Source organism: Leucopleurus acutus (genome assembly GCF_964270905.1).
Source record: "Leucopleurus acutus genome assembly, chromosome: 15".
Classification (NCBI taxonomy): Eukaryota; Metazoa; Chordata; class Mammalia; order Artiodactyla; family Delphinidae; genus Leucopleurus; species Leucopleurus acutus.
In genome coordinates this window covers 22,394,237-22,538,415 of record NC_139157.1, presented here as the reverse complement: position 1 = coordinate 22,538,415, position 144,179 = coordinate 22,394,237, and the positions used below count along the sequence as shown (strand labels likewise).

Genomic DNA, 144,179 nt, shown 5'->3' with positions numbered 1-144,179 from the left:
TAACAAATGCGATGTGCCAGGCACTATTCTAAGGGTATTACCAGTATTAATTTATTTAACCCCAACAATAAGGTAAAAAAAATGTTAATTTATTTTTGTGTGCCTGAAAAGCATAGGCAACAAAGAGACTAGAATCCCTTGTGTCTTAGAAATATTTCTAAATAATGAGAAGCTTGATTTTGTGCAGCTGTTCTTTGCATCCCCTAAGGTCCAGTTTGTTTTAATAATACAGGGAATCACTCCAAATCCAGGATATAGGATTCCATAGAAATTGTCCAGGTGGCTGGCTGTTTAAGAGAGGTGCACAACAGCTAGAACTATAAGCTTTTGCAGCTAAAGAAGAGGAAAGGTCAGCCTAATTCAATCACAATACCATTAATCAAAACAACTTTTCTGTAAATCACTGAGGATTATAATGTATAAAGAGGAAGTTTCTTCCTTTCACTTTTTACTTTTTCTTGATTTTTTTGTGTGCTCCAAATCAAGAACTTTTGTTTTTACATTGATGGCTGGTATAGTCTTCTCTTGGATTCTATCAGATGGTTGGAAGTATTGAAAAGATCTCATTTTAAGATGTCAGAGAAAAAGACAGAATAAAGACAGGCTCCTGTTGAGAGCATTCAAGGGCATTTGGTGACATTTTCACCTTTCAAATAGCAGTGCTTCTTATTGTTCTTTTTCTTTCCTACCATACTGGCAGTTATATAAGTGTTTGCTGGGATTCAACACTTTTTGCTTTAAAGTTTGAATTTTTTAAATTATTGAATCATCTTCCAGCAAGAAGCAGCATTTATTATATTTGTATATTTTGAGGCAATGAAACAAGTACTTCAAAACAGACATAAGACATTCAAAAGCATTCACCAGAATGTACAATGATTTTAAAAATCAAATTTTGAAAGCCTTGTACATATTAAATTTTCCAATATGATAAGGAGACAGTGCTTCCTTCTCTGTTATAATATGTCTTGTTTCTTCATATCAAATTCTATTTTTTATAGTACACTATTGCTAACTATAGTAATCATTCTGTAATTTATATCCCCAGAACTTATTTATAATTTGAAGTTGTACCTTTAGACCACCTTCACCCATTTCTTCCATCCCCGCTCCAAATTCTTCAGTATGTGATTTTTCTATTTTTAAACGTATGAATCTCAGCTAATGTTTTCCTTTTCTTGTCATACCTTAATACAAATCCCAAAACTATGTTACTATGTTGCCAATGCTTACATTTCCACATAAATTGGATTCTCATTCATTATATAATTATTTTTTAAAAGGAAAATTGTGGTCTTGCATCTCTACGTTGAGGGGTAGTGATGTTCTGATAATTGCTTGACACCTGTTCTCCTGGGGATGTGTTGCCGGGAAGCCCTAGTTTATATTGCTTGCCAATTTACATGGGGTAAATACTCCCACTGTAGCTCATTTCGAGCTACCAAGGTAAAGTCACAGAATAGGGAAGAGATATGTAGTAACATTCATTTTGTAGCATTTCCAACATAGAGATACAAAGCCAAATTCTGGAACTAAGTTGTGTGCACAATTTAGCAGTATATTAAATTGCAAGGACAGCTGTAGGTTTCCATCAGATGCAAAATAGACACAAGGATCTATTTGTGACACCAGACCACAGTCTAGATGAGCCCATGGGTGACCATGGCATAGTGGCATGGGTCTCAAGAGATGTGGAGGAGAGGTGTGGAAAGACAGGCAGAGTCACAATGGGTATAGCAGGGGTCAACGATCAGTTAACAGGCTCTTAACAGAAATCCAGCTGTGGTTCAGGGCCTTGGGTCATGCTAGCCCATAAGGTCTATGACATTTAAGAGAGGATTATACATCCCAGGTGAAGCAAAAGGAGGGTTTTAGAGTATGGGAACCACACAGGGTATAATAGTATTCAGCTTATTTGCACTAGCCCCTCTCCATTATCCTGAAGATCATCTCTTCCTCATGAATGGTCACTGCCCATGGGTATATAATTATTTACTCCCAGGATAGAGAATAAAGGCACTTTCTTAAAATGCAGGGTTTTTTTTTAATGTATTGTTTATGCTCACTAGTTAGATTCCATGCAAAATTAAAATGCAGTAAAACAGGCCCCATCAAATCCTATATATGAGGAGAGAGGTTGAGTGCCCTAATGTTAAATGTGCTAATTGGAGTAGTCAAAAATGATCATTGTATCTGGTAGCTCATATAGTAAATCAGTTCAAGGCAAAAGCAGCTGCAAAGTGTCTGCATTAGTAACACCTTGAGGAGGAGGAGAAAGCAAGACAATTTTGTTTTCTAAATCTAGCACTGTCTTAGACCATTTCTGCTTTGAAATCCTTTATAGTCAACGAAAAAGCATGAAAAGTACCCTGATCTATTTCTTGTACTGAAATAAATCCTTTCAGTTTCCTCCTTGTATGTTTATTGTACTTACAACAATACAAATTATGTTAATTTGTTTTAAAGCAATAGATCTCAAAAGCCAACTTCACTATATTTCTGTTTTTAAAAAAAAGAAAAGGAGCAAAAGAATTTTAAAGGCTCAAGAGTTTCTCAATGCTGCTATGAGGGGGGAAAAATAAGTGTTTTGTTTTCTCTAGCACATTTTCTTTCCTAGTACTCTGATTTTTTAGACTGTTTCTTTAAAAACATTTCAGTCATTCCATCGGGTTTCTATAGTAACAAAACTTAATTTCTGGGTTTTCTTCATGAGCTATGATCATGTTGAAACCAAAGAGGACTCACGGGTCTTGCAAAATTCATAAAGTCCTGAACAAATAGGACTGCCATCTTCTGGCATTTGTCGGAAATGACAGATGTTGTACCAATTCTGCATCTTAACCGTCAGATTTTCCCCCTCATATTTCCTCCTGCTGTTGCCAACCCAGCACAATAATGTGGAACATTCAGACGTTTCTTGGGTGACCTCATCAAGTTGCAAATAAGCCTTCTGCCCCACAGGGAACATGAAGAAGAGAGGATATCTTAATGCAAATATTTGTTCCAGAAAGTTGGACAATAAATGCACTGTTACTGAAAGGATCAGAATTTTCTCCCTTCTTTCAAGAGGTTATTTAATTGTTTCAGATTCAAAACAATTCAAAGAATAAACTATGCGGTTCAAAAGGAAATTCTACCAGCGATTACTATGACAGACCTTTTCTCTTCTAGGAGAGAAAGGAAGGAGGACAAATGGACGAGGGCATATAGGATGTGCGGACTTCCTCCCACCCTTTTCAGCTGACAGCAGTGAGTTATGAGGTGTTACAGAGTAAAACAGAGTTACCGTAAGAGCTGTCCAAATAACTTATGACATTGAATCACAACACAATCTTCAGGAGATAATTCATGTCACCAGTGAATGTTCAGTAATATGGATTTTCTCCAAAACACCATATTTAACAGGCAACACCACTGAGAGGTGAATTTAATGGCAAAGTGAATTATTTAATAGAATTGAACTATACTCCAACATGGAACAAGAGCTGATTAAAATGTACGCATAGTTGATAAAGTCATTTAAACTAAATACAGGTTGTGAGTGAGAAATAATAATCAGTCCAAAATGTTAAGAGGCAAGCCAAATCAAAGATTAAAGAGAGTAAAAAGTAATCTATTTAGGATTTGTGTATATTTCAACAACACCTTTTTATTATTACTGATGTAATAGTAAATTAAGCTTTAAATGCAAAGGCAGATATTTATTCTATCAGAATAGTTTATTGTTGCAATATCAGTTCTTTATAATATTAGTCACAATAAATAATTACTTGAATAAATGATTTACTTATCCTAATATTGATAGACACTACCACTCTTAAAAGAATATATTTCTCCATGATTAAGTCCTGTGCAGTTGTGGAGTTCGAGTCACAAAGTAAAAATGGCTCCATGAAGCGTTTCATTTATAAATTGAAAGATTATCTGGAGACTGTCCCAAATGTAAGCTAGAGTCTGCTCATCAATAATAGATTAACTGAGATATCTATGTAACATTATAATATGCAATGATAGTAGTAAAATATTGTTATTCCATTTGAACAATATTACTACCACTTGCCTCAAGTAAAACTGACTCAAAAAGACCAAAATGGGGGTTTAAAGCACTTACCCCCGGATCATACTTCTGTGAAAAGAGTTGCAATATTATAATTAGTCATTGATTTTTGGCTCTATAATCAGTGTGACATTCTGTCCCAGTAGTAAGCCCCAACTTTGATCCATTTCTAACTGTAACTGGTCAGTTCACCCTGCACAACTACAAACATTTCTCTGGAATTGCTAATGCTAGTGAATTTCTCTGTGATGTGTAGACTTTTAAGTTTCTCTCTGAAATTTGAGTCTTGGTCAGAGTGCCTTGTTCTCTTTCCAGATCAAGTAATTTTCCACTTCACAGGTTCCCTCAATAAAAGAGCTAATAGTACCAGTAAAAGTCTCATGTACGGACAATTATTAAAGTGCAGAATAAATACCTAGTACAACTCCATGTACCCTGTTGAATACTCTGCGAGCGCGATTTACCTTTAAATTGTCTTTTACACCCACTATCTTCTTCCTATTCCCATTTCCAAAACTCTAGTTCAGGTCTTCACAATTTTTCATCTGCACTATTCCAGGCAATAATCTCCAACTTGTTTCTAACAATTTCTCCCCTCCACAAACCATCCTCCATGCTACTTTCATATAAGTTACCTGAAGAAGCAACTCTGTTAAAACGTCTCTTTGCTCAAAGTCAGTGGTTGCCCTTAGCTTGCAATACAGAATCCAGTTTTGGCATGTCTTTCCAACCATGCACAGTCTGACATCAATTTACCTTCCTAACTCTTGCTTCAACAATTTCATCTGGCAAGTTTATGCTCCAGCCAAAATAGACCGACTACTATTTTTAAGACTTACCTATTATACACTATTCCTTCCTCCTGATACTATCTCATCCCAGATCTCCACTTATTAAATCCTAACTATCTTTCAAGGCCCTGCTTAAGTACTACCAGCTCTTCAAGGCTTTTCTGATAACCAGCATCTAGAAACTCTCAACCCTTGAACTCTCATCATTTGTACATTTCCTACAATATCTAATACATTTCTCAAGATATTATAATTATCTGTTCTTATTTTTCGGTCCACACTAAAGATGAATTCTTTAAGTCAGATATGAAATTAATTTGCCTTCACTCTTTTATTCATAACATCAATAAACATTTGTTGAGGACCTACTAAATCCCAGTCTTCATGACAAGCACTGGGGATAGAGTTATGCACATGCTGAAAAGATTTCTGCCACAAGGAACTCACATTCCAATAGGAAAACAGAATGTACACAAGCTAATAAGTAAATAAATAAGTAGCCTAGATATTGGGACAAATTCTATAAGGGAAATAAATATGGTGATATGAATGTGAGAGATAATTTTACCTAGGGTAGTAGAGAAGACTACACTGAGAAGAAAATTGGGCTGAGACTTGAAGAATGAGAAGAAATGGACTTACGAAGCATTCAGGATGGTCATTCCAGCTGAAGAAACTACAAGAGCAAAGTCCTGGATATTAATGGTTTGGTACATTTTTTAAAGTCCAGATGGAGAGTATAGCGGGGTATAAGATCAACTTGGAGAGTTCGTTAGATCATGCCAACTATGAAAGTCATGGATAGAGTTTGGATTTTGTTTTAGGAGCAATGTGAAGAGACTGAAGTTTATTTATAAGTTTATCCTTTCATTCTTTCAACAAACACTTATTAAGTACCCACTTTATGTCACAAATAATGATAGTTTTTGAGAACTTACAGTTGAATAATAAATTCCCTCCCTCAAGAAAGATACAGACTTTCATAAAAATCATTCAATCTTTGTAGAGTTTAGGCATAGCTGGCTGCTAAAAGAATACAGAAGAAGCAATAATTTCAACAGAGACCATATTGAAGTTGTTCATCCCATTTCCAAACAGCAAAAAAAATGTTTTTCTTTATTTACACTATATCTTCAACCTGCTTTAATGGCCAGGAAATAGTCACAAGCAAAGATGATTTTTTTTTCTGTACTTTGGCCAATTTGGGGCTGGTACAGTCCTAGAGAAAAATCTTGAGAAAACCATGAATGATTAAAATCAGAGGAAGCCAAAGGAAGCTTGATGGTATCATGTTAGCTTGATGGCTAAAGTGAAGCACCACGGCTTCCTCATTCATCAAAGAACCAGGACAGGCTTTGTGTTACAGTGGAGTCAGTTAGTGCATGTAGAACATGAGGAGTGACATGATATCCCATAAAAGTTCAAGTGCATCACTGTGATAACAATGTCGTGGTCATTACTTGTCTCTAAACTCCTCACTATTGCAGTCTTTTTATTAATCCCCAAAATGAAAATATGAGGGAGAAAGAAAGACTGCCAGGCAAGGTTGAATGAAGTTTACAGGTTGCAACTTAAACTTGAATGAATTTTTTGTTGTTGTTATTGTTGTCCATTTTGTTTTTATTAATGATAAAAACAGTGATGTCAATGCCCTCCAGCCAAAGACCACCAGGAATGACCCTATAGTTGAACAAGTTGATTTTTCGCTTGTGCTGTGAGGATGAAGACACATCATGGGACCCACAGGCTAGCTCAGTGACAGGGTGCTAGAGAAGATTTACGATAGGATGTGAGCTTGCGTTAGATGATTGTGGGGAGGATTTAAGGAAGCAGGACCTGGCTGTGGATTGGACGCCTCAGGGATTGAGGATAATTCTATGATTGGGCATTGTAATAAGCTAAACCCAGTCTAACACCATAACTGGTAAAGAAGAAGTAGTTACTCATATTTAGCCAGGATAAGGGGCTGTCAGGTAATTTCTGTGGCTTGGACAAGGCACATATTTTTCTTGGTCCATCATAGTTACCGCATGGCCTTATCTGATTTTAATGTTCTGCAAAATTGCTTATGTTCAACAGGAGAACACTAAGGTCTTCCTTGAGCCAGGGCCAGCTTCTGGATGTCAGGGACTGTTTTTGTCTTTCTCACAGGTTATTCTATGTAGCTGTAGTAGATTATCATGGTTTCATTTATTTGTTTGTTTGTGTAGGCACAGTAAACTTTCCCCAACACTTCCATAGGGTAATAGCCCCCTTGGAAATAGACATGCGCACCAGGCCTTAGACAAATGCTTAGTCACTGCTGCATGAGACACCCAAGAAGAGCTCATCAGAATCCTTCTCAGAGACTCAATATGTGGCTGGTGGAAGAAGACATTTCTCTGATTCCTCTGATGTTTTTAATTTAGAGCTGCCTGAGATAATGTGCCCTGAGCCTTGAAAAAACAAGAGAAACACTTTTTTTGTGCACAGAAACAGAGATAAGAGGTCCATACAAAGTTCAGGAATATCCATGGGCTTGGACACAGTTTTGCCTAACGTCCCAATCCACCACTAGATTCCTCAATCATATGAGCCAATACATTCTTTTTTTCTTAATCTAATTTTAATTCAATTTCTGTCATTTGCAGTCAAAAGCATCTAGAATAATATATAAATATCACACACATAAGTAAACTTCTCCATTCAAGAACTGAAAATCCTTCTATTAAAATTCGTACATAATCCAGCAACAACTCTTTGCATGTATACTCCCGTTTATATCTTATTTTTGACCACTTCTCCCCAATATACATTGCCACCATGCTGATACAAGACATCAGTGACTACACGTCTTTGTCCTGTATACTACTGCGGTACACTCCTCTCCCAACTTCTCTCTATTCTCCACAAAGCAGCCAAAATAATCTTCAGTAAGTAGAAATAAGTATACATCGGCTTGGTTAAAACTCTTTTAAACTTCCAATTTCCCCTCAAACAGATTCCAAAGTCTGGAGTTAGGACCACTGCCGAACTCCCAAACCTCATCTCATTTTTCCCTCCCCCTCACCCACTCTACTTCAGTCACACTGGCCTCCTTTAAGCCCATCAAAAATATCCTGGTTTCTTTCTGCCATCAAGACTTTACATCTATTTCCTTTGCCTGGAACACTCCTCTAATCACCGCTGCCCAACAAACCCACCCTTTAACCTCCGAGGTATCAGTCAGATCTCTTTCAGGTACATGTAATAAAACAATATTAATAGTAAAATAATTTTGAAAGCAAGCCTACTATAAGGTGTCTTTCCATCCTTCCTTTCAGCTTAAACATCAGAGGTCGTTTCTCATCCCCACCCACACATTGTTGTTCTCTGTCTCAGCCCTCTATTTCTCTAACAGCACCAGCATCATATTATAATCATATATTGATTTTTTTTGTTTTTGTTTTCTTTGCTCTTGTGTCTTTCCCACACTTACCTATAAGACTCAACAATACCCATAAGGCCCACTTTAGCTACCTGACCATCCCACATAAATATTTGTTTTTGCCAATGTTTCTTGCCTAACTTTCCAGTTTCCTTGAATTTGGGGAATTCTTAATATTCTTCCCCAAGATTTTCCTTCTGTTCGAGTTAGCTAGTGTCCGTTCCTGACAATTAAGATTTCTCTGACCATGTCTGCTTTATTTACACTGTATATCCAAGACCTAACAGGGCACCCATTACATAGTGATGCTACATAAACATTTGTTCAAATAAAATTTTATGCTGTTTTATGAAGAAAAAACAGGTCTAAGAACTGTAATCAAATCAATATAGTTGAAGGTGGGACTTCCCTTGTGGTCCAGTGGTTAAGACTCTGTGCTCCCAATGCAGGGGGCCCAGGTTCGATCCCTGGTCAGGGAACTAAGTCCTGCATGCTGCAACTAAGATCCCACATGCTGCAACTAAAAAGATCCCGCATGCCACAATTAAGGCCCGGCACAGCCAAATAAATAAATATTAAAAAAACAATATATATATGGCTTATACACATCTTCTTTACTATTTGGGTCTGCTGAGTAGTTATCACAATAAAGTGCGAAAATGCTGTGTTGGGAAACTTAAACTTGAGGATGCCAAAAAAGTTATTTCATCTCTAATTGAACCATAACAAAAGAAAAGGAAGGGTAGACTACTGAGAAAAATATTCTGACACTGAAGTTGTACACTTCTATACATTACCAAGAAAGCTGTGCAGTGTTTCTCATGGAGATTTTAAAGATGAGATATCACAGTTCTCTTACTAGTGGTTTTGAAGTCATCTTACAGCAGATAAAGCTTTGGCACAGATTATGATTCTAGTGATCTACGGTTGTTCAGAAGTTAATGCAATAAACCTGTAAGAAACCACCATACTTGAAATTGCTCATCAAAGTTACAGTTTAAATGCCATTTTACCATGCAAAAGTTAGAGATAAGAATAGGATTAGAACCTACATTGGACCAGCAAAGTATAGTACCTGGTCATCCTGATGTGTTAGACTTCACATTTGTCCCAAGTTGGATTATTTTTCCCGCTTACTAGTGTTTCACCAATGTAAAATACATCCTGGGCAACTTTACTTTCATTTTTGTTACTAACCATAGACTGAAAAAAAAAAGACCAGCCATGTTTATCCACACCTATATTTTCAATGAAAATATAAGTCAATGAAACAGTCTCTCTCAATCAAGAAAACATCTGGCACCCAGCTGGAGAAAAAAACCAAGAATTATAAGTCTAGCCTTCCTCAGTGCTTTTACTACATTACACCTCAGCCTTTTTAGGCAACTTGCATCCCAATGGATAAGAGAACCAAATCTGGAGGGGCGAGAGGGCGGTAAATCATACAAAGTATGGAATTTATAGCATTCAGGAGTTCAGAATTTCCAATACAAGAACTAGATCAGAAAAGCAGACACTCACGACAGCAAATGCCCACAGCTCACCCAAAGTCTCTGGCTTTTTCATCCTAACCAGTCAATTATATCCAACCATAATCATTTAAATTGGAAAATATTTGACAGATATTTCATGAATTTTACACGTTGTATTAGAAAACCATTTATCTGTACTACTTATAGTATTAAGAATACTATCTAAGATTATATTATACAATGACCCTTTCTTTCATTTTTTTCACTTAGTGGAACCTTCAAAAAGAACAGAATTCAGTCAGGTTTTAGTTATAAATCCCTAAAAATGGAAGTAAATTTTCATGCAGATAATAATGGAAGTCAGTGGATTACCTCCCAGCTATAGTAGAATCATGGTCCCACAGCCATAAAGTGGCTGCTTTAACCTGCAAGAGTTCTCAGGGTACCCTAAAAGTTGTTTCCTGATGACCAACTGTGAGCTTTCTTCTCATTTCAAACTACTGGACATTTTAAAATAAGGCAAATCTAAAGGCATGAGTATCTCATGAAGCTTTCAGAAAAAAAGGGTTCAATTATGCTTTATGCCCTTGGCATTTCCCCTGAAAGGTATCATCCAAATGATACTTTGTCAGACACTCCAAGCTTTGCCTGACATGAGGAAAGCCGTGTTTATGGCTGCATAGTAGTGCAGAGGATATAGAGTATAACATTATGATGAACCCAATACTTCATAGAGTTGGATCAATTGTCTTCCAATTCCTGTTTGAAAGAAGGTTCATTTAGTTCAGTAAGAAAGAGAACTACAGGATGATCCCTTGAGGCGTTGTACAAAATGCTTCCATTCTTTATTTCCAGGGACCCTCTTTATCTCCCAGCCCAGCACCATTCAACTCTTCATTTATTCAGTCTGTAGTTACTTGGTGAGCACCAACTACATTAAACTATATTCCAGGAACTGTTTTAAGCCCTGAGGATATGGTACACATTAACACAGACAAGTGCCTGCTCTTATAGGACTTTTATTTAAGATGAAGGAAAAGGACCATACAAGTGAGTAAAAAAAGAAACAAGATAAATACCGTAGGAAAATAAATCAGGACAAGGTAATGGAATGAAATGATCTGATAGTGGCCTCTATGAATTGTTTGGTGACAGACAACCTCTCTGGCAAGAGTCAGCCATGCGAATATCTGAGAAAAGAGACTTCTAGTCAAAAGGCACAAGTGCAAAGACATTGAAGTGGGAAGCTGCCTGTGTGCTAGAGGAACAAAAAAGAGGGCCAGTGAGGCTGGAGCTCAGTGAGCTAAGTGGGAAGTGAATTTGAAATGGTAGCCAGAGACCAGATTATGGGGTCTAAGCAAGTAGTTTTTATTTTATTCTAAGGCTATTGGGAAACAAACTTGTGACATGGCCTAATTTAAGTTTACCATGATTTCTGTTTGCAGCGTGGAGAATGCCTTTAATGTGAACTAGAGTGAAACACGGAGATTAGTTAAGCATTTACTGCATTAATCTAGGCAAAAGAGGAGGGTAGCTTAGAGCATGTGGTAACAATTGAAATGGAGAGATCGTGAAAGACTCAAGATATACTTTGGAAATAGAATCAACAGGTTTTGCTGATGTGGAGGGGCAAAGAAAGAATTAAGACACTCCTGGGTTTATCTCCCTTCAGTAAAGTGTGGAAGTCATGATATTTGCTGAAATGCAGAAGAAGGAGGGATCAAGTTTAGGAATGATGAATTAGATGCAGACACATTCATTTGAGATGACTTTGAAATATTCATGCAGACAGTGTGATTTGCAGGTCTGGACCATAGCTGTTGCCCTCTTTAAGGCCCGTCCAGAACCTATGTCCCTTGCTCTTGGACAAATCAGTCTCCGAGCTAAAACTTGAAAATGAGCCTTACAGTGATTCAAAAAGCCCTCCCCTTTTCTTCTCTTTTATTTTTCTCATCCTTTTTGGAACTCTTCCTTTTCTTACACCCAAGAGTTAAACTGTTTATCCCAGGACACTGTACCACACTTCAGCATAGCTTTGGGACTTTAAACGATTCTGTATTTGATCTTAAACATACCCACTCTACCAAAAGAATTTATTCCTATCTCTGCTCTCTTACTAATGACTGATGGTGAGTCCTCATTAATCAGAATCCCCTTAATGCACCAACTGTTGACAGCCACTTCCAAATCACACCCTTACCCCCCGCATCTCTAGTTTAGTGGGCCGATTCAACTGAAGTCTAGGTTCCTCTTCAAAGTCTACAAAGTAATAAACAATGTCCCCTTGATTTGTTTCACAAGTTCTGGGGCATCCTATGAAATAATTTATTGACTGCAACATTAAAGAGCAGTTTTTAAAGTTTTCTGGAACCTTCATAAAAGAATGCATTAAAGATGTCTAAATAGTCCATACAGACACAGAGAATGCTCTCTGAAATACATAAAAGCTATCATAAAACATTTTGACTCTGTTTCTCTGATAAATGCCCAGCAAAATAAGCTCCTATTAATTATATTTCTGATTTTTGTCTTACTCTAGAATATTTTTAGCTAAAAAAAGCCAATATCTACCTTTTCATAAGAAATTATATGTAAGAAGGCAAATCTTTTGCTACACCTGACCTAGTTATTGTCTCCTACTTTCTATATCTAATAAGCAAATCCACAGAGGCTTTCACTGAATATTTGCAGTGGTTATTATTGTTGCTAAGAGCTCAGGACAAAATTCTCATTTGTTTAGATAAAGAAACTATGAAAGAATAATTTTTCTTTCATCATGACTAAAAAGTAGGTGGAAACATTAAGAAAAATATTGATTTCATATACTTTGAGGTAACTGACTCAATTTAAGAAAAACATAAGAAACTTATACTAACGAAATAATTTATTTATAGTTAACCTAGCCACTAAGATCTACTACAAGAGTTTAAGCTGTAACAACACTAAAATATTGCAACAAGATGAAAGATTGACATAATCATACAGATATTTCATCTAAACACCAAATAATAAGAAACAGTAAGGTGATTGTGTGGAAGTTTCATTTTCCATCCAGATGTTTGGCACTCTGTTGAAATACCATTGGTTTGTATGTTTCTAGTGGACAAGAATGCTATCCAACCGTAAAATACATGTGCAAAACGGAATGAAAAATACCCTTTAAAGATTAATCAAGTGCAGCAATTTTTGCTTCAAGATTCCAGACCCATCTCTCACTTTGCAATGCATTACTTTATGAAAATTTGAGTTAAGACCCTCTCATTTGTCACCACTCTTGCAGTCTTTCTATTAGGAGGGGTTGAGATACTAATATGCATTAAATCTTATAATACAGTTCTGAAGAGTATGTGCCCAGAAACACTTCCTCTAATGGTGGTTTCAATCGGTACAAAACTCAGTTACTGCAACAGAAAACCATGCAAGTAATTTAAATACCAGACATCATGATGCACCAACCAATAAAACTGTTAAAGCCAAAGAGACTTCTCACATCTTGAACTTTGAAGCAAAAACTCTCAACAAGTATACTGAGAGGGCAAGATTTTCTCTTTTCTTAGAATACACAGTTGAAATTAAACCCAAGTTTTTTACAGTCAAAGTATTTTTGTCTGAAATAACAACTTTAACTTTATTTCATTTCTCTGTAACCCTTATAGATTTCAAGTTTCTGACATATGACATCCTCCTCTTTGTAAGCAGCTATATATTTTATACTTTTTTAATGTGTTTTCTCTTGGATAATACTGCTCACAATTGAGTTTTATGAACAAATGCTATTATAATAAAAAATAAATTTATTCATGATGCACTGACTTGTTTATTAAGTCAAAGAATATAAAAAGTAATCACACATACTTAAAGAGATACAATAATTGCAATCAATAATCTCTGGCCAGTCCCTCAGTGAAAATTCACTCACTAAAAGCACAAGGTTCAAAATAAATCCAAGATTATTTATTCAATTATGTCATTGACTGAGATAGAAAGGAAAAAAAACACTCGCGTTAGAACTGATTCTAATTTAACTTGCATTAAATTTATTATCCCTTTAAAATAACAGTGAACAGTCATACTAATATATCAAATGGAATTATTAATTCCCCAATTCTGCACATTCCCACAATCTGTATGTTGCCAAATCATAACTCAAAATTTAAAGAAAATTACCATAATATCCTTTATCATGACATCTAATTCTTTAAAGTTTCAAACAATAGAATGAATATCAACTAATAGTAACAGCAAACATCTTAAAATCAGGTGTTTAAAATTCTAACGATCACTATATGGGTTTTTTACTTACAGTATTATTTTTCCGAACGAATACTTCAAGTTGGCATTCATCTACTCCCATCAATATGAAAAACATAACACAGAAGAAAAGAATAGCTTCCTACTTTGAGCCAAGGGCTCAAAATCATAGGCAAATTGTCCTAATATGCACCTTAGAAATCTAAACAGCAGATTCTGATTGAAACAATCACACTAATGACCTAAATAATTCTGGGATAGGATGGTATGTCATTAAAATGGAATAAATACCACTTTGTAAACTTCAAAAACTTCATTCTTTTCTAACAAAAGAAAAATGTTCTTTATATTTGAAGCTGAGAGGCAGGTGGACTTGAGGGTAGTGAAATTGGTTCATCTGTGACTTTATTGCTAGTTTGATATTTTGAATTATTTCAGAGAGGAAATAAAATATTCCTCAAAAATATTTAGCAGCAGGCTTCCAGAAAGATGGCGGAAGAGTAAGACGCGGAGATCACCTTCCTCCCCACAGATACACTAGAAATACATCTACACATGGAACAACTCCTACAGAACACCTACTGAACGCTGGCAGAAGACCTCAGACCTCCCAAAAGGCAAGAAACCCCCCACGTACCTGGGTAGGGCAAAAGAATAAACAGAAACAAAAGGATAGGGACGGGACCTGCCCCAGTGGGAGGGAGCTGTGAAGGAGGAAAGGTTTCCATTCACTAGGAAGCCCCTTCACGGGCGGAGACTGCGGGTGGCGGAGGGGGAAAGCTTCGGAGCTGCAGCGGAGAGCGCAGCCACAGGGGTACGGAGGGCAAAGCGGAGAGATTCCCGCACAGAGAATCAGGGCCGACCGGCACTCACCAGCCTGAGAGGCTTGTCTGCTCACCCGCCGGGGCGGGCGGGGCTGGGAGCTGAGGCCCGGGCTTCGGTCGGGGCGCCAGGAGAGGACTGGGGTTGGCGGCGTGAACACAGCCTGCAGGGGGTTAGTGCGCCACGGCTAGCCAGGAGGGAGTCCGGGGAAAAGTCTGGACCTGCCGAAGAGGGAAGAGACTTTTTCTTACCTCTTTGTTTCCTGGTGCGCGAGAAGAGGGGATTAAGAGCGCTGCTTAAAGGAGCTCCAGAGACAGGCGCGAGCCACGGCTAAAAGCGCGGACCCCAGAGACGGGCATGAGACGCTAAGGCTGCTGCTGTCGCCACAAAGAAGCCTGTGTGCGAGCATAGGTCACTATCCACACCTCCCTTCCGGGGAGCCTGTGCAGCCCGCCACTGCCAGGGTCCCGGGATCCAGGGACAACTCACCCGGGAGAATGCACGGCGCCTCAGGCTGGTGCAACGTCATGCTGGCCTCTGCCTCCGCAGGCTGCCCCGCACTCCGTGCCCCTCCCTCCCCCCAGGCCTGAGTGAGCCAGAAGCCCCAAATCAGCGGCTCCTTTAACCCCATCCTGTGTGAATGAAGAACAGATGCCCTCCGGTGACCTACATGAAGAGGCGGGGCCAAATCCAAATCTGAGCCCCTGGGAGCTGTGGCAACAAAGAGGAGAAAGGGAAATCCCTCCCAGCAGCCTCAGAAGCGGCAGATTAAAGCTCCACAATCAACTTGATGTACCTGCATCTGTGGCATACATTAACAGACAATGAATCATCCCAAATTGAGGAGGTGGACTTTGGGAACAACGATATATATATTTTGTTCCCTTTTCCTCTTTTTGTGAGTGTGTATGTGTATGCTTCTGTGTGAGATTTTGTCTGTATAGCTTTGCTTCCACCATTTGTCCTAGGGTTCTATCTGTCCGTTTTTTTTTGTTGTTGTTTTTTAATTTTTTTTCTTTTTTTCTCTTAATAATTATTTTTTATTTTAATAACTTTATTATATTTTATCTTATTTTATTTTACTGTATCTCGTTTCTATTTTTCCTTCCTTCCCTCCTTCCTTCCTTCCTTCCTCCCTCCCTCCCTCCTTTCTTTCCTTCTTTCTCTCTTTCTACTTCTACTAATTCTTTCTTTCTACTTTTTCTTCCTTTTATTCTGAGCTGTGTGGATTCAAGGCTTTTGGTGCAGCAGCCAGTAGTCTGTGCTGTGCCTCTGAGGAGGGAGAGCCAACTTCAGGACACTGGTCCACAAGAGACCTCCCAGCTCCACATAATATCAAACGGCGAAAATCTCCCAGAGATCTCCATCTCAACACCAGCATCCAGCTTCACTCAACGACCAGCAAGCTACAGTGCTGGACATCCTATGCCAAACAACTAGCAAGACAGGAACACAACCCCACCCATTAGCAGAGAGGCTGCCTAAAATCATAATAAGGCCCCAGACACCCCAAAACACACCACCAGACGTGGACCTGCCCACCAGAAAGACAAAATCCAGCCTCATCCACCAAAACACAGGCACTAGTCCCCTCCACCAGGAAGCCTACACAACCCACTGAACCAACCTTAGCCACTGGGGACAGACACCAAAAACAACGGGAACTACGAACCTGCAGCCTGCAAAAAGGAGACCCCAAACACAGTAAGATAAGCAAAATGAGAAGACAGAAAAACACACAGCAGATGAAGGAGCAAGATAAAAACCCACCAGACCTAACAAATGAAGAGGAAATAGGCAGTCTACCTGAAAAGAATTCAGAATACTGATAGTAAAGATGATGTAAAATCTTGTAAATAGAATAGAGAAAATGCAAGAAACATTTAACAAGGACCTAGAAAAACTAAAGAGGAAACAAGCAAAGATGAACAACACAATAAATGAAATTAAAAATACTCTAGATGGGATCAATAGCAGAATAACTGAGGCAGAAGAACGGATAAGTGACCTGGAAGATAAAATAGTGGAAATAACTACTGCAGAGCAGAATAAAGAAAAAAGAATGAAAAGAACTGAGGACAGTCTCAGAGACCTCTGGGACAACATCAAATGCACCAACATTCGAATTATAGGGGTTCCAGAAGAAGAAGAGAAAAAGAAAGGGACTGAGAAAATATTTGAAGAGATTATAGTTGAAAACTTCCCTAATATGGGAAAGGAAATAGTTAATTAAGTCCGGGAAGCACAGAGAGTCCCATACAGGATAAATCCAAGGAGAAATACGCCAAGACACATATTAATCAAACTGTCAAAAATTAAATACAAAGAAAACATATTAAAAGCAACAAGGGAAAAACAACAAATAACACACAAGGGAATCCCCATAAGGTTAACAGCTGATCTTTCAGCAGAAACTCTGCAAGCCAGAAGGGACTTGCAGGACGTATTTAAAGTGATGAAGGAGAAAAACCTGCAACCAAGATTACTCTGCCCAGCAAGGATCTCATTCAGATTTGATGGAGAAATTAAAACCTTTACAGACAAGCAAAAGCTGAGAGAGTTCAGCACCACCAAACCAGCTTTACAACAACTGCTAAAGGAACTTCTCTAGGAAAGAAACACAAGAGAAGGAAAAGACCTACAATAACGAACCCCAAACAATTAAGAAAATGGGAATGGGAACATACATATCGATAATTACCTTAAATGTAAATGGACTAAATGCTCCCACCAAAAGGCATAGATTGGCTGAATGGATACAAAAACAAGACCCATATATTTTCTGTCTACAAGAGACCCACTTCAGATCTAGAGACACATACAGACTGAAAGTGAGGGGATGGAAAAAGATATTTCATGCAAATGGAAACCAAAAGAAAGCTGGAATAGCAATTCTCATATCACACAAAATAGACTTTAAAATAAAGACTATTAGAAGAGACAAAGAAGGACACTACATAATGATCAAGGGATCAATCCAAGAAGAAGATATAACAATTGTAAATATTTATGCACCCAACATAGGAGCACCTCAATACATAAGGCAAATACTAAGAGCCATAAAGGGGAAATCAACAGTAACACATTCATAGTAAGGAACTTTAACACTCCACTTTCACCAATGGACAGATCATCCAAAATGAAAATAAACAAGGAGACACAAGCTTTAAATGATAGATTAAACAAGATGGACTTAATTGATATTTATAGGACATTCCATCAAAAAACAACAGAATACACATTTTTCTCAAGTGCTCATGGCCATTCTCCAGGATAGATCATATCTTGGGTCACAAATCAAGCCTTGGTAAATTTAAGAAAATTGAAATTGTATCAAGTATCTTTTCTGACAACAACACTGTGAGACTAGATATCAATTACAGAAAAAGATCTCTAAAAAATACAAACACATGGAGGCTAAACAATACACTACTTAATAACGAAGTGATCACTGAAGAAATCAAAGAGGAAATAAAAAAATACCTAGAAACAAATGACAATGGAGACACGATGACCCAAAATCTATGGGATGCAGCAAAAGCAGTTCTAAGAGGGAAGTTTATAGCAATTCAATCCTACCTTAAGAAACAGGAAACATCTCAAATAAACAACCTAACCTTGCACCTAAAGCAATTAGAGAAAGAAGAACAAAAAAACCCCAAAGTTAGCAGAAGGAAAGAAATCATAAAAATCAGATCAGAAATAAATGAAAAAGAAATGAAGGACACGGTAGCAAAGATCAATAAAACTAGAAGCTGGTTCTTTGAGAAGATAAACAAAAATGATAAACCATTAGCCAGAGTCATCAAGAAAAAAAGGCAGAAGACTCAAATCAGTAGAATTAGAAATGAAAAAGGAGAAGTAAGTACTGACACTGCAGAAACACAAAAGATTATGAGAGGTTACTACAAGCAACTCTATGCCAATAAAATGGACAACCTGGAAGAAATGGACAAATTCTTAGAAATGCACAACTGCCAAGACTGAATCAGAAAGAAATAGAAAATATGAACAGACCAGTCACAAGCACTGAAATTGAGACTGTGATCAAAAATCTTCCAACCAACAAAAGCCCAGGACCAGATGGCTTCACAGGCAAATTCTATCAAACATTTAGAGAAGAGCTAACACCTATCCTTCTCAAACTCTTCCAAAATATAGCAGAGGGAGGAACACTCACAAACTCATTCTACGAGGCCACCATCACCCTGATACCAAAACCAGCCAAGGATGTCACAAAGAAAGAAAACTACAGGCCAATATCACTGATGAACATAGATGCAAAAATCCTCAACAAAATACTAGCAAACAGAATCCAACAGCACATTAAAAGGATCATACAACATGATCAAGTGGGGTTTATTCCAGGAATGCAAGGATTCTTCAATATACGCAAATCAATCAACGTGATACACCATATTAACAAATTAAAGGAGCAAAACCATATGATCATCTCAATAGATGCAGAGAAAGCTTTCAACAAAATTCAACATCGATTTATGATAAAAACCCTGCAGAATGTAGGCATAGAGGGAACTTTCCTCAACATAATAAAGGCCATATATGACAAACCCACAGCCAACATCATCCTCAATGGTTAAAAACTGAAAGAATTTCCACTAAGGTCAGGAACAAGACAAGGTTGCCCACTCTCACCACTCTTATTCAACATAGTTTTGGAAGCTTTAGCCACAGCAATCAGAGAAGAAAAGGAAATAAAAGGAATCCAAATCAGAAAAGAAGAAGTAAAGCTGTCACTGTTTGCAGATGACATGATACTATACATAGAGAATCCTAAAGATGCTGCCAGAAAACTACTAGAACTAATCAATGAATTTGGTAAAGTGGCAGGATACAAAATTAATGCACAGAAATCTCTGGCATTCCTATACACTAATGATGAAAAATCTGAAAATGAAATCAAGAAAACACTCCCATTTACCATTGCAAGAAAAAGAATAAAATATCTAGGAATAAACCTACCAAAGGAGACAAAAGACCTGTATGCAGAAAATTATAAGACACTGATGAAAGAAATTAAAGAAGGTACAAATAGATGGAGAGATATACCATCTTCTTGGATTGGAAGAATCAACATTGTGAAAATGACTCTACTACCCAAAGCAATCTGCAGATTCAATGCAATCCCTATCAAACTACCACTGGCATTTTTCACAGAACTAGAACAAAAACTTTCACAATTTTTGTAGAAACACAAAAGACCCCGAATAGCCAAAGCAATCTTGAGAACGAAAAATGGAGCTGGAGGAATCAGGCTCCCTGACTTCAGACTATGCTACATAGCTACAGTAATCAAGACAGTATGGTACTGGCACAAAAACAGAAATATAGATCAATGGAACAGGATAGAAAGCTCAGAGATAAACCCAAGCACATATGGTCACCTTATCTTTGATAAAGGAGGCAGGAATGTACAGTGGAGAAAGGGCAGCTTCTTCAATAAGTGTTGCTGGGAAAACTGGAGAGGTACATGTAAAAGTATGAGATTAGATCACTCCCTAACACCATACACAAAAATAAGCTCAAAATGGATTAAAGACCTAAATGTCAGGCCAGAAACTGTCAAACTCTTAGAGGAAAACATAGGCAGAACACTCTATGACATAAATCACTGCAAGATCCTTTTTGACCCACCTCCTAGCGAAATGGAAATAAAAATAAACAAATGGGACGTAATGAAACTTCAAAGCTTTTGCACAGCAAAGGAAACCATAAACAAGACCAAAAGACAACCCTCAGAATGGGAGGAAATATTTGCAAATGAAGCAACTGACAAAGGATTAATCTCCAAAATTTATAAGCAGCTCATGCAGCTCAATAGCAAAAAACAAAACAACCCAATCCAAAAATGGGCAGAAGACCTAAATAGACATTTCTCCAAAGAAGATATACAGACTGCCAACAAACACATGAAAGAATGCTCAATATCATCATTAATCATTAGAGAAATGCAAATCAAAACTACAATGAGATATCATCTCACACCAGTCAGAATGGCCATCATCAAAAAATCTAGAAACAATAAATGCTGGATAGGGTGTGGAGAAGAGGGAACCCTCTTGCACTGGTGGTGGTAATGTAAATTGATACAGCCACTGTGGAGAACAGTATGGAGGTTCCTTAAAAAACTACAAATAGAACTACCATATGATCCAGCAATCCCACTACTGGGCATATACCCTGAGAAAACCATCATTCAAAAAGAGTCATGTACCAAAATATTCATTGCAGCTCTATTTACAATCGCCTGGAGATGGAAACAACCTAAGTGTCCATCATCGGATGAATGGATAAAGAAGATGTGGCACATATATACAATGGAATATTACTCAGCCATATAAAGAAACAAAATTGAGCTATTTGTAATGAGGTGAATAGATCTAGAGTCTGTCATACAGAGTGAAGTAAGTCAGAAAGAGAGAGACAAATACCGTATGCTAACACATATATATGGAATTTAAGGGGAAAAAATGTCATGAAGAACCTAGGGGTAAGACAGGAATATAGACACAGACCTACTAGAGAACGGACTTGATGATATGGGGAGTGGGAAGGGTAAGCTGTGACAAAGCAAGAGAGAGGCATGGACATATATACACTACCAAACGTAAGGTAGATAGCTAGTGGGAAGCAGTCGCATAGCACAGGGAGATCAGCTCAGTGTTTTGTGACCACCTAGAGGGGTGGGATAGGGAGGGTGGGAGGGAGACGCAAGAGGGAAGAGATATGGGAACATATGTATATGTATAACTGATTCACTTTGTTATAAAGCAGAAACTAACACACCATTGTAAAGCAATTATACTCCAATAAAGATGTAAAAAATATATATATATATATTTAGCAGGATTTTAGTTTTAACTGAAAAATTATACAATTACCTTAACAGAAAATTGTATATATAGTGATATTTAGATTTTGAGTGATTTAAGGAAATATTAGTAAAGGAAAGAATATAGTTATTAGATAATTTAAATAGAAATTTCCCTACTTGACACCAGAACAGTGTTCTAAGAAGACTGTAGAACTTGACTCCAGAACTTTGTGATTTTTGTCTTCATATGTGTAACTTCGCACCCTGAGTTTACTAAGTAATATTTTATTAATTAAAGAGAAATCAATATGGTATTCTAAATCTGAGGTCAATATAAAATGAACTAAAAAGCATTAAGAGTGTTCAAACATTTATCTTTATTTTCTATGTCTTGATTTCATTCACTAATAATAAATTATCCTAAAGAAAATGTATTCTCCTGTCCTATGCAGTGAGGTATGCCAAATCATTCTATTTAAAACACGATACATTTCATTAATATGCTTCTTGGCAAATTGCCTGGAGAGGAGAAACAAGTTCTAATTTTTAAATACTCTAGACAGCTTATTACAGCCTAGGCTGAAATACAAAACAAATGCAGGGAGATCAAGTACTCCTGAAATTCAGCATGCACTTTTACATGGTCCTTACTGATTCCAAGAGATTTATTTGATTAAACACATAAGCAGAAATAACACTGCTCTTCGTAACTGGCTGTTTGGGTAAATTTATGTTTTTAAAATAAGTTAGAAGTCTACACTAAATTCAATTTCCTATTGAATTTTATTTAGTATCTGCAATATACCACATATTTGTTTGACAAAATTCTTCCTGCTTTGAGGTGGAGAAGTTTTAGCCATTGAAAACCATGAACTTATGTGGATGAGTAAGTCTAATGGAGAAAGCAGTAATACTAAAATAATTTGTGGGTTTTTTCCTCCTACTTCTTCACTCTCATAACACCATACTTTTTTATACTCTCCTTTCTTTCACACATGCACGTAAAGAAACATGCAAAATGGGGAGAAAAAGGATCATACTGATGAGGGCTTACACTTCTTGGTTTGAAGAATGCAGCAGAATACCACACACTCAAAGCAAATAGATAAAATTCATAAGAAAATTAGAAATTTTAAGCCTAGACTCATGTTTACCATTAAATTTTTGCAACATATGCAAACAACAATTTGAACATTTAAGTGCTTGATTTTCAGATTTGATTATCTACAATGCCAAAATACCTCAAATGATTACAGTTTTCCCATTTCAACTAATTCTGTTAAGTACCACTACATATTTTGTAAAATACTTTTTGGGTCCCTAAGTGGGTTACATTTATATTATTCTTCTACAATGAGTAATAATGGATAATTATTATCTGTTTATTGCCCAAGAGGAGAATTAGTTCCCAGAAATAAAATCCTGGTTAAATTTTGCTGTACACTACTTCAAGTGCAAATTACCCACAACAGATTAAGACTTGGCTTTGTGTATAAGAAAATTTCCTGCTTGAAATTTTGGGAAGACACAACATATGGAAAAAAACAGAGCTCTTAAAGTAACTTGGTAAAATAATTTAGAAAATGAAATGGTGTAAAATGCTGTAATCACAGTATATAAGTAAGGTTTCCTCCAATAACCATTAAAGATACAGTTATAATCGGACTTTCTTTAGCACTCTTATTTTATTCTGTTATAACATTACAAAAATGGCTTTCTGCACTAAAACTGGGCATACCTTGCTCATATCTATTCACTCACACCTTGCTCCTTGTTCAAAAAAGTCTAAGGAAAACATGCACACATGCTAATTTATTTGAAGTTGAAATGCACATGCATTTCATTTCTCAGAAACTTAGTGGAAATAGTTCCTCAGTGTGCAATGAAGACAGTAATAAAATATGAGTAAGTGGAAAATTGTACTTGTTCAAAATCCACTAACTATTTTACACCTCTATAGAATTATAAATATTTAAGATATGTTCTAACAAGCAAATAGTCCAATAAAATATATGTTTTGGTATCAAAAGGTGTTCCATTATTTTTTATTATTTCTCTTCTCCCTTTTTTGTATAACATGCACAAAACGGAGAAAGAAATGCGGGGGCAGAAACTATGTTCCCACGTTGTTATATATGAAATTTATTTCTGTAAAAGTATTCACATGGGTGACCAGAATTTAAGCTATTATCCTTACCCCAGAATGAGAAAGGTAAGCTCAGAGAACTATTCTTTTTTGTCCTTTATTGTCAGGGAAGCTCTACATTCCAGGGAGGAAATTTTGCATGCTTATTTCTTCTTCCGGTGAATTATCTGATTTCCAGTTTCCTGACAGTATTGACTATAGATAAATTACACAAATTTAAAGTTAGATAGATGAGAGTTCAACACCAAGCTCTTCCATCCTTTACTTATCTGCTTACTAATCCTCAGTTCCTTCACCCATAGAATGGGAACCAGAATCATGCCTTCCTTATGAGCTGACATGAGGCATTCCTGCAAAGGATATACTACAAGATCTGCCACATAGTAAATGTTTAACAAATTTTATTATTATTTTACTACATGCGGAAAGATGACTTTAAAACATGATGATAGAAACTATATTTCCTGAACATGTACTGTTATGCCAGGCACCATGTGAGTACTTTACATGCATTATCTAACTTGACCCTTACAACGTTGTTAACCCATTTTACAGACAAAACAATTAAGGGGAGACATTCTCTAGACCCAAGCATTTCAAAGATACTATATTTTTTTTATCTCTTTTGAACTACTCTAGGCTTAAAGAGGAGATTCAGAGAAAAAGACGTAGCCTATATCTACGTTAAAAATAATAATTTGGTGAGAAATTTCCCTCCATTATGGCAGATATTACCACATTAGACATAGCTTTTTTCCTAATACTTCCATGAATTACAATACTACTAGATGAAATTATATAAATCAATTCATTGATTGTGTTTTTTAAAGATCTATTTCACCCTACATTTTTAAACAGATTTGGAATCTGGCATTTTTGTTCCATTTCTGGCTAATAATCGGTTTGATTTGTTTCTGTTGTATGATTTCATAGATGATAAATTTGAAGCTTATGTCCTCTAACTTCATTCCTTAATAATAATAACAATAAAAAATTTAAATGTCCAGAAATAAATAGAAATATTTCACAATATATGTACAGTAACTATAAATAAGCTAAGTACACATAAGATCTGATCAAGGCCAAAGTTAAAACTCTAATTTTAATATGAACCAAATCTCACGTGTGTGAGTATATGTATGTGTATATAAGGCATGAAGTTTTGTTTGACTTGGAAAATATATGATAAAAGTAAACATTAAATATTTACTTCATCATGCTATATACAGTATGATCATATATCATAGAATATATACTAATATAGTAACTCTCAGGTTTCTATTCCAAAGAAAGGAAATATTTGAAAAAATTGTGCGATTCACAGAACTCCTTGAAAATGAGAAATCATAAAAGTTTAGTGAGTGAATTAAAATTAGAACCCAGTTGTAGAATGCAACAGTCAGATTCACAAAAATGTCTGTACAGATAATCCTCAAACTGCTTAATTCATGAAGAGAGCTCTAAGTATTGAGCATGTCTCCAAAGAGCAGGGCTCAACATTAAGAGACAGTCTGATTTTCAGCATTAATATAAATAGTAACCAGAAAGAAAATTCTAAAATGCAGTCAAAAGTTTGATAATATTGATAACATTATGTAATCAGATATGTGGCTATTGTTAAAATTCTTTTTTTAAAAAAAAGGAAAATTGAAATTTGTGGTGCCATTATTACTCCATTAGTATCATTACAGAAAAACATTTTTAACAAAAATTTTTAATGTTTTTTAATAAAATAAAAATTTTCTAAGATATTTTATAAATAAATATTTTTTCATTCTTAAAAAACAAATCAGATATCAGAGTATATGTCAATGTTATTCTCTTAAACTTTAAATTATTGTATCCTTATAGTTAAGATGTATGTATGTCCTTTTAGTTTCTCATATATATAGCATATGTGAAACTAAATACATATGCAATGTATTGTGTATGTATTCATATATACAGTCTAATATAGTATATATTTATATATATAGTGAATATATACTGTATAATATGTATTCCATATATCTGAAACTAAAGGGACATAGGCACATCTTAACTATAAGGTCCTGGTAATTTAGAGCTTGAAAGAATAATATTGTTATGTAATCTGATATGCATGTATCTTGTAGTTTTTCATATATACCTATTTCTACCATCACATTATTAACAAGGAGAATGGTTCTGCATTGACCAAGGATTCTCACCCAGAAACCCATGGTTCTTTAGATTTTAATGGATGAGACTTGAAAGATTTATAAAATACCCAGAGTCAATATAAAATTTGTGTGCGATATTTTACACCTCTCTGATGAGTGGCTTTCCAACTTTCCTAAAGGTTAAGAACAACTATCAGAGTTAGAAGAAAGTCAATAGAGAAAGAAAGAAATTGAGAGATGATGGAATAGTGGGTGCATGCACCATGGTATGGTGTCTGGTTTTTAAATCCTACCTCTCCCACATGGCTGTGGAATCCTCTTTAGGTTTTTTATTTTTTGTTTAATTTTAATAACAATTGATGTTTATTAAAATGGAAAATGTTTTGTTAATTATTTGGATTCCAAATCTTGCAATATTGCAAATAAGGACTCATTAATGTAATATTAAATATTGACAATATATTAATAAACTATAACTTATTCATCAAATTACAGGTGACATGAAAACATTAGGGATTCATGTTTTGTTTAAGTCTTTCCTTCCATGTAATTGTTAGGTGAGTAATAGTGGATGAACTAGGACTACTACTAATGTTTGACAAATGCTACTAATGTTACACTGTATAAGTGCGACATATTACCTTGTGTATTTTTTGAAAGACCATCGTAAATATTTTAAGTGTTCCTTTTTTAAAAATTTTAATCCAAAATTATTCAGAGATGACTGTGATACTATGCAGAGTAAACTTCCCAAGTAGATTTCATATACACTTGTCAGGTGCTATTGCAAAAAAAGGATGGTTGAACTCATTAAATGGTTGGACTCAGCAGAATTACATATATCTCATCACAGCTACACAGAATGACCCAAATATCCAGGGATTTAGCAATGTATACAAAGATGGTCATGACAATTTCTGAGTCATAGTTTTACAGTTTAGGACATATGATACCTATTTTACATTCAGATCATATTCAGATGATATCTATTTCACTATGCATAATACAAATGTCATCATACATTTTAATCACATACTGAGAAGTTACAGATATAAACTATTTCTATAAATTATGATTAATCATAAAATGATTTGCTCCACCTTTTGAATTTTCTATTAGTTTATTCAAACAAAGGAGATATATACAGGCACTAGTTATGAATAAAATTCACCAGGAAAATATGACTTGTATTTCAGATATTTGGAGTTTGAATATCATACTCATTGAATCACTGAGTCAATAAAGAAATTTATTTCATGCTCCCGAATAAAACAAATTTAAGATAAATGTGCTAGGTTGGCTCTAGGAACAACTTCAATATTGAAGCAATATTGACTTATATGCATATAGCAATACACATATATTGCTTTTTGAATCACTTTTAATGTGAGTAATACATATATTTTTAATGTCATTTAAAGTCTTGTTCAGTGAAAAATGGTAACTCTGTTTGACTTGCCTTTTCTGAGTCAATCATGAAACTGTTTAATGAATTAGCTGAGATATAGTAAGAAAGAAAATGTTTAGTTTTACTTTACTCAGTAGAGATACGAGAGTAAGTTCTTTTCAGGTAGTGAGTTGAATGGCCAAAATCACTAATGTGATGGCACAAAATCACATGTGCTATTTCCTACTTCACATTGTGCCCACTAAGTAGTACAGATTTGGTCACCATGTTCTTAGCATTTTTTTTCAGGGATGTCACACACACTGCGGAGGAGCTGAGTAGGTAGGTGCTTGATCTCTCTCGATAGGACTTCCTTCCACAACACAGCTGGCTGTTGAAGTGCCTCCTGAAGCTTTCACTGAGCAGATAAAGAGTAAATGGATTGACACAAGAACTGCAAAAGCTCAGAACCCGGGCCACTAAGGTGACAATCATGTGGCCTAGAGATGGGTCAATCTCATTATAGCTGAAAGACCTATACATGTAAAGGATGTGATTTGGAAACCAGCAGAAGACAAAGCAACACACAAAGACCAGCACAATTTTGGCCAGGCCTTTCTGTGTTTCCATCTGCAAATATAAGGAAATAGTCCCACTGATTAAAATGAAAACAGAGGCAGACACATTCTAAAACACATCATGGTACAAAAGATGTAAAACTTAACATGCAAATGCATCCAAAAGCACAAAAAGGATTTTCCTAGTCAAAGTAATGATTTTAACAATTTGATGAAGCCTATTTTGGTCACTATACTAATTTCACTTTAAAATATTTGACAGTTTATAAATGGGTATGTCTTCATGTTAAAACTGTGATCTTGAAAATTTTCTTATTTTTAACTCTTTTTCCTTTGCTTAACGTCTTATTGTGATCACTATAAATATAAATCATTTGTTTGTATTAAATCCATTGAATTAATAAACCACAGAATATATTCAAGTTTAGAAAATTTTTAAATCAGACTATTTTAAATAAGAAATACTGATCTATTGAAAAAGGGCATGACTTTTTTAAAACCCTTATCCACAAAAAAAACCCCAAAAAACCTTGAGATTTAATTTAAACCCCTGACTCTCATAAATCAAAATAACCTGACATAATTGTCATTTCTATAAACATTACTATGTTCGGCTGCCTAACCTTAAAATAAAAATAAAAACATTTTCTATCTTTTCATAAAATTCACCTCCTATGTTTACTGTTTTATAAGAAGGTCTTCAGGACTGTGATAAATAGACAAAATTCAAATATGGGACATTAATCGTTTTAAATCTAAAAATCATTTTCTAACGTCTAGAGTCCAAAGTTTAGCTCACATTTGTCTAATTTGTTTGAATATTTAAATAAGGCAACATGAAAGTGAAAACATAATTTATTAAGATATTTATAGTAGACAACATATTTTCTGAGCTAAAACTATTGGTAGTTAACTAGAATATACCAGAGAAGTCTGGAAAGGTTTAGGATTGAAACAGATCTGACACTGGGGAGTAAGTAGTAGTGAATGGTGACAGTAAACAAAGGTGCAAGTGAAAAGGAATCTAGTTCAAGAAGCAGAATGTGGTACTCCAGATGTATCCCAGTGGCATAAATTAGGCAACTTGGCCTTATAAATGAGGTGGATGTGAAATTTACATTACTAAGCACAGTCCTCCCTAGCAGGTGGAGCATAGGTGCAAGAATTTCGCAGCAGTCTATACTTGGAGATTCAAATGTATAGGCAGGCTGTTAGCTTTGAGATTACTTCTTGGCAGATGTCAAGCCCAGTTACCCAGCCAGAGTTTATAAGTCCCAATAGGGAAATTCATATACACACACACACACACAAAAGTCAGAATTAAGACCACTGAAAAACAAAAAAGTGGAGGTGGGGAAGGTCAGAGGAACTCAACTTTATAAACCAAAGCAAAAACTCAGATACCCAAACTGAGATACAAATTGGATCACAGGGCTCTGAATAAAAGGATTGTATATAAAGGGAAAAGTACAGTGAGCCTGTGACCCAGACATTTTTGCTTCAATGATGCCAGGTATTGAGGTAATAAATATATTACTTTTTCTAATAATTACTTTAATGACTGGTATTTTTTAAGCCTTTAAAGCAGATGTGGATCACTGATGTTTATGGACATCAATAAATAGAGGTCACCATCTGCACAGGAAAACCTTAACCAGATTTAGTGCCCAAAGCCCCAGCCTGTGCCTCCAGCTACAGCCCATCAAATTTTAATCATCTGTGATTCAACTCCCCATACCTACAGAGCCCTTTGGAAGAAGTTCCTCACTAGGAATGCACAAATGTACAACTTGAAACTGTCCCATAACTGCAGTATTTCCATCTTAACGCAACTGGTTTTACCTTACATTAGTACTATGTATTCTTTAGAGAAGAAAAAGTACATAAGGTGCAGGTCATAGTTTTAAAATTAGTATGTAATATTTATTTATCGGAAAAGCTATAAAGTTGAATTAGACCAAGTCCTATGGCCCACCTTCTGATCACTCTCACTATTGCTCTGCTGCCCTCTGTTCCCAGTCTCTCATTTTGGCATCTTAGCCAAACCTCATCCCCAGACCCCAGCAGTGTCCTACAGTCCTTTCCTGATGCGTCCTTCCCCCAGACTTTCTGTCATCTTTAGTGAGCTAATGGGAGAAGAAAAAATAATTGAATAAATATATACTTATAATGTGAAATTCTTTTCTGGTTTGTTATATGTTTCTTTGCATAAACATTTGCACATAAAGAAAAGCCACCAGAGACATTAATTTCAAATGAGCCTAGGCCCAGATGTCAGATAAGCTGGACCTCAGTGGGCTTTTAGAGCTAACACATGGCCACATATTAGAGAACCCCCAACATCCCTTCCAGTTCAGGCTAGTGCGTGTTCCAGTGCCCTTCTGACTGTTCTAATCATTCCTGACAGGGAAAGCCCATGAAATAGAACTCAAAATAGCACCTAATGCTTCTGCCCAGCTTGCCCCCAACACACACACCTACCAAGCTTACCTGTTTTTTGGTAATGTTCATTGTATTCTCCCAGAAGATTATGTGCACTTTTAATTAAGTCCTTGCAATATGATAATAATAAATACTAATAATAACAAGTGGTATAAGGAAGTAGACCGAGAAGAGGAGCACTGAATGAATCTTTGGATGTAATTCATCAGTCTGAGGATAGGGTATACACGCCGTGAAGCTGCCATTATCCAAGCCACCAATGTGCGCCACTTGGGAAAACACGGCTTCTGGAACAGCCAACAGCACCGAGACCACCCAGATACCCACGGCCTTCACACAGGTCCACAGCACTGCCCCTGATGTCTGGATACCCATGGGGTTTACAGTGGCTCTGTACCTGGGCAGATAATACATTTCAAATTACTCTCTTAAGAAAGAAAAATTAAAAAGAGAAAGGAAAAGAGAGAGAGAGATCTTACTAAAAGAGAGGTGCCAACACCCCATTATTCCAGGCTGTTACGTACTGTGTGGAATAACTAAGATCCTTGGTATCTCTCTGTCTACAAGTCATTCTACTGCTTATTAGCACAGAAGACGTGAAGAGAAAAGCAAATATTTTAAATTGTCATTTCCCAAATTGCAGTAATTTGCTTACCTCCTTCACAAGTATTTTCTAAATCTACACGTACAAGTATCATTGTATATTGAATATTTTTATTTAAATACTTTTATTTCCAAAAAATCTATTACTACTGAAACTGATATAATATACAATAACCATAAAATATAAAATGTTCACAAAATAGTATTATTAAAATTTACCTGGATACTCTTCTAGAGCTTCTGAGGCTGGGTCTCCTACTTTTTTTTCTTAAGGACATTAAGAAATCTTAGAGGCTAATCCAGACTGGGATTTTCTCCCTAATTCAGTCATAAGGACGAAAAGAACTGAAAATGGAATAACATTCTGTCTTTACAGTTCAAATTTCTTTAATGTCAAGACCTCATGCAGTCTTCTCTCCTCCCACCTAGCACCATCGTAGTGGTAAATGAACCACACTCCAGGATGCAATGGCTTAAACAATCCAAGCCTCTATACCTCATTCAATTACACATGACTATTAAGCAAGGCAATAAAAATACAAACCGAGCAAAATTGTATATAAACCTCAAATTACTTATATCTGTCTTTAAAAGTATTTCAGGTTACAGTATACCTAGGAGGTTAACAAGATACAGCAGAAAGCGATTTTAGTCAGACAAGTCTGTACTGTTATCTCATCTCTGATATCCTTTGGAAAATCACTTAAGATCTTTTTCTTCATCTGTAAGGTGGGGATAAAAACACCACCCTCAAGGTTTTGTGATTAGAAAAACTGCATAGAACACCTATTAAAATGCCTGGCACCTAGCAGATATTAACCATGCCATGACCCTGTACCTTCTCCTTATTTACATTTGAATTAGTCTGATATTTTAAAAATTCATAATATTTCAAGCTACATAACAAGCAGATAAAGTCTCCTTCTGAGGTTCTCTAAAGATGGGTCTCATTGCCCACGGGAGAGGAGCAGCCCCCAGCCTCAATACCTTCCCGAGGGGAGCCTCTAATGCAATTTTAATTATTTTTAAAATAATGATTTTCTTATATTTTTTTCAAGCGTCACATCAGTCCATTTTAACTCCTTTTACTCTAATTCCCAGATACAGTCTCTCTCCTTCTCCCCTCCTCCTCTCAGCCCTTCCTTTCTCCCTCCTCTCCCCAGGTACACTCCCTGCCCCTCTTCACTGCTTTTCTAGGCCACCCACAGTTACCTATGCCCTTACCTGTGGGTGCTGAGGGCAGTGAGAGTGAACACGGACACCCCCACGGAGGTGAGCTGGATCACCCGGATGAGTTTGCAGCCCACCTTTCTGAACATCCACTCGTCAAAGAAGTAGCGAGATTTGTTACCGTATGCTAACACATATATATGGAATCTAAGAAAAAAAAAAAAAAAGGTCATGAAGAACCTAGGGGTAAGACGGGAATAAAGACAGACCTACTAGAGAATGGACTTGAGGATATGGGGAGGGGGAAGGGTAAGTTGTGACAAAGTGAGAGAGTGGCATGGACATATATACACTACCAAACGTAAAATAGATAGCTAGTGGGAAGCAGCCGCATAGCACAGGGAGATCAGCTCGGTGCTTTGTGACCACCTAGAGGGGTGGGATAGGGAGGGTGGGAGGGAGAAGCAAGAGGGAAGGGATATGGGGACATAATGTATATGTATAACTGATTCACTTTATTATAAAGCAGAAACTAACACACCATTGTAAAGCAATTATACTCCAATAACGATGTTAAAAAAAAAAAAAGAAGAAGAAGAAGAAGTAGCAGGAAGCATCCACAGGGACGCAGGTGATCAGCAGCAGCACGTCCCCAGCGGCAGGGTTAGAGATGAAGATGCTGGGGACTCATGGCGCTGTTGGTGATGAAGATCTTCACCAGCATGATGTTGCCCAGCAAGCCCACTGTGATGATGAGCAGAGAGAGGGACGGGATCCCACAGCGGATCACGAACTCCGCAGTGGTCCCGTCCGGGGCGGGTAGGAAATCCCTTTCCAAGACCTCTGGAACGAAACCTCTCTGATTCACGCCCGCGGTCCGGGAGAGGTTGGAAAGAGACTCGGGGGGCACGATCTCTTTCCCAGGAGAGTCCACTGGAGTTCTCATGCACCCAGGTGCCTTGAAAAGTGCAACGCACTCTTGGGCTTAATGGATTTCCCTCTTGCCAAGTTTACCTCCCGCGGGGATCGCGTCACACCGCCTTGTCCCGAGGAGGACCAGGCCGGGTGAGAAGACTGGCCACAGGCTCCAGCCTTTCACTTTTAGAAGGGGCACGCACATTGGCTCCTGCTGCCTCCGAATTTAAAAAAAAAAAAAAAAAAAGGAAGAAGTTGAGTCTTTGTTCCAGTCCTCAATGGTTTGTTCTCGCTTACAGATAGCGAAGAACAGCCTTTTTGTGAACAAAGATTTATCCCTCTGGAATTAATTAAAATACCTGCCAGGGCTTCCCTGGTGGCGCAGTGGTTGAGAGTCTGTCTGCCGATGCAGGGGACACGGGTTTGTGCCCCGGTCCGGGAAGATCCCACGTGCCGCGGAGCGGCTGGGCACCCCCGTGAGCCATGGCCCCTGAGCCTGTGCGTCCGGAACCTGTGCTCCGCAACGTCCCACAGCTTTGCTCTTGTTTCTGCAGTTCCTGCTGTATTTTGTGGGATTGGAGGGGCTGAGTCCTCTCTCGCACACTGCCTCCCTATATAGATCTATTCTTACTCACCTCCGAGTAGGAGACGCCCCAGACAGAAGTCTGTGAACCTCTGAAGATTTGGGGGCTGAGCTGGTGAGTCCCTGAGGCTCTCGCACTGAATTTAGGAAAGAAAAGGAGTGACAAAAGAGGAAGTAAATGAATGGAATTCCCTCCCTATTTTTCTTCCTTGATCCACTTTTCTCACCCCAAATATAGAAACTTTCCTACTGCTGGCATATTATTTTTTAACTTACAGTTTATTGAAATATAGCATGCATAAGGTACACAATTCTTAAAAGTAAGTTCAGTCTAACCACCATTCAGAATCTACACTCTAACCACTATCCCCTAATGTCACCACTATTCATTCTGCCTTTTATCATCTAAAGTTAGTTTGCCTGCTTTTGAGAATCATATAAATGAAATTATAAAATGTTTAATCTTGTGTCCAGCTTCTTTTACTCAACATTATAGCTGTGAGATCCACCCACATTTTTGTGTGTAGTATTTTTCATTGCTGTATACTATTCCAGTATAAATGTACCACTGTTCGGGTATCCCTTCTAATGTTGATTGATATTTGGATTCTTTATAGCTTTAGCTAATTTGAGTAATGTTTCTGTAAATATCCATGTGCCTGTCTTCTGGTGCACATTGGAATTCCAGACGTGGATTTGCTAGGTCACAATGATTATGTTAAACTTGAGCAGAAATTAACAATTTTTCAAAGTGAATTCCAAGTTTTTTTCTTTTGGAAACTTGCTTAACAATACCTATTAAGGCTGAACATATGCATGTCTATGACTGAGCAATGCCACCCCTAAGTATATTCTCAATATATATCTGATACATTGTTTTAAATAGAATGTCCCTAAGAACGAAATAACTCTCCAAATTAACACCATTTGAGTCTAATATAAACCGCTCAGGAGTGGCACAGTTCTGAAGTTAGCCAAATAACACTTTTTACATTAGGAAAAAACATCTGGCTAATTCTTGGTTAAAGGATAAAATTGTATGATAACAAGAAAATTGGTCAAGGACTGCCTACAATGATCTAGTCATAAGCTGATGAAAAGTGCCAGGCCATTTGTAAAATTTAAGTAATTTTTTCAGATGCTGCTGACCAAGAACAGCATTTAATTATCATAGTTTAATTAGACAAGGTAAACATTTGCATTGTAATCAATTTTATGTTTTTCTAACACAATTACAAGTGCTGATTATACTCTTCTTGGATTTCGTTACTTAAAATAGTCTGTTATTGAGATTGGCTAAATAGAATGCTTATATAATACATTTGAATATGTGTTAATGAAATTTATATATCATAGATATCAAGGCAATTAATATTACATATAAGTTGAAAATGTCTCTAGGAATTTTATCTTCAAAGTTATTTAAGTTTTCACTTTTAGCATCCTATCTCATTATGCAAGCTAAATTAACTACAAAGCAATCTTCTAAATTCTGAAATCTCTCAGCCATTCAAACTGCAACTATACATTTTAACCTATTTTATATGAAAACATATTTTAATCTAAATTGCTGTATGCATAGCTGTATTCTCTTCTGATTGTGTCTGGATGATGCTAAGGACTTAGATAAGAAAAATGTCTCATCTAAAACTGGATTAATAAATATCCAATTGCCTAGCATTGTAGAAATAGGGCATCTGAATTATTGATTTTTTTCCATTTCAAGTGAAGCCATATGCATTCACTGAAAGGCTTGGGCTCATAGGAGTGGAAAGTATAATAAATGTGTTAATAGTGATGACCTTCCTGATATTTTATTAAAATATGTTATAAAGTTATTGGCAGTATGTATGTGTTATTTAGACACATCACCAAGTTACATATAGGTACACGAGTGTTGTCACATTTGTATAGGAGCAATATACATCAGAGATAAATATCTGTTGAAGGAACAAACTTTTTTTTTAAATCAATGGGTCATACACTACATTAGATTCCTTAGCATCATGTCTAATTTAACATTTATAAATATTCTATGAAGTAGGTATTTGAATCTTAATTTTACATATGAGACAATCAAAACTCATAGAGACAAGATAACTTTCTTAATTTTATAAAGACATCAGAAAAACTGCATTTTAAAGCTTATTATATTTGACTTCAAAGTCTATTGTATCTCACTGTTCCCAGAGAATAAAAGTGCCTGGGAAAATGTGATTTCTATATAATTGAAGGATATATTTTTAGTACTAAGGCATTCAATGTTTATAAAATATACATTATACATTTCATTGCCTTAAACTGAACAAATGCTTTTCAGAACTATATATAAACATTTCTTGCTGTTTCAAATTCATGCAAATAAGTTGGAAACCACAACCAAAAATAAGGACAAAATCAGTCAATTTAAAGTAAGCCAATAATGGCACAGATGATATAATAAGTAGATAAGGATATTAAAAATGTTAGCAAAACATTATTTCATGATTTTGAGGCGGAAGAGGAAAACATTAGCATGTAAGGAGAGACATGGAGCATATAAAAATAAATATATTGAATTTATATTGAGATAAAAACAATGTCTGTGATGAAAAATAAACTTTACAGGATTAACAGCAGATCAAACACTGCAGAAGAAAAGGTAGAGAATTTGATAATATAGTAAGAGGAGCTATCTGAAATGAAATACAGAGAGAAAAAGACTGAAAATAATGAACAGAGTATCAGCGCACTATGTCTGTAACTAGGTGCCTGAAGGACAGGAAAGAAAGGAAGAGGTTTTTAAATATTTGAAGAAAAAATGGCCCCCAATTTTTCAAATTTGATGAAAGCAAATCCCAGGCAGAAGAAACATGAAGAAAACTCTACCAAGATTGAAAACTAGCAGCTTTCCCACTAAGGTCAGCAAAAAGGAAAGGGTGTCCTCCTTCACCACTTTTATCCAACATTGTATGCAAGTTCTAGGATTGCAATAGGGAAAAAAAAAGAAAATGAAAGGTATATTGATTAGGAAGGAAGAAATAAAACACTCCTTGTTAGGGAATGACATGATTGTCTATGTAGAAAGTCCAAAAAAATCAACAACAACAAACGAGCTCCTGTAACTAATAAGCAATTACAGCAAGGTTGCAGAATATAAGGTTAATTTATAAAAGTCGATTGCTTTCTTATATACTGGCAATAAGCAAGTGGAATTTGAAATTAAAAACACAGTACCATTTACACTAGCACCCACCAAAATAAAATACTTAGGTATAAATCTGACAAGGTATGTACTAGATCTGAGATTATTAATGCAGATGAATCCATGAAGAACATAACTGGGTTCAGATACTGGAGATCACATTACTTGCAATCAAGGTGGCCTATGGGAGATCCACATATGTATATTGGGTATATAAAGGTATATTTAGGGGTAACCACTCCCACATGAGTTTGTCTTGGGAAATGGAAAAATTTTCTGTGCAAATGTGTTTCCTAATTTCACTCAGGCAGTTACAATACAATGGACACAACATATATGGTAGATAAAACAAAACTGGACTACCAGGTGAAAGAGACCATCAGGGGAAATGAGACTAGACATAGGTAAATCAACACAAACAGAATTCACCTTTAATGCAAACAAACATTCAGAGGATAAAACCTTCTTGCAAGAGTATGGTGCCCCATGATATCTTATTCTAGGGAGAAGGCAAATGAGAGTAAGCTTCTTAGTCTGGTAAAGAAGCTTTAACTAAATTTCCTCCAAAGGGAAGAAATGAACAAAATGGTAGGAAGGAGCTTGTACTCTGAATCAAAAAGAGCTGTTAGATATATTACTACAGATAGAAGCAGAAGTAGCCCAGGATGGGAGGACAATGTCTAGAATGGCAGTGCAAAGAGTCCACATACATTCTCCCTAGTGAAACAACCATAATTGGTGAAAATTATAAGTAAACATAAATAATCATTTAATGTCTCTAGAAATTGTCCAAAGTACATACAGCAACTGAAGAAATATTATTCAATATTATCTACTAAATCTAAGTGAAAACATCCAAAGTCTGACATTTGAGACTTGATCTTCTTTTTCTATCCCCCACACTGCTTGCTCTGCATGACAAAATCTCCTCTCTGTGTGGGTGCAACAACGAACACAAGACTCCTTCTGCACCCATCAGAGAAACCAATCATTAAGCACCATGAAGAACCATGGTAATGTGATATCACAGATACATGAAAAAGACAATTCTCCAGAAACCAAACTTAAAGTCATGGAATATTATGATCTAACTGATAAAGAATTCAAGATATAATAAAATAAAATAATTTTATTCAGGAATAAAATTAATGAACAGAAGCAATACTTTATCAAAGAGATTGAAATTCTAAAAACAAACCAAACAGAAATTCTGGAGTTGAAGAACTCAATAAATGAGATGAAGAACACATTAGAAAGCACTGGAAATAGAGAAGACCATATGATAGAGAGTATTAGCGAGCTCGAAGATAGAAATATAGAAATGAGACAAGTAGAAGAGGAGACACAATTAAATGTGAACACAATTAAATGTGAACACAATTAAATGAGACACAATTAAAAAATGAAGAAATTCTATGACAGTTATCTGACTCCATTAGGAAGGGCAATGTTAGAATAATGGGTATCCCAGAAGGAGAAAACAGGGAGAAAAGAGCAGAGAGTTTATGTAAAGATATAAAATCAGAGAACTTCCCAAACCTGGGGAAGGAAATGAATATACAAGTCCATGGAACTAAGAGAACATCAAATTACCTAAAAGTAAAAAGGACTTCTCCAAGACATATTATATTAAAGCTGTCAAAAGTTAGTGACAAAGAAAGAATTTTAAAAGCAGCCAAGGAAAAAAGAATGGTAATCTACAGAGGAACCTCCATTAGGCTATCAGCAGATTTTTCTCAGCAGAAACTCTACAGGCCAGGAGAGAGTGGAATGACACACTCAAAGTATTGAAAGTATTGAAAGATAAAAACTCTCAGCCAGGAATACTCCACACAGCAAAATTATACTTAAGATATGAAGGAGAAATAAAGGATTTCCTAGACAAACAAAAGCTGAGGGAGTTCATCAACACTAGACTTGCCTTACAGGAAATAATGAAAGAAGCTCTTCTATCTGAAATGAAAAGGGAAAAGCACACAAAACTTTGAGTAAGATGATAAATAGACATACAGGAAAAATGCAACTCTGTTGCGATAGTTTGTTAAAAACTTAATTGTAGCACAAAGGTTAAAGGGAAAAAAACAGTGATAGTACTATAACTACTTCAATTTGGTAACAAACTCACAACAAGAAAAGGGATAATTTGAGACAAAAAAATAAAAAATGGGAAAGAGGAAAAGCATGGAACCCATATAAGCAAATGAAGATAAGATGCCATTAGCAGAAAAAGGACTACTTTATCTATGAGACAGTTTACACAAACCTCCTGGTAACCTCATGTCTTTCAAAAATAGGCAGGATTATAGTTTCTTGGGAGTTAGTAGCTCCCAAGAATTTCATTTGAATTCTGAATTTTGTGCTTAAAGGAATCACCACACTGTGATTCAACATTTTCCCCTCTTGCAGCATATGACTGGAAAGTAGTTCACAGAGGCAAACAACTTGACTTAGTTTTCAGTAGAAGGTGCTTTATGTTTTTCAAATATTATGAAGTAAACATGAAAGAATAAATATTATCTTCAAACTCAATATAAAGTAAGAATTGAATAAATCTCGAAAATCATTGGATGTGGCATCAGCACTCTTCAACTAAGAGACAGGATGACTAGCATGTCTTTACCCCCTAAATTCTTATTACTAAACTATAACGTATCTTCATGGGCAATAGGAGTTGACAATTCAATATTTTGTGTCTCATTAGCTCCACCTACTGAGTGCTGGTCACATTTCAGAAATAGTTACAAGTAAATGCAAAAGGAACCAAATCAAAGTAACAGAAGGATGACAATAGAATGATTGTATCTCAGCATTTCTTTTAATCCATGCTATTTGAGTAGACATGCAGTAGCCAGAGCAGTGACCGTCAGGTCAAAAAAAATAAGAATTATCTTTAAATTTCATTTATATAAGTATGACACTTAATTTGATTAAAATATTTGACAAAAGCAAGTATTAAGCCATACCAGCCTTACTCATCAGAATTATAATAAAAATTATATAAAAAATCCATGTGAAAAATCTTTGCAAAACACTAAAAAATTTAAAACATTCTATACAATTTAACCCATAATGGAATGCCATTTTCAGTTTTAATTTTTTTCAAAAAACTTTAAAATGCTACAACTGAACTTATGATCTAAGCTAGGCTGTTACTTTAACTTTGATTAATCAAAAATTTGGAAAGCTGAAATATTGCATTTCACTGGAAAGAGATTTTCCATATTTGATGTTTAAACCCCTTTCTTAGTATTTTCTCATATCTAAAAATAAAGGGGTGGGTATTTTTATAGCCTAAAGTCATATTTTATTTTTCAGTTTTGAAAATGCATTGAATCATACACACTGAACATGGTGTATTAAGACTCAATTGATGAAAATGGAGTGGTAATTCAAACTTCTGACTTCTCTGAAACAACTGAAAGAGTCAGGAAGCACATGAAGAACTTAAAGTGGTTAAGTATCAAGTTTATGGATATTCAACAATTTTGTCTGAACATTTCCTTTTCACGTAGAGCCTTTGATGTTTTGAAAACATAAACATAGCCAAAATATTGAAGTCACTAGTAGTCTCCAAATGCAAATACATGAATATTTAGCAGAAATCTTCCTTTGGCTCAATTCCTTCCTACATTCACATTTTCCTGGCTGTAAACCTCTGGTGATGCCCCAGAGGTTTCTCAGCATGAAGATCCCAATTATGAAATGGGAAAAGCTCACTCAAAGCCTATACATGCAGTTACAAAGTGCTCTGGAGAGGTTAAAAAACTGATAAGAATTTGGTCCACTGAATATAACCTGCAGTGATATTGCTAGAGAAGACAAGAATTTGAATGCACGTAGGTTGGAAAAATAAATTACCTCGTTGCCTTGAAGGCAATCTCCTTGGGTCAAGGCTAAGACCTTTTTCTTTGGTGTTGTGTGGAGAATTATCTTTATCACTTTTTTTTCTCCACATAACTAGGTGGTTTGTGGTCAGTAATCTGCTACTTTTTCACAAATTGTCTTTCAAAAAATGGAAAGGGTTCTCATTAGTTAAATGGAAATGATTGATCATGATAACAAATGTCTTTCTCAAAATCCATCATGACTTTAAATTAAGGTCAGGGTATGAATAGGACTTCTATCTTCCTCATTTATTTTCTCTCTCTAGGCTTTATGTCAGTCTGTGTCTAGCTAATGTCAACAGCAGAAGAAAATAACATCATGCTTCAAGAAATGCAGTCTTGTTAATATTTATTTAAGAGGTACTGACTTGATCATCAGAAAACATTTCAGTCAAAAAAACCCAAAAATGTACTTGTGTCTACAAATACATTTAATTTCTATAGCAGAAACTTTAATTCAAGGAGAAAATAAACTAGTCCTGAGACTAAGGATGGTGGCACAAAACATAATATTTGTAAAGGTCAGTACAACTTACTGATTAGGGTTTCTATGCCAAATAACTTGCTAGACAGTTTACATTCATTATCTCATGTCGTATTCTTACCAACACTATGAACTCCATATTATTATGCTTGTTTTACCAGGAAGAAAACTAAATTTATAGAGGTAAACTAACATATCCAAGGTCATCCAGCTAGACAGTGACAGAAGAGAGAACTGAAGTCTAGTCAATCTCCATTCACTAGGAAAAATGCATCCTGGCAAGGAGCTACATGTGATAGGATTAAGAAATACTTTTTTCTAATTCACTTAGAATCAGAGTCAGTTCACCCAGCTGTGCGCCTATGGGACTGTCTGCCCAAATTAAGTGATTCTTTCTCATTTATACAAAAATGTCCAGGGATCTAGTACCAGCCCCGTGTGGTGACAAATGTTCTACAACTTCAGGGAGAAGTTTGCTTTTAGCTCAGTTGATCAGAAATAGGATCATACACATAAAATATAAACTTAGCCTGACAAAAACTATAGAATTTTAACTAGGAAGATGAAGAGTGGGAAGGTAAAGTAGGACATTTTTTTGGAAAATGCAAAGGATCCACCCATTGTTCTGTGTATTCTATTAATCTCACAAAAACATATACCTACCCAAACACATACACCCACACCCACACAAAAACATATCTTCAGCCTACAATTACTATAGGAAGCTGTGCGCAGAATATTTGGCTCAAAGGGAGTGTGTAGCATTATTAAAACCTTGTTTGAATGCAGATAAAGTTCTTCAAGGGGTTCTATTTTTAGAACCTTTTATGAAGAACTCACGCTCACTAACATGAGCATGAGGTACTTTCACTAACAGTCTTGAAATTCTAGAAGGTTGTTGATGCTTTTGAGTTGTGACATAGCAGGAATCAGGGGAAGGTCTCTATATCATATCTGTGATACCACTTGATTCCAAATTACTCTGTCTACCAACTCCAGGGTCTTGCTTTTTCCAAGATCTCCTTGTGTCATTTGACAATTGATAAGCAATTTTCAGCCAGGTGTGACTTAGGCATTCTTTTATTTTCTTATCCATCAAATCTCCATTCATAACTGTTACATATCTCAATAGATTTAAGATCTATTGGTATAAAAACATTTTTCAGATTATTGTTATTGTAAATTTTATCCAGTGAGGCAAATAACCCCATAATTATTATCTTTGTAGTTAACATAATTGCTTTAAACAAATTAACTTATAACATCATCATTAGAAACCTGCCACCTCACCCAAAATAAGTTAAGTCTTACATACTTTTTTTTTTTTGCGGTACACGGGCCTCTCAATGTTGTGGCCTCTCCCGTTACGGAGCACAGGCTCCATAGGCGCAGGCTCAGTGGCCATGGCTCAAGGGCCCAGCCGCTCCGCCGCATGTGGGATCTTCCCAGACCAGGGCACGAACCCGTGTCCCCTGCATCAGCAGGAGGACTCTCAACCACTGCGTCACCAGGGAAGCCCTTACGTACGTTTTATAGATAAAAAGTGTTATTAGGAACTTACAGCCCATAAACTCACCTTAAATTCTTTGTATCTCAAAAACATAAATGATGGGACTGGTTTCCATTCGTTGCAGTGTACAAGGATCTTGTGATGATAAGGTCACTAAAGGTCACTAGACATTCACAAAACCTTTCACTACATCTTGAAAAGTATGTACCCTGAACATATAAAGCTGGATAAATCATTCCTTCTAAAACTATCAGAGACTACGTGATGGTTTTAGTTCATCTGACTCATAAAACTCAAATAATTATAGTCAGTAGCATATTTATATAATCATCTCACATATGGTTTCATATTTTACCAGCTCCAGTACATTTGCATCCTGAGATCTATATTAACATTTTAAAGGTAAATTAGCATATCCTAACACTTAATAAGTAGGAATTCATAGAAAAATGGATGTTAAAATTTGCTTCTAAAAGGGAGAAAATATGGTTTATATATTAAGTGTTCATAGCAGGAAAGTCATTAATCAGCTTTCAAAAGCTAAATTTGTCTCAAGCTCATTATTATTCAAAGCAATGAATTTTCCCTGGTAACATGTCACAAAGGGAATAAAGAATGGAAGTTCTAATGATAGCCCAGCAATTTAGAACAGGGTTTTAATTCAGTAATCTGGAGTTTATGCACATAAGACTGATTATATGCACCAAAGTTTGATACTACAAGCATTTCATAAATTAAAGGAATGCTATGTATTTCAACAATGCAAAATATGATTCAGTATATACTGAAATTAAGAAACTGTTGGAGTATACTGCTTTGCCAAATATAAAAGAATCATACTTTTCTCCACACTAAAGCATGCAACAAAAGCACTTACAATTTCTCATTATGTTCAACATTGGAAAATTACAGCAAATTGATCATTTATAGAACCTATACTGATGAAAATTGGGGTGAAATCAAGGATAAGCACTGACAAATGAGTAATATTAAGATTGGGCTTCTGAGTTTGACTCTGTAGCAAATAATTTCACAAAAACCATTGACTGTCAGATGTTTAGTTCCCTGCAGATACTTGGTTCACAGAAAATAATTTAATAAACCTGAGCATGAATGAATTTTAAAATTTAGTATTTCTCAGGAAGATGAATAAAGCCTCCAGTCAATAAATCTAAAGGGTCCCGTTACAGCGCCATGATGCTCACTAACTCCTTCGGTATTGAAGTAATTTGAAATAATATGAAAACTTGGGCATGTTAAAGGTATATGCTAATACACTCATATCTGTAGTCATCACTAAGTTATTACTAAGAATATTAATCCTGTGCACATAGCCAGCCCTAATACCTAAGTTTCTCATTTGCTAATGGCAATTTGTAATAACTTCAGATAAGAGCCCTCCAAAGTCAGGTCTATTGATACAGATTGTCTCATATTGGGAGAATCTGTTAATTGAAGAATTACACTAACACACCTTCAGGTTTATCTAGGAATCACTTTTAGGGAAATGGCCATGTCTGAAAATCTTTTGGAATATGTGGACTATTCAAAAAGTGTCAGGAAGCATGGAAGTTATGGGGAAGTTATTGTGAATCTGAGAGTTAAGAAATATTCCATCTTCCGGCACATCTGAAAGATAAACACCTCAGCTACCTAGAGCTATCTTTTTTTTTTTTTCCAAAAGCGACTTTTTTTTTTTTTTGCGGTACGCGGGCCTCTCACTGCTGTGGCCTCTCCCATTGCGGAGCACAGGCTCACGGACGCGCAGGCTCAGCGGCCATGGCTCACGGGCGCAGCCGCTCCGCGGCATGTGGGATCTCCCCGGACCGGGGCACGAACCCGTGTCCCCTGCATCGGCAGGCGGACTCTCAACCACTGCACCACCAGGGAAGCCCCTTCTTTCCTCTTTAAGATTGAAATGTATTCAGGAACACATGTATTATAAAGGTTTCCAATTTAAAAAGAAAAAACATTCCCAGATTCACTTGGGCTGCTGAAGGTTGTGTTTAAGAACCACAGGGAAGGAAGGCATAGGAAACCATCTTAGCAGATGTTCAATAACTCTTGATCTCCATACTCCTGATTCAGAGGCCTATGTCTGGTCTCAGAGAGAGCCAGAGCAATGGATCATCTGTATGCCAAATTACCATCCTCTCACTTGGGTATGTCTCATATTCATGCTCCCCAAGTGTCTTAGATTGGGTTCCACAAGAATGGACTTTGAGATGATGACATGTGTGCAGAAGGTTTATTGAAGAGTGCTCTCAGGAGTTGACACTGTAAGGAAATGAGGAAAGTAGGACTGAGCAGATGAAGAAACACTTGCAATGTGGCTGCAACTGAAGTCTCCATCAATCCCAAGGGTTGCTCCAGAGCTGGAATGGCCCTTTAGAGTTGTTCTGAAATAGGACAGGAGCAGGCCTTTTAGCTCTGCATCAGCCAGTTTCTGGCCACATATCCCTGTGCTCTGGGAAGGGACACAAGCTTGGGTGAGGCATTTCCCTGCAATGGAGGGCTGTGTTTGGTGAAGAATATATGCATTGCCACCAGCCAATATTCCCAGCAGTGGGGGTATGGTGCAAAGGCAAAGTGCCATAGCGTTCACCACCCCAAGAAGAGAGCTCTGGCTCAATCAGGTTCCTTCCACTAAATAAGAACACGTCATTAGGCATGGCCTTCTCTACTATACCTACTCATGGCCAGTTTCAGCTGGTGCCCTAAGAGCTTGTTCGGTCTGTTGAAGCCAAGTAAATTGGCCTGCTTTCACCCAAAACATAAAGCAAGGACTCTAGCAAAATGGGTATTTAAATGTTTATAGACTCATCTTCAGTACAACTTCTCAATAACAATCACATCAACAACAATAATAAAATAGTATTTTACGTTAATTTGGTACATACAGTGCTAGGTACCATGTTAAATACTTCTATTTAATCTATCTTAATCTTAATAGCAACCCTATGAGATGTTTATTGTTATTTTTATATTACAGATGGAAAATTGAAACCCAGAAAAAAAACCTGACAAATGTATTTAATATCACATGACTGATAAGTCATGGAACTTAGGGTTTCACACCCCATCATTGTAAGAACTTTACTATCTACACAACTTGACTTATTACTAACCATATACAACTTGACACTTGAAAAGAACTCTGTTGACGTCTTAATTTTTTTTTTTTTTCTGGTACGCAGGCCTCTCACTTCTGTGGCCTCTCCCGTTGTGGAGCACAGGCTCTGAACGCGTAGGCTCAGTGGCCATGGCTCACAGGCCCAGCCGCTCTGTGGCATGTGGGACCTTCCCGGACCAGGGCACGAATCCGTGTCCTCTGCATCAGCAGGCGGACTCTCAACCACTGCGCCACCAGGGAAGCCCGCTTCTTAATTTTAAATGTAAAGTTAGATCTACTGCGTTACAAAGATTGCAAAGTTGACATTATACTTATTCAAAGCTCATATGATCTTAACTCTTTGGAACATTGTCAAGAACCATGAAACCAGTGTAAAAGGTTTTATGTTCTGGTAGAAATGGAGTAATGAGGATTGGGTATTCTCTTCTACTTTCTGCATAACAACAACTAGAAAACTGGATCAAAAAAGGTAACCATCATTGTAAAATATGAGACAGCCATTGGAAAACAAGAAGCACAGGACTATTATCACCGAGAAGAGGGAAGCAAACCACGGGAGCCTTGAACACAAGAACTTACTTCCTCCAGGTAGTTTTCAAGCCACTGATCAGGAAGTGGAAACCCTAATAGAGCCCAAAGTCCTCACTGAATTTAGGAACCAGAGGCAGCATCTGAGGAGGCAGAGATGGCTAGAATTTGGAGGGCAGCGTACTACTGAGGTGGGAGCTAAACAGAGAGAACTTCAGAGATCTGCAGGGGGTTCCACTTAAGGCTTTGACTGAGTACTGATATGCTTATGCATGAGAAGAAACTTTCCATGGCTAGAGAAAGAACCACCCACTAAGATTTAAAGTACAAACCGGGCTGAGAGTAATTTGTGTCTCCACAGGAGAGTGGAAAGACCTTGTAAAGCAATGTGTACCCTGTAGAATACTTAGAAACATATTATTCGAGTTGTGAGCCTAAATAGCCATATACTACAAGTTAATCTAAACTCAGCTTTGCAATGCTTTGATCAGGCCTCAAGGGTATCCAACTGATTCCGGTGACCTACCTGCATGCCAGAACAAATTCTAACACTATTGAAAGTATGACAATACAATACAGCAACCAACAAGTCAAGCATCCAGTATTAAAAATTATCAGTTATATAAATACCAGGAAAATATAACCCATAATGAGGAGAAAATCAATCATTAAAAAGAGACATAAAAATGACAGAAATGATGTAACTAGAAAATAAGGACATTAAACAGCTATTAAAATATACTCCATCCTCAACATCACTCATCATCAGGGAAATGCAAATCATAACCAGAATTAGAAGTCACCTCACACCTGTTAGAAGGGCCATCATAAAAAGACAAGAAGTAACAAGTGTTGGCAAGGATGTGGAGAAAAAGGAACGCCTGTGCACTGTTGGTGGGAAAATTGGTGCAGCCTCTATGGAAAACAGTATGGAAGTTCTTCAGGAAATTAAAAATAGAACTACCATGTGATCCAGCAATTTCACGTCTGGGTATTTATCTGAAGGAAACAAAAACACTAACTTGAAAAGATATATGCACCCTTATGTTCATTGCATCTGTGTTTACAATAGTCAAACATGGAAACAACCTAAGTGTCCATCAGTGGATGAATGAATAAAGAAAATGCAGAATATATATGCAATAGAAAATTATTCAGCCATAAAAAAAGAAGGAAATCTTGAAATTTGTAACATGGATGGACCTTGAGGGCATTACACTAAGTGAAATAAGTCACTGAGAACAACAAATATGATATAATCTCACCTATAACTGGAATCTAAATTTTTTTTTAAAAACTGAATTCATAGATACAGAAAACAGACTGTTATTGCCAGAAGTGGGACATGGGGGGTAAGTGAAATGGGTGAATGGGGTCAAAATGTACAAATTTCCAGTTATAAAATAAACTAGTCATGGGGATTTAATGTACAGAATGGTGACTGTAGTTAATAATAATGTATTGTATATCTGAAAGTGGCTACGACAGTAAATCTCAAAAGTTTTCATCACAACGGAAAAAAATTTGTAACTATGTGTGGTGATGGATGTTGACGAGACTTGCTGTGGTGATCATTTCACAATATACAAAAATATCAAATCACTCTGCTGTATGCCTGAAACTAAAATAATGTAATGTTATTTGTCAATTAAGACAAAAAGTGAAATAAATACATATATTCCATCTACATTTACAAAGGTAGAGAAAAATATGAACATTATGCTCAGAGAAATGGAAGACTAAAAAAAGACCCAAATTAAACCTCTACAGCAGGGCTTCCCGGGTGGCGCAGTGGTTAAGAATCCGCCTGCCAGTGCAGGGGACACGGGTTCGATCCTTGGTCCGGGAAGATCCCACATGCCGCGGAGCAACTAAACCCGTGCTCCACAACCACTGAGCCCGCGCTCTAGAGCCCGCGAGCCACAACTACTGAAGCGCGCGCACCAAAAGCCCGTGCTCCGCAACAAGAGAAGCCACTGCAATGGGAAGCCTGTACACCGCAACGAAGAGTAGCCCCTGCTCACCACAACTAGAGAAAGCCCATGTGCAGCAACAAAGACCCAACACAGCCAAAAATAAATAAAATAAAGTAAAATAAATACATTAAAAAAAAAAACCAAAACGTCTAAAGCAGGGTTGGCTCTGGAAAGATTGGCAAAATTTTTCTTAAAGGGACAGATAGTAAATATTTGGGGCTTATGGGCAATATGATCTTTATTGCAAATATTCAACTCTCACAAAAGCAACCACAGACAACACATAAATGAATGAGCATGACTACATTGCAATAAAACCTTATTTTACAAAAAGAATGGGCTGATCTATGGACAATAAATAGTTCACTGACCCCTGTCCTAGAGATAAAAATATCAGAAATGAAAAATGCCCTGAATAGGATTAGCTTCAGATAAGATTCTGTACAAGATCAGGGAAATTAATATAGTGACTATTCACAATGAAACACCATGAGAACAATGATTTATAGAGAGCATCAGGTATATTTGGCAACATATCAAGCAGTCTTGTTATATATACATATTCTTAGTCCGAGAACAAGAGGTGAAGGAGAAAGAAAAAAATATTTGAAGAAATAATGGCTGATTTGTTTTTCTAAATGTGTTGAAAACAAGTCTACAGATACAGAGAGCTCAACAAATTCCAAGCAAATGAAGAAACAGGTTTAGAGTTGTTAGATAATTTTGCCAATGTATTTCCATTACAAGCTATGATTCAAATACATGTTTGCTGTTTAAAGAACCCAAGTTTTTACTTATTTGGTAGGCTTCCTCTCAAACTTGATAGAATGACTCTAGTCTCCATAATAAGAGCAAAGGTCATATTTTTTGAGAAGCCAAATATGCATAAAGCACTGTGCTCCATGTGATCGCATATATTCTCTCATCTAATTACAGTATCTCTATTAAGATAGAGATACAGTATCTCTATTAAGATAAGAATAACTTTCCCCATTTTACAGATGAAAAAACTAAAACTCACAGTTAAGACAGAATGTTTAAATAACAACCAGTGATGGTAGAAAAAGACATGAACTCAGGTCTTCTGGATTTACGGGCTGTGTTCTCCTATAGAGCTTGGCTATATGGATGGAGTATCTGAAAAAAGAAATAAAGCATACGTATTATATAACTAGAAACCATGTAGTTTAGGAATATTTAAAGTACAAACTCATTGATAAAGATGGAAAACAAGGCCTTCAATTTAACCATTAGGTCAAGTAATTACTGGCATCATAAAAATTACTGACACTAAATCTCAGAACTAGTAAAATAGCTTCAAGTACGGTTATAAGACAGAATAAAAAAAAACATAGATTGTGAAATTATTTACAAATCATAGAATCCAGTCTTTTCATTTTGGAGAAATGGAAACACACCCCAGAAGTTTAAATAACTTGCCTAAAATAACATCATTGGTTACTGACCCTTTATTCTAAGCCATCCCCAGTTCCATTCCAGAAAATATAAATTATTCATGCAGAAGGACAAACCCAACTTTGGCAGGTCAGAGATTTCAATGAGATGTGAATTGGTTAAGGACTGTGATTTATGAATTGAGGCAGCTATCCAGATTGCCTTATCTCAGCTGTCCTTCTGTGAAGCACACTATTGGGAGCGCCTAAATTGACCTCTATTCCATCCCATTCAACAGTCATTGGATAGCTCATGTGGAGGAGGGTAAATACTGTAACGGTGCAAAACTTATATAGAGATCATTTCTTCTTGTTTGCCAGATATAAAATAACCCAAGATAGTTTACGACACTACTCTGAAGGATTTAATATGTCATGCCTCATTTTAAGCAAGTTCTCAGGAGTATACACATCAAATACATGCATGTATACACATGTACATATGTACACACATACATACAACACAAGCACACATGCTCTCATGTAAGCCCCATGAAGGCAGGGGCCACAACGTTCTTACATATCACCAATACCTTACACAGCAGTTGATACTGTAGGCGCTCAATATTTATTGTATGAATGAGAAAAATGGGTGAATAAGCACAAACACATAGAAAAGCATAGATCTAGAGCAATACATATAACTCAATTTTAAAGTACTAATTTAGAGCAGATTACTAAATAGTAATAATAACTAACGTATGGATTGATTTTCATATGTAAGCTGTCATGAATAGTGCTTTTCTACACTGTTAATTTATTCAATACTGTCTTGGGTTCTGCACAGAATTAAAGGTTTACCCCCCTTCCGGGTTAGACCACAAAGGTCTTAAATGTTTTTAACCTCAGAAATTTTAGGACATCAAGAATATCTGTCAAAGATTATATGTGACTTCCAGGGTTTAGATTAGTACTGGAAGGTAGCAGCGATCCATAAATGCCAGCAATTTGTGTGTATGTGTACAGTAGTAGTAGCAGCAGTAGTAGTGCTAAACCTGAGCTTGTCTTCACCCCGCTATCTGAAGTTAAAAGCTTTAAGCAAGTTTGAGCAAGTAAGCTGGTATGGTTGCCTCAAATTTTTGGCCATTTAGTCAGGAAATTGATAGAGGTGTCCTGGTCATTTTTTTAAATCTTTGAGGCTTGGAGAGCAGAGGTAGCTTTTAGTGATTAAATTTACTCAAAGCCCACTGGGGTTCAATCCCACTAGTCCTTGCTGAGCAAAAGTCCATATCTTGCCATCTTAGTAATAGACCCTAACAGAAGAGACACGCCTCCCAAATAGATTAAACAGAGATGAAGAGAGAGACACTGAAAATAGACATGGTATTTGCATGTTATTTATCCTTCCCTGAAACATTCTTACTCTGGCCAACCCAAAGTTTCTTTACATTGAAGAAAGTAGTGGTTCTTCCTTGTTTAAGAAAGATTATTAATATGTTAATATCCTATAGTCTCCACAACAAGGAAAAATGAATAGAAAACAATTGATGGTTCAAGCTCTCATTAAAGACAGGAGGAATAGTCCTCCAAGTGCTTTAATAATCCACATGCAACAACCCTGTGAGGTAAATACTATTGTCATCCCCAGGTAAAGAAGCTGAGATTAAGATAGTAAATTTTCCTGAGATCTCAAATCTAGCCAAATGGTGAAAACAGTGTAGATTTTCTGACTCCAGAGCCCCTGATCCCAGATACCATGTGGTCATTTCGCCTTACACTGAGGTCAATTGGGAAAGAAACATTAGCTAAATTCATTTCTGTGGAGTCTTTCATGTTTCTCAAGTACTCCCCCAGCACGTATTATACTTGGTTAGCTCTCTTCATGGCCTTTCATATTCACAATGAGATCTGGCCAGGAGCATGGGATAAGGGCCAAGCTCTGCAGAACCGTCCAGCTGCTGTGTGTCCTGATAACTCTCTGAGCTCTTCTCAGAGAAAATAAGAATGTCTGAGCTTATTTCCCCTTCATTCCCTGTGTTTCAGGATCCTAGCAATCAACCTATTAATATCCTCAATAATATCCTTTAGCTTGTCATTTAACAACAAGTAACTCATTCACTGTCTGTCCCTACCTGGTTTTGCCACTTACTAAGTGTAACTTTGGATAAATTGCTTAAACCCTCTAAGCCTCATCTGCAAAATAGATCTATAAGAGTACATACTTTACGGAGTTGTAAGAATTTAGAAAGATAATTTGTTTAAAACACTTAGTAGCAAATAGAAACCGTTCAATAAGTGTAATACATTATTATTAGCTTTTAACTACAAGAGAGTTCTTTTCCCATCTGTTCTAGTCCTTCTCATGTTCCTTTCACACCAGGAAGTAGGGGCTCAATGTAACAGCACACAAGCCTGACCTCAAACTTTAGTTCTCATAAATCGATTCTAGGATTCTCTACGAAAGAAAGTACATATCCATGATTCTCAAATTGCATTTTGAAACAGCCAAGATTCTTGAATATTAGATTTACTTGATTTATGCCCCCAGTCATGTGATAGATTGTAAAATTACTGCAAATTCTTCATCTTTCCACATCCATGCCACTGGAATGTGACTTCAGATCTTCCCACTAAGAGCTGGAATCTAAGTTTGCGGTGACACTTGCTTTGGCCAGTGGAACATTAGCAATCATGAATCAAGCAGAAACTTGAAAAGCTTTTGCACATTTGGGCTTTTCCATTACTTGCTGCTTTGGGAACTCTGCAATCACCACCATAATAAGCCTGGGCTAGTCCCCCAAACGACAAGAAACATGTGCCATAGTCACCCTTATCACTCCACCCAAAGCCTGCCAACCACCTGACATGAGTGAAGTAATTCTAGATAACCCTTCTGGCAGCTTATCTGCATACTGACCACACATGCACGTGAGAATCCAGCAGAGGTCAACTGAGTCAGCCCAGACAAGGAAAAATAATCACCCAAACCGTAAGCTAAGTAAGTGTTTGCTGTTTGACCATTAATGAGTGGCTTGCTATGAAAACAATTCTTAACTGATATAGACATTGGTACCAAGGATCAGGAGCTACTATAACAAATACGTTAAAAAAACATGACATCATCTTTGGGACCAGGCAGGAGGCAGAAGGTAGAAAAGTAACAAAGAAACTATTACTAATGTCAGGGAAAGCAATGAGAAACTATTAGTGAAGGCTGGAAAAGCAGTGAGGAAACTACTGTGACAGGCTGGAAATATGGTAACCTTTATTATATGTAGTGAGACAATTAGCACAACAGTCACCTGAAATAACTTGGAAGGTAGAAAATGTATTAATTAAATGTTGGATTTGACTAAGGAACATCCCAGAGAGAATACTAAAGGTAACAGTTTGGTACTACTGGCCACATTTTATAAGGTATAAGAAAAGAGAAATTACCTAGTGAAGGAGCCTAGAGATGAGTTTGCAAAGAAAATTGGGGGAAAATATAGAGGGATCAGGACTTGCTACACAGGAATTCCTTTCTTTCTTTTTTTTTTACCCCTAGTGTTGGCCAGTAAAACTTTCTCATGTAAAACATGGTTTGAGGGTAAAAAACAAATCATTCATGTGACTATAACAGCCTTGATAAGACTCAAATACTTAAGGCATGACTAATGATCATCTCAATCAATTAGACAAAAGTTTTCTAAAAATCTTAAAAGCATGGTCTCAGAGAAGCTTAATCCAAAAATAGCAGTAAATAAATAAATAAATATCTGTAAAATAATTGTGGGTATACCTTTTTTTCCCAAATTAATTGCATTAAATCTAATACATAGAAAACTCAAAAAGTGATTAAGAGACTTGTACAAGTAAAAGAACTACTAATTTTAATTAAAATAAAATAGTGGTGAAATTGTAGAAATGACTTCTGGTGCCCCAACTTTCTTCTAACAAGAAGCAGTTTGAGGAAGATAATCAGCTTCGAATATAGCCATTCTTTTAAATGCAAAAGGGAAGATATTTTCAGCCAAGGACCCACTTCCATTAAGCAGTAGAGTACAGTAAATTAGGGAGCAGCTTTTGGGGAATAGTACTATACCTTAATCACGGACATTTTCTGACTCCAGAATATGAAGAACTGGCAACATTTCCCCTGCAAGATTTCAAAATTGTCATGGACCAGTGACAGTGATGTGCCTCCTGTTGGAGTGGAAGCACCTACTGGAATCATCCTACCCCTTATCATCATTGTATATTGACTTTGTATGGAAAATAACTTTTCCTTTTGTTTCATTAGATTCTGGATCACCAAGAGTCACCTCTGAGCCCATCCAGATTTGCACATGAGACAAGTCACAGAACCCTGGACTCAAACTTTAATGCTATAATTAGATGAGAGTTCTGACATCCTGGGATTAAGGTGAAGACATGTAGGAGAGATGTGAATATATGTGATCATAGGGCACACTGTGGTAGAATATAAAGTTGGCCACAGATTTTTTTCTATCCTTGTACCCACAGCTCTGCAACATGACTTTGCAGGTCCATCAAGACATAGAATCTATTTCTCGAACCTGGGTTGGGATTGTAATTCATCTTGCCTAATGTAACATCAGCAAACATGAAGCAAGCAGAGGCCTAAACAATGCTTGCACACTGGGGATTGCCCTCTTTTGCTGCTTTTGGAAACTTGCAACTATTAACATGTAAGGAAGCTCAGGTTGTCACCCTAATTAACAGCCCTACCAAGTATCATACATGTGAGGTCAACCTCACTATCTTATCTGGTGAGTTCACCTTACATTTGGAAAGTAAAACTTGGCATACATCATTCATTTCTTAGCATCTTCCCCTTGGGAGCAGGTTGCCCACAGAGATCAATAGTTCTATTCTGCTCTTTTCATGCATAAATCTTATACAGGAGGGAGGCGCTCCATGCTGGAAAGGCAGCCATGATACAGCATTGACCTGGCCTGCACCTGTGTCTGCCTGAAAGTCACACTTTCCCAAAGAGTTAAGCTATGTCCCTTTTCCAACCAAATCTTTATGGTAGTAAGAGTGTAACAAAGGTGACATTTTGGTACCCATCTGCCTTATTCCTTTGTCTTATGATTCAGTCGGGTCATAACCCATAAGAGGAAGACCAGTATTATTTATTTTGCCTCTCATAGATCCCAACAATGAAATGATGCTGGTTTTCCTCTTCTACACATGCAATTAAGGTTCAAGACAATTTCATTCATCTCTGGAAAAACACAGGAAGAACTTTGATGATTTTTACAAGTCTGACACTTGAATATATTTGTCTAAACAAAAACATTTACTACTGTACAATGGTAGAAGTCAAAGCAGGATTCCTCTCATGCCAATGATTGTTTTGGCTTTTGGATACCCCTTCGAAGGAATCAACACACAGTGAACCTGGAATTCTGTTTCACAGAAGATGAGAATATATACCAATTTCTCTTACTCAACAGTTCTGAGGGGTGATTACATTGCCCATTTTTATTTTTTCCTATCCAATACAACAGTCTGGTTCAAAAGGCCACTGCTTCTTGCTCATTGGTTATAACTACATGTGTTATGCAATCACTTCTCCACTTGCTGACAAGAGCAATGAAGTCAATTGGAGTTATCACTTTCACAGATTGCAAACAAAACAAAGATGAGAAAAGCAAGTGAAGAAATCAAGTCTGATCAACCATTGGCTGAATAGTGTTATAGGCGGCTGGAAGATAGCAAGCAGACGTATTATCAGTTAGAAGGCAGCCACTTGTTCTTGGCCCCTGCTCATTCTCAGTACCCATAACCATGTCTAGCAGATGATGTGTCTACTGAGGACAAAAGAAAGGGAGGGTGGGATTATTCACATGATTTATGCTAGATCCAGGTCTTATCTTGGTTAGCAGTATCCTATCTTTTTCCTTAGAATCAAGATCTAACTGCAGATTTTTCCATGGCTGTGGTAAGTATTCATCAAAAAGACAAAGATAGTAACACATTAGTAATATTCAGTGATGTAATAGCTATCATAACCTGCTTTACAGTTTCTTAAACTTCCCAGAAATCAGTTTTATTCCATGGAAGTAAACAAGAAAGAATCAGGAATATTTCCCACATACTTATCTTTTCAGACATACCTAAAAGGAAGTCAAAAAAAAAAAAAAAAGATCACTTGACATTTCAGAGAAAACTCTAAGCTAAAGAGTCCGCTGCTTTACGCGCAGGAGATTCTTAGGTAACTGAGAGGCACTGAGTGTCAGAACCCTTGCTGGCCTGGCCTCCTGCTTTACTGGCACTCCTGTCTGGCTGGCTGGCTATGCTGACAGTGTAAATCAAGGGATTATCAGATTGACCACATGCCCTAGTCTTTTGTTTCTTTGTTTTTGTTTTGTTTGGGGAGGGAGAGAGGAAAGTTGACTGGAGCCCCAGAGATCTATGAAAAAAAAAAAAAAAAAGAAAAGGAGGAGGGGAGAGAAATGTGCAGTGATAAGTGCTTTCTGTTGTAAAAGTTATGACAGAAAATAAGAGTTTGATTCTGGCAGAAACAAACTGGCAATGTGGGTCAAGGATTAACCCACAGGGATGCTGGGATAACGTCTCCTGAGACATGTCTCTAAATTACATCAAAAACTTCTATGAAGGATGTGTAAGTATTATACAAGCAGCAGCAACAACAATTGTATAAGTCCTGTCTGTTATTTTAACATGATTTGCATGAGTGCTGATGAATAACGTCCTCTACATGTATGGAGAATGATATAAATATCAACCGTTTGCTTCAACATATTCTGAATTTAAATAACTGTAACTAGAATAATTCAGAAATTACTTTTAGCTGTTGGGGCTTTAAAGCTGATCGCTCTCTCAATTTGATAATTTGAGAAGAGAAGCTGTAATGACAACTAAATAAACATTATTTGCTTATTAAGATAGTGTGTATACTAATGAATTTAATGTTGGATTTATTATCCAATTTTTTAAAAAGGTACTAGATATACTAAGATTACCTTGATTTTATTGCAAAAGGATTACAGGGGTAAGGGATATTAATTAAATTCAAAGCTTTTTACAAGTTTCCAAAATTATTTATGTCATTAGCAACAAGTTCCTATTTGACTATTGCACTTCAGATTTTCAAAGTGAAAAGGGTAAGAAATCTCAAAATGCAGGATTTGAATTGGGCTTGATGATCTCTAATTTCCTGTCTTTCTTTGAAACTTTATGAATCTTAAATTTTTTTAAATGTGATAATGAAATCATCCTTTAAAATATCCCCCTTTAATGTTTGTTTTCAAAAGTTTTTTTTTTCTCCTAAAACTGTAACAGATGAAGCCTCCCACCGTGATCGGTCAATTCCACACCCTTTTCTTTGGATCGGTCCGAATGTTCTTCCTTGGGGTGTTAGGCTTTGCAGTCTATGGGAATGAGGCTTTGCACTTCAGTTGTGATCCAGACAAGAGAGAAATAAACCTCATCTGTTACAATCAGTTCAGGCCAATCACTCCACAAGTAAGTGTTTCTCTGTGCACAAATGTAAACCTTACTCCACACCAGATAAAATTGTTTTCTTTTTAAATGTAAAATAATGTCATAATAAGATGAAGAATATTCTAACAGGTATTATTTCTAGAATAATTACCTTTTTAAAATATTAGCTGTATATTTCAGGTAAATTAATTTGAGTTGGTCAAGAGTTTCTTCCAAGTCCAGCATCCTATTATCTATTGATGTTAGAATTATACTCCAGGCTTGTAATTAGAAATGGAAATTGAGTAGATACTAAAATAACGTATTCCATCATTATTAGTAATTGGTAGGTGGTGACAGTAAAATATGACTACATTTTTACAATTACTAAGTGTTTAAAATTTTAAACTCTAAACATCTTGGTAATTAAATGAGATTATGTCCAGCATTACCACCTTCATTATATTATTTTTATCCTCATAAGACTTACAAAACTTAGAATTTTTAAATTAGCCTCTATTGAGGGTCAGTGAATTATGGTGTTTTTTAGTGTGTTTTTTCATTACGTGTTGACTGATTTGACTAAGATATTTCTGACATACTTCAGGTGTTCTGGGCATTACAATTAGTGATTGTCCTGGTTCCTGGAGCTATTTTTCATCTTTATGCTGCATGTAAAAGCATCAATCAAGAATGCATTCTTCAAAAGCCCATCTACACTGTGATTTATATCCTCTCTGTTTTATTAAGAATTAGTCTAGAAGTGGTAGCATTTTGGCTTCAGATTCACCTCTTTGGTTTCCAAGTAAAACCTCTCTACCTGTGTGATGCTGTGTCTCTTCGGAAAAAATTTACTACCATAAAATGCATGGTGCCAGAACACTTTGAGAAGACCATTTTTCTCATTGCAATGTATACATTTACTGTAATTACAATAGTCTTATGTGTTGCTGAGATTTTTGAGATAATATTTAGAAGATTATGCTTTCTAATTAAGCAATGACCAAAAGGTTGATTACCTGCTGTCATGCCACAATTATTTATCAACCATTTTTATTTAGTTTTATCTCATTCAGTGAGTATCTCAGTTTCAAACATAAATATCTGTTCTTCAAACTAACCTCAGTGTGTCTAAAATTTATGTCTAGTATAAAGTACAATACTCAGTTCCAAGACAGGGATTCTTTTTTTTTTTTTTTGCGGTACGCGGGCCTTTCACTGTTGTGGCCTCTCCTGCTGCGGAGCACAGGCTCCGGACGCGCAGGCTCAGCGGCCATGGCTCACGGGCCCAGCCGCTACGTGGCATGTGGGATCTTCCCGGACTGGGGCACGAACCCGTGTCCGCTGCATCGGCAGGCGGACTCTCAACCACTGCGCCACCAGTGAAGCCCCAAAGAAAGGGATTCTTGAACAAAACCTTTGTTCCATTTTAATTTTGTCACACATTAGCAAACATACATGGAACTAATGTTAACTCATTTTTAAATAGTACTTTTACAGAGTTCTTTCATATACAACATCTTAATCAATCACAGCATTTTATGGCCAGAGAAACTTTCATTAACTCTTTTACACAGAGTAGAAAAATGAGGCTCAGGGAGATTAATATATGCAATCCTAGGATTCAGCTTTCCTAACTATAAAGCTATTTCCCTTTCCACTTAACTATGCAGCATAAACTTTGAGGATGTAATTATTGTTGTATTCATGTAAAATATAACTTATTTAAGTGCAAAAGTTGTCAATTAATTATTAAAAGAGTCATTCTATAATTTGATGACTAACTTGAAGAAATGGAGCACTTACATTTTTAATATTATACTCATACTGTTGTCTTGAAATTTTAAATATTAAATGATATGGTAATGTGGCCACCAAATAAATAAAAAATGCTATGGAAAATAGTGTGCATGGTTTCCTTGTTGCTTGTTGGAAAAAAAACCCCTCTGTGCTCATAGATATCCTACAACAATAGTTTCTATATTCAAGATTATTGAAATAGTAAGTTATATTTATATTAAGCTAGACTTCCTAAATAGCTATGAAATGATTTCAAAGGCAATTTTTTAAACTTTTTATTTTATAAAGGAGTATAGCCGATTAACAATGTTGTGATAGTTTCAGGTGCACAGCAAAGTGATTCAGCCATACATATACATGTGTCCATTCTCCCCCAGACTCCCCTCCCATTCAGGCTGCCACATAACATTGTCAAAGGTAATTTTATATTAATTCAGTGCATTTCTTTTTATCTGCCTGACTTACCAAGAATCATGTCCATTTGATATCATTTAAAAACTTTATGTATTACTGCGTTATACTGGTGCTTTATTAGGGAAATAAGTATAGTCAGTCAAAAACTGAGGTTTTCAATTTTTTCTTAAGCATTATTCAACCTATGGTTGATATCATGAATTTCTACATTAATTTTTAAATCATTGAGGCTTTCTCCACAGAAAAGCACAAGAAAAAATCCAACTTACCTTCATTCAACAAATAGCTGCATAGTATCGATTATTAAACATGTACCACATTAAAAGTTCAAATACAAAGATAAACAAGATGTAGTACCGTTATAAGATCATATTCTAGTGAGGGGCACAGTGATATGACAAGAGGCTGGGGGCTGTTGGAAATAGCCCCCTCTGAAGGGAAAGACTATTTGCTCATTGATTTTGTTTAGAATCACTGGCCCTTAGTGATAATAAGCAGCAACAATGTCTAGTATGTTTTATTCTTATTTTTAAATTATCTGTAGATAATATACCCTTTATTGCCTGTACCTAGGGTGGACTCCTCCAAACAATTCTCCCACAAACACATACATCTTCAATATGGTTCATATTTTCCTGCATCTTTAGAAGGCATGTAATTTTTTATTGGATACCAGACATTGTGTGTTTTACCTTGTCGGATGCTGAATATTTTTGTCTTCCCATAAATAATTCTTAAATTTTATTCTGGGGCACATTTAAATTACTTGGAAACAGTTGATCCTTTGTACTTCCTTTTAAGCTTTGTTAGATGGGACCAGTGTAGCCCTTACTGAAGGGCTAATTTTGCCCCGTTACTAAGGCAAAACGTTTCTGAGTGCTCTATGAGATGCCTCTTTGGTGCTTTGGAAATGTTATCTTTCCAACATTCTCAAATTCTTGAATTCCTTCCTCAAGCTGGTTGACTCATTGTCTTAGTCCATTTGGGCTGCTATTACAAAATACCTAGACTGGATAGTTTTTAAACAAAAGAAATTTATTTCTCATAGTTCTGGAGGATGGAAGTCTGAGATCAAGGTGCTGGCATGTTCAGGTTCTGATGAGAGCCATCTTCTGTGTTACAGACTTATTGTATCCTCACATGGTGGAAAGAAGGCCAGAGAGCTCCCTAGGGTTCCTTTTATAAGGACACTAATCTCATTCATGAGGGCTCCCTCCCCATGACCTACTTACTTCCCAAAGGTCCCACCTTCTAATACCATCACATTGGAGGTTAGGATTTTCAAAATATGAATTTTGGGGAGACACAACATTCGGCCCATTGCACTCATGGTTACAACAGAAACTGCTGTAGCTACAGGAAGCAGGTTTTTGCTGTGCCCAGGGAAAGAAGGGAGAAGGGGCAAAAAGACGTTCTTCTTGTTTGCCCCTCAGGATTTTTCTAAGGGAAGACCATTTTTAAAAAAACCAACAGACCTCCCCTTAATATCACTGCCCATTCACAGGCGAACAATTTGATTTATTCTTATGCTGATTCATCCTAGGACATTGTCAAAGTATGCTGCTTTTTAAGAGGATTTCTACCCTAGCTGTTGGAAAAAGTAACTGTTCTCAGTTCTGTGCGAATCTTGGGTATTGTTCCTTTTAATCCTTTCAGGTAGCTCTTTTTCTGCAAAGATGTTTAAAGATGTTACATTGATCAGGACTCAGTCGAAGACCCTTTACAGATTTCTGGAGCTCTCATGCTTTGTAGCTTCTCCCTCTAAGGTAGTCTGTCCTATGAAAACTGGCCTCTTTAGCCCTGGACTCTCTCTCCTCAACTCACAAGGAGGAAGGATAGCATTTCTAAGCCACTAGAGGAACCCTGGTCACCTCTGCTTCTTTTAAGTAAACAGTCCATATTGTTATGTGTAAAGATACAGATACTGTGAGAGTTGGTTTGGACAGTCTTTTCAATTCCTTAATGATCTATACCATTCTATGATTTCATTTTGTTAGTAAGTATATCAGGATTGTTAGCACACAGCTGTATACTCCTGGATAATAAATGCTACATAAAAATATAGCATTTATAAAATATAAGATATTTAAATATATGTAATACAGTTTAAAATATAAAAACTGATTTTTCTAACTAAACTGCAAATGTAGCAAAAATTAATAAGAATATCAAAGCTAAACAAATAACTAACCACTTGAAAATATATTTAAAGTTATTCCAGAAAAAGTTGTTGGGTCAAATAAGGTAATTCAAACTGAAGCTTTTCAGTTTGTTTATAAATGAACAACAGTCAGAATATTACATATTAAAACCTATAAGATATTGTCAAAATTGTAGTGCATGGCCAATTGACAGTGGAAAATACATTTCTTTTTAAAAAATAAACAATAAATGTAATTCAAACAGCAAATGTAAGAACTTTAAAATAAAACTAAGGAAAACAAAAATAATTTAATAAGAATAAAGACAGAAAGTCATAAATTAGAAAAAAAACAGCATACGATGGATAAATCCAAAATTGTTCTTGAAAAAACTATGTGTGGCATATCAAATCAAGTGTGGAAGTATATCCTTATAAGATTTTATAATATATATGAAGTTATATATCACTTGAAGTACACTGTGATAATTTAAAGATGTATACTATTAAATACAAGACAACCAGAAAAACAACAAAATTTTAGCTACTAAGCCAACAAAGGAAATTAAAACATTCAATTAATCCAAAAGATGACCAAAAAGACAAAAAGGGAAAAAAACAGATGGGACAAATTGAAAACAATAACAAGGTAGTAGAACTAAACCTAAAAATATCAACAGTTACAATAAATATAAAGGTCTTAGCACTCCAAACCAAAACAGGGATTTCTGACTGCATTTTTTTTTTTTTTTTTTTTTTTGCGGTACGCGGGCCTCTCACTGTTGTGGCCTCTCCTGTTGCAGAGCACAGGATCCGGACGCGCAGGCTCAGCAGCCATGGCTCACGGGCCCAGCCGCTCCGCAGCATGTGGGATCTTCCCGGACTGGGGCATGAACCCGTGTCCCCTGCATCGGCAGGCGGACTCTCAACCACTGCGCCACCAGGGAAGCCCCACATTTAAAAAAAAAAATCCAGATCAAATTATTAACAAGACCCCACTTTAAATATTTAAAACATTTTAATATTTTTACAAATAAATAATAATAAAAGTGGAAAAAGATATATCATGCAAACAGTAAGCATCAGAGAGCTGAATTAGCTGTATTAATATGAGAAAACTCAAGCATATTTTAGGGCAAAGAATAATGACGGGGATAAAAGAGACATTTCATAATGATTAAAGTATAATTTCATTAGGAAGCATAACAGTTATAAATGTGTATGCCACCAGTGCCAAAATAGAAGAAGCAAAGCCTGCTAGAACTGAAAAGAGAAATAAATCCAATTATAATTAAAGATTTCAACATTCCTCATCAGTAATCAATTGACAAAGTAGAACATCAGGAAGGAAACAAGAACACAAACATTACCAATAAGCAACTTGAACTAACTGATATTTAGAGAACACTCTTACTAGACAACAGCAGAATATACATTTTTTTCAAGTGCGAGTGTAACATTCACCAAGAAAGTTCATTTTCTGGGTCATGATAAAGTCTCAATGACTTTGTTTAATTCACAATAGAATTAAACTAGAAATTAATAAAAATAAGATATCTGAAATATGCCCAAATATTTGAGAAAATAACAATACATTTTTATTCACCCATTGATCAAAGAAGAGATTACATGGAAAATTTTAAACTACTTTAAACACAATTTATCAAAATTTGTGGAAAGCAATTAAAACGGTTCTCGACAGCATTTTAAAAGTTCTATATATTATGTTAGAAAAAAGAACTTTAACTTCCACCTCAAGAAATTATTTTAAAAAACAGTTTAAATACAAATTACATAGTAGGGAAATAAAAATAAGAGCATGAAACATTGAAATAGAAAACTGAAAGACAATAGAAAAATCAATGAAAGGAGAAGATGGTCTTTGAAAAGATTAGTAAAACTGACCAATTTCTAGCTAGACAGATTGAGATAATAAAAGAGAAAATGAAAATTACTCATATCATAAATGAAAAAAGAAAGAAACATCACAACAGAACATTTAAATGATTATAAGGAAACACCATGAATGATATTATACCAATAAGTTTGATAGTTAGATGAAATGGAAAAATTCCTTGAAAGACACATATTACTAAAAACTGACTCAACAATAAACAGAAAATATGAATATCTCTACACCTATTAAAGAAATTGAATTTAAAATAGAAGCTTTCCCAGAAAAAAAAATCAGGCCCAGATAGCTTCGTTGGTGAATTCCTTCAAACGTTTAAGAAATAATACTTCGCAACCTCTTTCAGGAACTAGGAGGGACTATTTCCCATGTCATTTAACGAAGCCAGCATAACCTTGATATCAAAAACTCTTAGCAAAAATAGTCTAGCATATGTAATCCAGCAATATATATAAAGATAATACATCATGTTCAAGTGGGGTTTACCCCAGGAATGAAAAGTTTTTTTAACAGTCGAAAACCAATTAATGTAATTCAACTAGATTAATGGAATAAAGGAAAAAAATCACCTAGTCATCCTAATAGATGCGGATAAAAGCATTTGATTACATAACACCCATTTATAATGAAACAAACAAACAAAACCCCAAATCTCTCACTGTAAAACGGAACTAGCTAAACTTGATAAAAAGCATCTAAAAATACCTACAGGAAGTATCCTATTTAATAGTGGAAGAATGAATAATTTCCCATATAATCGGGAAAAAAGGTAAGGATGTGTACTTTTACCACTTTTGTTTAACATTGAACTGAAGGCCAATAAGACTAAACAAAACAAAAATTACATATATATTTAATATATACTTATTCAATAAATGCAGTAAGACAAAAAATAGAAGATATACAGATTAGAAACGAAGAAATATCATCTTTAGTCACAGACATAATCATGTAAATAAAAAATTCTAAACGATGTGCTAAAAGTTACTAGAATTTGTAATTAAGTTATCAAGATTGAAATTTCTGTAGAGCAATAAAAAATGAAATTTAAATTTTAAAATAAGATTTACAATATTATTCATTAAGTATGAAACAGGTAGAGATAAATTTTACAACAGATATGCTAAACCTGTACAATGAAAACTACAAAATGGTGTTGAGAGAAATTAAAGATGTTAGGGCTTCCCTGGTGGCGCAGTGATTAAGAATCACCTGCCAATGCAGGGGACACGGGTTCGAGCCCTGGTCCAGGAAGATCCCACATGCCGTGGAGCAACTAAGCCCATGTGCCACAACTACTGAGCCTGCGCTCTAGAGTCCGTGAGCCACAGCTACTGAAGCCCGCGTGCCTAGAGCCCATGCTCTGCAACAAGAGAAGCCATCGCAGTGAGAGGCCCATGCACCGCAACGAAGAGTAGCCCCCGCTCACTGAAAATAGAGAAAAACCCATGCACAGCAATGAAGACCCAACGCAGCCAAAAATAAATAAAATAAAATAAATAAATTTATTTAAAAAAAGAATTTAAAGATGTTTTAAATAAGTGGAACAATAAACCAAGTTCATGGTTTAGAGACCTTAATCTTTTATAACTTCGGTCACTCCAAATTGATGTGTAGATCCAATACAATCCCAGTCAAAATCCCAGAATGCTTTTGTAGAAATTCATAAGCTGCTTTTAAATTTTATATGGGATACAAAAGACCTAGAATAGCCAACATGATTTTGAAAAAGTAAAAGTAGACGACTTACATTATGTATTCTCAAAACTTACTACAAAGGTACAATAATCAAAACAGAGTAGGGTTGGTATGCAGATAGGCATATTGATTACAGGAACAATAGAGACCAAAAATAGTTCAGCACATATATAGTTGTTGTTTCTTTTAATTCTCCAATTTAATTCAATGGTGCTGGAACAACCAGATATCCATGTTGAAAGAAATAAAAAGCATTTTTTTACCTTTACCCCTGTCTCAGCCATGGATGTGTGAATGGACCTGGCCAAGTCATTGGTCATCTCTTTCAGTCTTCTGATAGCAACTGTAGGGGAAAAAAACAACTCTATTTTAGGGAATGCTAAACAATCAGAATGTGAGTCTCATATACTGGAAGACAAATTTCTACCATAGAGAGTGTACCCAAAAGAGACAGCTATAGGTATATACTACCCTCATTACATTGGCCGAGCCCTGTCATTTCCCATCAAAATATTGGTGACCACAATCAGAATAGAAAGTTTTGCTGTGAGAAGACCACGAGTACACTGGAGTCCAGGGAATGGTGCAGAACATTTACCTTTTCCCACCAAAACACCAGTCAGTTCTGGTCTCTCTCCCTTTTCTTCTTCCTGTGGTTGCTCCTATCCCCTATCTCTGCCCTCCCCTAACTTGCCAAGATTCTAGCCCCAACCTGGAGGGTGACATCAGGTCCTTCAGCAACTGATCAGAGTTGGATGGAAGAGAGTTAGGTCCTTCTTCATAGTAAAATATCAGTAAATTCTTAATTGTAAATCATCAACCGGAAAAATCAACTTCATGTTGTTAAATATTAACCTTGTTTACACTCATACTTACTAGCTGTGACCTGGTGCAAGTTAAATAAATTCTATGTGTCTCATTTTTCTCACTTGTAAAATAATGAAAATGATAACACCTTCTTTGCAGGGTTGTAGTAAAGATTAAATGATTTAAAGTAACTAGAAACATGCCCGATACACAGTAGATACTTGGCAAACTGCTAGCTAGTTATTCTTGCTTTGTTGTGGCACGGAAGAGGTGAAACAATTCATATTTGGTGAACTTAACTTCAGTAGCAGGAAGTGCAGTTTCTGACCAAGGCAATCAGGCTAGAGGATCTGACTTGAAGAGAGTGGAGAAGGCTTAAAACATCAGCCATGTACTGATGATTCACTAGGGCACTGGCCCTCAAACTTGAGTGTGCCAATTTACTAAAGACCTTTTAAAAATACTGGTATTTAGGATCCAACTCAGAACAGTTAAATCCATAAGCCTGGGCGGGGGTACCTAGACATGAGCTTTTAAAAAATTTCTGGGTTGGGGCTTCCCTGGTGGCACAATGGTTGAGAATCTGCCTGCCAATGCAGGGGACACGGGTTCGAGCCCTGGTCTGGGAAGATTCCACATGCCGGGGAGCAACTGGGCCCGTGAGCCACAACTACCGAGCCTGCGCGTCTGGAGCCTGTGCTCTGCTGCGACAGCGAGAGACCCGCGCACCTCGATGAAGAGTGGCCCCCGCTCGCTGCAACTAGAGAAAGCCCTCGCACAGAAACGAAGACCCAACACAACCAAAAATAAATAAATAAATTAATTAATTTAAAAAATTTTTTCTGGGGTGAACTTTAAGGACAACCACAGTTGAGAATCAAGAACTAATAGGAAAGAATAAATGAGACATCATAAGGACAGAGAGATGATTCTGCTTTGCTTCATTAATTTCTCTACCAATCTAGCAACTTCTGACTGGATAGAGCAGGAGAAAGAAACCATACTATCTTTGTCTGTTCCGGCTGCTATAACAAAACACCACAGACTGGGCAGCTTATAAACAACAGAAATCTATTTCTCACAGTTCTGAAAGCTGGATGGTCAAGTTCAGGTGCCAGCATGGTCAGGTTCTGGTGGGAGCCCTCTTCCAAGCTGAGGACTGCTGATTTCTCATTGTATCTGCGAATGGTGGAAGGGCAAGCTAGCTCTCTGGGGTCTCTTTTATAAGGGTATTAATCTGATTCATGAGGGTTCTGTGGGCATGACCTAATCATATGCCAAGGGCCCCACCTCCTAATATCATCACCTTGGGCATTCAGTTTCAACATATGAATTTTGGGGAGACACAAATATTCAGTCCATAGTACATACGTTCTCAACTGGTAATGAATGTGTTGCTGAAATTGGGGAGAATACAGAACTCAAGTTTCTTGTAAAACAGGTAGCCCGCTAACTAAGGTGATGTACTCTGCAAAAAGGGATAGACAAAAATGTGGACTGGAGACAACACAAGGACACAGAGTAGGTTCTGCTGAGCTTGGAGGTGGGGATAGGGTGGAGTGTTGATTAGAAAATAGTAGGCAGAGGGAAATTTCAGAGCTTGAGAGCTTGTTTCTTGGAGATGGTGTGATTCCAATGAAAACCAGTTTTAAGATGAACTCTCAAAACTGGAGAGTGAGATAAAATAAAGAAATAAAGATTAAGGTTACTGGAGGAGGTAAATAAAGTGTAAAGTCCTGATAGCATGGGCTGGAGAGGAGAGAAAAAGAACTGATGACGTCACTGATGGTAGAAGGAAAAGTTGATGCCTACCTACAATGGTATGAGTCGGCAGCATTGAGCAAGAACTACTACCTGAACGCCTTATCTGTGCATTGACAAGATAGTAGCTGTCAAATGACTTTGCAAATCTCTCATTACTCTCCAGAAACAAACGATCTACAAATTATTCATTCACTGGTGTATATGCTCTCCAGTTCAGAACAAAAGCTCAATTTTCTTCAAGCTTAATGTGTTAGTATTTATGTTGAAAAAGTAACTGGTTATTTTATCCAATGTGCCCATACAGAAGAGTGTAATTTAAAATGGAAACACATCATCTCTCATCTTACGCAAGAATTGAATTTAGAGTTTCTAAAATTAGAAAAGCTTCTATGGACGCTATTAATATAATCTGAGGTACTGCAAACGATAATTCCTGAAGGATGCCAAAGGCAATTCATGTCTTTACCTTTTCTCCCAATCAACAAACATTATTTTCTTTTTGTGTTTCCCTTTCTACCCATCCTTCAGCCACAAAAGGCGGGTAGGGGCTGGAAACAGAAGAGAAATAAAACAAAATCTCTTCTCCCTCCGGCCAGCGGCCAGCAGGGAGCGCTGGTGCCATAGGCGGTATCACAGCCAAGCTGCTCCACCTCCTCTGGGCTCTATAACTGCTACGAGCCAGGCGCACTGAGGTTGTCCCTGCTGGGAACCCGTAGTTGCCTCGACGTTGCTGAGCAACGGGAAAATGGGCGGGATTTGCCTGCGCGTTAGTGCGCGCACCCTCCCAGACGGAAGCGGAAGTGTCAGTGGCCGGCGAGTAAGAAGGGCTTGTTCCTGGAGTAGAGATGGCGGCCCTTGCTCCGCTCCCCCCGCTGCCCCCGCTGCCTCCACAGTTTAAGAGCATACAGCATCATCTGAGGACGGCTCAGGAGCATGACAAGCGGGACCCTGTGGTGGCCTATTACTGTGAGTCTTTACGAGTCGCCGCGGCCCTACTTACCCTCCGGGGCCCACACACCACCCCCTGGTTCTTAAGGCAGGCCCCGCTCCCCTAGCTTTAGAGCTGAGCTTTGACCTCTGACCTGCCCTGGGAATCCCTTGGGGCCCCTCCCTCCTCAGGTATCTCCACCTTCTCTCCGCCCCCTCGAAGGCCCCAGAAAGGCAAAACTTCAAAAGGACCATGGTGTCTACGACCTACCCAGTCTTGTGCTTAAATATTTTTAAACAGAATACTTGGGCTCATGAACTCTGGAACACACTGTTCTAAGGGTTTTTTTCTGCGTGTACACACAAGAGGCTCCTATCGCCACCAGGGAATCCTGATAATAACCTGGGTAGCTAAGTAATTGAGTTGGAGCTAAAACGAAGGTAAGTGTCCCAAAGACAGTAGTGATGTGGACAAAAGGAAGATTGACTAGTTGAAACTATAGTAATAAGTGCACGTGAATTAGGACAACATGCAAGCGCATTCAAAAATTCATAAATGGAGAGTAGCTGCTACAAAACAAGCACTTGGATTTGTCCATTCCCCCTTCTGCATTCAAACTACCCTGTCCCACCAATGAGAATTTATAGTCTTGATTTTGAATAATACCTGGGGTTGAGACATTTGGTAGCAATAGTCTTGCTTTGATTGACTGTGATGCTTATAATCTACAGGTGATGAAAAACACAGATTAAATTTGTTGACACTTTTTCCTTTGCAGTGAAGAGAGTAGATTCGGTAAACTTTATTTCATATTCCATACTCTAATGTTATTGCAAATAAAACACGTGACTAAGCAACTATAAAGCTTCTGAAATGGATTTTTAGCCTTGAGAAGCTCAATATAATGTGTTCTCTATTGTGGACGTTATAAGATTAGCTAAAAAATGGTCCACTGTCATCCCTGCCATACCCCAGGTGACCCCATTTTCATTTCTCAAATTGCAAGCCTCTTTCAAACCTCCACGTTCTTCACTGTCTTGGACCTTCTTCCTTTATTCTCCAATTAGCAAACTCCTTACGATTCAGGGTCTAACTCAAATGTCACCACTTCTGTGGCAGTAAGTTGATTACTCTCAAGGCTTTACCTCAGCTTGTTCAAATCGTAGCAGCATTTTTCCATTATACTTGTTTTTGAGGTTCCTTAAGTAGGGACTATTAGTCTTTCATTCAGCTTGTATTTATTAAGATTCTACCTGTATGAGCATTACCAGGAACTGTGACTACAGTTCCTGCATTCATGGAACTTACGTACTATGGGGTGGGGAGATTAAGCAATAAAATGAGTATATTATATAGAATATTAGAAGGTTACAAAGAAAAATAAAGCAGGGAAAGTATAGGGAGTACCAGGAGTAGGGTGGTAGGAAGTGAGGAAGGGATTTCATTTTTAGACTGGTCGGGGAGAGCTTCACTGGGTTCACATCTGAGCAAGACTTGAAAGGAGTGAAAGGCAGGCTTTGCATCACCGGGGAAAGAGTACTCTCCATAGAGGGGGTACACAAAAAAAGCACAAAAGTCTTGCTTGAAAGAGGATCAAGGTGACCATTGTAACTGGAGTGATAGAGCAAGGAGAAAAACGCTGTGATTAAAGTCAAAGAGGTTATCTCTTATAACAATGAAATAGGAACCCTTGATTCTGTGTAAAACTAATCCCTGTTTATGGGTTCTGTATTATATACCTTTGTGACTGCCCAGAGACCCTTTATTTCCCGTGTCATTATCTTCCCTCTTTTGCTGTTTCTTTCTAAACTTGCCCTAGTTTCCTTTATTTAAAAACTAAAAGGAGCTCTCACTGTGACATTCCCCTAAAGTTGCAGTCCTGTCTGCCCAGCCTCAAAGATAAGCTTGAAATAATTGTCTGTAGTTGTCTTTACATCCTTATCTAATAGAACTTTTTCAGCCCATTGTGGTCTGGTTTTCATGCCCATTATTTCACTGTAATTGCTCTCAGCAGGGTCATGAACAAACATTTTTATTGCTAAATCCAGGTGACACTTGAAAAATATTTTTGTTATGAAACATATGCATGTTAAAGAACATATATAATGTATGTAAGGAACAGTAAAATGAATGCTAATGTACTCACCATATTTGCTGCTATTAGACTTATATTGTTGCTGATCTGACGAGCGTGAAATGATGTCTCATTCGAGTGAAATTTGCAATTCACTGAGCCTTAATAAAGTTGAGCATCTTTTCATATTTTAATTAACCATTTGTGATTTCCTTTTGAAATACCTATTTATTGCTTTTGACAGTTTTTCTATTTCATTGTCTTTTCTTAATAATCTAGCTACTGATCCATTGGTATATGCGTTGTGATTGTCTTCTCCAAGTTTATAGTTTGATTTTTCACTTGATTTATGAAATCCTTTGATGTGCAGAAGTTTTTAATTTTAAAATATGGCCAATTTATTAATCTCTTCCTTATGGTTCATGTTCTGATTTTCTAGGCCTTGATTTCTTTTTGTGTACCTTATTTGGCACTTTGGCTTCCTGAGTTTGTAGGTTGGTGTCTTTCATTAAATTTAGAAAATTTTCTACTATCATCTGTTCAAGTACTGCTTCTCTGCTATCTCTATTCTCTCCTGCAGTTTTAATTAGGTATGTGTTGCATTTTTCTCCTTTAGCTTCTTTGTCTCTTAATGCTTTCATAGTTTGTATCCATTTTCTTTCTGTGCTACATTCTGTATAATTTCTTTAGGTCTGTGTTCACCTCCATATATCCTATTGTAGAACCCATCTGTTGAGTTTCTATTTCCATTTTTTATTTCTAGATGTTCTCATTTTGTTTTTAAATCAGCTAGCCATTTCTGATAATCTTTTGTTAACTGTTTTTAAAACACTCTTCTTTAAATGCTTTAAAAAATATTTACGTTTATATTTGCTGTCTGATAATTCCTGTGCATGTTATATTTTAGGTGTGATTCTGCTGTCTAACAGAAGATGGCTCATGATGACTTTTTTCCTTGTAATTTATGCTCTAGATGTACTAAACCAGTGCTCTTCAAACTTCAGTATGCAAATAATTCTATGGGAATCATTTTCACAGTTCTCAACTTCTGTATGTTTCTTTCCTGACAAAGTTCCTTTGGTCAAGGTAGCAAAGTAGTGTGCTTCTTCCTTTTTTTTAAATCATATCCTGTTCTCAGTTGCCCTTCTCCTACTTTAAAGAAGAAGGACATACTCTGATGCCTCATTAGCATTTTTATGGTGTATTGCCCTGGAGAAGAAGGTGGAAAATACTCCAGGGTGTCCAGAAAAAAGGGACAGTTCAAATAAATTACTGGTATTAGTGAAACCTCAATTAAGGTATTAGGTAGAGCTTCCTATCTTTCTCTGTCTTATTTAGAAGAACACCAGTCAGAGCAAAGAGTAAGCTTTTATTTTAAAATGCTGGGCATGAGAAAGAAAGGATGTCAAAGGAACATTCTAACATATAACTTTTTATAAGGGGAGCGGTCAGGAATGAAACTCAGAAGAAGAAGGAATTGTTCTTAGCTATTAGCAGCCATTGTTTGGTCATTTTGGATTTTATCCAGAGGAGTGCAGAGGGACAGTGTGCGACCAAGATCAAGTGCAAGATGGTGTGGAGAGGGTTAGCTGTGGGAACAAGGACGTGAACGTACCACAGTGGAAACTTCTCTGTATTTCAGAGTCTCTTACACTTGTATGTATATATATTAAGGGTAACATCTCATGTTCAAAATTGGCCTGTGTTGAGGTGTTCTGAAGTTTCAAAATGGTAAGAGTTTTCATTATATGACCTTACCTTTTTGTTCTCTGTTCCTTACTAAAGTGTCATTCCGGAGGTAAGAAACAAAAGGGAAATGCTGAAGTGGGGCAGTGCCTTATTTCTTCCAAGTCACAAGCTCATGTAAAGGTCTGTAGGATATCAAAATTTTAGAATTAGAATTCAGAAATGAGATGGGGCTTGCGGGGACATGTTAACATATTTATTCGAATTAGAGAAGTCATATTTTTCTGAAAAAAGTAAACCTCCAGTGGCTGATTGGTTTGGCTTTAACAGCTGGTTTTGCCATTTATGTAAAATGGTGGACATTCTCCTTAAATGAGGTAAATCTTTAGCTCTGAAGTGTTTTGTTTTTTCAGAAATACATTTAAAACAAGTGACAAAATTAAAATACTAAAAAATTTTTTTTCCTGCCAGCAGATGTTGAAATGAACAGTATTTCCGTTTTCCCAATCCTGTGTCACTGTCTTAGGATAAAAAGAAGCCTTTGAAAGAAACTGATGAGTCTTTCTTTATAAGATCTTTTCTGAATACTTAACAGGAATTGAGAGAATGAATACTCTAATGATGGGGTGACAGATTCTTTTCTAGTCTTAAAACAAATTTTCAGGCAGACCTAATTAAAATGTCAGCTAAGAGAGATTATTAACAATATTATTTGATGATAAGTGATGATGTGGTTTTTAGCCTATAACCGAGAAGGAATTTAAAGAATTCAGTGATTTTGCTGTGACAGACCTTCCATTCACATCTGCTGCTTTATATGAATGAATTTTCTCCCTTGTTAAATTCATAAAAATGAACGTAGGAATAGAACCAATACTCTACCCTGGTTCATTATGAGGATAAATCATATTAATTCATAGATAGGCAGTTTAACTCATTATTTGATGCATTTCCAAGAAAATTGTAATATTTATACTTAATGATTATTAAAATAAATAATCATGTTGTCTTGATCAATTATACATAATAATAATTGCCAAAACTCAATTCCAGAAGAAATATTTTAACACATAGTAGCTTCTCTCACAGGAAATTTTGTCAAAATTTCAATTTTTATATCCTTTCTGTTGCAGAGCAGTATGATAGGATAATCAAGTAGGACTTTTGAGCATACAAATACATTTTTTATAATAAAATTCTATAAGATAAGTAAATAGAAATACGGGTTAAAAGAAAATACACAGTATTATTTCTGACTCTTAAAAAAGCTTTTTGTATCTTAAAATAGATTATAATAGATATCAAATTACTATGGTATTTACAGTTGAAAGAGTGATATAATTTTTAGATGTCAATATTTGATGTAGTACAGAAATTACATTTTTTTACCTGTTTAAACTTCTGATGAAAAGTGGTAGATGTCAACTGAAAAATGTGTGAAGGGATACATTTCTATAAACTTAGAGCAAACAAAAATATTCTAAATTCCTAGAGCAATGAAGAATTTTTTGTGAGAAAAAAATTCAAGATTATTTTGCTAAAGTACTTGCTGATTTATAAAAGTTCCATATTCTCTTATTTCTGAGGCTTTATATATGTTGCTCTCTGCTTGGAATCCCCTCTGACTTCCTCTTAATCTAATTTATGCTTACGGACTCAGTACTTTTTGCAGATTGGTTTTCCTGACCTCATAGAATGGTCTAGAAATTGTTTCACATATGTCCCTCATCTTGATCACATTGTGTTATAACACTGTTATCTTTCTGTCTCCTGGATTCTCCTGGAGGACAGGGATTGATACCTTTTTTTCACCTGGCACATAATTGGCATTCGTAAATATTTAATGAGTGCCATTGTTCTAAATATTACGAATATTCCGTTCTTACTAGAATGTAAGCTCTGTGAGAGCAAGAAGTATGTCTTAGTTGAATCTCTTAACTCCTAATACAGTACCTAAGCCATGGTGGATAATTGTAAATTATGTAATTTACATGTAATATCTGTTGATTGAATAAATGAACTATACGGTAATTCTTAGTTTTTTCACGTGCTCTTACTACAGTAAGGAAACGTAATGAAAAGAATTTCAAAACACAGTATTTTATGACTTGTGGGTATTAGATTAAGTCATAGATATGTCATAGGATGTGCCCATTGTGCCTCCTCCTTTCCAGTATTTTGTGATTTCCAAAAATGATTTATATCTGGCCTTAATGGGAATTAAACATTTCTAAATTGTTTGATCTTTTATTTTTAAGTCAGGAATGAGTGTTGAAACACCATAGATCAAATTATTTTTTGACTAATATGCTTAGTGTTTACTTCTCTGAACCTTTTAATGTAGTAACTAATAACAAATTATTAAATTTACTCATATTTGGAACATCTCCTCATTCCTGGAAAGAATCCTATTAGATTTTTTTTCATTAAACTTTTTATTTTGAGATAATTGTAGATCCACATACAGTTGTGAGAAATAATACAGAAGATCCTGTGTGCCTTTTACCCATTGTGCCCCAATGGTAATATCTTGTAAAATTATAGTACAGTATCACAACCAGAATATTGACATTGACACAATCCACTAATCTGATTCAGACTTCCGTAGTTTTCCACGTATTCATTTACGTGTGCGTGTGTTTTTAGTTCTAAATAGTTTTGTCAGGTGTAGGTTCATGTATCCATCACCGTAGTGAAGATAGAGAGCAGTTTCCTAAGAAGAATCCTTCATGTTACCCTGTTACAGCCAGAACTTTATGTTTTGGGGGGAAGTTATTTTTTATATTTGTCAATTTACATTTTAAAAAATTCGACTTGAGCTAATGTTGATGTATTAAAGTTTTCTAGAATATCTTTCATATCTGTCAGATTTTCAAATTTATTAGTTAAAAATTACAAATTTAACCTTCCCATCCTTTCCTCATACCTGTCACAATCAGCCAGTCATCAAACATTTAAAATTTTACTTATCTCCTTAGTTTCTCTGATATCATCCCCTCACCTTACATCTAAGCTATTGACATAGCTTCCTACCTTCTACTTCAAGCAGGTAATCCCTGTTGCTACTAAAAAGTTCTGCTTTAAATGCTTAGGGGAAAAAATTCAGAATAAAAGAATGATAAAGTTAACTAAACATTTAGGAATTGTATGTGACACAAACAGTACAATTAATTTATAAAAACATTGCATTAGGAAAAAATATTTCCAATAGATGAGAGACAAAGATGAGAGATCCAAGATCCAATAGATGAGAGCCAATATCCCTGATATATGAAACACTCATATAAATCCATTTAAAAAAAAAAACAAAACTAAGATCCCCATAGATAAATGGACAAAGAATATGTATGTACTACTAAAGGAGAGAATACTAGTTATTAACATTCAGGTAAGTTAAAATGGCATACCTTTTTTGGACTATAAAGTTATAACTCAGTGCAAATGAGTATATGGTGAAATTTTCATTGATGTGGCTGTGTGAGTTGATTCATAGTTTTAGAAAGCATTTTGTCAGAGTGTATGGAATTGTAAAACTATCTGATGTTCAGTAATTCCAGTTTTGAAAAGCTTGTGCTTAGGAAATAATCACTAATATATTAAGAACTTTATGCAGAATTCTCTGAATGATTATTTATACATTTGTGGCAAGCTCAAAACAACCTAAATATATATCATTGTGGAAATGGTTAAGTAAGTTATGGTATATCCATTAGATAGAAAGTGATGTAATCATTTAAAAATTAGAAAGCATCTTTTGAAACATGGGAGAAAATTGATATAAAAATACAGGATATAAAATTATATATATACTACGATTTTTTATATGTACATACATACATACACTTGGAGAAGAAATTGTGGCTTTTAGGTTTATATATGGTTTTCTTTTGATTGTCTTTTTTTTAATGTTTTCTATTCTGTAAGTGGGCATGTCCCATAAATACTAAAAAACAAAAGCTTTATTGAAAGCAAAAATTTTTGTAAAGGTACTTGTGGTAGCTCCATCTGACTATCAGAAAAAATATAAGTGCCTTTAGGAACCACTTATGATTTGAACATGGCATCATCTTTTGTAGTTTTAATCAAACTGAATTTCATTCCGTTTCTACAACCTTACTGGCTTTCTGTTGTCTCCAAGCTTTCCAACATTGTTCTCTCTCCCTTGGTACCTCTTCCCTTCCCTGCCATCCCCGCTTCATTTTTATCCTTTGGATACTAGCTTGAATGTCACTTTTTCTGGGAGACCTTCTCTTAAACTCCCTAGTTTTAAGGTGCATCATCTCTGTGTCCTCATTATGCCTTGTATGGCTTTACCTAATTGCTTTTCATTTGCCTATTTTGTCTTCTAGGTGGTAAACTTAAGAAGGCTGCACGCTGCTGGGAGCTCTTTATTCATTTACTGTACCAGGTAGTGCTAGGCCACTAGACATATTTACACAATAAAGAATAGGTGCTCCAAAAATGTTAAATTGATCTGAATTTTAAGGCAGCTATGGTCCCTACAGGGAACTATGGCCTTATAGCTGTCACTGAATAAAGAGGCCAGATAACTAACATTTATGTAGCTCTTGGCATTAATAACAATACTTTTCTTCAGAGCATCGGATTTGAACCTTATAGTTATCCTGGTCCTTTTATTCGTAAGTGATGGAGCCAGGACCTGAATGACAGATTCTAGATGAGAAATGGTTATATGTAAAATTGTTGATAGTAGGTAGTAATTAGAATACCACTTACAGAGTGAAGGTAAAGGGACTAGTTAAATTGGTGAAAAAGAAAGGAGGAGCCAATGCAGTAATCTGGAAGATTCCTAATAAGTGGAAGGTAGAAATGGAGGACAGGCTTGATGTTATTAACATATCTCTGAGCTCTGTTACGTCTCTTTTTTTTTTTCCTTAATGAAGCCAGAAAATACTTGAGTCTCTACTAAACATGGGCACCATATGATAACTATTTTGATTCTGTGAAGTTTGGTGTTGTGGATAAAGCTAAAAGTAGAAAGATTCCTTCCTTTTAAATTTGCTTAAGTAACTAAATACATAAAGTTTCAAGTTTGTTTTTTTAAAGTTTCCTCTAGGGGGTGATATTGTACAGTTAATAGACATTCAGTGAAAGTGTACAAGTGTTCTTTCAGAGTCATGTTTATATGATCATAGGAAAATTAAATGTAGTTTTCAGGAAGTTGTAAATACGTATGGTATATTTCATATACAAGATGTTATAAGATGCACAAGTGTAAATTTTTACTTTAGTTTAAAGGCCGAAAAATATTGGATTTTTTGCTTCATGGTGGATATTAGGATTAATAATCAGTTGCCTGTTATTTTTTTGTTGTTACACAGAAATCGGATTTTTTTAATGACAGATAAGCTTAACTAAGCCAGTGAAGATAAGCAGTGGCTTTTTTTCTTTTCTTTTTTTTCTTTTTGCTGATTTCTGAACCTGTAACAATTAATTTGAGCCCATAGTCCTCTTATCTAAGTACTTATCATTTTTTATTATAAGCTGACTCGGGATACTTTACTTTAGCAATGACAGGTTAATAAATACGCACAGAAAGTTGGACTACTGGCTTATCCATTAGCACTCCATTCTTTTTGTTTTTGCAAACATATATGCAGACATTTTATATCGTAAAATAGTCATTTTAATAATTACTCCCTTTTTTTTTTTTTTTTTTTTGTGGTACGCCTGTCACTGTTGTGGCCTCTCCTGTTGCGGAGCACAGGCTCCGGATGCGCAGGCTCAGTGGCCATGGCTCACGGGCCCAGCCGCTCCGCGGCATGTGGGATCTTCCCAGACCGGGGCACGAACCCGTGTCCCCTGCATCGGCAAGTGGACTCTCAACCACTGCGCCACCAGGGAAGCCCAATAATTACTCCTTTTTTGAGTAAAGTAAATCAGCTTGGTTTTAGACTCTTTCAGCCTGTTTCTAAGGTTGAGGGGACAGGATCAGTGTGGTCAAGTAACTTGTCCTTATCTGTCATTGTCTTATGTTTGGCACCCATGCAAGTTTAAATCATCTTTGATAAGATTCTTTTTTTTTAATGACAATTACAATTGTTCAAAGTGAAAGCTTACATTCTCTTGAGCAGCACAGGTTTCAGTGCTTGATAAATTCTCACTTTCATTCAATTCATCATGTATTTTTCTGTGGCTTGTCCAGGTTTTTTGGTTTTTAGGTGTTTTTTAATCCCAGTTGTTTCTCTTTGGAAACACTTTGGAGTCCATTGTACCTCCACTGTGGGCTTATTAGATATTCCTCTTTGTTTTAGTATTTTTAATGGTTGCTCTAGCATTTACAGTAACTTATCACAGTCTACTATCATATAACACCTCACATATAAGTTAAGAACTTCACTTTCTTTTCTCCTGTCCTTCACCTGTAGTTGTTATGTGTTTTATTTATACATATACCATAAACCCTAGAATATATTTTTTAACCATCCTTTTTAAAAAGATTCATAAAATGAGGAAATATAATTTTTAATATATTCCCACATAATTACCATTTTTAGCACTCTTCATTCCTTTGTGTAGATTGTTTTAAATCTGGTATCATTTTCTTTCCTGTTGAAAAGTTTATCATTTCATTTGTAGGATTGCCACCAATTCTTTCAGCTTCTCTTTTGTGAAACAAGCTTTTATTTCATTCTCATTTTTGAAAGGTATTTTTGCTGGTTAAAAATTTTAATTTGTCAATTGTATTTGCCACACCTCCCCACCTTTGGAGGGGAGGATTCCAATTACATGTATGTTAGAGCACTTGGTGTTTTCCCACACCTCACTGAAACTCCGGTTTTGTGTTTGTTTTTGTTTCTCTTTTCAATCCTTTTTCTCCCTGCTTTAAGTAGTTCCTATTGCTATGTTCTGAATTTCACTAATTTTTTCTTTTATGGTGTCTAAACTACTGTTAATCCTGTCCAGTAAATTTTTTATTTCAGATAGTGTATTTTTCATCTCTGGATGGTCCATTTGTGTTCCTTTGTGTATGTTCTGTTTCTCTCCGCATTTTATTCATGGTTTCCATTAAATATACTTTATAATAGTTCCCCAGTATTTTAATGTCATCGTCTGCTATTTCCATTATTTTGTCATTGTTTTATCTTATCTTATTGTTTTATCTTATGTTCACATTCTTCTGCTATTGCCATCATTAGTCATTCTTGATTGGTTGCAGGGCAGAGTGAATTTTATGTTCTTGAATGTCTGTTCTTGAAGGGATTTAATGTGACCAACAGTTAAGTTAATTGCTGTTCAGTTAGATTCTTTTGTGCTTTATTTTGTTTGTTTTTAGCTTTGGGGAGCAGGTCTAAAGTAGCCTTTGCTTTAGGGACAGGTTAACCCTATCACTAAAGCATATCCCTTTGGGGGTCTCAACTGAATATCCTGGGTAAGCATCTGGGGCTCTCCACTCCTTCTGGTTGGAACTTGAATACATCCCAGCCCTGTGTGTGCTCTGGGGACAGTCCAGCTCACAGTTTCTGCTCATTCTTTGGCCGTGTGGAGTTTTCTCCTTCTCATGCACTATGGTAGGGTTCTCCTGAGCCTCAAGTTTACCTCTATACAGATTTCTGGATTTCTTTTCTTCATAGCTTCATCCTCTTCAGAACTCTGCCCCTCAACTTACAGCTGCCTCAGTCTCCGTGAACTCCAGTCTGTTTTCTCAACTCAGCTAGAGGACTGTGCTCTGCTTTGGACTCCCCTCCTATTCCTTAGACTGGGATGTACCTCCAGGCAGAATGTTAGGCTGATATTGGTGTCACCTCATATGTTTCCTTTCTTCAGATGTCTTGGTCTTACCATGTTTCCATTGTCTGAAAACTTGTTTTGTATATTTTGTCTAGTTTTTTTGTTGTTTACAGTGGGATAGCAAATCTCACTACTCCATGTGGTCAGAATTAGAATCTGTGTTCTCATTTTAGTAATCAAATCATCACTTAGTGTTCGCTAAGTACCAGCATGGTCTTTTAGTAGGAATTCAGAAATGGCTAACTTTTTCTTAAAGCTACTGTATTATGACAGAAGCTCTAAAAAATTTGTTTAAGAAGGAATGAGTGAAGTAAATACCCTTTATTAATATATATTCATTCATACTTTGTTTTTATTCCTTGATTTGGAAGTCCATTCACAAAAGATAATAAAATCCCTGCTTTCACAAAAGCAGGGATTTATAATATACTTATGAGTAGAGTAATATATTTAGTTCTATTTATTGGAATAAAATTTGCTTTTATACATCAGTGTATAGCATAATGATTCCTATTTGAGTGCTACATTAATTTAACCTATTAACTCATAACTCTTCACAATTGCTTTTATATACCTTTTGTGTGCTTATATCATGCATTTCATATTTTTAGATTTCTCATGTATAAGCAAGGGTGTGTTAGAATGTTAATGTTTAGATTTAATGTTCATACCTTCAGGATTAGTAAATGTTTGTCTCCTAAATGTTTCACATTAAAGTTAGGTTGGAAAGTATTTAATCCTTTTGCAAATATGTCTCATTACTCATCTTCAAATAATATTTATTCATAAAAATAAACATTTCCTTGATGAAATAAATCAAATATATTTTCTTATACATGATTCTAGCTACATATTTATTCTGTTTCAGTCGGCAACTTTCCATGTTAGACATTAATTTTTCGTCGTACTGCTGCTGCTACAATGAATTACTTGTCCTGAACAGAGTTCTATATGAAAGTGATGCTTTTTTCCATCCATTATGAAAAAGATCTTTTGGTGTATTTATTAATTTTCATAAGTAGGTTTAATGTCTTTTCACTTTTATTAATATTAGAAAGTGTGTCTTGTGATACAACTTAAGAATTGTAAACCATGTAAGATATTCAAAAATGTAAGAGGCCAACTTTTATCCTAAATCTTTCCGGGTCTGAGATGATTCTTTCCAGTCCTTCATTTAAAGGTGTTGCTTTATAATAATGTCCTATAATTGCGAAAACTGAATATGCATGTAAGCCAAGAAAAAAATGCATGTAAGTGAAACCATTAAACTATATTGTCATTAAACTATATTTTGAGTACTAGCCATTTGTATTAAGGTTAACTTTTAAAGAACAAGAAGCTGACATTTGTTTATATTTGTGTTGTGAGGGAGATTGATGATGGTTGTGGTGATAGTGAATTGGGAATAATTTGATTTTTGTTTCAAAGGAGATACAGATAATCTTCATTGCTTGGTAGCAAGAAAGTGCTGATTAATTTTATGCATGTTTGCTTAATGGGCTCTTACCTATGCTGGATAGCCATTTATGCCCAAAGTTGGTCCACTAGGTAGCTAACTACACTCCATAGATGGTAGGATTCATATATTGTTCACTACTTTGATAAAGTAAGGAGAAAGACCTCCTAGGAGAATGAAACTGTCAGTACTGTATTTCCTCACATTATTGTGTTATTGTGTTGACTAATAGTATATATAGATAGCGAGTAATTAATTAATGTCTACTAAATTTTCTGTGTGTGTGTTTGGGTGAGGTTTTGTTTGAAAGATGTTTGAAAAAGTCATTTGAGAGGTTGGGAAGATAAGGAAATCCGTCTTACACAATTAATATAAAATGTCTTCAGAGAATGGAGAAAACAGGAGAGAAGATGGTAAACAAAATAGAGAACTTTAATATTTTCAAACCAACTGTTTCACATTGGATGCAAAATGTTGGCACATCATAAAAATATGGATGTTTAAACAACTGTAGCTTGTGCTCAGTTTATAGTGATAGAAAGTGTATTTTACTTTGGTCGAATAAATAATAGTGAAATATTCAATTATAAAAAAAGGTATTAAGCTCATTTGAGGTTGATAATTATGGTATTTATAGTGATGCTGATCTGCCAGTGGTCTCTGTTGCTAGTATGTAGGCATAGGGAGAGAGGATAGTTGGGCTTATATATGAGTGTGCTTTTGCCAGAGGAATGTAATAAAAAGATTCAGGGATAGGAGATAGGACAATAAAGTTCAAGAAAAATCTGTCATAAAATCAAAGCTGGTTGCAGAGGGAAGTTAAAGGAGAAAAGACTGGTTGTAATGAAGAAGTAGGGCAACACCAGTGAACTGGAAGCCTGTTGTAACAAGCAGAGTTTAAAATTGGAAGAAAAGGAATTATGCTTAGAGTGAGTGATTGATATACTGATATTGACAGTACAGCACTTTGAGATGGTAATTTAGTTATGGGGTGACTGGCATGTAAAGGAGAGTATGTACAGTTATTGGAGATCATTGTTGATAAGAATTGAGAACACAGCACTCACTGTATGCATAAGAAATAGATTTGCTTTTTCATCACAGAAAATTCAAAATTACAATTGCTAAGTAAAATAAGGATTTATTCCCTCATTTAAAGGAAAGTCTGATGTTGGCAGTACCCAGCGCTAGTGTGCCAATTCCATGAAGTCATCAGGGACTCAAGCTCTTTCTAATTTCAAGTCTACAAACTAGCACGATTACCAAGGTTGCCTTGTGGTCCAAGATATCTGCTAGAGTTTCAGTCATCCCATTTCTATTCTTGGCAGCAGGGAGGAGAAAGGGGAAGGAGTTAGTAAGGTCCTTTCCTGCTGTCATTCCCCCTTTTAAGGTCCAGAAGTCTCTCCCAACAATTTCTGGTTATATGATATTTGTCTTCGGTAATAACATGGCCGTATTTTACTTTGAGGAATACTGGGAAATATACTATTTTGGCTAGCTACATTACAACTCCCTAATAATGTGTAGGGATCTAGTTTGTAAAGAACACGGGGAGAAAGGATGCAGGTAGACAGCTAGCAGTCTTTGCCAGAAGTATTGATTATCCATGTGAACAGCGAAAGTTTCAAGATGGTGGAAAGACAAGGAGAGACCCTGAGGTCCATGGGCAATTACAAGCATAACAATCCAATGGAAGAGAGTGGATGAGCCCTAGACCAGCGTATTTAGAAAACATTGAGAGAATACTGTAATAGTGGGATGCAAAGAGAAAACCAATCATACCTGCCAATTCTCTTTTTCAATTCTTTTACACACTAGAAGGAATGTAAGAGAATTAAAACTCATTACTTGAGAGGACTGCAAATAAAATTATTTCTTCAAGTGACATTCAGGTTTTAATTAAGACAAAGAGGAAGAAGGAATCTGAGGAGAGGTAAGGGGAGTTTGCTGATTCTGAAACAGTAGTTCCAGGGAATATGGTAGAAGGAACAGGGCTGTGTGGAGAAAATACAGTTTACAGTTGAGAAGAGTAAGGATGCAGTGAGCAGTGATTCTTAACCTTTTGCCCATCTACCCACGAGTTAAAAATAATTAAACACAAATCTCCAATAATATGTAATTATTTATAAATAACATTTCTGTATTGATGTACTAATACTATATATGTATTAGAAAAATACTATATGTGTTACAAAAGATATGTAAAAATAGGAACTTATAAAGAATGAGATACATGTATTAATAGAAATGCTGATATCTTCTTCCCCACACTCCTGCCAATCCCTGGGATCTTATAGGTCTCAAAGCCTGCAGCCTCAGTATAGCTTAGGATGGGGACTATTAGGGGAAATAGGAGCAACCTAACACAGAATTGATCCCTACTCTCAACTAAAAGCCTTCCCCTTAAAAATAAGAGCAAGAACACTTAAAATTCTTCAGAAAAAAATTTGTAATACCATAAGACATAGTAAGATTAAATTTGGAGGAAGAAAAAGCATATTATCAGTTATAGGTATTATCATGTGAGATGACATTTAATCTGTGATCTCAGTGAAATCAAATAGCCAAGACATATAAAAAGCAAAAACATATTAAGGAACCACAAATCATTAGAGAAAGAAAGGATTATTTCTTGAGTGTATTTGAGACAGATGCCAGTAACTGAGGTGGATGCATGTTATTAAAAGTTAAATTCAAAAAGTAATTTAACTGGAAAAATCATAACTGAATATCCAGTTTCTTAGAGATAAAAGAGCTTTCCAAGCTTAGAATTGATCGGGGGAAAAAATCGCTTTGGGTACATAAATATTTTAAGCTTCTGTGTTTTAAAACAATATTCAAAAATTGGAAGATGGCACAATATTTGCAGCCAATATTTATTTTCCAAAGAGCTCATGTGATGCACTTTTAATAATAAAAAAAAAATGCAACAAAAATGCTGGAAGACCAGAACAATTCACAGAGAGGAGGTGTTGGGGAGTTCAGTCACAATTATAACAACAAAAGCTGACTAAAACAGGTAGAGAGCTTGAACAACTCAAGAGATATGACTGGTTTGAAGAGGGGAGGGGGTTCAGCCATGCTTTAAAAGGCGTGGAGTGGGGAGAGGTGATTAGAACCTGGTACTCAAATGTGTAAACGACCTGGACATGTTGTTAAATATGACTGGTTAAAAGAAAGAGGAAAAGGCAAAATTTAGTCACACTTGTGATTAAAGCAATGGATAATAAGGGCTTTTTTTGCTTCTCAGATTTTTTTTTTGTCAGAGTGATATCCAGTGCTGGTTACTGTGCAGTGAAAATGAAAGCATCATGCTTTTTACACTGTAAGTCAGTGTAAATCTCTACAGTACTTTTAGAACTCCATTTTTTTCCTCTCATTAATACCTAGATGGATCAAACCCTTAAATTTGATATAGAAATAAATGTGTTAATTAATTAAGCTTAAAGCTCTATAACATGAGATAGCTGTAAAAGCCTAAGCCTTCAAAAGTAGTTCCTTCAGATACAGCTATTGAAATTAAAAATACATGCAGAATACGTAACTATTATTTGTATATTAATACATCTTTAAAGAAGATATGATTGGGTTGACATAATTGAATTGGAAATCCTGAGAGTAGCTAACATACCAAGCCATGTTCTAAAGCTGCAATAAATAAAGCAATGATAGACCAGTAGACTAACAAATAACAAAGCAAGATAGACAATATAAAGAATTAGGCCCTTTTATCCCATGAAAACTTAATGTATGCTAATGAATGATAAAAGTGGCATTTAAATCAGTGGGGCAGAATGCGCTATTCTTTCATTCATGTATTTATCTATTCAGAAAATGTTTATCGAAGGCCAGGCACTATCCCAGATGCCAGGGATACATCAAACCAAGTAGACTACAATCGCCATTTTCATGGAGCTTAAGTTGGAGTTGTAGTAGAATCAGAGGATAAAAAAATTGAAGATGATTACCTGCTGAGGAGAAAATAAAGCAGGGAAGGGGGATAGTGTTCACAAGATTCCATTTGGTGGGGAAACATGATCTCCCTCCTTTCTACTGTACAAAGAACTGCCACACGGCAATTTGTTAAAAAGCAAACAACCCAACAGAAAATTTGGCAGATTTTTTCCTTTTATTTTGATAGCTATTCCTAATTCATAAAGGAGGATATAGAGCTATCCAGTAAATCTCTAATACCTTTGAACAGTGAAAATGCAAAATCAGACAGTGAGGTAACACAGTTCTGAGATTGATAAGTTTAATATCAATTTTTAATTTAATATCAATTTTTTGTGAGTTTAGGAGAAATGGGTGCTTGCATGTGTTATAGATAATAACTGCATAGTGTAATTCGTTTTGGAAGACAGATTTAAGAGTAGCTCTTAAAGTGAGAAAGGTACTACATATACTATGAGCCAGCAATTCTCATTCCTGGTATCTCCCTCAGGGAACTCTTGAATGTGTGCTCAAGAAGGTCTGGTAGCGCAACATGGTTTGTAACGATGAAAATCTGAGAACTACCCAAACGTGCTTTAGTTTGTTGTGGCCATAGTGTGGAGCACTGTAGTGCTACGCAGATCTCCTGAGCATATTGTTGAATGTAAGAGGTAAATTATAGGCAGTATATGTACATACCAGTGGTAACAACAATTACCACCAAACTTTACAGCTCTTATCACTGGGAAAGCTATTTAGGATTGTGGTAGCAGAGAGGTTTTTAGCTTCAGCCTTATCTCTAATATTTCTATTTTTTTTAAGAGATGGTATACTTATTTTTATTTGTATATATAAAAATGACCAAAAAAATTCTCCCTGTTAGCCTCAGCTTGAGTGGCATTTCCCCTTGTCCCAGCCCATATTGTGTATTTTATCAGTATTACTTATCTCGCCCTTGGCAAGTGCTCTTGTACACGTGGTTGTTTTTCTGAATGCCCTCACTTACCTATTAAATTGCAGGTCCCTTTGACAGCTTAGGACCTAGTCCTTTTATTTTTTAAACATAATGCCAAAAGAGAAGGCCTTACTTCATAGAAACTTATCATCATTCATCTTGCATTCTTTGGATAATATTTTTGTGTTCTTTATATTTGTGAATAAGAGCCATAGTAAATCAAAGTTTTATTTTATTTCTCAATTCACTTAAAACTTGAATTATTAATTAGACAAAACATATTTTAAACATTCAGTCCTGGAAATTGTTCAAATCGTATTTTTCTTTGTAGGTCGTTTGTATGCGATGCAAACGGGAATGAAGATTGACAGTAAAACTCCTGAATGTCGTAAATTTTTATCAAAGCTAATGGATCAGTTAGAAGCTGTAAGTTGAACCCTGAAAATTTATTTTCTGCTTAATGTTTAAAATGCCATTTTATTTCATTTGTGTGTGTGTTGTCATTTTAGTTCTTCCTGTTGGCAGCAATCAGCAATGTCATAGCTGAGGAAAAATGAGACACATTTTTTTTTCGTTTACATCATACTGCTTAGGGAGTTGTAAGTAGGTATATGTCGGTTTCAGTATCTTTACATATACATTATATCTTGTTCCAGGTTATTGTAGATGACCTTTGAGTCATTCTTTTGTAAGTGACAAACCCTTTCTAACCTTCCTTCATGCAGTCACACAGATGATTGATTTGGGAATTCTTAAATGGCTCTTGTAATAATGAAATCGGGGACTTCCTTGGTGGTCCAGTGGTTAAGACTTCGCATTTCCACTGCAGGGGGTGCATGTGCGATCCCTGGTTGGGGAACTGCAATCCCACATGCTGTGAGGCACGGGCAAAAAAAAGAAAGAAACGGGCTATTTATTTAGTGAAAAGGACCATGAAGGAAGTTGCCTATTGTTTCTTCCTCCTACTCTTGGTCCCATAACAAGATACTCTTATGGTCTAGGCATTTTCCTCTGCTAGCAGAAATGTGGTAGGTGACCAATAAGTCATCTTGAACTGTGATAGAACTTCACAGGTTATGTAGAAGCACGAATCCAGGGAAAATTGAAGGATTTGATTGGGTGTCAGTGCATCAGGAAGGCATTATTAAACCATAGTAACCTTACTTAGTAAGCAGGGCTCCACCCTGTGCCTCCCATGCCCAGCCATCCCAGTTTCTTTTTTAACAATGTCAAGGTTTACTTCTCATTAATGCATCTCCTCCAAGGCAGTTATATTCATAGCTGTGGCTTACTTTTTATTTGCTTATTTAGTTATGTGACCTGCTCAAGAGAATTAGAAACCTAAATATTTATTTCATCATTATTTTGTTTAGAGAAAATTCAGACATATTAAAAATCAATGGACTTATACCAGTCGGCCCAGAACTTTTTTTAAAAGTTGAAAGTTATTCAGATCAAAGCCTACTTGTATTAAGCAGCCATGGGCAATAGTGTTCTCTCTAACTTTGTATGGGTGCCTGGCCTTCTGACCCAGAATCCTGTCATCTGCTACTATTAACCATCCAAGGTAGCCTGGTGGCACCACTGATGACAACTCAGCTGCCCTTGGAGCCTGTCTGGCCTTCTACTTCTAATACTGCTTCTGTGGATGCAGGAAGAATTTGAGTACTCTTCTTTTGGAGGGTGGGGTTAGGAGGTGGGAGGAAGAATGTGTCTGACACGTAGCAATACATTTGTACAATACAGTCTCTTACAGACATTTTATATAGAATATATCTCTTTATTAATTTTACAGCTTAACAATAATAGCTAAAATAACAATAGCTTATGGATAAGACAAAACTCAAACAGTCTTTATAATATGCAAAATGTAAAATCACATTTATAAAGTGACTTACCAGGAATTTATTATTATCTACATTAAATAACAAGTTCATTCCATGGTGAGAACATATCTGCTTGTGCTATAATGTTTATATTTATAGTTGGAACACTTCAAGTATATTATGTTTTTGCTGCCAGTTTTTTATGCTGAAGGTGAGATGAAATGACATGCTCCCACTAAATTTTTCTAGAAATAAATTGCCTCTACAATTAAAGCATTTCTCAGTGTGGATACAGTAAACCAGTGTTATATGTGGGGCTTTTTTTCTGTTTTTGTTCAGGATAAGCATGCTCAGATGTCCTTAAATTCCAGTATTCAAACTCTTCTGGGCCTTAATTATGAGAATATGTACTTTGCTGATTTTATGAAAAATCCTCTCGCTTTTTCTAAATTTAATTTGTTACTTTATAATGTTCTTTGAAAAAAGCAATTTTTAAACAGTAGTGTGGTGCTCAGATCTAATATTCCAGAAGGTCATTTTACTCCAATATGACAGTCTGAGTAAAATGTAGGAATTTAGTTTGTTGTTTTTAAAACACTTTAAATTATTGTATGTGTAGGAAAGGGATGTACTGACTGGAAATTTACATGGTTGTAAATTGTGTTGATTTGAGGTATATATTTGTCTAAATTTTTAAAACTTCCGTAATCCTATTCTAAGTTTGTTTTCTTATACGTTACTTAGAATTAGATCTCGAATGCAGTGTGCTCTGAGAGATACTTTTTTAGGATATAATGATCCTTCTCATTGTATTTTTCTGTATTTGATAGAAGAAATTGAAATAGGAATAAATTAAAGATTTAAATTATGTGTGGTTAGGAAAGAATTTCTTAATCCCATTTTTAGGATACTTGTTAGTACATTTGAAATATTTGTCTGATGCTTTACATAGATAGTTGGATGGTTTTTTTCCTTGATTATTTTGATATTTAGAGCTAAATTAAACGTTCACGTTATCATAAGTGTCTTTCTTCAAAATTTTGTGAACATTGGATTTGATTATTGGGAATTTTTATACTTAAGTATACACTTATGTGAGCCCAGAATCATAAGTTCTGTATCTCATTTTATTTTAGCTTAAGAAACAGTTGGGTGATAATGAAGCTGTTACTCAAGAAATAGTTGGTTGTGCCCATTTGGAGAATTATGCTTTGAAAATGTTTTTGTATGCAGATAATGAAGATCGTGCTGGGCGATTTCACAAGTAAGTAAAGATAGATAAAATTAAATTTAGTTACTGTATAACCAGAATTTATCCAGTTTTCTCTTGATTACTCTCAGACTTCCTGATTAACGGTTTAGATTTTTTTTTTTTTTGAATCTCAGAATGAGTTTGGGTTACAAGAGTGATCCTGGCTTTTTAGAGAAAATGGCTAAACGAAGAATACCCAGGGCAGATTCATTTTCTTCATAAATATACCCTAACTAGCCATTTAGTAAGATCTGTGTTGATTTTAGCCAAAAACAGCCTGGTCCAATGATACTGATTTTAAAAATTCCCACCCCTACCGATTCAAATGATTTGTCATTATTATAATAAGACTTAAATACAAAGAAATACACATGGCTTGATATGGATTCAGATAGTACTGTCATTACATTTTCTAAAATCAGACGCATACTATGAAACCTTGTTGTAGCATATTCACCTGTTATATGTGTTGTAACTTCCTCCTAATAACAGATTACAGAAGGAGCTCCATTGTGTTCTTGAAATCTGATTTTATTTAAAACAATTTCAGAGTGCTTTTATAAACATTGGAAGCTTTTGTCTTGTAGCTACAAGACTAATTCTTACATTTTTTCATTTGAATTAGATGAACTTTTCTTTTCTCTTCCAGAAACATGATCAAGTCCTTCTATACTGCAAGTCTTTTAATAGATGTCATAACAGTGTTTGGAGAACTCACTGATGAAGTGAGTGTACATTCTTTATTGTCTTATTAGCTGGAGATCAGTATTGTTGCTTTTTAGTAGTTTTATTATTGCATTGTTTAGTTAGAGCAGCATGTCCATCAGAAATGTAGTATAAGCAAAACGTGTAATTTTAAATTGTCTACTAGCCACATTTTAAAAAGTGAAAACAAAAGATGGAATTATTTTTAATGATAAATGTTATTTTTTGTAGTAAGTTCTTTAAATCCAGCATGTATTTTATACTTTAGTGAGTACATAGCTACTGTATTGGTCTCTGAACCCCAGGTTCAGAGTTTGATTTTATTAAGTGTTTAAATATTACTGATCCTGGATGCTGTTAAATTTCTGTACTGTTATTTGGTAAACATTACTGGAGGCAGAGACTTTTTAGTACTGCTTTTTTCCTATTTTGTTTCTAGCCAGAAATATTATTGTTAAAGATTTGTCTCTATTGTAAAATACATATAGAACTTGATATTTTACAAGATACTTCCTATCCATTTTATCAGTTTGTTTCTCATAACCACTCTAAGATAAGTAGAGCACATATTCATTTTATATATGAGCAAACTGAGGCTAAGTGACAAACTTGTTGCCGTGAGTTCAGTGTTGTTTTCACTGTAGCAGGCTTTACCATTGACCTGGAAGGAGAGATGTTAATCTAGAAAGAACAAAAGAGAGAGAGAGAGAGGAAGGAAGGGAGGGAGGGAAGGAGGGAAGGAGGAAGGGAGGAGAAAAGAGAGTTACAAATGAGACTGATAGAGGCATGTCATATTAGTGATTTGAGATCTATGAAGAACATTGCTTTCTATGAAATGATTTTTTCAAAATGGTGAGCAGCTCAGTGTATCATTCCAAACAAAACAAAGTACAATCTATCTATGCGATATTTTACATGTTCGTAAAACAGTACATCAAAACTGTGCAATAAATGCTTTGTTTATATGTAAAATGTAGTTAAGCTCGAGGCCTGACGATCATAAGCTGAGTTTTTGAGTTGGCAGAGATGTGCAGGACATTTCAAAGTTGTGCCAAATGAGGGACACTTTTTTATTGTGTGTGACTGTCCCTTTTCTTTCAAAACATCAAGCATCCTGTCTCTTGCCCACACAGCATTCCCCAGTCAGATGACTAGAAACCACCAACAGATATTTCCAAACACCCGCGAGGGTATGGGGCAATGCCCATTGAGAGCCACTGCTGTTAACTTTTCTTGAAATAGAGCAACATCAGAGAAAACTGAGGCCTGGAGTGTGAAAACCACAAATGCTTCTCACTTTTTTGCATTTTAGAGGCCCTGTGGATCCACTGTTTAGCTCCCTTTCTACTCCTGTCTCCTGTTACTACTGATCTGGATTTTTTTTCCTGTTTTACTAGTATGGGGCTCTATACTAAACAGGGCACACAGAGGACATAGAGGTGATTTAAGCATGATATTATGGAAAGCTGTAGATAGGTAGTAGGGTTTTGGCGAGTACCAGGTGGCTGAAGGAGAATAATGAGACCAGATTAGAAAAGTAAGTCATAAGCCAGATCAGACAGATGATGAAAGGCCTGGCATCTTCAATTAGGGGATTTATATTTATTATATTTATTGAATAAAGAATTCTACTTTGGGGTGCTTGGTATGATAAGACTCTATAGAATGAACTGGGGTAGGAAAGAACTACAAGTCATTTGGCAAAAGAACTAGTTAATGATTAATGTGGAACTTCGTACAAAGTGGGTTGTCGTTGACCTGAGGAGAAATAATATGTTTAGACTTAAATTTTAAAGTGTGAGGTACAGGTGTAGCATACAAAAATAAATCACCACAAGACTCTTAGAAATAAAAAGACAAGAAATATGCAAAATAGAGATAAAAGTTCAAGTTAGGAGATTAGACAAACCCTCAGGTAAGAAGATAGTTTTGAAAGAGAGAGAAAATGGTCAGATAAGCATCCTGATAAACACCTGTATTTAAAAGACTAGAGGAAGAAGTGAATAAAGAAACACAAGTAGAGAAGTGGATAGAAATGTAAGATATCAGAAGAGAAGGTCATGGTAAAGCACAGTAGCAGATCAGTTTGCCAGATACTTCTGAGATGGCTTTTCTTGCCTCTCCTACTTCTTACTTAGAGGAGCTGCTTTTGCCCATGTATCTCAGAAGCAAGCACACAGTTCTTTGAAGTTATAACTGCTAACAGTGGGGAACCCAGATAAAAGGTAAAGTAATAGATACAGGAAAAAGAACAAAATGTCCAGAAGTCTTAAGTGAGTAATGTAGGTTTTGTTTTGTTTTTGTTTTACTTAAGGGACACATAAATACCTCCACACATAATTAGCATGTAATTCATCTGCATTTCAGAAGGAAAAAAAAATCTAAGTTTACATACAGGTATCCTTAACAAAGAACAGCTTTCTTAGTTATTTGAATATAGTAGCTAAGGCAGGGACTCTTAATGGGACAAATGAGAGGGCTTCAAAAGGAGTTGGGGGAGAGATGCTTAGATACTGAGGATACTAAAGACTACATGTAGCCCAAGAGTGAAAGGGACATTTTTCCAAAATGTTTACACTCTTTTCTTTCCCTGTCTAATCACCCAACCTGCTACCTAAGTTTTTCTGCCTTGCATTGGCATTAAAGTAGGACATAACATCTGTGTTGGTGGTTAAAGGATCCAGAGAGCAGGAGGGGTCTGAAATGGTATGGAAAAAAGAAATTAGGCATTGTAAGGCCAGCATGGAAAGGACGTCCCTATAATTATTTGATTGGGCTGAGGTTTATTCTTTGGGCCTTTATGTAAATCCTGCATTTTAAATTAGCAAATGTATGTACACACATTTAGTATGTAATTATACGTGGGTGCTCTTCACTAACTTACATATGCTTGTTATAACATGCAAAGTTTATACATCCAGTGAAAGTTGTATATATCAAAAGTTATGGGCTTCCCTGGTGGCACAGTGGTTGAGAGTCCGCCTGCCGATGCAGGGGACACGGGTTCGTGCCCCGGTCCGGGAAGATCCCACATGCCGCGGAGTGGCTGGGCCCGTGAGCCATGGCCGCTGAGCCTGTGCGTCCGGAGCCTGTGCTCCGCAACGGGAGAGGCCACAACAGGGAGAGGCCCGCGTACCGCAAAAAAAAAAAAAAAGTTATAATTTGTTTGGCATACAATACTGACATTTCTCATATCCATTATTATACAGTGATCTTATCCTTATATGACCAGTTAAAGTGGTTTTTGGCCATGAACTTAGGTTGACTAAATAAAGGCAGCCGACAAGGAAAGTGAAATATTGGCAAGACTGTTCATACAGCAATAACATAATCCCCCAGCCAGCCAGTTTGATCAGCCTAGTTTCAAATTCTATTTTCCCTTACTTTTAATGTTGGTTTTTGTTCCATCATTTTCCATTTCTAGAAGTGGCATATTCATCATTATCACTGAGATACAGATTTTTCAAAATAATGATTTAAAATGTCATAACTTTAAATAATGCTCCACTTGAGTGGAATAGGGAGGAATACACTCTAGCTGTGACTTTCGCAGCTCCTACCAAAACAGATAAGCAGAGTATCATCGGCATCAACCCTCTCTGGTAGGTCCTCATTGTTGTCTGAGGAAATCTAAGGCTTGTATTTATTTACTTGTGATTTAAGCACTCTGTGCCTAAAATAAGACACAAACTAGCAGAACATTTCTTATTTCACAATAACTATTAAAAATATGACATGTTTTAAAAGCTGGGTATAACTGGTTACTCAAAGCATTGTAACTCATTCCTCCTTTCCACTTTCACTTTAGTTTCATCCTATACTTGGAAAACACTAGCAGAGACAAAGACAGGAAACAGAAAGGTGGGAAAATAATAAGTTTAAGGATTTCAGGTAGGCAGATTTTGTTTTTTGGTTTTTTTTTTTTTTTTTTGCGGTACACGGGCCTCTCACTGATGTGGTCTCTCCCGTTGCGGAGCACAGGCTCCGGACGCGCAGGCTCAGCGGCCATGGCTCACGGGCCCAGCCGCTCCGTGGCATGTGGGATCCTCCCGGACCGGGGCACTAACCCTTGTCTCCTGCATCGGCAGGCGGACTCTCAACCACTGCGCCACCAGGGAAGCCCCCAGATTTTGTTTTTTAATATATACTCCTGTAGGTATATTTCAGGAATTGCTGTTTCTTATTTGTTCATTTATAAAGGAAATGTGGTGGTGTTATTACCTGCATAATATCCCATAGCTTTTTAATAAAGCTGGAACTTTCTTCAAAAAGAGTTGTTTGCCTTGCTTCTCAAAGAATGCTGCTTGAGAAACATTAAAGACTACAATAACAGAAAATGAGGAAGGGGAAGGCATTATAATTATCTTGTAGTTTTTATTTGTGTTTTTTTTTTTTTTTTTTTTTTTGCGGTACGCGGGCCTCTCACTGTTGTGGCCTCTCCCGTTGCGGAGCACAGGCTCCGGACGCGCAGGCTCAGCGGCCATGGCTCACGGGCCCAGCCGCTCCGCGGCATGTGGGACCTTCCCAGACCGGGGCACGAACCCGTGTGCCCCTGCATCGGCAGGCAGACTCTCAACCACTGCGCCACCAGGGAAGCCCTTTATTTGTGTATTTTAAAATTATCTTTTAATTTTATCATCTTTATAATCAAGATAATGGGGTTTTTTTAATTATATTTTTTAAAGTTTAAAAAATGGTATGGTTTTTTCCTGTCAGTTCTGAAAATTTATTTAAAAGAATAGCAACAGTGGTTGTCAGAGCCAAGCCTAAACTCCAAGCCAAGAGGTCATTTTACCTCTCAGGACTTGGTTTTTCTTCTATAAAATGGGAAGCCTGGTCAAGCAGATCTCTGAGATCCTGTGCAGCTCTACCAGTCTATGATTATATGTTCCAAACATGCAAGAAGAGATAGGAAAAGGAGAATAAAAAGCAAAGATGAAAAAGCAGACAAAAAAAGAAAAAGAGAGAAGCAAAAATAGTTTTAGATTAGACGCTCCAAAAGGAGGGATGAAAAATTACCCATTTAAGTTATATAAATGATAATGAAAAGTAGAGCCACCAGAAATTATGACAGCAGAGAACTAATTTCTAGTAGGAAGAAAGGAGAAGAAACATGACATGGCAACGTAGAGGTTGTCAGTGTAGGGAGGGAGCAAGACGAACATCTGGGGCCTTCTTATGGCATTTGTACGTAAAGATGTTGAGTCTTCTAATTAAATTCCTTTTATTTAACATTCCAGCCTTTTTTTTTTAAAGGTCGTTGGTTCACAAGCTACACTACTGCGGTTTACCTAATTAATTTTCCTATTTTAGGCTCTTTTACCCTGGAACCTATTCTCCTCTGTCATTGTTTTATTGAAGAACCTAACAGGGACTTTTCCTTTCCTGGCATTGCAAGTCCAGACTCCTTCCTATGCTACTTCTTACCAGTCCCATTGTATGTTTGTCAGACCATTCTGCTTACCTCCCGCGCTCAGCTTTCACCGTTGTAAACGTTGGTTTTATAGCCTGCTTTGTCTAAGTGTTACCTTCTCTTCGAGTTGTAGCTCCATTATTCTAGCCCTTATATGCATTTCTCCATTCTCTCAACTCATTTAGGATCTTAACTTTATGAATGTTACACTGTAAATGTGTTGACTTAAGATTTTTGTTTTTTTAAAATTATTTTTTTGGCTGCATTGGGTCTTTGTTGCTGCGCACGGGCTTTCTCTAGTTGCGGCAAGCGGGGGCTACACGTCATTGCTGTGTGTGGACTTCTCATTGCATTGGCTTCTCTTGTTGTGGAACATGGGCTCTAGGCACGCAGGCTTTGGTATTTGCGGCACATGGGCTCAGTAGTTGCAGCGCGCATGCTCTAGGGCACAGGCTCAGTAATTGTGGCACACGGGCTTAGTTGCTCCACGCCATGTGGGATCTTCCCAGACCGGGGATTGAACCTGTGTCTCCTTCATTGGCAGGCAGATTCTTTTTTTTTTTTTTTTTACATCTTTACTGGAGTATAATTGCTTTACAATGGTGTGTTACTTTCTGCTTTATAACAAAGTGAATCAGTTATACATATACGTATGTTCCCATATCTCTTCCCTCTTGCGTCTCCCTCCCACCCTCCCTATCCCACCCCTCTAGGTGGTCACAAAACACTGAGCTGATCTCCCTGTGCTATGCGGCTGGTTCCCACTAGCTATCTATTTTACGTTTGGTAGTGTATATATGTCCATGCCACTCTCTCACTTTGTCACAGCTTACCCTTCCCCCTCCCCATATCCTCAAGTCCATTCTCTAGTAGGTCTGTGTCTTTATTCCTGTCTTACCCCTAGGTTCTTCATGACCTTTTTTTTTTCTTTCCTTAGATTCCATATATATGTGTTAGCATACGGTATTTGACTTTCTCTTTCTGACTTACTTCACTCTTTATGACAGGCTCTAGGTCCATCCACCTCATTACAAATAGCTCAGTTTCGTTTCTTTTTATGGCTGAGTAATACTCCATTGTATATATGTGCCACATCTTCTTTATCCATTCATCCGATGGTGGACACTTAGGTTGTGTCCATCTCCTGGCTATTGTAAATAGAGCTGCAATGAACATTTTGGTACATGACTCTTTTTGAATTATGGTTTTCTCAGGGTGGCAGGCAGATTCTTAACCACAGCACCACCAAGGAAGTCCCTGACTTAAGTGTTATATATCGTATTTTGGAGTAAATTATACTGCAAGTCCTCAAAGGGGAGACTGTCTCATTCTACTCTTACATCTTCTCGGGCAGTAGCTGTAAATTTGCACATTGGGTAAAATCTCAGAGTAAAAACAGTAGCTATTTAGTAGCTATTTAGCTATTGATATTTCAAAAGTTGCTATAGTTTAGCTTTTCATTTTTCAATCTATAGTTGAAGATAATGTTCAGACTTGTTTACATGGAACTTCTTTCATAACTCATCTAAAATGTAATAGATCTCATTTTTCTTGGTCTATTTCCAGACATTTTTCCCTTTTAATTTCATGTCATTTTTCATAGTTTGCAGTATTCACAAAAATTTTTAAAGTCTGTATTTTCTTTAATCTTCAACTTAAAAAAAAATACTTTGTTGCTATTCTGTTTCTGAACACTCCTATCTGTTTAGTTACATGTATTTAACTCTTTTAACTGTGCTTTATATATACAATTCCATCTCAGAATTTGATTAAATTTGTTGTCATTGTAAACTTCTACCATTCCAGTTATAACTGTCTTTGAATCAGTGTCCCAGTTTTAGGTATAAAGTCACCAAAAGTATATATTAAAATTTTTAATTTTGTATTTTAAAGCAAGCGATGTTCAAAATATAAATAAGTTATTTTTCTTTAACATCTTGTGTTAACTACTTCTGGCCAGTATTGATAGGCTTTCTTTTATCGTATTTTAGATTTATTTCACTTCTAGCAATGTTTGAGGAGCAGATACCATTTTGCCTTTATCTGTTGAGTTTCTGCTAGTTTGGGGGAATCAAATGAATATGGTATGTTTTCCTGCCCTCACAAGGTTTGTGTTCCAACTTGGAAAGGGAAGCAGAATAACTGAGTATGATGATATATGGTGTAGTAATGACAAAATACAGTGATGCGATCCAGTCCTACCATTTGCCTGGCACTGTGCTTAGACACTTTAGATATATCTTGTTTCACTTTCACAACCCTGAATTACAGTGAGAAAACAGAATCAGAAAATAAAAGTTCCTTGTCCCCAGATGCTATGGCCCAGAACAGTATTAACAAACTCTGTGTAATAAAGGTCTAGCGTTTTTTTCTTCTTAATTTCCATTCTGTTGCAAGCTGATTGTTTTGTAAAATATAAATAATGATTAACTAGAAAAATAAAACCTTAAAAAGACATATAAAATACAAACCTAATTTGCTATAAGTTTCCTAAATGCTCTCAATTTCTGTATTGTCTTGTCACAAAAATGGTAAACAGTTTGCAGGCCAGTTCTGGTTCTGGGACCATATTTTGATTGGCACTGATCTACATCCCTCTATGGGAGCTCCCAGAGAATCCTGTTTGTATCTCAATCATGGACTCTCCCTACTCGAAAAACAGGGCTGCAACATAACTGGAATAATAATATACATGAATAGCTGTCTGCAAAGGAGGTAGTCTATTTAAGGTATTCATTTGCACTGTAAGGTTCAGAATTAAGCAACATCTTCTTGCTAGCCTAGAAAACCATGGTAGATCAGGAGAAATTCATCTACTTACAAAACTGTGTTTTGTACATACACCATACCTTAAGTTTTCATGCTCTCACTGTACACTGAAGGTCTCAGTAATTGTAATAATAAATAGAAAGATATGAGGGTAGTATTGTCTCTCTTATTAGAGTAGGAATTTCATGTATCTTGTATTCACTTCTGTATAATAATTGCCAAGAACAGTGTCTTGTACATGATCTTCAAATAGTTGTAAATTAATGAAGTATTTTTGCATACAATGTTAGTATAATGTGGTTCAGAATACTGCAGGCATTGGCCTCAAAATCCCATATGCCACTTCATAACTGTGTGACTTTGGGTAAGTTATTTGACTTATGTAAGCCTGTTCCCACATCTGTAAGATGAAGAAAATTGTAACACCTACTTCTTCACGGTGTCTTGGATTTTAAATGAGAAAATACATGTAAAGCCTTTAACAAAGTACCTAGCATATAGTAAACGCTTAAAAAACATTAATTTTGCTTTTATTAGTTGATGGATAATGTTCTAATATCCTGTATTTAGAGAGGACATCCACGTAAAATACATGAAAATTTTAATGGAAACTATCCTCATCTACTCAATCTTATATATTAAGATAAATTTATTCAGAAATAGGCGTATTGTGTATTATTACTACTATATTTGGAGGTCTAGCATGTACAATTGGAGTCCCAAAAAAGAGACTAGAAAGAAAATGTTGAAGAAATAATGACCATAGATTTTCTAAATTGAGTGAAAAAAATAGTTATGGAGCCAAGAAGCTCAGTGAACCTCAAGTAAAATAAATACAAAGAAACCATACCTGAGAGCATTTACTGGTTGTGATAGTCCAACCAGTAAAGTTCAGTGATGGAAGAGGAAATCTTGAAGGAGCTGTCTTGGGAAACGACACATTACGCACAAGGTAACAATGCTTTGAAGGATGGATGGCTTCTCATTTTTTAAAAAAGTTGTGGCAAGAAGATAATGAAATTGGCATATTTAAAGTACTGAAAGAAAAAGCAAACAAGCAAAAGAACCTGACAGCTCAGACTTCTATGTAGAGCAAAGCTACCCTTCAAATAATGAAGGTAAAATAAAAGACATTTTTAGATAAATTAGTTCATTACTAGCAGATCTGCACTAAAGATCTAAAGAACTAAAGAACAGCAGAAAGGATGTTTTTCAGGCTGAAAGAAAATGATACCAGATGACAACTTGGATTTATAGGAAGGAATAAAGTACACTGATACAGTGTATAAGTAAATACATTAAAAACTATATATTTCCTCTTTTATTCGTTTCTTTAAAAAAATATATATGCCATTTAACTAAAACTTATTGTAACTATACATATATATTTGGTAACCCCCCCTCTAAAAAAAAAGGCAGGGAAAGGGAACAGAGGGAAACAGAAGCAGATAGGACTAATATAAAACAAATAGCAAATTTTAGGCCTGCATACAGCTGTATCAGTACATACTATAAATGTAAATGGAGTAACACTCCAATTTAAAAGTAGAAAGCAAGTCCTAACTGTATACTATTTATAAGAGACATCCTTTAAATACAGAGACACATATTTTGAAACTGAAAGGATGAAAAAATATTCAATGCAAATACTAAGTTAGCAAAATCTGAGGTGGCCATATTAATATTAGATAAAGTAAACTTTAAGATGATGTTTTACCAGAGGTAAAATGGGACATTTTGTTATCAAGAAGATATTACAGTTCATTAAGAAGGTACCACAGTTATAAATGTCTATGTACCTAATAGCAGTTTTAAACTTTATGAAACAAAACGTGATAAAAATAAAAGAAAATACAGGAAAAAAGTCATAATAGTGGTTGGAGATGTTAACACCCCCCTCTCAGTTATTGGTAGGATAAATAGTTTAAAAGCAGTAAAATTATCTAAAATGAATAAAGGCTGCCCACATCAAATTGGCTAGAATGTGTGAAAACAAGAGCTTTCGTACATTGCTTGGTGAAAATGTTAGATGTCATAACCAGTTTGGGAAGAGATTTGGCAGATTTTTATAAAGTTAAACATACACCTACCTTTTTACCCAGCAATTCCTTGGTGTTTATCCAAGAGAAATGAAAACATATGTCCAGAAAAGACTTGTTCAGGAGTGTTCATAGGAACTTTATTCATGATATCCCAAAGCTGTGTAAACAACCTAGATGTCCACCAGCAGAGGAACTGATAAATAAATTGTGCTGTTACTAAGGTATAAAAAGAGGCTACTGATATACCCTAAAACATGGATCAATTTTGTAGACATTATGTTGAGCAAAAAAAGACCCAAAAGAATACAAACTGTATGATTCCCTTCATGTAAAGTACTACAATAGACAACTTGATTCTAGTGAAGAAAATTAGGAGTTTTTTGGTGTATGGAAAGGGGAAATTGATCCGGAAAGGGATATAAAGGAGCTTCCTGGGGAACTAGACATGTTGTATTTTGATACCTGTTTTACACAGGTAGATCTTTTTGTCAAAACTCAAACTATACCCTTAAGATTTATACATCTCAAGGTATATCAGTTTTACTGCAAAAAAAGTTAAATATTGAACTATTGTTTGTAGGTTTTTTTTTCTTGATGATATTGAGTTGGCAATTCTAAAACTGCTTACTCTATATTCGAGGATTGTGCAAATGAGTAAATATATTGAGGAAGCCAGATTTCTCACTTCTGGGGAAAGAAGTTACAGTGGGGGGTGGGAGAAGACTATATTGTATTATATTGTTGGATTGGCGTTGGAGATGTCCATATTAACTCATGCTTTTAAATATACAAATAAGGCAAAATAGATATATTTCTATAAACAGTATGTATGTATACTATAAATGTGTGCATATACAGTATATGCATGTATTTGTATATACAGCATATATACATAGGTGTGTGTACACATGCACATAAAACATAGTTCCTATATCTCTGTACTGAAAGAACCTAGAAGCAATGATGCATCAATAACAGTGAGCACCTCTAGTGCCTGATTTTGGGTTCTAAATACCCTTCGTCTATAAAAGGAACCAGGACTCTCATAGAAAGGACTGAATCTAGGGCTGGGTAAGGGAAAGTACTAAATGAAGCTGGATCTTCTTACTGTGCCAGAAAGTAAAGAAATGGTTCACATAATCACAGGAACATGTCAGAAGGATCCAGAAGCCAACTTGAAAGGGTTCCCACTGTCGGCATCAGGGACAATTTGACTATCGAAATATGAATGATATTAATAGGTAATGCATTGAATAAAATAAGAATTCATTCGTCCCTGCTGAAACATACAATGGAATAAATAAATGAATGAATAAATAAATAATGGAAGGACGGAGAAAGCTCCTTACAGTAGCGTTCTAACTAATAAATAGAGAAATGACAATGAAGTTAGAAATCATTAATGGGATTTAAAACTAGTGGGTAGAAAATTTGGTGACGAGCAGGATATTTACATTAGTCTCTAAATGTCTCCCCTCAGATTGCTTATTAATTTTAAAGGGGAAAATAGTAAGCCAGTAATGGAAAAACCTGTCTGACACCACTTTAACCAAGTCGTCAAACCTAACACATTCAATATTGGGACCAGCTGATATTATGTGTCTCCTAGTAAGATGAAGTGAGAAAGGCAAATATCACTTCAGTGCAAATCCTGTGGAAAATGCATAATCTGAACCTAATCATGAGGAAACATCAGACAAATCCAAACTGAAATGTCAAGGTCAAGAAACACTAACAAAGGCTGTTCCAGATTAAGGGCTAAAAAGATAATGACAACTAAATAATATATGCTTTTTAAGTTAAATAGACCCAGGGGAGGAACTACCAAGGACATCATTGGGCCAATTGACAGAATTTATTGGGACTGTGGATCAAACAGTATTCTTGTGTAAGTGTTAAATTTCCTGATTTTATTAACCATTGTGTGTGAGATTGTCCTTGATCTTAGAAAATGATTAATGAAAGGGTAAGGGGGCAGAGTGACTTCCAACTTACTCTTAATTGGTACAGAAAAAAATGCAGTAAACATTGTGCACATTAATATGTGCATAGGAAGTCCGTGCATATATGAGTAGATTGATAATACAAAATGTAAGCAATTGGGTGATCTGAGTGAAAGATATCGTGTACTAGTTTTAAAACTTTTCTCCAAGCTTGATGAAATTATATAAAGTTCCTTCACAAAACTATTTATGTATTTTTTTTTTTTCTCCCCCAGAAGATAGCATTGGCTTCTTTTCTTGCCCTGGTGGATTAGGTTTTAAATAGTTAATGTTCATACCTTCTTTGGATATCTTTCAGCTAATTGGAGTGTACCTTTCAAATATTATAAAAATAGAGTAAATTTAAGTATTTGTGTATTATAGTTAAGATCTTTTGGTACAGTTTTACTCTCATTTTTAAAATTTGTTTTATAAAATTCTGGTTGCTTTGAAAAATATAAAGGTATAAAAATTTTGAATAAGTCTCCAGGAAATACATATTATTTGTGATAACACTTTAATATTTGAATCATGATAGTCAGTTTGTTGAATATGTATTTTTAAAGTGTTTCTCATTGTGCTGTGTCCAGTGTTCCTGGGAGTTATATAGAGCCCTTGTTTGTGTAATATACTTAGGAGAATTGAGGGCCTAAGAGTATAAATGTGTTATCTGTGATGTTACCACCAGCTTAGAGATTCTTATTTTCTTTTGTGTCACTAACTACTTTGAAATGTTATGAAAGCTGTGGCTTCTCTCCCATGCATACGTGTATTGCTTTTTTTTCATATAATGCAGGGGGTTTCACGGACACCCTTCACCCTATCCACTGACCCCTCCCTGCAAGCTTAAGTGAAACTGTGTACTGAAGTTTAATGTTCACATTTATTCGTTAGCAAGAAGTGTTTCACTCCAGTTCAGTATTTTTCTTAGTGCCGTTCTAGGACAGCCAGCTTCAGAATCGTTTGTGGTACTTGATTTAAAAAAAAAAAATGGATTCCAGAATCTACTGTCCATTCATTCATTCACCAAATATTTGTTAATGTCTACTACATGCCAAACACTGTTTTAGGCAGTAGTAATACAGCAGTGGATTAAATCCCTGCCCTCGTGGTTATCACATTCCTCTGGTGAAGACAGACAATAAGCAAAACACATAAAATGTATAGTATGTCATATGGTAAGTATTATGGTAGGGATCCCATGGTAGGGATAGGAAGGTCAATTTAAATAAGGTATTTGGGGAATGTCTCACTAAGAAGGCAACATTTTAGCAAAGCCCTGAAGAAATAAGGGAGTGAATCATTCAGATGTTCCAGGAAGAGACAAGAGAAAGTGCAAAGATTTGTGAACAGCACAGGTACCTGTTAAAGTTCAAGATACAGCAAGGAATACAACGTGGCTGAATCTAGAGTGAGGAAAGTGCTGGCAGGTGACCGTGGGGAAGGGGAGTTCAAATAGAGTTGACAGGATTTGACTGCTATCTTTAAAGTGTTATTACTTGCATTATAATGGACAACGGTGGAAATAGGGGCACCGTTAGTATATTATTAATAATCAAAGTGAGGGCAGTGGTGGCTCAGACCAGAAATTGCAATAGAAGACATGGTGAGAAACTGGATACATTTTGAATGTAGAACTGACAGAATTTAAGATTCATTGGTAGAATATGAGAGAAATAGAGGGCTCAAAAATGACTTCAAAGGTTGGGGCTTGAACAACTACGAGACATTTACTGACGTGGAGGAACGAATTGAGTAGCGGGAAGATCTGAAATCGGTTTTGAACTTTGGATGTTTTGAGCTATCAGATGTACAAGTGAAATGCTGAGTTGAATGTATACATCTTGAAGTTCAGAAGAGAGGTCTGAGCAGAGAATATGAATTTGGGAGTTGACCGCACAGTATTTAAAGCCATTAGACTGGAAGAGGTCGTCAAGGTAAAGTGTTAAAAACAAGAAAAGAAGTCTAAGAACTGAAGTCTGTGGCACTCCCCACCCTGGAGATGAGAAAGAATCACTATGAAGGTCTGAAAAGGAACACCCAGTGAGGCAAAACCAGAAGACCAGGAAAGCAAGTGAAAAGGGGGTTGCGAGGAGGAGGGAGTACTCAACTTTCCACGTTAATGGGGACAAGTAAGATGACATCTAAACTTTGGATTTAGCAAGAGAAGTAATCCTTAACCTTGACAAAAGCAGTTGCAGTGCATGCTAGGGATAAAAACTTGACTAGGATGGGTTCAAGAGGAAGAATTGGAGACAGCTAATATAAAGCATTTTCTAACAAACCATTGTAAAGCAATTATACTCCAATAAAGATGTTATAAAAAATAAAGCATTCTCTTTCAAGGTGGCTTTTTGGTATGCTAATGGAAAATGATTTATATCAGGTTTTCTATAATTTGGGCCAGGAATTTTTTTTTTCATGTGGACCATTTTTTTAAAGTCTTTATTGAATTTGTTACAATATTGCTTCTGTTTTATGTTTTGGTTCTTTGGCCGTGAGGCATGTGGGATCTTAGCTTCCCAACCAGGGATCAAACCCACCCCCCCTGCATTGGAAGGTGAAGTCTTAACCACTGGATCACCAGGGAAGTCCCAGGAATTTATTGTTTTATTACACCCTAATATGATTCTTACATGCACCAGGTTTGAGAACCCCTGTTTTAACGTATGATTGGTGTTTGCTGGCCAGTCATTCTTCAGTGTAGCAAGTGCAAATGATTTAAAAATTAAATGAAAATTCTTATTTAACTGCTGACTCAGTGGCTAAAATTTGCAGTTGTCAGTGACTCTCATCAATCCAGTTACAAAACAGGAACATAGAGGCCAGGGACAAAAGTAAAAGTTCTTTTTGTAATTCCTGTTTCCCAGAAAGGATGTCTAATCAGCCAAAATAAGTTGAAAAATTTCAAAAATATTGACATCTTGAAATTCTCCTCTTCAAATATTGTTTAATATTTAGCATCCTTTATTTTAAAGAAAACAATGAAAAGGTGAATTAGTTTTGAGTTACAACTGCCAAAATCTGCTCAGAATTTAAGCACCAGTTTCTAGCGATGTCTTGGAAATAGTGTGGAATAAAAATCAAACTGTTGTGTTGATTTATCTGCTTTGGGGAAATTTTTTTAAATGTTATTTATTAAAATGAACCCATTTCAGGTTAGAGTAATGTTTTTTAAACTTCACATACTAATGAAGGAACCCAACGTGGTTTAAATGTCTCTACACTGTTTATACTATGAAATTAGGAATGAAGGAACCTTCTAAAGTCATTACAATACGACTTACCCAATTAAGGCTTTAGGCGATGTTAAATTATTTCAGACCAAAGAAAGTCTGTCTCATTTTTAAAAGACTCCAAAAGAAGGTAACTTAAACTTTCCTAAGCAATTTATTCATTTACTTTCAAAATGATTCTCTTTATATTTAAAGTAACATTTAAAAGCCCATTTTCTGGTTCTGAAGAACCTAGGGGCAGGACAGGAATAAAGACACAGATGTAGAGAATGGACTTGAGGACACGGGGAGGGGGAAGGGTAAGCTGGGACGAAGTGAGAGAGTGGCATGGACATATATACACTACCAAATATAAAATAGATAGCTAGTGGGAAGCAGCCGCATAGCACACGGAGATCAGCTCATTGCTTTGCGACCGCCTAGAGGGGTGGGATATGGAGGGTGGGAGGGAGACGCAAGAGGGAGGGGATATGGAGATATATGTATACGTATATCTGATTCCCTTTGTTGTACAGCAGAAACTAACACACCATTGTAAAGCAATTATGCTCCAATAAAAGTGTTAAAAAAATAATAAAAAAAGCACACTTTCCCTTATTGTATATATTCCTATCTAAATTACAAATTGCAGTTTGCTAATTGTAGCTTACCAGAACAGCCCTAAATTGAATGGCTGGGTTGACTACTAGTGTGACATGGGATAAGTCATTTTACTTTTGTAATGCCACTTCCTCATCTCTATAATGTTGGCATTATAGAATCCTAAGAGAAAAAGATGAAGAAAATATTATGGACTTCAGATAATACAGGTGTCACATTTAGTGATGGAAGTTATTGCCTGGCTTTCACATTGGACTCCAAAGCTCATGCCTATTTTGTTCATCCCATTACCTCTAGCGCTTAGCATGGTGCCTTACTTGAGTAAATGATAAATAGCTGTTGACTTGCTGGGAGTCAGGGTAGCTCATTACGGGAATAAACATTTGAACTGAACTTAAGAGAAGAGGAGACTTTTGGCAGAAGAGGAAGCCGTATGAGACAGGGAGAATAGCATGAGAAAGACTGCAGGTGAGGCAGAATCCCAGCTGGTTTGAGGGAAATGGTAGGAAATGAGACTGAAGCCATGTCCACAATGTAGAAGGCCTTGAATGCCAGGTTAATCTGTATTTACATTGAGTCAGTCTTTTAATGTCTCAGAGCCTTAGTGTGAGTAAAACATGACCTGCCTAAATTTCAAGGTTGTGGTAAGGACCAGGTAAAGGGAAGTGGAGCAAAATATAATTGTACCTGGAAGAAAATGAAAATCAACGTATGGAACTTTTTAAAAAATGGAGTATATGAGAGGATTGTTTTAGAAGAGAAGTTAAATATACAAATTCAGTAATTTGAAGGGTTACTTTTCTTTAGGTTTCTGTATGTTGTACTACTTATCTATAGTAGTATGTAGAGAATCTCACATTACAGAATACTCAACTAAGTATCTGGACTGTATGCAGTACTTGTAGTTATTGATGACTTAGTGGATCTTTACAAAAGGCAAATTACAGTTGTTTTCAACATAATAAAGTCATGTGTTCTCTCCAACTTTAATGTGCATACAGATCACCTGGGGGGCCTTGATGCAGTGCAGATTGTGGTTCAGGAAGTCTGAGGTAGGCTAGAAGAGTCTGCATTTCTAACAAGCTCCCAGGTGTTAGCAGTGCCACTGGTCCATGATTATAATAAAGGTCAAATGAAAATATAAACTGAAAATCAGTAGTCCATCCGAAATTCTAACAGATTTTACTCTTGTATTTTTAAAGCAAATTTTTGTCTTATTTTATAGCATGTAGCATAAATTTTAAGCCAGGAAAGAAGAAGAGGCAACTAGCAGGTTCTTCACTGATTTTGCATTTCTCTTTACAGCAACCCAGTGATGTATTATTTTCCCCTTTTTAGAACCGAGGTAACTGAGATTTAGAGCTGGTAAATAACATGTTAGAAGGTCAAGTTTGCGTAGCTGTCAGTCTAATGTTCATGTGTTTGCTGTAACCACTATAGCATCTTAGTTTTTTGTTTGTTTTCATATATTTGTACAGATTAATTTTTCCCTCTTTAGTGAAAATCGTTTAGTATGTTGTTATTTTACGTTTAATTTTAAATTCAATTTAGCCTATTTCTGTCCTGTGCATAAAAGTTGCCAGTTTTGCTGAAAGGACACTCCTGTAATTCCATTATAGACCTTTTCTGAAACACAAAACCGCAAAAGAGAACTAGTTATGTGTCTTGAGGAAGATGGCTTTTCATGAAGTCTGTCAAGCCCTAGGCAGTTGGTAGAATCCCATGATAAAGTGGGGCGATTGCCAGAATATATCAGAGCTGTACCATGCAAAAATAGGTTTTATCACAGAAGTATGATTGTCATCATAATGTATATTTTTATTTGACTTTTTTACTGCAGTCTAACATTGACATAAAAATATTTCTTTTAGAATGTGAAACACAGAAAGTATGCAAGGTGGAAGGCAACATATATTCACAATTGTTTAAAGAATGGAGAGACTCCTCAAGCAGGGCCTGTTGGGATTGAAGAAGATAATGGTATGTATTTATCTAAGTAAAATGATTTAGTAGAATCATAATTGCTCAATATATTATTATTCAGAGTTTTTAGAAGGAGTGATACAATTTTGTCTCCTTCATCAGGTCCGAAATCAGGTGTAAAATTATAAACTTAGGGACAAGTGAAAAATTAAGGCCAAACTGTTCTAATATCTGTCTGTGTCAACTGCTCTAATATCTGTCTCCGGCCTCTAATCAGATTTCTTTCCTACGTGGGACAGGCAGTCCTTTTTTAATCTATAAAATGTTTCCAAACCACAAAGAACACTGAATTTATTTTGTATATACCTGAGGTGGGTTTTTGCGGGGGAGAGGGGCAGGTAATACTTTCACATGGTTAAAAATTTATACAGTATATAAGAAATATGAAGTGAAATTCTCCTTTCCACCATACCCTTTATCTTCCCAGATTCTACTGAAACCCAAATAAGTAAATAATGTTTTTAGTGTTCTGTGTATTTTTACAGAGATTATTTTTTATAAATTACTAGTAAATAGGAATATATACCCTCACTTTTTTCACACAATTGGTAATACACACACTGTTCTACATCTGGTTGGTTGGTTGATTTATTCATTCATTTGGAGGACTATTTAGAATTTTGTAATGCCACTCAGTAAAAAAGCAACACTACAGTTCTACCTATAAATACTATGTGTAAGCTATTTTTGCAGCTCTTCTCCTAGAGGAGCAAGCTTTTATGCATCATTTCAAGTGAATTTTTTGCTATCTATTCCTGAAGGACACTTCATGATATATCCTTGTTTAATCTTGAGGTAGCCTTTTTCACATAGAATGCTTCTTGCAGTCATGTAATAAATGCCTTGCATTCATATAATGCCTTAAAGCTTGCAGATCATTTTCATGTATCTCATACCCTCAGAAATCTCCAAGAGATAGTTGGTGTTATTTCTGTTTTACAGAAGAGGAAATTGAGGTTCTGGGTTTTGGCCTGCCTAATGTCATGGAACCACAGAGAAGGAGAACCAGAAGTTGAATTATTACTCAAAGTCCTTTGTTCTTTTTACTAACACTATAGCATGAATACTGTAATATTAAGTTGTTATTAAGTGTTTAAAGTTAACTATTCTAAGACATGGTTAAGTTTTGGAGTTATTTACAGCATGGCGGTGAAATTGGATTTTTTTCAAGTGTATTGCTACAACCTTATTTCTCACTTTTTCATTTAATATTTCGGAATGTTTTACATACTTCCTTCGCTGCTTTAATACTGACCACAGTCAGGCATGTTTTATGTTAGTTCTACTGTTTACAAAACCATTAGTCACTTCCAGTTTTCCAAAAGAAAAGATCCAAGATCCTTAGCCTACCAAGCAAGACTCACCACGATCTGGCACTGACCAGTTTTATTTCCTACTCCTGTCTCCTGTTGTCTTTGTCCACTAGGGCTGCCAGAGCAAAATACCATAGACGGGGTGGCTTAAACAAAAGGCATTTATTTTCTCACAGTTCTGGAGGCTGGAAAATCCAAGATCAAGGTCCAGCAGAGTTTGGTTTCTGGTGAAAATCTACTTCCTGGCTTTCAGAGGACCACCTTCCTTCTGTTCTCATATGGTGGAGTGTCAAGGAGAGGGGGCAAAGGAGGGGGAGAGGCACAGATCATTCCTGTTGGATTAGGGCTCCTCCCTTATGACCTCACTTAACCTGTAGTTACCTCTAAAAACCCTGTCTCCATATACCGTCACATTGGGGGTTACGGCTTCATCATACCAATTTTGGGGGGACAGTTCAGTCCATAACACCTATATAAACCCTTTATTATATCCATAGAAGTTAACGGCAAGAAAGTACCTTTGTCTCTTTCTTTAATTAAAACCATTTCTCCCTCCTAAAATGTTCATCTTTCTTTACCTGTCTGAATCCTGCCTTTCTGTAAAAGCCTTCATGTGAATTTCTGCAGAGCTATTTTATGTATGTATTTATAGTTTCTTATAAAATATATATTTAATAAAGTGAGTATTTTTATAATTTATGATAATATTTATAATTTATAGAGCACATGCTAGGTGTTAGGCACTGTGATAGACATTTTACATATATTATCTAATTTAGTCCCCATATAATTCTGTTGGTAGCTAGGCATCCCTATTCAAGCTCTAATGACTAGTTAATGGAACCTAGGATTTGAACCCAAATCTTTATCATTCTAACGTCTATGCTCTTATTCTACATTTAAGTGGATGTATTTTTTCCTCAACCAGATAACAAGACTTAATACGTATATATTTTCCCCATTGAGCCTTCCAGGAAAATGTCCCAATCAACCAATCAACTTAACATAATCTAGTCTTCCCTTGAGAACATAGTACCAACATGATGAGAAACACTTCTGTGCTTTAGCCATGGTATAGAGCCCCAAATTTGTAATGACCTCCCATTTCCTAGGGCATACCCTTGTGCTTGCATTTTTTAAATCTTATACATTTTTTTCATTCATTTTATAAGAAACTTTTTTTTTCTTTTTTAAAGTCATTTTGTCGGCGTTACCTGGGTACTAGGGTTGGGTAAGACATGGTCCTGTACTGTAAGAGCTTACATTCTTATGGGGAGCTATAGGTTAATAAGTAGTTATAGTACATGTTGGTAAGAAGTGGTGCCTGAGCTGAGTCTTAAAAGATAAATTGAACTAATTAAGTCAGGTAAAGAAAAAAGGGAAGGATGCTACAACTGAAGAGAATAGCATCTTCAAAGGCAGGGAGGCGGATTGAGAACTGGCCAACTGTAAGAACTGAAAGAAAGGGAAAAAAAAGAAGAAAAATGTTTTTGAAAGTGAATTGGAGAAAGATAATTCTGCAGGTTGTAATGTGAATCCAGGAGCAGTAATCCAAATTATAAATAATGAAAATCTGGGTAAGTTATTGGCCAGGGGGGAATAAAGAGAAGGAAGTATAGTTAAGGAAGTGTAATCAATAGGATCAAGGAACAGTTTAATATGAGACAAGAGGGAGAAAACAGAAAATGATTCCTGTTTTGGGCTTTTGTGCTCAGAGGCATGGTGATTCCATTGAAAGAAATGGCTAAATACAAGATGAGCAGGTTGGTGGGAAAAGTCAAGGGAAGGCATTGAGATGCTAACGTGATTACTACTTGAAGAAGTTCAATAGCGATTAGATATTCTACCCAAGATTTCAGAAGAAAGGTCAAGGCTGAAAGTAGAATTTTGGAGTTGTCAGTTTGAAAGGAAGAAGTGAAGCCAAAGTAAAATGCTGGATCACCCAGGGGGAATGGGTTGCTTAAGAATTAAAACCAAAGGTGGAACCAACCTTTTTTCACCTTTAGTAATCATATTAAATTGGAGTCTGAAGCAGAGACACTTCTGTTATTACATATAAGGTACATACACATATGTGTAGTAAATGTAAAAATACATGTAATATTCATAATTACTCTCAAACATTTGATTTGAAAGATACTTCACTGCTTATATATGCTTATGTATGAAAATACACCATGAAAAAAATCTTTGTTTTTTTAAACATATCATTTTACTTTTCAGTAGTATTTCTGAGGTATCATTCTAGATACACTGAATACCTATAAATGATCAATTTTGTTTTTCAGGCACTCTTTCAGCATCAGTAACTTTCTCTAATCTTAAACTTTTTAACCTTTTTCTCTTGAAAGTGTTGATTATTATCTTGATCTCTTTTGTTCTGAAATGGTTGTTTTAAGCCCTCTATAATACTATAGATTATTAAATCTATGTAATTTTTATTTTGCTTTCCCAAAATTGGCTTAAATTGAGCTTGTAATTTTTATTCATTATTTTCATTCAGTTTTTATAGAGCTTCTGGATAGTAGAAAATTGTTAGCTATAGAATACTAATAATCCTTTTAGATATAAAGGAGAATATTTTCATTGTATACTTTTCAACCTGTTAAGTTAAAAAATACCCTGGTGTCATTAGGTGTTAATGTCATAACATCTAACAGTGTCTGCTCAGAAATGGCTTACGGCTCTAAAAGAGGATGTTATTAAATCTGAATATGTATGCAAAAACTCTTCTTTAAAACTGATTTTTCTTTTTCTCAGTGTAGCATTATATTCTCTTGTGTTTTTAAATTTTATAAGATATTCTAGGTGTAAAAGGTATTATGTTTAATAAAAGTCTAATTTTCTGTCATTCTGGAATTGAATTCTAGTAAAGCTAGTAAAAAATAATAGATACTATACCTTAGTTAATTTAGAGTAAGAGAAAAAGAAGTATACTTAATTTCTGAAAACAGTACTATGTCACCATATTGTCAGAAAATACTTAAGGAAGCCATATGATTGGTACAAAAAAGTGTTCTAGAAAAAATTTAGGCTCAACTGAAGGAATATCTGTTAACATTCAAACTCTAAGTTGATCCACTAAGTCACCAAGTGGATATGGAACAACAAAGTGGCTCTCTTATTACTCCTTTCTACATAGACAGCTCAATGTGAAATTTTATTCCTTTGTTTTTGTTGATTAATTTGTTGAACAACACACAGGTAATCATTTAATAGCTAGTAAACAATAAATATTGAGTAAAAGGCAGCTGTCAGAAAGTAGAGTTCTTATGGAGAGCATAAATGTGACATGTTTTGCCAAAAATGTCCTCCATTTTTCATAAATTTAAAGAATGGGTTTAAAGAAAATTTATTTTTAAGAAAAATATAATATATGCAAAGATTTTACAGAGTTGGAAAGTATTAATTTAAAGAAATGTTGATCATACTGCCAGGCACAACTAAGTGTTTCAAGAAAAGGAAAAAAATTTAAACAATTATTTTAAGAGAAGCTGCTTATCAATTGCATTAAATAGAATTACATTCAAATGTCTGTCATGTCCGTATAGCAAAATAAGAATATTTGGCATTTCTATTTCAAAATACAGATCTTCCTCAACTTACAATGGGGTTATATCCTGATAACCCATCCTAAACTGGAAATATAATTTGAAAATACATTTAATACACCTACCCTACTGAACATCATAGCTTAGCCCAGCCTACCTTAAAAGTGCTCAGAACACTTACAGTAGCCCACAGTTGGGCAGAGTCATCTAACACAAAGCCTATTTTATAATAAAGTGTTGAATATCTCATGTAATTTACTGAATAGTGTACTGAAAGTGAAAAATAAAATGGTTGTAAGTGTATCGGTTTTTTACCCTTGTGGTTGCGTGGCTGACTGGGAGCTGTGGCTGCAGCTGCCCAGCATCACAGAGAGCACTATACTGCATATCGCTAGCCTGGGAAAAGATCAAAATTCAAAGTATGGTTTCTACTGAGTCCCTATCACTTTTGCACCATCGTACAAAAACCCCATGAATCAGGGACTGTGTGGACCTCATTTAACATTGCATGTATATTATATAATAGATGTTGAGGAAAATGAAGATGCTGGAACAGCCTCTCTGCCCAGTCAGCCACCTCAGCCGTCATCTTCAGCGTATGACCCAAGCAACATGCCATCAAGCAGCTATACTGGAATACAGATTCCTCCCGGTGCCCACGCTCCAGCTAATACCCCAGCAGAAGTGCCTCATAGCACAGGTAGGAAATTGAAGCTTAACGAATTTGAACTCTCCTTTCATAAATAACAACTGTGCTTCTCATATTTGTGCCTCATAATGATGGTCCTAAAGCATGATAAGATCTTTAAGTTCCACTTGAACCCACCAAAAAGTTACATCCTTTTCGTTGAAGTTTTAATATTAGTTGTATTTTAATTTTTTAAGAAATGACAAAATATATTTATGTGCAATTGATTACTATTGACCTTATGTTTTATTAATAAGTAAAGTTCCTGTGCTTTTCGTGTGTGTGGCTGTTTTCTTTTTCTTCCCCTCCCTTTCTTTCCCCTTCACTGTTCAAGAATAGCACTGAGGTGAGTGGGGCTTATTATAGGATGTGTCTGTCAGGTTCCCACTGTGATCGCAAGATTCATTTTTCTTGACTTATTCCCTTAGGACTCTGCCTCCTCCCTCAACATGGGTATTATTGATGAAGGAGCAAGCTTTGAGCACAGAATCTCAATAGCCGTGGATTCACAGACAAGTGAAAGGAGGGGGGTTGGGGTTTGGTGGTTTGGTTTTTTAATATTACAAACGTGACTAAAAATAAACCACAGAAGTGGTTTAAAAGAAACCACAGAAGTGCCTGATATCTTTGAATAAATTAGTACTATATGTCTGTGTTTTAGTCTGTGTTTAGTACTATATGTCTGTGTTTTAGTATTTAGTCTGTGTTTTTAGTATTTAGTATTTAGTATTTTAGTATTTAGTATTTAGTATTTAGTCTGTGTTTAGTACTATATGTCTGTGTTTTCATAGAAAAAAGATCTGACAAAACTAGTCTCCAGGAATAAGTCAATGTCATAATATAAACTTTTGAAAGTTGCAGATACTCTTATTTACTTGTATTGTTGACAGAGTATAACTCTTACTTCCAAATAGAGGGGCATTTAAAACCATAGTTTAAATAAATCTTATATTTAATTAATTTTTTTTCCAAAAATTGTTTTTAAACTTTTATCTCAGCATAAGGGTAATCTATGGTAGTAACCTATATATTTCAAAATATTTAATTAATAGAATAAAAGTTGCCTTTGCGCCTTGATTTCTACTATTGCGGTTATTCACCATTACTTCATTGACTTTCAAATTTTCAGCCTCAGTTTACCCAAACCATTTAGGTTATTTTGCATGAGTTGAACAACATTTAAGAGTTTTCTGTTTTGACCCTTGTAGCAGCAATTACGATTAGTTTCTTTCCTCCTATTTTACAGCTTTCAACTTCATATCATCTACAAATAATGCAAACATTTTTGTAAGCATATTGATGAACATGATAATTTTAACACTGATCTCTTTAGTATCATCATTCTGTATATTTTACCCTGCCTGACTTTTCATTGCTTTAAGGTCTATGTGATAGAATTAATAGACCAATTTCCATTAGTTTTGTAAGTAAAATTTCATGGAACACTGTTTTAAATATTTTATTATCTTTTGGGAATATTCAGTATTTCCAGGGTAGAATGAAGTAAGCAAAACCAGCTACATATGTAGATGTATTTGCCTTTGATAAATACTGCTCAAGTTATACTATTGGTAGTAAGTTTAAAAACTGACCAAGAGCCTCCAACACAAGCATCTTTACAGAAGGGTGAAGTGAGAATAAAATACACTTGGGAGTCACATAGTATTAGTAATTAGTTTCTACTCCTTGCTAAACCACAAACTCAACTGTTACTCAGTTCCCGACTGAGGTTATTCTCTCTTTTAAAATGAAATTAATCATACTTCTCATAGTTGTTTCAATTATTAAAGGGGAAGAAGTATGAAAGTTGACTACTATACCTAACACAAAATCAGTGTTCAGCAAATTAGCTTCCTTTTCCTTTTTTTTTTTCCTTTTTCTTTTCCCATATATTTTATTACAGAATTTTTTTTTTTTTTTAAGATGTTGGGAGTAGGAGTTTATTTATTTATTTTGGGTTGTGTTGGGTCTTCGTTTCTGTGTGAGGGCTTTCTCTAGTTGCGGCAAGTGGGGGCCACTCTTCATCGCGGTGCGCGGGCCTCACTATCACAGCCTCTCTTGTTGCGGAGCACAGGCTCCAGATGCGCAGGCTCAGTAGTTGTGGCTCACGGGCCTAGTTGCTCCGTGGCATGTGGGATCCTCCCAGACCAGGGCTCGAACCCGTGTCCCCTGCATTTGCAGGCAGATTCTCAACCAGTGTGCCACCAGGGAAGCCCCTATTACAGAATACTGAGTAGAGTTTCCTTTGCTATACAGTAGGTCCTTGTTGGTTATCTTTTTTTTTTTTTGACATCTTTATTGGAGTATAATTGCTTTACAGTGTTGTGTTAGTTTCTGCTTTATAACAAAGTGAATCAGCTATATGTATATATATATACATCCCCATATCCCCTCCCTCTTGCGCCTCCCTCACACCCTCCCTATCCCACCCCTCTAGGTGGTCACAAAGCACTGAGCTGATCTCCCTGTGATATGCGGCTGCTTCCCACTAGCTATCTGTTTTACATTTGGTAGTGTATATATGTCAGTGCTGCTCTCTCACTTCGTCCCAGCTTACCCTTCCCCCTCCCTGTGTCCTCAGGTTCGTTCTCTACGTCCACATCTTTATTACTTTCCTGCCCCTAGGTTCATCAGAACCATTATTTTTTTTCTTAGATTCCATATATATGTATTAACATACGGTATTTGTTTTTCTCTTTCTCACTTCACTCTGTATGACAGACTAAGTGTCCATCCACCTCACTACAAATAACTCAATTTCATTTCTTTTTATGGCTGAGTAATAGTCCACTGTGTGTATGTGCCACGTTTTCTTTATCCATTCATCTGTCGATGGACACTTAGGTTGCTTCCATGTCCTGGCTATAGTAAATAGTGCTGCAGTGAACATTGTGGTACATGACTCATTTTGAATTATGGTTTTCTCAGGGTATGTACCCAGAAGTGGGATTGCTGGGTCGTATGGTAGTTCTATTTTTAGTTTTTTAAGGAACCTCCATACTCTTCTCCATAGTGGCTGTATCAATTTACATTCCCACCAACAGTGCAAGAGGGTTCCTTTTTCTCCACACCTCTTCAGCATTTATTGTTTGTAGAATTTTTGATGATGGCCATTCTGACTGGTGTGAGGTGATACCTCATTGTAGTTTTGATTTGCATTTCTCTAATGATAGTGATGTTGAGCATTCTTTCATGTGTTTGTTGGCAGTCTGTATATCTTCTTTGGAGAAATGTCTCTTTAGGTCTTCTGCCCATTTTTGGATTGGGTTGATTGTTTTTTTGATATTGAGCTGCATGAGCTGCGTGTATATTTTGGAGATTAATCCTTTGTCATTTGCTTCGTTTGCAAATATTTTCTCCCATTGTGAGGGTTGTCTTTGTCTTGTTTATGGTTTCCTTTGCTGTACAAAAGCTTTTAAATTTCATTAGGTCCCATTTGTTTAGTTTTGTTTTTATTTCCATTTTTGCATCTATGTTCATCAGTGATGTTGGTCTGTAATTTTTTTGTGACATCTTTGTCTGGTTTTGGTATCAGGGTGATGGTGGCCTCATAGAATGAGTTTGGGAGCGTTCATCTCTCTGCTGTATTTTGGAAGAGTTTGAAAAGCTTAGGTGTTAGCCCTTCTCTAAATGTTTGATAGAATTCGCCTGTGAAGCCATCTGGTCCTGGGCTTTTGTTTGTTGGAAGATTTTTCATCACAGTTTCAATTTCAGTGCTTGTGATTGGTCTGTTTATATTTTCTATCTCTTCCTGGTTCAGTCTTGGAAGGTTGTGCTTTTCTAAGAATTTGTATATTTCTTCCAGGTTGTCCATTTTATTGGCATATAATTGCTTGTAGTAATCTCTCATGATCCTCTGTATTTCTGCAGTGTCAGTTGTTACTTCTCCTTTTTCATTTCTAATTCTGTTGATTTGAGTCTTCTCACTTTTTTTCTTGATTAGTCTGGCTAATGGTTTATCAATTTTGTTTATCTTCTCAAAGAACCAGTGTTTTATTTTAGTTTTATTGATCTTTGCTATTGTTTTCTTCATTTCTTTTTTATTTATTTCTGATCTGATCTTTATGATTTCTTTCCTTCTGCTAACTTTTGTTTGTCCTTCTTTCTCTAATTGCTTTAGTTGTAAGATTAGGTTGTTTATTTGAGATTTTTCTTGTTTTGAGGTAGGATTGTATTTCTGTTGACTTGTCTCTGAGAACTGCTTTTGCTGCATCTCATAGGTTTTAGGTGGTTGTGTTTTCTTTGTCATTCATTTCTAGGTATTTTTTCATTTCCTCTTTGATTTCTTCAGTGATCTCTTCGTTATTGAGTAGTGTATTGTTTAGCCTCCATGTGTTTGTATTTTTTACAGATTTTTTCCTGTAATTGCTATCTAGTCTTACAGGGTTGTGGTCAGAAAAGATACCTGATATGATTTCAATTTTCTTATATTTACCAGGGCTTGATTTGTGACCCAAGATATGGTCTATTCTGGAGAATGTTGCATGAGCACTTGAGAAGAAAGTGTATTCTGTTGCTTTTGGATGGGAATGTCCTATAAATATCAATTAAATCCATCTTGTTTAATGTGTCATTTAAAGCTTGTGTTTCCTTATTTTCATTTTGGATGATCTGTCCATTGGTGAAAGTGGTGTGTTAAAGTCCCCTACTATTATTTTGTTCCTGTCGATTTCCCCTTTTATGGCTGTTAGCATTTGCCTTATGTATGAGGTGCTCCTATGTTGGATGCATAAATATTTACCATTGTTATATCTTCTTCTTGGATTGATCCCTGGATCGTTATGTACTGCCCTTCTTTGTCTCTTGTAATAGTGTTTATTTTAAAGTCTATTTTGTGTGATATGAGAATTGCTACTCCAGCTTTCTTTTGATTTCCATTTGCATGGAATATCTTTTTCCATCCCCTCACTTTCTGTCTGTATGTTCCCTAGGTCTGAAATGGGTCTCTTGTAGACAGCATATATACGGGTCTTGTTTTTGTATCCATTGAGCCAGTCTGTGTCTTTTGGTTGGAGCATTTAATCCATTTCAATTTAAGGTAATTATCAATATGTATGTTCCTATTACCATTTTCTTAATTTGGGGGGGTTTGTTATTATAGGTCTTTTCCTTCTCTTGTATTTCCTGCCTAGAGAAGTTCCTTTAGCATTTGTTGTAAAGCTAGTTTGGTGGTGCTGAATTCTTTTAGCTTTTGCTTACTGTAAAGGTTTTAATTTCTCCATCGAATCTGAATGAGATCCTTGCCGGGTAGAGTAATCTTGGTTGTAGGTTTATCCCTTTCTTCACTCTAAATATGTCCTGCCACTCCCTTCTGGCTTGCAGAATTTCTCCTGAAAGATCAGCTGTTACCTTTATGGGGATTCCCTTGTATGTTATTTGTTGCTTTTCTCTTGCTGCTTTTAATATTTTTTATTTGTATTTAATTTTTGATAGTTTGAGTAATATGTGTCTGGCGTGTTTCTCTTTGGGTTTATCCTGTATGGCACTCTCTGCGCTTCCTGGATTTGATTGACTATCTCCTTTCCCATGCTAGGGAAGTTTTCAACTATAATCTCTTCAAATATTTTCTCAGACCATTTCTTTTTCTCTTCTTCTTCTGGGACCCCTATAATTCGAATGTTGGTTTGTTCAGTGTTGTCCCAGAGGTCTCTGAGACTGTCCTCAATTCTCTTCATTCTTTTTTCTTTTTTCTGCTCCCTGGCAGTTATTTCCACCATTTTATCTTCCAGCTCACTTATCCGTTCTTCTGCCTCAGTTATTCTGCTGTTCATTCGTTCTAGAGTATTTTCAGTTTCAGTTATTGTGTTGTTCATCACTGTTTGTTTTGCTCTTTAGTTCTTCTAGATCTTTGTTAAATGTTTCTTGTATTTTCTCCATTCTGTTTCCCAGATTTTGGGTCATGTTTACTCTGATTACTCTGAATTCTTTTTCAGGTAGGTTGGCTAATCATCTTCATTTATTTGGTCTTGTAGGTTTTTACCTTGCTTCTTCATCTGTAACATATTTTTTTGTCATTTCCATTTAAAAAAATTTTTTTGTTGGGTGAGGCTTTATTCCTGTCTTACTGGTTGTTTGGCCTGAGGCATCCAGCACTGGAGTTTGCAGGCAGTTGGATAGAGCTGGGTCTTGGTGTTCAGAGGAGGACCTCTGGGAGGCCTTACTCTGATGAATATTTCTTGGGATCTGAGGTTCTCTGTTAGTCCAGTGGGTTGGACTTGGAGCCCCCACCACAGGAACTGGGGCCTGACCTCCAGCCTGGGAGTGAAGATGTGGCAAGCTGCATGGCACAGCAAAAAAAAAAAAAAAGAAAGAAAGAAAAAAAAAGGGAGGTCAGGGGAACAAGCCAAAGAGAGAGAACAATAACAAACTATAAAGAATAAAATAAATTTAGAAAAATAAAAGCTTTATTAGGAAAAATAGAAATGTAAATGAATCAACAACAGTGAATCCACAAGATAAAACAGAACCCCAATCTAAAAGAGGAGGAAAAAAAAAGCCTTTGTATGGGGCAGAATTTAGGCGGGGGTGGAACTTAGGCAGGGGCGGGGTTTAGGGCAGGGCGGGGCCTAGGCGGGTGGGGGGGTGACGTTTGAGCGTGGGGCGGGGCCTAGGCTCAGGACCCAGCTGGAAAAGGCCCAGGGGACGGGGCCTCTGCTTAGGACCTGAAGGGAAGGCGAGAGGCAGCATGTACAAAGGAGGGCCTCTGGAGTGTGGAGTTCCGGAGTTTGGAGGTAGGGCCTGGGTGAGCGTGTGGGAGTGGGGCTTGGGCTCTGCACGGCAGGAGGTTGGCTCCAAGGGCAGAGGATTAGGCCCAAGAGCCCAGCAGGCTCCCCCGTAGCTAAGTGGACAGGGAAAGCTCTGGCCCCATTCCCTTCTGTTCCTCTGAGTACCCCCCCCCTGCCGTTCCCCCCCAGGGTCTCCCCCATCCCCACGGGACCCCTAACCGTGTGTGGGTCACTGGGTTTAGGAACTCCTCCCTTCCCCCAGCCACCCCTCAGGGGCGCTGGTTCCAGAGGTCCAGCCTTTACTTTTGCTCCCCCTTCCCTCCCTCCCGCTCTGTCAGGACCCGCATGGCTGGAGGGGGCCTTGGTGGGCAGAGGATCAGGCCCAGGATCTCAGCAGGTTCCTGGGGGCCCAAGTGGGCAGGAGAAACCTGGCCACGCTCCCTTTTGATCCTCTGCCCTCCCAGTGGTTCCCCAGTTTCCCCCTTCTGGCGTGGGATCCCTTCCCCTCCCCCAGCCCCCCCCCCAGGGGCGCCAGTCCCTCCCACCTCCACTTCTCCTCCCCCTTCACTACCCCCCCACGCCCCACGTCCTACCCGGTCGCTGGGGGTTCCTGCCGTCCCCTTAGGTGTCCGTGGTCCTCCACAGGTGCCTGGTACGTGCCTTAGTTGTGCTTCCTTTTTTTTAATGTTCCTTCCTATTTCTGTGCCAAAGAAAGGGTATTTAATAGGAAGTTAATGAACACTTAAAATCATTTTGTGAATCAAGAAAAGTGTCACTGTTGGGGTAGGACATTGACCTTACAAAAAGATTGCCTAAGGGGTATTGCTCAGGCAGTGTATCTTAGGGCAGAGTTGTGGTATAGGCCCATATACATATATTTTATATGTAGGCATACTGTGTGTATATATGAGAGGGAAAATATGCTTGTAGTAGGAGGGTTATAATAGGTTGAACCAAACAGTGTCTTTTTGTACAACAAAAGTGATAAAATATTAGTAGTTTCATATGTTCAAGCTAATAGACCCCTGCTCAGAATATCCACACATAAAGATAGATATCAGGAGGTAGTCTTCTATTTCTGTTAGGAAGTTTTCTGGCATGAACAGTTCATTTTGATCCATTTAAATCTGGCATGAGCCTTATTTTTTTTTTTTCACTCTCTTATGTTCTTCAGAGTGAGATATAAAACTAAAAACCTTGGAACTGCTTTAGGGCATCAGGTGTACATTCTTATAGACTTAGCATTTAAATAATTATCATAGCTATTTCATAAACTTATTCTAACAGAGCTATATTAGATATTGCTATCCCTACTTTACAAACTAAAGAAATTAAGCAGTTATCCAAAAAAAATACACATAGAAACATACCTAATAAGTAACAGTACTAGAATTTGAATCCAAGTCTTTTGGATTTCATGTTTTTGGCACCTCCCTTCTGTATCCCTTCCAAGGAACTAAAGTTCTATCAAATCAAAACCTACATTTCTCATAATATTTTTCCTCTTAAGGTTGGCTTGAGATATGGGAATCTCCTCTTTGCTGGCAGATTTTTTTTTCTATTATATTTAAAACAGTAAAAAAAAAATAGTTCATAGTTGCCTAATAGAAAGTGAAATAACATTTTTAGTTTATAAATATAGCAGATGTTTCCCCTTTTTACTCACTTTAAGAATGATTTACTTTCTCTCATATAAAGGTCCAGGATGCACTTTTATCAAAGGGAAATCCTTAAGATAGCTGAAAAGAATAGTATGTACTAATATACAGTTTTTAATTCTTCCACAGAAAAGCAGAGGGTGCAAGGAGGGCCGGGATAGAGATTGTTTGAACAGCCAAGTGTTTACCTCTTTGTGCTTTTACCACTGTGTAATATCAGATAGAGGCAATACAGCCTATGGTTTTTTCTTTCTCTTGAAACAGGTTTTCACAGTCTGTAAATATTGAAGATGTCAGTGATAAATCTAAATAGATTAAAAGAGTTATTTTAGAATAAATGCTAGCCTTTTAATTATAAATGCAGCTCACCTCATAAGTAAATCCAAAGCTTAGCTCTTTTATTGTTGTTCTTTTAAGTGACAGAAGTACTGCATTTGAATTCTGCTGTACAGCTTTCAAAGTGGTTAATATTCTGGCCTAACCATTTCTATCAGTGCTATTTTCCATGACTATTCTGAGGTTTATTTAACCCAATCTTCTTACATTTGCTTACAGTGTTCCTCATAGTTAGCATGTCTTTCTCTTTCTCTGCCTCTTCAAATGCTACTGACCTTCAGGGTTCTGTTTAATTAATACTTTTTACAACATCTTCTAGAATTTTCTAACTAACACCCATTTCTCCCTTTTCAGAATCCCCACACCGCATAGTCAGGAGAACAATTTAGTACTTAATTAGAAATCATATAGCATTTAATTCTTGAATATATATTAATCTCATCAAATAGCCTGTGTAACAACCATCCGCTAAAAAATTAACCAGAAGTTACTTGTTAACATTGCTTTTTGTTAAGTAATAGAAAGAAAGAAATTTCTAACACAGTTCTGCTTTCCCCCAGGAATGTTTTTATGGTGACATCATTCCAACATACTGTAGTCCAGGGGGCTGCAATCCATTCAATAATTGACAGTTGAAATCTTTCCAAATCAAGAAAGAAGGAAAATTAACTAGATTTGGGCATTTCAAAAAATAAATAACATAAACTAAAAACCATCTTTACTGATTTAACAGATACGTATGCACTTAGTTGAACCTGTATGCTAGGCCCCAGTGGGAACATGTCATGATGGCTGCCAAGAACACAGGCCTTGGTCCCTGGGCGTGGAAACAAATGAGAAGCAGCATCTTCTGACTGCTGCATGAGGCGTGTTGAGCAGCCTGTGCTGTCTGTTCAAGTTTTGGTTGAATGACTGTGACCAGAGTTCTTAATAAAATGCAGATTACTTGTGTTTTTCTTTTAATATCGCTCAAGTAAAATTTTACTACGTAAGTAAATTATTTCTCTGTAAATTCTGTTTTGTTCTTGTTAAATAATATTACCTACTTAATTAATCATCTGGAGATGTACAAATAAGCATTTAAAAATTAATGCAGGAGGCTGACCAAAGAAAGTATGCCTTCTCCATAGAGAAAAGTGTTTGTTAGGAGAATTTTAATTTAGGCAGAAGCACAAATTACTTAGTAAGGAATGGCACTGATATCCAGATTGTGAGATGGTTGTCAACTTATCCTCTTTTCTAAAGATCTGTGTGAAGAATATATATAGTCACCTACCTGTGTTTTTATGCTCAGCTGCTTCAAATCACTGGACTTCACCAGGTAGTCTCAAGAGCCCTCTCAAATCTTGCATTCTAACTTTAAAAAATATATGTTATGTAAATTATGTGCCTTTGAAAGTTCAAGTTTTATGGGGAGAATTATGTCATATGTTTACAGTTTAATATAGTTTGTTAGTATTTATCAAAATCAAGCAAAAGATAGACATTGAATTGGTCAGTTTAAATTTGTATGTCTCCTGACTTTGCAGTTATACTTCTGTAATTTTTTCCTGTAAATATATTCATGCATATATATGTATACAGTGTATAAAAATATTCATGTAGTATTAGCTTTAGCAACAAAAGTTTGGAAACAACGTAAATGTTCGTCAGTAATGGATAGCATTATAAATTGTGGTTCATGCATGGAATGGAACACTATGTAGCCATTAAAAAGAACAAGGAGGATTAGGGACTTCCCTGGCGGTCCATGGGTTAAGACTTTGCCTTGTAGTGCAGGGGGTGCAGGTTCAATCCCTGGTTGGGGAGCTAAGATCCCACATGCCTCATGGCCAAAAAGCCAAAACATGAAACAGAAGCAGTGTTTTAACAAATTCAATAAAGATTTTTAAATGGTCCACACACAAAAAAAAATCTTAAAAAAAAAAAAGGCGGATTTAAATATATTTAATCTGGAATTATTGTTAAGGCATATTAAGTGAAAAATGCACAGAATAGTACAGTATGCAGACATATTACCACCGGCAAAACATACATACCAAATAATGCATTCTCCATAGAGAAAGGAGTTTGTCCGGAGGGTTTTGATTTAGGCTAGAACACAAATTTCTTAGCAAAGTACATTTATTTCCTTGCACACACACACACGCCTGGACACACACATGTTTGTATGTGCATAGACGGGTATTCTAAAACTAGTGATAGCCCTCAAGTGACCTGGAATAGGAATGAGAGGCAGGCTTTTCACCGTTTTTTTTTCTCTGCCTCTCTTTTTTTTTTTTTGTACTATTTAAAATTTGTACTTGACTTTTCATCCATACCCCTTTGTACTGTTAAAATTTTTGTTAGTTCAATTTTTAGTTTAAAAAGTAAGACTTTCATGACTTAATAGCACCAAGCCTGTAAAGTGAAACTAGTTTGTCCTAAGACAAAATTAAATGAGATAAAATAGTATATATTTAAACCATTTTTTTTCCTTTGGATAGGGATTGAGAAGATCCTTCACACTCAAGACTTCATAGCTGCAGAATATATTTCAGAACTTCAGTCAACCTTTGTGAAACCATAGCTCTAGAACTCTCATTGGCTATGTATCCATGACCCTGAAAACTTCACAATTTGTTTTCTCCCTCTCTTCTGTTCCTGTCTTCTTGTCCTAGTGTCTATCCTACTTTACCATTACTACAGATTGCCTATTCAGATTTAACCTCTTAGCTTAGGGCAGAAGAATCCTCTTAGCTTAGGGCAGTCCATTAATCAAGAGCAATCAACTTTTCCTGTTCATTTGCTTTCTTGTTAATTAAATCACCTAAGTCTCTTTTGGGAAGTTTCAACAATTTATGTTAATTTTTTAGATGATTAATAATCTTCAACTCTAGTATATTACTTAGTATTAGTCAAGAATGCTAGTTATCCACTGAATATGACAGTCATGACAGGTTCTAATAGGAAGTCAAAACTAATTGTTTATTGGATATATAAAAATATTATCTTAAAAACATAAACTAGAAAACTGGAATATATAATTTATAATTTCATTCATAGTGATGAAATGGGACTCATCCCATAAGTTAAACTAAATCATAATTATAGCCCACCTTATCCCCAAAATTAATTATTTATTTAAGAAATTAAAAGGTAGGAGGGGAGTCTGTTACTTCTACAGATATTAGGTAAGCTTTACTTGAGAAGCAACTTGAAGTATTAGACATGATAGAAAATGCAAAATACATGATAAGAAATGTGTGGCCAATACATGTGTGTAAACACTCAAAATGTATTTTTCTGCATATTTACTATAGCAGCCTCCACCGTCAAATAAGTATATCAAATTTCAGTTCATTAAGGTTTCAAGAAAGTAATTAAGTGAAGTAATGAAATTCCTCCATGATCCTTTGAGCACTTTCCTAGAATGTAATTGAGAGGTGTAACACTTTTATACCCATTTATGGTTTTCTGATTTGCAGGTGTAGCAAGTAACACTATCCAGCCTACTCCACAGACTATTCCGGCCATTGATCCTGCACTTTTCAATACAGTTTCCCAGGGTAAGTCAGCTGTTTTATGAGATATAGTGTTTCTGCTGTTTGGGGGCGTTGTTTTGTACTTTTATCTTAGGAGTGCAATGTATTTGAATGTCTAGGTAATTTGAAACACATTTCTTTGAATGCCTTTATTCACTAGATTCTCCAGTAAACCAAGATTGTTTCTTATTATCAAAAATACCTAAATCCAAAGGCATTCTCTCTTTTTTTTTAAATCTTTTCAACTTCTTTTTTTTTCCCCCACTTGGTTGTTCTGTTTGTTTAATTTGGTCATTCTTATTCAGAGTTTTCTTCATGTGTCTGCTGAGATTAGTCCTTTTATATTTAGAATGAAGATGTTGATTGATTATTTTCAGTAGATGTTATTGAATTTCCCCCGATACTATGTCTGCAGGTCTGTTTCTCACTTGATTTTTCTGTTCTCCCCTGTGAGTGGGAACAGGCCATTCAGCTTCCTCCTGCATCTCAGCCATGGATGAGGAGATCTTTTCTTGGAGAGGGATGGCAAAGGGTGTACCACACATACCTTGTCCGTCCTAGCTCTGTCCAGGAAGTTAATTCCACAATTTTAGAGAGACATTCTCTATCTTTTTTGCCTAGGGTCTCATGTGAGAGATGGGAAGCCATTAAGGCTGAGGGTGTACAGGTATGCAGAGGTTGATAGAGGGGGGAAGGATGTGAAACTAGTGCAGATAATTGTTTTAGACTGACTCAGTAAAGATCCCCCCAGTCCCACTCCTCATACAGCTAGACCCTCTCTGAAGTTTCTCTGGAGAGGCTCCCCAGTTGCCTCCTATATTACATGTTCTGAGTTGGGATTTTTTTTGACACTGTTTTATCTAACAGCATACCTTCACTTAATTTCTACTTTTCTAGAAGTTTCTTTAAATCTCTTGTCAATTATCCTTTCCAGTTTTTACACTCTTTTCTCTTCTCTGCTTTTCCTTCAGTTTTAGAATTTTATTTCGTTTTACCTTATCATTTTAATATAGTTTCAGAAGGAAAAATAGTCAATTATGTATGCTTAGTCTACCATCTAGAACTAGAACCCTGGAATTCTTTACCCAACCAAACTGTCAGGTATGAAGGCAAAATAAATATTATTAAATATGTAAGGATTCTGAAGTTTTGCCTACCATACACCATTTCTAAGGAAGTTATCAGAAGAAGTTACTCCATCAAGAAAAGAATGATAACCAAGAAAAGAAATACGAGATATAAGAATTGGTGAAATTAATCTTAGGTCACCTAAAGAAAAAGTCCATTGACAGCTTTTCCATAGGCTTGAAAAGCAATTGCTCTAAAATTAGAACAGAAAATCAGAGCTCCCCTCCTTTAAGAAAAATCAAGTGGATTCTATGCAATACATAGAATAAGAAGCTGTAGACTGGGAAAGAAATGGATAAGAAGCTGTAGAATTCCTTTCCCAAGAAGAACGAAAAGATGCAAGAAAACATTTTAAATCGTACAAGTAGTTTCAAGTAAGAAGCAAACTGAAATATGCCGTGATTTTGAGCAATAATAGAATTATGAAATATAAGAAAAGGGATTTTGTTTGACTTGGACACAAAGAACATTCTCCTTGCAATGGCATAGGCTTATCACAAACAGAATACTTTATTCAGGGCAGAATATAAATCAACACTGACAAGTGAAGGTAGAGAGATATTTCTGGAAGTTGAAAGGTGGAATAAAAGAAAGCTGTTATTAGGATGAGTGTCCAGAAGTGAAATGTTGTGATTTTTTTCTAGAGTTGATGGAATGAGAAGTAGAAGACAAAAGTAAGCAACTAAGAAATTTAAAAGCACTAATAAATTTAGAAGGAGACAGGGCAGGAGAGGAGGATAGTGAGATAAATTCTTTACCTTTCATAGCAGAGTGTCAGTAGAGAAAGCCTAAAGACTGATAAATCAAGAAATGGTATAAGCTTATCAACTGGGGTTAGGGAAGTAACCTAGAGAAAACAAAAAATAGAAATAATTCAACAGTGAAGTGGGCAGGGGCAAGGTAGATGACTTATTTAAGTGTATGAGTTATGTTAAGTTTATTCTACTTTTCCTGGTTTTATTAAAAGCAGATAAGTTATAAAACCTAAAATCAAGAGCTGCAATGGCCTTTGAATCCTGAAAGGCCTAGTTTAAGAGTATGTGTATGGGGCTTCCCTGGTGGCACAGTGGTTGAGAGTCCGCCTGCTGATGCAGGGGATACGGGTTTGTGCCCCAGTCCGGGAAGATCCCACATGCCGCGGAGCGGCTGGGCCCGTGAGCCATGGCCGCTGAGCCTGCGCGTCCAGAGCCTGTGCTCCACAACGGGAGAGGCCATAGCAGTGAGAGGCCCACGTACCGCAAAAAAAAAAGAGTCTGTGTATGTTTCATGGGGGAACACAGTGCTAAGGTAAGAAGAGTAAAGAAACTATAATAAACTAGCAAATTACCCAAGAACATAGTGGAAAATGTCTATTAGTAGACAGATAACCTGCCCAGTAAATACTATATTCCTCTGTTAACTTGTTTTCCAGATTCCTCTCTACAGTCCCATGTACCTGTAAAAGCTCTCCCTAAAATATGATGTGAAAATATCAGAAGCAGACTAGACAGAACAGTGAAACAGAATAAAGAATCCAGAAATCAGGCCACACAGTATGGGAATTAAAATAATGACAAAAGTGGCATTTGGAACAGTGTGGCAAGAAAAACAAAACATCAGAACTGATGTTAGAAAAAATATATATTAGATACTATCCCCCAATTCCTGTATCTCATTTGGTTGTATCTTAACAGGTTAGACTAATGAAAAGTAATAAATTGCATACAGCAAAAGATTTCTTCTCCCCATTATATTGTTAAAATGCAACTAATAGACCAGGAGGAAATCAATACTTAAAAAAATAAAGAATTACTGTTCAGAGCATATATAAAGAGCTCCTGCAAATAAATAAATAAAACTTAATAGGGAAAAAAACAGAGAAATAAACATAGGGAATGATTTGTATGCTGTTGGTGGGAATATAAATTGGTGAAGCCTTCTTCAGTAGCATTCTGTCACTGTCAGAATTGCAATTTTTTTTTGACTCAGCTATTCCACTTTTGGGAATCTATCTTAGAGAAATATTTAGACATGAGCACAAAGTGTATTTACAAGGGTATTTTATTTCAGCATCACTTGTATTAGTAGAAAACAATTTTAAACGTCTATTAATGAGAAATTATGGCTCATCTGTCCTATGGAATACTGTGCACATATTAAAAAAGGTTAAATACTTTTATAGTGAATTTGTGGCTCACTCTGAAGAGGAGAATGGAATTGGGAAGGTAGGTATTTGAAGTTCAGTATTTACTTTTTTAACTTGTATATACCTGATAGTATTAGAGTGCGAATAACAACTTACTTCTTAAAGGTTTTTTAAAAATTAAATAGAATATATGAAAAATATTTAGTATGGTTCGTGACATAATAATATTCTGCCTCTAATCATTGCTGTTGCCATTATTAAGTGATGTGTCCTGGCGATGCCTGGATTTAAGGGATCAGTACTGTACTTTATATTTACCTCCAAGATTTACTTCAGGGAATCAGATGATTCCCATAAGTTTTTTGCCTATGCTTTCCATTCAAGTCAGAGGATAATTGAGTACACTAGGATCAGATTATCCAAGGTCCTTCACATGCATTTCTAGTTAAGTAGGAAAAAATCTCTAAAGACCCATTTCGGAAATATTTACAATTAAGTATTCCATCTTCTGCCAAGGTTAGATAAATCAACCTTGGAAATAGATGCTTCTAGCAACTGAGCATGCAGGGATTTCTCTTTATACCAAATAATGTTACCTTTGATCCAGTGCTGACCCAGGCTCTTTCCCCCGGAATAGAGAACTTAACTGATGGCTCTACCTCTCCTCTGCCCGGTTCTTGTCCTGCCCTATGAAGGGGAGAAGCAGCTCTGTGATAAAGACAGTCTTCTTGAAGGCATCTGGAACTTATAAGCACAGATTTCAAAAAAGAGATATTATATTAAATTAGACAACTTCTCTAATTCTTTTTTTTTTTTAACGGTTGGATTAGCTGTATGTGATCTTTCTTTTTTCTAATTCTTTAAACACCTTTTAGGTCCACAGTGTGCTCTCTCTGGTTCTGATTATGGCTTCTGGTAAATTTTAATGATAGAAAAAAAACAGCTTTCATTTAGGTGCCTTAAGTAATAGTTACTATTTTGAATATAAAATCAGAGAAACTGAAATTGAATAGTTGTTCTCTTCCTGAAATGTGTTTTCCTTTGTTATGTCTTTTTTACTTTCTCTATTTAGTTTTTAAATGCTAATTTAAAAGAATCCTAACTAGGAAGCAGATTTTATTTAATTTAAAATTTTAATTCATGTGTTTTATTATTAATGACTTATAGATAATATTTTTAAAGGAAAGAAAGCTTGAAATATTACAAAATAGCAAAAGTAACTATTTGACATGGCTTTTTAAGTTCTTTATATATTTATATATATATTATATATTTATATAGAATATTTTTATATATTCTACATAAATATATATTTACTTATAAATATTTATATATTTAATTGGTAAAAATAAATCTTAACATCTATATAAATTTATAAATTACATTTTGCATCTAAATCTAAGTTGGTTCTTATCATCTAGTTATTACATTTTATAAGATAGTTACATAATTTGTCATACATGCTGTAAGCTATATATTATGTATCTGTAATTATAGTTTTCTAAGATATTCATTTTATAAATATTGAAATTGTTATACCATAAAAAAATGCAATATTTTTGTTTTTAAATAGTTTTATCACTAGTAGATAAGTTTAGTTTATAAAAACTAAAATAGTAACGGAGTTCTTACTACTATACACATTTTTATCTTATTAATAAATAAGTGATATGTCAGCAAAACAGTGTTAAAGCTGATGCTGTAAAAAATAAAATTAGTCCTGAGCATTAGGGCTTTCCTCCAGCAAGTCCAGTAAATTCTGGATAGATGTCTTACATATTTAAACATTGCCTGGAGATAGAAGAATAGATTATTAAAGCACAAAATGAGTAGTATTAAGGTAAACTTAATTTTCATAGATGTCTCACTCACCTAGATAATATGTCTCACTCACCTAGATAATAGTATACATCTAGGTGACTAGAGCCTCTCAATATACTTTGAAAAAACATTGATGAATCTTTCAGTAAAAAAAATAAGAAGTGTGCCTGACTAAATTGTCAAAAGAACTGCAGGACAGTTGTTTTTTAGGTTTAATGGGTAAGAAATGCCAAGTCACTACAATACTAAAAATAGAACTGTGGAGAAACTGTTTTTTGTTTTTTAAATATATAATTACATTTTACTAGTTTATTCATTTGTATTTCTTACGTTTAGGCAAGACCAGAATTCAGGGAAATTAAAATAAGTTCTGTTAAAATTGGAATGTGTAATCTCTGATTCACAACAGTAAGGACCAACTCTTAATATAAGCTTTAATAATATTAATTCAACAAATATTTGAAGGCTTTGTATGTGTAACACACTGGGCTAGTTACTATATGTAGATGTATAAGTGCATTAAAATCTTAAAATCTGAAATTTAATTAATGTTTAATTCTATGTGAACTTTTATTCCTTTTAAAATGTGGGAAAGAATTTAAAGTACAGACAGCTTTTTTATATTCCTTTGTTGAAGTTATTCAGCACTTACACTGGGCTAGAAACTTTAGGATACATTGTTTCAGTATTCTTTTTTGAAAATTTTTAGAAAATAATAATTTGGATAAGAATTTAGTATCAGAGTATCTGGAATTGCTAAATACTTTGAAGTCCTTGCCTAGGGAATGTCAAAGTTTTCATTTAATGCTGTACTATCTGGCAAAATTAAAAGCAACTAAAAAAAGTAATTATATTTATAACTACAAGCTTATAAACAGGATCAAAATATATGTTCATTTAGAAACAGAATCGAAATATATTATCTTTTCATTATATTGTATGCCCCCAGCCTTCTGACCAGTTCTCCTTAGAGTCCTCATAAAAATTTCTAAAGAAAATTGTATTTATTTCCAAAGATAAGACACAAAGTCAGTTTTAATTTCACCTTTAGAAATATATATTCAAGTATATTCAAATCTTAGATTAAATGAAATGTTTTCAGTGTGTTTTTTTTACCCAAATTATTTAGTTGGGCTCATCCATATCAATCATAGTGTAACTAGAAAACTTGCTGGAAAAAAATTTGGACAAATAATTGGTAAGGGTTGTTTACATGTTTAAAAATTGTGTAGTGTAATGATATGTCTTAGTTAAACCGTAGAGTTTTGTATATGGACAGCACAAAAATGCAAACTATTTTCTTCCTTAAAAAAAGGTAGATGACTTATGTAATTTTTTAACATAAAGTTTGTTATTTAATTTTTTTTGAGTTATATTTATATTCTAGTTCAAATGAGGGTTGAATGGTTTAGTCTGTGTGTATTTATTGTTCCATGAAGAGAGTCTCAGCAATTCTAACATACACACCAAAGCAATTTTCCTTGTTTTATACAGAATATGATTTTTTTTGCAGTTAATTTGCCAAAATATAAAGGCTTCCAGTTTATGACTTCTGGTAGGAAAATCTTGCTCATATAAGTTGTTATGTATTGACATCTGTATGGTTTATATTAGTAATTTAAAAATTTAAAAGCATAAAGAAACTATTCAAATACAACTGGGGATTGGGGAAAACAACCTTCAGTTTTTAATATAACCTTAAACATTTTCTGTAATCTTGAATATAAGCATTTACCTAGCCTAAAAGAACGCTTCCTATATTCTTTATAAATGTCTTAATTACTCTGTATTTCTCTTAGGAGATATCCGACTAACACCAGAGGACTTTGCTAGAGCTCAGAAATACTGCAAATATGCTGGCAGTGCTTTGCAGTATGAAGATGTCAGCACTGCAGTGCAGAATCTACAGAAGGCCCTCAAGTTACTGACTACAGGCAGAGAATGAAGCCTTTGTACAACATCCATGCATTTTTGGCTTAAAGAACTAACAGTCCACTACTCTATCTTCAGCCTATCAGGAGCATATTTTAAGGAAGACTTCAGTTCCATTGACTATAACAATGGAATCTGTGTCTGTGTATCAGATTCCTGTTGAAGCATTCGTCAGCAGCCTCAACCAGTTTTCATTGTCCATTTAGTGGATTCAGTAGTCTCTGGGTATATAAGGCTGATGTGAGCAAGGTCCTAAAAATGCCCATTTGAACCCTGCTTGTTCAAAAAATGAGAACACACTTTTATAAAATGTATTGGGAATTAGCTTTGTATCTTAATCTACGTAAATTAAGGAATTTTTTAATCTATAATCTGGACAAACAGACCATATTACTTTGCTATAAAATTCTAAATTTAACTTTTAATAAAGATTGCCAGAATATTCTAGAAATGTTTTTGTTTTCCTCAGGACTTCTGAAACAGATACGAACATCCTAAACTGTTGAATCTGAAAGAGATTATGTTCAAATTTCAATTTATATTCATATTAAATATAGCTACATTAAAAGTTAAAATGTTCATGGAAGGAAATGTAATAAGGTAAAGAGGTAGAATCAGTTTTAGACGTAAGAGTAATGTTGGTTGCTCAACTGTTTTTCCTTATTCATTGACGCTTACGGTGCATTGGTATTTGCTTCCTAGGCAGTTTGACTGCATGTGTTAGAGAATGAAAACAAGACATTTGTAGTAATGCCTGGAAACTTGGTGCTTTGAGTTAAGGTTCTCCTCTGCTGCTATGGAATGGATTCCATAGAGTGAATAGTTATGAATGATGCAGAAGATTATAAAAACATAGACTCTCAGTTGTTAAGTTTATAAGTTATGTGGGAATTATGGACTTCCTATGTCACCTGCATTTGTGCTGTTTCAAAAATAAATACAAGGATTCTTTTAACTAATTCAGTTTATCACAGAGCCAAATGTCTGTTTTGCATGCTAAAATTGTCACTTTTCTAAAGTCATTATTTTTAGTTATAAGAATGTAAAGAGAGAGAAATTTGGCAGATTTACCTAAATTATCTGGTCCATTTCATTCATTCCACTAATATTGGGAATCTTTTAACATAGGGGTCAGCAAACTATGGTCCATGGGCTGGCCATTTGTGTAAATAAAGTTTCATTGAAACCAAATAATAGCCATTTATTTATGTTTTGTGTTTGGTTGCTTTCCACGATAGCAGAATTATAAGGCCTGCAAGTCTAAAATATGTACTACTTGGCCCTTTAAGGAAAAGTTTGCTGACCCCTGTTCTGACAGTCTGAAAGAAAATGAATCATTATCTCATAATCTCTTATGTCCCCCTATTTTTCTTTGCATAAGTGTAATGTTATTTATATAGAGTTCGATAGAATGAATATTGACAGAATAAACTGTTCTAAATTATTGCAAAAACAAGCCCCCCAAAAACATACCTCCTGAAAAACATTTTCATATCTTTCACAGCTGAATTCTTAAAACATTTGCAGGGTTCAACATTTGCATCTGGAGTTCCAGGACTCTGATATAGTTCTATAGAAGTTTATTGAAGTAGAAAAATGACTAGGGTGATATTTCATGTTATAAAAGATAAATGTAAAATACAGTTCAGCAAATTTTAATTCAAATCCTAACATGTCTGGCCACTAGGAAGAAAACTGTCACCTCTCATTTCACACCCTACCTGTTGCTCCCAGTTGGGAGAGCACATGGAGGGGAGAAGATGCTGTGGAAACCACGGAGTCCACTGAGAAGTGAGCTGTGATGTAGCAGAAATCCCAGTTGTTTTGTGGCCCGTTACTTTAAAATGCTTTCTTGCATGAAGGGATTGAACTATAAAGATTTTTTAGCTTTCATCTGCATATAAAATCTGACAGGAGAAAGTTAGAAATTTTCTGATGTAACACTAGGGTAAATAGTTTTCATTTGGTCAGTCAACATGTATTTATTGAGCAGCTACTATGTGCCTGGTATTGTCCTTTGCATGAGGAAACAGCAGAAAACAAGAAAAAGAAATCCCTGCCTCATAGAGTTTTATTCTAATGGGAAGGAAACGGACAAACTTAATAAAAAGTATATCATATATTCTATTCAACCAGTGGTTTTGAACATGTAATTGTTAGAAATGTAAATCTCAGACCCTACCCCAGTCCTACCCAATCAGAAATTCCAAGGGTGGGGCCCAGCCTTCTGAGATTTAAGAAACACTTTACAAAACACTTCTTGTAATCTGGTGGTCCCTCAAGTCAGTGGTTTAGCCCTACTCCCATCGGAAAGATTGAGAGTCTGGGAGGAAGATTCGCCTGAAGTGTGCCTGGACGCCCAGCATCAGTGTCACGTGGGATGGGAATCACACTTCAGGAACTTCTGTATTAGACAGTGATAAATGCTCTGGAGAAAACCACAGTATGGGATAGGAAATGCTTGGGTGTGTGTGGGCCTGTGCATGTTTAAATAGGATGGAATAAGCCTCACTGAGGTGACAGTTGAGTGAAAAGGGAAAGGGAGGAAGAGTATTCGTGGCAGAGGGAGGTCGACAGAGGAGGGAAGAGGGGATAAGTGAGGAACGCTGGTGAAGGAGCGAGAAGCTCAGGATTACACAGGCTTTTTGTAAAACACTAAGCTTTTCCTCTGAGCAAGATAGGGAGCCACTCAAAGGTTTTGAACAAGAGTAGCCACAACTTTTAAAAGGATCATATTGGCTACTGTGTTGAGACAAGACCATAAGGTGGGCAAGGGTGGAAGCTAGGAGAGGAGTTAAAAAGAGTATTGCAACAATTCAAGGTGCAGTGTTATGATGGCTTAGATCAGGAGAAGAAGTGGAAGTTATACAGTGTAGTGGGTTTCTGTAGAGCCACAGTATTTCTGATAAACCGGATCTGAGGTATGAGCATAGAAGGAGTGAAGGTTGACTCCCCAAATTTAACTTGAACGCTTAGAAGGAGCAAGTAGTCATTAATTGCAGTGGGGAAAGTCACGGAATTCTGCTGACATTTAGGCTGAAGTACAGTGTTTCCAAGTTCTTGTGAGCATCCCAGTAAAACTATTTGATAATATTGTTTTGTCAGTACAGACAGAGGAGGAAGAAGAAAAGATAAGTTCTGTCTACAGTGATTGTCACAGACATCTCACCAAATCACTGCTGAACTGGACCTAGAAGCCAAGAACGGTTCCCAAGGTTATGGTCAAGGAAGTTTGCAGGCTTCAAGATTACACCCATGAAAAAGACCCCAGTTACAGGTCTTGAAAATTAACATCCTAGTATTCATAGAATTTATTTATATGTAACTTGTACTTCTAGAAATGTGACGTCACTGTGTATGGGTTAAGAAATGGTTATATACTGTCCTTTCTAAAGAAACTTAAATCCTAATAGCATTGTTACAATTATCTTCAACTTGAAAACAACAATAACTGACTCAGGGTTGAATGTTTTTGGTGATCTGCACGGCTTTCTCTACCCATCCCCATTTTTTTTTAACTTTACTCATTTTATGTTCCAAAGCAATTGGATCAGATCATCTAGTTTGGACAGTACATAAACCTCCACCAGTAGAAAAGTTCTATTTTCAAGAATTTTAAGGCACCCCTCATATGGAAATATGCTCACCTGGTTCGTTGTAATCTTTGATGTCCGTGTGGGATTCTGAGACTAAAAGCTCATTTAATGGAGTATACTTAAGTGGGACTAATTTCAACTAAGTGATACTTTAATAATAGTAAATATAATAACTAACATTTGAGTGTTTACTCAATGTCAGGCACTATTCTGAGTATTTTACATGTATTCATTTAATCTTGCCAGCGATCCTGAGAGGTGGGTCCTACCATTGGTCCCCGTTTACAGATGAGACAACCACAGGGTAATAAATTTGCCTGAGGCTACACAGCTAATATTGAAATTTTCTAAGCTCACGCTGCCTATTTCAGGCAATAATATTATCATCCATGTAGGTAAAGGATCAGTTAAATTATTATGAGAATGAGATGTTATCAAGGTCACTGGACAATTCCTTTTATTAGTGGGACGTGTAGCAACTAGATTTTTTTGTTATCCGGACAATATGTTCCAATTAACTGTGGGTGCTAGGCAGTGAATACAGGGCATGATCACACACGCTGGAGCCATGGCCTGACAGCAAATGGAGTTTGTGTCCAGAGAGAAAATAGGCAGATTTGAATGACTGGTGCAATGGATTAATATGTCATCTGGAGAGAGTTCCACATCACTAGGGAGTCCTGGGTTTCCCAGACACACCTGTTTTTTTCTCTTTATTTTAAACAACATAGCTGTTTTTCCTAACTACGTAGCTATCACAGGACTTAAAAACAACAGTAATGTTTATAATTAGTTATTTCTTTAAATTAAATTTTTGCCCAAAAGTATGAGACAAGAACACCTATCCCTTAACTTTAGATATCCCTTAAAATTGCGGGGAAAAGAAATGATTGCATAACAATAATCCATGAATATAACTTCCTGGAGAACTATCTTCATAGTGAGCAATATTGGGAGATTTCATAAAAATGTTAGTATCATCCATTTGTTGAAAAATATGAATATGTATTGAGCGTCTACCATAAATTAAAGTTTAACATGATAGTGCTGTACCGTATGAGAGGTTATGTAGGAGACACAGTCATTCTTCCTGCAGAAAGTCAGGGAAGGCCTGGGAAAAGAGATCGACCTGCAGGTTTGCCAGAGAGAGAAGCAGGGAGAACTTAGCAAAAATAAAACGTGATCAAAAACATGGAGAAAAAAATGTTAGAAATTCAGGGAATTTGAGGAATTTAGTGTTGCTGTGACAGATGGCTTATCAAGACCAAGAGTTATAAATGTGAGATTGCATACGTGGGAAGATGTTATGGACTAAATAGTCTCCCCCCGAAACTTCACAGGTTGAAGCCCTGCCTCCCAATGTGACTATATTTGGATATAGGGCCTTTGGGGAGGTAATTAAGGTTAAATGAGGTCATAAGGGTGGGACCCTAAGTCCATAGGGCTGGTGTTATTGGAAATAAGAGATGCCAGAGTTGTCTCCATGGTCACGCGAGGGCACAATGAGAAGGCGGCCACCTACAAGCCAGAAAAAATGAACTCACCAGAACCCCACCCTGTTGGCACCTTGATCTTGGACTTCCAACCTAAATTTCTCACAGTTTAAGGCTTTGATCGCCTCAGATATGCTCCTAACATATTGGTTGCTGGCTTTATATTGGTAAACCATCAAGTTGGTTTTGTCTTTTTGACCCCTCAGCTGTGTTATTTTGTGTTGTGATAAAGGAGCCATTCAAAGTCCCTTGAGAAAGAAGAAGAATTTAGATTTGTCTATTGTGCTGTGCTTTTATACTTTTTTTTTGGGGGGGCTGCGTTGGGTCTTCGTTGCTGCGTGCAGGCTTTCTCTAGTTGCAGCGAGCATGGTCTACTCTTTGTTGTGGTGCACGGGCTTCTCATTGCAGTGGCTTCTCTTGTTGCGGAACACAGGCTCTAGGACGCACGGGCTTCAGTAGTTGCAGCACGCGGGCTCAGTAGTTGCAGACCCTAGAGCACATGCTCAGTAGTTGTGGCACACGGGCTTAGTTGCTCCGTGGCATGTGGGATCTTCCTGGACCAGGGATCGAACCCGTGTTCCCTAAATTGGCAGGTGGATTCTTAACCACTGCACCACCAAGGGAGTCCCTATACTATTTTATATAAAACTAATAATACCCCTCTAACAACCATAACTTGGCAAAATTACTATTTACATCTTCACCTTATATATCATGTAAGTTAAATATATATATAGATAGATCATTAGATGCTAAGTATGGTGAGAGCTATTTATACATCTGTGAATCCCTAGTATTTCACATGATGTCTGTTGCATATTAAGTATCCCTAACTGGCAAAATTAATAGATGAATGAGTGGAAGAATAAAGATATTATACTGAACTCATAAAATAAATGTTAATTGTGTTCAGAAACCTCAAATATTGTGTTCAAAGTTCTCAAATATTGAAGTGTAAGATAAATTTATAAGGATAATTACATCCAAATGTTCTGAAATCATTTGTTAATCATTGCTATCTAAGAAACCCTCATTCCACAATATCAGAATATTGGAATATTGGTAGAATCCATCTATACCACCCAGTAAGTCTTGATTACTAATTCAAATACATGGTTCTTTATCTGTTGAAAACATGAAGGATAACAGTGACTTAGATATGCTCAGAACATTCTTATCATATATACTAATAACATCTTTGTAACAACATACATGTTCCCTGCTGGCAGCTTATAGGTTCTCAGTCTATCTGTACTCTAGCAGATATTAACATGTTCAAGCCCATTGGAGTTATTTGACAAAAAAACCTCTGTCTTAAAAGTAGGGGGAAAAAAATACTCAGGCCACAGTGAAAATTGGAAATAATTGTGGTGTCTGAGGAAATTGTAACTGAAAGATTGTTTTTACAGATGAATGGGCAAATAAAAGTTTAAAATTTTAGAAGCAGCCACTGAGACCTGAACATTTTGAGAAAAGTCAGAACTCATTTGAATTTTTTTTCTCAGTATATACTACTTTATTCTACCCACTGCTCCAAAGACAAGCAACTGAAGAAAAGGTGTGAAGATTATAAAACCATGGGCAAAGGGTGATATAATGCAAAGTGTTCTATTCTGAGTCAGGTAACTGTGGTTCCAGTACCCTTGTTGCTGTAATCTTTTCTGCCCATTGACTAGAGAAAATTTACCCTCCCTGACCTTCCTCTGAGCATTAGTCGTCCCGCATATAACATAAGCAGCTTGGTTTAGATATCTAATGTCCTTTAAAGATCTAAGATTCCTTAAGTCTCTGACTACTCCATAGATTTCTGTAGGCAAATTTTGAGGTTAGGTCAGTGGTCCTTGAATCAGTCTTCATTTGAACTAGACACATTATACCATGTTTTCAAAACTTAAATTCTGACATCCATCCTATTTAATGAATAAATATCCCCTGAATATCTTATATTAATATGCCAAGAATTCAGTAAATAAATACTTTTGAACAAAGTTGAAACCAAGGACCAAGACAGCAAAATAATTGTTGTTCCTTTGGGCAGGGAATTTTCTACTGCCAATGCAAAGATTGCCAGTGAGCAAAAATCTGACAAAGAATATTACCAGGGACAAAGAGAGTCATTTCATAATGAAAAAGTGGTCAGTTAATCAAGAGGGCATAACAATCCTAAAGGTTTAGGTACTTACTAACAGAGCTTCAAAATACATGAAGCAAAAACTAGTATAATTTCAAGGAGAAATAGAAAAATTTAGAATTATAATTGGGGACTTTAATAGCCATCTTATTAATTGATGGAACAATAAGAAAATATGACCCTTAAAATTGGTCTATGACCCTGAATAAAACCAATGTATCTTTTTTTCTTTTTGCAGTGGGTTTTGTTTGCTCTTCTTCTTTTGTAATGACTCTTTTGTAATGATATGAGAATAATCTTCTGACCCTGTTTGTCAAAATTGGAGGTTTTATTTCTACATGTGTGAAGACTACAAGCAATATGTCTGCTTTTTTTGATGCTGAATTTAAAGGGAAACGCATGGGTGTGCTAAGTTATTTACAAATGAGTATATATACTTACTGAGAGTGTGTATATATATATACTTATTCTTTTTGTAATATTGTCTTGAGATACTGTCTATAAACATCCCCTGATTTTCTATGTATTTCCAAATGTCTGCCAGCCAAGCAGCATAGAAAGTATTTCTTCCAAGTCACTATTACAAAAGCTCTCTAATTCTTTATTTATTGGTACCACTTATGAGAAAACTCTCAATGTCACAGGTAGAATAACATAGAAGATCCTGTTAAATAAATGTGTTGTGTTTGTGTATATGTAATTATATTTATATTATATTAATTACATATATTACATATGTATATATAATTAATCTGAGAGCTTCTACTATAGTGACTTGGAATAAATTTTTTCCAAGCTGCTTGTTTGGCAGACTTTTGAAAACACTTAGAAAGTCAGGAGATGTTTATAAACAGTGTCTTAAGACAATACTGGAAAAAGAATGAAATTGCTTCATGAATGACAGTAATCCTTTTGAAAATTATTTTTAGAATTATGTGGAACAAAAAGCAAAGAAAACCATAAATAATTTATTTTCTACTATAATTTCCTCATCTGCTATGACTGGAGGTGCATTTTCGTTCCTACCGTACTGGGTAGTTATTTCTCCTCAAAATGGAGTGCAAGAGATGATCCAAACATTTCTAATGAATGATCTTTGAGCTGATGAACAGATACTGTAGGTTTTCAATCTACTTCAGTTCAACAAACTTTGCTTAAGAAGTTGCAAAGTGGTCTTCCCTGGTGTCGCAGTGGTTGAGAGTCCGCTTGCCGATGCAGGGGACACGGGTTCGTGCCCCAGTCCGGGAAGATCTCACATGCCGCGGAGCGGCTAGGTCCGAGAGCCATGGCCGCTGAGCCTGCGTGTCCGGAGCCTGTGCCCGCTCTGCAGCATGTGGGATCTTCGCGGACACGGGCACAAACCCGTGTCCCCCGCATCGGCAGGCGGACTCTCAACCACTGCGCCACCAGGGAAGCCCTAGATTCTCTTTTTTTAAAGAATGCATGTGAGTAGATGGAGACCACCTAGATAACCCAGGATCCCCTCCCCACCTCAAGGTCCTTAAGTTTAATCACATCTGCAAAGTCCTTTTTGCCCTGTAAGGTAACATATTCACAGGTTCTGGGGATTAGAGCTTGGGGATCTCTGGGGACCATTATTCTACATAATTAGGATTATGGATGAAATAATTATGTGGAAATCAGTAATAAAAATATATTAAAAAGCCAAACTTGTCCTATAATAATGTGTATTTAATAACAAGATCTAGAACAGGTCTACTAATGTCCATAAATTCAAAATAGCGGTGAGTGTAGATGATTTTTCAATGTATCAGTAACAACTGCAATGACTGTGATGAGGTATGAAAATATCTGTAATTTTTATTGGTAACAGAGTCACTGGAATTGCTCATACCACTGTGGTTTGTTGTTTATATTTACAAAGAATGGTAAATTTCAACTAGAAGTTAAAACAGTAAATATGTTTTTTTTCTCAATCAAGAGACCTTTTTCTCTCTCACTGATTTGGCATTTTATCATACATTGCCTTGAGATGTTATATATCTTTCATGCGTATGTTTCTTACCACCCTGATGAGCTTGGATCTCTATAAATAAAGTAATACACATCTCTGTTCCTCAGTGGAGCTTTGAGAGCTTTTAAGAGTAGTAATGGGTGAATATGTATGAAGTGATTGACCAGTTAATCAATTAATGATTCCCACTGTATTTACATACATATTTAGGTGAAAATGACAAATTTCAAGAATTGTGCTTAGTCTTTTTGAGCTAGTCCTCAGAACAAGATCTATTATATGAAAAGATTCTTGCTGTGAAAGTTGGAGTTTCTTCTTTTTTCCTCTTTCACTCATCAGTTTTGTGATACTGATCAAGTAAATGCATCTCTCCTGGGTCTCAATTCCATCCTTAGTAAAAATGGAAGGATTGGATTAGATCACCTCTAGGGGACCTCTACCGTCTTTAAGAGTTTGTGAATCAAAGAGTTTATATCACCTTCATCAACATTATTAAAGCTTTTAACACTTCATTAGGACTGAATTCAAGTTTCTAGTATTATTCAGCTTCCTCAAGTAGTTTAAGAATTGAAATGCCGGACTTCCCTAGTGGCGCAGTGGTTGAGAGTCCGCCTGCCAATGCGGGGGACACGGGTTCGTGCCCCGGTCCGCGAAGATCCCACATGCTGCAGAGCAGCTGGGCCCGTGAGCCATGGACGCTGAGCCTGTGCTCCGCAACTGGAGAGGCCACAACAGTGAGGCCCGCGTACCGAAAAAAACAACAAAACAAAGTAAAATAAATAAAAATAAAAAAAGAGAATCTTTCCCAGTGGTAGTGAAAAAGGGGGACATGAAAAGAACTTGATTTGCCTTTGCAGGCAAATGCAAAGACGAGGAAAGGGAAGATGAGAAAAGGGAGCCATGAGCCAAGGAATGTGGATGGCCTCTAGGAACTGGAAGAGGCTACGAAACAGATTCTGCCCTAGATACTCCAAAGAGGAACACAGCCCTGTTAGCACCTTAATTTTAGCCCAGTAAGACTTCTATCAGACTTCTGATCTTCAGAACTGTTGGATAATAAATTTGTGCTGTTTAAGCCACTAAGTTTGTGGTAAGTAGTTATGGCAGCAATAGAAATCTAGTATATTATTTATATTATTCATTTAAAATATTATTCTGAGAACTTCACCAAAGATGTTCATGCACAAGTACAGGTTAAAAACCTTGCCTAGTAGTAGTGTCTGTTGCTACAGTTAAAAGCAAAACCTTAGGTAATCTGACATTGACATCAGTCAATGTCTACTGGGACCCCAAAGGTAAATATATATATATATTTTTGACAATCGTCCATATGTTCCAGTAAATATTTTTGTAGCAAAATCACAAGCACAGTTCTCCTTCAGACTTGGCTTTTTCTCAGTACTTTTCTTTCTCAGTGGTTCTTATTTTTTCTGGCTTCCACCATTTCCGTGGCTGGATTACATTCACATATGAAACTCATTCATGCAGGAATGAGAGCCAAGGGAAGAGTGATTTTAATTCCTTTAATTGACATTGTTACTTTACAGGCTTCCAAATGAACCCAGCAGCTACTAAAATATCATACAGGGAATTGTTGTAAAAAAATGAAAATCCAATAAAGAGGACATGTGCCAAAGGAGATGTGTTTCCCATTCCCAGTAGTGATAGGGTCTCTGATGATTCCTTTGTTGGAATTCTCGGGGTCTGTTTCTAATCCTGGTATAAAATGTTGATGCCAAAATGACTTTAAAAAGTGTTTCCATTTTCCTACTTGTTAAGTGTAAATAAGCACCTTTTGAATTATCTTGTTAATTAAAATTGATAATGATATTTGTGTTCTGTAAAGTTCTAGGGAAATGCCTGATACAATTTTACTGGTGCCATTCTTATCTGTTGCTTTGGAGTCTAT

At 36.1% G+C, this 144,179-nt stretch overlaps 3 protein-coding genes across 5 annotated transcripts; 2 read left to right on the top strand and 1 right to left on the bottom strand.

Annotated features, from left to right (window-relative positions):
* Positions 1-27,551: 27,551 nt before the first annotated feature.
* On the bottom strand, positions 27,552-33,047 carry NMBR (neuromedin B receptor; the record flags this gene model as incomplete). Its single annotated transcript, XM_082855418.1, is given in 7 exon segments — positions 27,552-27,938; positions 30,377-30,388; positions 30,390-30,433; positions 30,436-30,725; positions 32,156-32,283; positions 32,723-32,789; positions 32,791-33,047. Coding segments are annotated over 7 exon segments (1,185 nt in total).
* A 23,240-nt stretch (positions 33,048-56,287) lies between these two features.
* Positions 56,288-58,150, top strand: GJE1 (gap junction protein epsilon 1; the record flags this gene model as incomplete). The annotated part of the gene is made up of 3 exons (XM_082855539.1): positions 56,288-56,326; positions 57,007-57,189; positions 57,755-58,150. 3 exons carry the CDS (start codon positions 56,288-56,290, stop codon positions 58,148-58,150), a joined length of 618 nt encoding a protein of 205 aa, XP_082711665.1.
* Positions 58,151-68,499: 10,349 nt separating this feature from the next.
* VTA1 (vesicle trafficking 1) lies at positions 68,500-135,050 on the top strand. Of its 3 annotated transcripts, none has more exons than XM_082855693.1 (8): positions 68,500-68,648; positions 86,798-86,892; positions 89,429-89,556; positions 90,194-90,269; positions 108,163-108,271; positions 113,665-113,838; positions 126,013-126,093; positions 132,943-135,050. In XM_082855693.1, exons 1-8 carry the CDS (start codon positions 68,528-68,530, stop codon positions 133,086-133,088), a joined length of 930 nt encoding a protein of 309 aa, XP_082711819.1. In that variant the 5' UTR covers positions 68,500-68,527; the 3' UTR covers positions 133,089-135,050. The 3 variants fall into 3 exon arrangements, with proteins under 3 accessions (XP_082711819.1, XP_082711820.1, XP_082711821.1); XM_082855694.1 differs by lacking the exon at positions 68,500-68,648 and adding an exon at positions 68,935-69,050; XM_082855695.1 differs by lacking the exon at positions 68,500-68,648 and adding an exon at positions 76,654-76,778.
* The last annotated feature ends 9,129 nt before the right edge of the window (positions 135,051-144,179 follow it).

Coding starts and splice junctions, on each gene's coding strand:
- VTA1 (XM_082855693.1), top strand. CDS start 68,528: ATGGCGGCCCTTGCTCCGCTCCCCCCGCTGCCCCCGCTGCCTCCACAG. Junction 90,270..108,162: donor TTGGAGAACTCACTGATGAA/GTGAGTGTACAT, acceptor TATTTCTTTTAG/AATGTGAAACACAGAAAGTA. Junction 113,839..126,012: donor AGAAGTGCCTCATAGCACAG/GTAGGAAATTGA, acceptor TCTGATTTGCAG/GTGTAGCAAGTAACACTATC.